General features: G+C 37.4%; 9 protein-coding genes across 12 annotated transcripts in view; 6 read left to right on the forward strand and 3 right to left on the reverse strand.

The window, feature by feature from the left end:
- Positions 1-21048: 21048 nt before the first annotated feature.
- Positions 21049-41363, forward strand: LOC134662425 (proton channel OtopLc-like). Of its 3 annotated transcripts, none has more exons than XM_063518642.1 (14): positions 21049-21211; positions 24580-24680; positions 29873-30031; positions 30760-30924; positions 35222-35336; positions 35461-35563; positions 35851-35961; positions 36747-37201; positions 38079-38181; positions 38545-38717; positions 38808-38922; positions 39219-39373; positions 40239-40385; positions 41175-41363. In XM_063518642.1, the coding sequence occupies exons 2-14, from the start codon at positions 24580-24582 to the stop codon at positions 41346-41348; spliced, it is 2076 nt and encodes a 691-aa protein (XP_063374712.1). In that variant the 5' UTR covers positions 21049-21211; the 3' UTR covers positions 41349-41363. The 3 variants fall into 3 exon arrangements, with proteins under 3 accessions (XP_063374712.1, XP_063374710.1, XP_063374711.1); XM_063518640.1 differs by lacking the exon at positions 21049-21211 and adding an exon at positions 23355-23469; XM_063518641.1 differs by lacking the exon at positions 21049-21211 and adding an exon at positions 23536-24015.
- Positions 41364-49299: 7936 nt separating this feature from the next.
- On the forward strand, positions 49300-84766 carry LOC134662430 (proton channel OtopLc-like). Its single transcript, XM_063518650.1, has 11 exons — positions 49300-49539; positions 53748-53861; positions 54411-54462; positions 54917-54982; positions 55920-56007; positions 58295-58503; positions 62402-62836; positions 63099-63317; positions 65327-65550; positions 69512-69707; positions 84575-84766. The coding sequence occupies exons 1-11, from the start codon at positions 49448-49450 to the stop codon at positions 84758-84760; spliced, it is 1881 nt and encodes a 626-aa protein (XP_063374720.1). The 5' UTR covers positions 49300-49447; the 3' UTR covers positions 84761-84766.
- Positions 84767-88941: 4175 nt separating this feature from the next.
- LOC134662909 (RING-box protein 1A) lies at positions 88942-90655 on the forward strand. The gene is made up of 5 exons (XM_063519214.1): positions 88942-89123; positions 89210-89237; positions 89319-89440; positions 89822-89907; positions 90454-90655. Exons 1-5 carry the CDS (start codon positions 89031-89033, stop codon positions 90464-90466), a joined length of 342 nt encoding a protein of 113 aa, XP_063375284.1. The 5' UTR covers positions 88942-89030; the 3' UTR covers positions 90467-90655.
- Positions 90656-95499: 4844 nt separating this feature from the next.
- Positions 95500-98573, reverse strand: LOC134662454 (histone-lysine N-methyltransferase KMT5B). The gene is made up of 3 exons (XM_063518682.1): positions 98306-98573; positions 97670-97999; positions 95500-97490 (listed from the first exon to the last, which is right to left on the reverse strand). The coding sequence occupies exons 2-3, from the start codon at positions 97988-97990 to the stop codon at positions 95685-95687; spliced, it is 2127 nt and encodes a 708-aa protein (XP_063374752.1). The 5' UTR covers positions 97991-97999; positions 98306-98573; the 3' UTR covers positions 95500-95684.
- A 627-nt stretch (positions 98574-99200) lies between these two features.
- LOC134662910 (mitochondrial ornithine transporter 1) lies at positions 99201-104445 on the forward strand. Its single transcript, XM_063519215.1, has 6 exons — positions 99201-99314; positions 99573-99817; positions 100822-100968; positions 101377-101509; positions 102298-102495; positions 104242-104445. The coding sequence occupies exons 1-6, from the start codon at positions 99248-99250 to the stop codon at positions 104361-104363; spliced, it is 912 nt and encodes a 303-aa protein (XP_063375285.1). The 5' UTR covers positions 99201-99247; the 3' UTR covers positions 104364-104445.
- Positions 104446-105341: 896 nt separating this feature from the next.
- LOC134662911 (uncharacterized) lies at positions 105342-106838 on the forward strand. Its single transcript, XM_063519216.1, has 2 exons — positions 105342-105799; positions 106592-106838. The coding sequence occupies exons 1-2, from the start codon at positions 105450-105452 to the stop codon at positions 106821-106823; spliced, it is 582 nt and encodes a 193-aa protein (XP_063375286.1). The 5' UTR covers positions 105342-105449; the 3' UTR covers positions 106824-106838.
- A 3569-nt stretch (positions 106839-110407) lies between these two features.
- LOC134662456 (S-phase kinase-associated protein 1) lies at positions 110408-111220 on the reverse strand. 2 transcript variants are annotated; one of them, XM_063518684.1, is made up of 2 exons: positions 111193-111220; positions 110408-110992 (listed from the first exon to the last, which is right to left on the reverse strand). In XM_063518684.1, exon 2 carries the CDS (start codon positions 110990-110992, stop codon positions 110504-110506), a length of 489 nt encoding a protein of 162 aa, XP_063374754.1. In that variant the 5' UTR covers positions 111193-111220; the 3' UTR covers positions 110408-110503. The 2 variants fall into 2 exon arrangements, with proteins under 2 accessions (XP_063374754.1, XP_063374753.1); XM_063518683.1 differs by having other exon boundaries at positions 111098-111209.
- A 7553-nt stretch (positions 111221-118773) lies between these two features.
- On the reverse strand, positions 118774-121683 carry LOC134662913 (transmembrane reductase CYB561D2-like). The gene is made up of 2 exons (XM_063519217.1): positions 121286-121683; positions 118774-119316 (listed from the first exon to the last, which is right to left on the reverse strand). The coding sequence occupies exons 1-2, from the start codon at positions 121502-121504 to the stop codon at positions 118804-118806; spliced, it is 732 nt and encodes a 243-aa protein (XP_063375287.1). The 5' UTR covers positions 121505-121683; the 3' UTR covers positions 118774-118803.
- A 697-nt stretch (positions 121684-122380) lies between these two features.
- Positions 122381-140703, forward strand: part of LOC134662914 (ESX-1 secretion-associated protein EspI-like) — a 23601-nt gene continuing 5278 nt past the window's right edge. Inside the window, exons 1-4 of the mRNA XM_063519218.1 lie at positions 122381-122594; positions 133980-134198; positions 134996-135156; positions 139179-139322. Coding sequence (XP_063375288.1) covers positions 122569-122594; positions 133980-134198; positions 134996-135156; positions 139179-139322 — 550 coding nt within the window. The 5' untranslated portion in view covers positions 122381-122568. The remainder of the gene's footprint in view (positions 122595-133979; positions 134199-134995; positions 135157-139178; positions 139323-140703) is intronic.

Below are 140703 nucleotides of genomic sequence, written 5' to 3' on the forward strand. Positions count from 1 at the left end.
AATATAGGCGAACTAAATAAAAAATATACAACTCTAAAAACTGATGTCGAGAGCATTAAAACGATCACGGAAAAAACGAAAACTGAAACGGGCAATATTCGGCAATTAACAACTTCTCATATTGATGACACGAACAAAAAAATTACACTTCTGGAAAATAACTTGACAGATTTAAGAGAGCATATTCGTCAGCTAGAAAACAGTCTAGAAACCTCAAATAGCGCGTCCTCCAATAATTTAGTCAAGATAAATAGCCTAAAAACCGACGAGGGCCATAAAAAATTTGTCCTTTACGGATTGGACGAGTACTATAGGGAGACCGAGGCATGTCTTTATCCCCGTATAAACAATATGTTTAACGACGTGTTAAATATAGAAATAAACGGTTTCATCGAATCTGTGCGAAGAGTTGGGAAAAAAAGGAAACCGCCGCCCACTGATCATCGAGCTCATTAGTAATAGGATGAAGCGATACGTTTTAGAAAATGCGCATTATTTTAAACCCTACGGCTATGCAGTATCGGATTTCCTTACTAAAGAAGGCATAGAAAAAAGGAATCAACTGAAAAAAATATTAATAGACGCACGCAAGAAGGGTGACCACGCCGTAATAAGAGACAATAGACTATATATAAATGGAAAGGAACACAAAGCACACGCAGTAACCCAGGAAATGCAACTCTCCGTAATAAATGAAAGAAACAATGAATTGTTCATAAATGGAGTAGAACACAGAGCAAAGGGAGAAGCTAAATATACCTTGACAAATACTGACCACAGTCTCAACCGCAGCTCTTCACACACCACATATCAAGAAAACTCTCCTACGCAGGGCAACACGTCGGCCACGAACTACACAGAAATAGCCACCCAAACTGACGGAACATCAGACGATTTTAGTTATATAATGAATAACCAGTGCCTTCCTAGACCATGCTCAAGCAGAGAGGGCTTACCAACAACTCCCACGAACAACCAGGATTGTTTTCGTACCTAAAAATGATAAAGATTTTCCATTCCAAATTTTGCATCAAAATGTTCAAGGTCTCAAATCTAAAATCGATCAACTTGAATTAATAACGCAAAAAAATTGCTACAATGTGTTGTGTTTTTCAGAAACTTTTATGAAAGGCAATGAACCTAATGTGCTGCAATTGGACGGTTATAAATTAGCTTCACATTTTTGTCGAAAGCGTAAATCAAGGGGTGGAGTATGCATATATGTCGAAAATTCATTAACATATAAAGCAGTTCACTGGATTTCCGATATGTCACTTGAAACACACTTCGAAGTTTGTGGTGTCTTAATTCCCGAATTACAATTAACTATAATTAGTATGTACAGAACGCCTGACAGTGATTTAGATGTATTCATACAAAATCTAGAATTGCTCTTATACAAATTAACACTACGTTCAAGGAATGCGGCTAAAAAAATAGTAATTGCAGGCGATTTTAATATTGATGTATTAAAAAATGACAGAGCTTCAAAATTATTTAAAACAACATTAAAAAAATATAACCTGAACCTGACTATTGAAACCCCCACCAGAATATACAAACAATCCTGTACTTGTATCGACAACATCGTCACGAATTTTAATACTTACGCTTCGGAAGTTTTAAACTTAGGCATAGCGGACCATACAGGTCAGCTAATAAAATTAAAAACGAATTTAAGTTTTTCCGAAAAATATTGGTTTATTTGGACAAGAAATACATATTCAAACTTAATCATTTTCTTAAAATACATACAACAGATTAGTTTCTCGGACGTTTTAGACTGTACTGATGCAAATTTGGCGTACAATATATTTTTAGAGAAGTTTTCATTACTTTTCAACCTTTGTATTCCGTTGGAGCGGAAAAAAGTTACCTATAAGCGTAAACAAAACTGGAAAACCAAAGGTATTAAAAAATCGTGCCGGAAAAAACGGTACATGCATATCAAATATCTTCAAAGAAAAAATGTTAACATATTATGTCGAATCCAGTACCAACACTATGCAAAAATATTAAAAAAAGTCATTCGAAATTCGAAAATCTTGGCTAGCAATAAATTTATCAATAATAGCTCAAATAAAACAAAGGCCACCTGGGCGTTAATTAAACAGTATACATCCAATACAAATACCATAAAACCTATGATTGATAGCATTGATCTGAATGGGCAAGTTACTCAAGATCCATTGGAAATAGTGAGAGCATTTAATAATTTTTTAATAGATCAAAACATCAGCGACACAACAGCATTAAATTGGAAACCAATAACCCCATCACTTTGTCACAGCATATTTCTTTCCCCAGTTAGCATACCCGAGTTAAAAAAGATTGTAAATTCGTTTAAGAACAAAACTAGCTCAGGCCACGATAACATACCGCTACCAGTTATAAAAGCTTGTTTTGAATACATCGCAGAACCTCTTGTTCATATAATAAACATAATTTTAGAATCGGGAATCTTCCCGGACGATTTGAAAAAATCTTTGATATTACCATTGCATAAAAAAGGAAATAAAGATATAATTAGTAACTACAGACCCATTGCGTTATTACCTTCCTTTTCTAAAATTGTTGAAAAAGTAATCTATAGCCGAGTTGTACTTTTTGTCACTGCAAACAACTTAATAAACAGCAACCAATTTGGATTTCAGCAAGGTAAATCCACTTCTCTGGCAATATTTAAAACATTCAAGTATATTTGGGATGCAGTTAATAACAAAAAACCTTGCGTTAGCCTCTTCCTCGATATGAGCAGGGCGTTCGACTGCGTAGTCCCATCCATCTTACTATCACAGCTAGAACACTTAGGTATCCGCGGAAATGCCTTAAAATTATTTGAGAGCTACTTTACCAACAGGAAGCAAGCGACTGTTATCGATAGTTATAATACAGATTCAAAAACTATTGAAAAAGTACAATCAGAATATAAAGCTGTAAATCTGGGCGTTCCCCAAGGCAGTATTTTAGGGCCTCTTTTATTCCTTATCTATGTCAATGAGTTACCAAATATTATTGAGGAATTATGTGTAATGTTTGCCGACGACGCAACAATCTTATTTTCTGGTGAATCAATAGACGATACTTTTTGCACTAATATTAGTAACACTGTAAAGACAGTCGTGAGTTGGTTAAAATCAATAAACTTAAAAGTAAATTTAACAAAAACTAAACTTATGCAGTTCAGGAACTGTAAACAATCTCCGACAAATTTGAATGTAATGGAATCAGGCACTTTGTTAGAAGAAGTAGACAACATAAGTTTTTTAGGATTAACAATAGATCCTCACTTGACCTGGAAACATCATATAGAGAAGATTAATAGCAAAATCTCCAGTCAATGTTACGCATTATCTATATTATCCGAAACGTGTTCTGAGGATGTTGTTATTAGTGCGTACTACGCAAACATATATTCTCTATTGACGTATGGTGTCATATACTGGGGTAATTCCGTAGATGTGCAGTCAACATTTATTTTGCAAAAGAGGTGCATAAGAACTATCTATCGTATGAACTACAGACAATCACTGCAAAATGTTTTCAGGGACAAAGGTTTTCTAACCTTAACTGGCATATATATATACGAACTCTGTAAATTTCTTAAGAGCAACAAGAATTATTTTACAACATTAGCTTCCCTCCGCGACAACCTTCGCTCTCAATATAAGTATAACTTAAAACTGCCTCTAGTCAATAATAAAACTTACGATAAAAGCACATATATTACTGCCATTCGCGCCTTTAATCAGCTTCCAGACGAATTAAAAATGTTAGATGACACAGAGTTTATGCGTAGTTTAAAAAAATGGCTTATAAAGAATGAATTCTATTCTCTCAAGGATTTCTTTGAATTATATTAATATCAATAATTCATACATGCTATGTATGTGTACAATAGTTATGTGTTTCTTAGTTTTAAGTTAGTTTTAAGTGTGCATTGTATACCCGAGTTGGGTTACCGTTGAAACTCACATGTAACTACTATTTAACACCTCTGTAACACGGTTGTACAATAAAGATCTATCTATCTATCTATCTATCTATCTATCTATGAAATGTGCATTCTGTGTCAATATTTATTACTATAATGATTTACTGAACATCGAAATTATATGTTATACGGTTATGATTGTGATTTATTTTATTAATTATAAAATGCGATTGGCAAAATAACTAAAACTAGTACAACGCAGTCCACCATAAAAGAGTCAGGTTCAAAATGCTGTTTCTTCGCTAACTGAATTAGAGAGCGAAGTACATATTATAAAAGCGCACCTTGCCTAATGACAGAGTACTTGATAAATTGGGCCCTGGAGATTCTGTAGTGTAATTGTAATAAGTGTAAAATTAAAACAATTAGCAAGACCATTCATTTAATACCAAACTCGACCGTGCTTTCTCGCAAACGAGATAACTTGTATATCAAGGCCCCGGAATTATTCGGTGTTAGGTCCCCTAATTTCATAACCCCGCGATTAGTCATGTTTATCTTATACCTTTAAAGTTTAAACAACCAACTGTTGATCTCGGAAACGACTCTAACGATTTCGATGAAATATGCTATACTTATGGGGGTTTTCGAGGGCGATAAATCGATCTAGCTAGGTCTTGTCTCTGGGAAAACGCGCAATTTTGAGTTTTTATATGTTTTCCGGGCAAATAACGGTCTCCCAGATATTGATTGTTTATGTTAGACGAAATTTCAGAAGGATCAGATTTTTTTAACTGGAGTTATCGAGGAACAAACTATCTATCAAGAAACTAAAACTCTTCGAAAAGCACGGACATGCCACTTAGTCACTGACAGATGTGTTCCGAGTTGAATTGAATAACTTCGCTTGCCTTCGCTCGCTGTTTGATATTTTTTTCAGGAAATAGGTAACTGTAAAAATTGCTCGAGTATATACATATATTAGACGAGTAGTTGAGCCAAATTAAATAATTATTAATTATAGCCTGACCAGTAATATATGATAATTGTCAAGAGGGCGCTGTTATTCTCATGTATAGGGTGACAATTCAGTGTAGTATGAAAAAATTAGTTCCAGTGAAATTCCGCAACATGGCGCACCCTCAATAGATCCTGGTTCACCTATACGGGTGAGTCGGGTGCTCCACAAAGAAAATTAATTAAGTAAGTATGTGTTTATTTTGATCAATAGAGTCTCAATTTAAACTTTAAAGTCGACGAGTAGATAAAAATTACTTTTACAGTACATATGGGGCTCTCTTTTCCGCACTAGTGCGTAAAATAGCACTTTTCGTGCGATGTCGAAACTTTAAAGTGCCATATGTACTGTAAAACGTTGTTCGATACACGTGCGAATAGGTAATTCGCAACTCGTGTCGATTTAAAACACTCCCTTCGGTCGTGTTTTAATTTATCGCCACTCGTTTCGAATTTCCTCTTTTTCGCACTTGTATCGAAAATAACTATTACAGTACATATGGGGCTACTTTTCCGCACTAGTGCGTAAAATAGCACTTTTCGTGCGTATGTCGAAACTTTAAAGTGCCATATGTATTGTAAAACGTTGTTCGATACACGTGCGAATAGGCAATTCGCAACTCGTGTCGATTTAAAACACTCCCTTCGGTCGTGTTTTAATTTATCGCCACTCGTTTCGAATTTTCTCTTTTTTGCACTTGTATTTATCACTTGATTGACATGTAATTTATTTATTACCAATAAAATGATTATGATTATTATGATTATCGAAAATAACTATTTTAATACAGTTGCTCAAAAAGTGGTACTTTACGTAGCTGTTTAGCGTTCGCAAAGTTGTTTTTTGCGAACTAATGCTTTTTACTTTTCGAGCTTTTTAAATTTAATTCTGACTGTGAGCGATAAGTCCACACCAAAGAGTTTGGATGATCAAAAACTTTATATATTTTTATTATGCCATTAGGCATATATTACGCAGTGAACAGATATATATTACGTGCAAAAAGTATTGTTACACGATATAAAGTAGGTAAATATTTATTTGTTATTATATAAATTAAACGTTATATAATACGATATTTCACTAAAAAACTTTTTATTATTTAGCTGAATGGAAACTGTCATTGCCGCGTTGGCTGTCGTTAACAGAAAAAATTCAAAATTAAAAAGTAAAACTTAGTAAAATTTAGTTGTATCAAAATAATTAACTTAAAAGAGTTTTTTTGTATGAAATTAGTTAATGTGATTCGTTTTTGCAATGTAAATCAATGCTGAACGTAGTTAATAGTGCTGAATAATATATAATTTACAATATCATTCCAGTTTAAGCGAAAATTCGTAACTGTAAGTGTAATACTCAAGTAACCAATATTTGTTTTATTGTGATTTTTTCGCAAATGTATTAAAAAACGTCGTTCAATGTACGTGTGAAAGTGTTATTATTTACTTGGACACTTAGATAATAACACACTTTCCACACTTGCATTGAAATGTACTATTACAGTACATATCGTGCTACTTTCCCGAACTAATAAAAAGCACTTTCCGTGCTTATGTCGAAAGTTTAAAGTGCCATTTGTACTGTATAATGTTGTACGATGCCCCTTTAAATATTTGACATAGCAACGAAAAGTGCTTATTTACGCACTAGTGCGGGAAAGTAGCACCATATGTACTGTAAATAACTACCTATTTTAAGTGTCATTTGTTTTATAATAAATAACTGCCTCCAAGGAAAGGTAACAAATGATTACAAGAAGGTCGCTTGAAACCAAATCGAAAATATCAAAAATCACCTAGATCATGCCTTAACATATTTAACATTCAATGAAAGTTAAGTAGCAACAAGATTTTGGCCGATATCTGAATAGCGAAATAGTTGGGTACATTTTGGTTTAAAAGTACATGTGTCATCGACGTGATCTGCTGGACTTTGATATGCCAACTTCACAGACATCATCGAAACCGTGTAAAATACTTCATAACTTTGACTTAACTTACACCTATGTTTTGTCTTTAATAAAAGGCCCACTAAAGGATTAAGAAGAATAAAGAAGATGAAAACGAAGAAACCGCACATAATTCGGGTTTCGAGACGATGTAACCGTGATATTAATTGGTTCGTTGTCGACGAAACCTGCAAAATGTGCGGCCGCCCTGCGTGCGGCGTGCAGGGAGCAGTGTACAGCGTGCAACGGCAAACAGACTTCCTTCTAATCTAATCAAATGTACTTGCATGTGTGCTTGTTTCTTGAATCTGTTTTCAAAGTGACGAAGTGGATGAATACCCAGTAATCACTTTTATAATCTGACCTTTATGGTACTGGTGTATTTGGGGGCATTATCTCCGACTTCAAACATATGCGTTGCTAGCGTATAAAAGGGACAATATTTTATGTATCCTATCCGAAGTCGATTTTTTTTAAGGTTATTATTTTTTCATACCTATCATAATTTTAAGTACCAAGTAAACATCATAAATCATAACATATTCGATGTACGAGTATGTTTTTTACTTATTGAGCATTCGTTATCTTCTCCGCCTCTAAATCAATTGTTTCTATTGCCTATATTTAGAGCCTCTGGCTTTTCTAGCCGAGTTGATACAGACGGTTCCATTCCAATCAATTTAATAAACAAAAGCAAATGAAAAGTAAAACCTACACGATGTAGGTACCTACATATTCTGGACAATATGCTTTTACCAGTTTATTCTGAATATGGAAGTGCTTTTTTTAATTTAACAGGTGAGCGAACACGCCTTATTCTCGTCTATTGTGTTGTAAAAGTATCGAAATTGAACGAGCGCAGTCCATTTGGAAGCTGTATGCGAGCCGACAATAACCGGTCGCCCATTCGTTTCTCGCACTCTGAATATCCAAATCATTTTTTCCTCGATTTCATTGCATTTTGGCACCGTCCGCGCGAGGCCGGCTGATGTAAATCGTCGATCCGATGATAAGTTAATTACGCCAGTTATTCTGACGTTTTATGAAAGCCGGTGCGCCGCAGATTTTAAATGCGGCAATACAAGTCAAAATCCAGATCACAATCTCCATGACGCATCATTATCATCGAATGACATAATGGTATTATCCCTCTTTACAATTGTTGTGATTTTGAGGGTAATATTATCAAGAACGTAATTGTGCAGATGTACAAAATTGGTTCATAGTATACTCTTATAGGTGCACCTACAATACCTATATCAAAATTAAATGAAATCCTGCAATGTTTTAGTGACTTCAAGAAGATCATAAATAAACTGTACACAGAGTAGATATATTCAAATTGCTTAATGTTGCTATTATTAATATAATACAGGCTCAAGTGCTAAGTGAAATGCATACCTATAATTCAGATTTTGGGTTCAATGAGAATCGGTCGAGGAAATAGCACACCTGCAGATGGGCGAGACGTGTAGCACGGCAGTAATAACACCTCTGTATCAATGGAGATTGCGATGAATGGTGATCATTAGCTAACATCCCACAGAGATCATCTATTGCATCTACTGAAACGCATACGGTAACAATTATGAGGTGTTAATAATAGATGAGATGTATTGCTGGTTCAATAGGTTAGATAGAAATGCTATCCGTGGTTAATCTTGACGTAATTGCATCTTAGTTTACGAATAATGCGATGAAGTCGGCAGTTCAATTTCAATTTATTTATTTATAAAATAATCATTTTACACGTGACCTCATAAAAATATATCACAATTATTAATAGTAAATCACACACATAATTACATATAAAACAATAATTTAGTGGTATATTATCACATGCATATTTTTTTCGGGTTAAGAGTCTGAGTATAAATGTAGTTAGTGGTTCGACTTTGTACTTTTTAGAGTTCCGTAGTCAACACTAGGAACCCTTATACATAGTTTCGCCATGTCGGTCTGCCTGTCCGTCTGTCCGAGGCTTTGTTCCGTGATCGTTAGTGCTAGAAAGCTACAATTTGGCATGAATATGTAAATAAATAAAACCGACAATGTCGTACAATAAAAAAAAATTAGTGTACTACCCCTACACGTAGTGGGGGTGTATTTTTTTTGCTTCAACCCTACAGAGTGGGATGTCGTTGGATAGGTATTTCAAAACAAATAGTCTTCAGCAAACATTTTTTGATTAAATGATTATTTTCGGAAATAATCGCTCCGAAAGAAAAATAAAATATGGTGCCGTCCCCCCCTCTAACTTTTGAATTAATAAAATCGTAGAAATAGAGCTTAAGAAGTACATTAAATGAAAACTATAGCGAACATGATTACTATAGCCGTTTATGAGTTATTACAAAAATTCTTCTCCTCAAACAAACAAAAACAAACACAAATACAAAGCCCTGCGAAAGTACTTCCTTTTTGCTTGTGCTTGTAACAATAGCCCCCGTTTAGCCTATTCTGATAGAATAGTACCTACAGAACCCTACACTGAGCATGGCCCGGCACCTACCTACTTTTTACGTACTTAAGAAATCACGCAACGAATAATACGCAGCAGACACTTAAGTAAGATTTCAGTTTTGAAACGAACAAGTTATTGTTTCTATCCCACACTATACTCGTACTCATACCTATACAATACTCTTGGCCATACCAAACTATACTTGTACTCATACCCAAGTACCCATCCCACACCATACCCGCACTCATAACCTATACCCATATTATAGTAAGTAAGTAAGTAAGTAATCATTTATTGTCAGATTGTGCATGTCAGTTTACAGATGATAAAATTATTTGATTAGTGAGTGTCACAATCAACCGGTTTACGGTATACCTAAAATTATACCTTATTCCTAAAATACATATAGTACAATTCAAATACACTAAAAATTAAATAAATGGCAAAAATACAAAACTCAAATAAACTAAAAATGTCTAAGGTACAAAATACATATAAAAACTATTCAGCCTCCAATCATAATACATATTATAAAGCAACATTATTGTTTATTACCTATAACTATACACACCCAACTTCATACTCACATCGTACATCTTAGACCTGTACTTTACCTACTATTTGTAGGAACTGCAAAAGTAACTTTTATAATAGCATACACTGCATACATATTTATATGAGACTACAAACTACTTATGCAGTTCTTAAATCTTTAAAACGTGAGTGATACTGCAATACTTTTACGTTTTTTATAGCTTGATAAGCTAAAAACTACTTATATTTAAAATTTGAAGCTTGTGGGTCTGCCAGAAGCACCTTAGAATTATGATAATCCTGAGTGTGTGAGTCAGTGACAAAACTATGAAACTTTGAAGTGCAATAATTCTAGATCACGTCTAGCTTCACCGTAAACGGGTAAACATGGCCCGAACGAACGAAAAAATCAATATACGAAAGTACCAAAAAATACAAAAAGTATGTATACTTCAGCATATTATACAATTTTTTAAATCCAAAACTTCATTTTTGATACAAACTTTTATCGCCGACTGTACTTTTCTGAAAACAGTCAAACACTACTCATCGAAACGCCATCTTTGGTCTCCATCTGATCAGATCCATGATTGCATAATGTTGATAAGGATAAAAGATAAAAAAAGTTTATTGCCACAACTAGAAATCTTACATTCCTTAAATAGTAATTAATAACAATTCGTAGTATGAAGAGAATGAACACGACCTTAAACATAGTAGGTAGGTACGTAATTTAATTTCACATTGTTATGAGGCAATGGGTACCATGGTCTCAGGCTGTGCGAGATATGTGGTATCCATATATCCAGCGCTGATTTTCAGCCTAGTCCGTTTATATTTTTACGGTCGGTCTGTTTCAATAGCGCTAACAACTAATGATATATCCAAGGGTTTACAATACACAAGGTTATAATTATAAAGTGCGTGCGACTGTATACATATATTGTCTGTGTGCGAATGTACGTGTATGTAGTTGTGTACAGATATATGTCCATTACATATATGCATAAGAGTCCACAGTAATTCAACAGTCGTAACTGGTGAATTTCCAATATGACTTGGAACTCCGGTAGCCGTGAAGTGGAACGCTCTTACGGTAGATGTCGCTAGGGTCCCCTAGACCCATAATATGGTGGAAAGATTTGCTGGCTATGGATGAGGTCTTGGTGGCTCAGATGGCAGAGCGCTGGAATATCGATCCAGAGGTCGTGAGTTCAAGTCGCACCCAAGACAGTAATTTTTCCACTTTTAAATTTATTCTAAGCTTTATAGCATCGGTCGCAGACGTTTCTGCTTGTAAAATTAAAATATTTACTTTACAATTTACATCGTGTAACAATACTTTTTGTACGTAATATATGTCTAGTATTATGGTTAAATTAAAAATATATAAAGTTTTTGATCATTCTAACTCTTTGGTGTAGACGTATCGGTAATCAGAATTAAATTTAAAAAAAAAACTTGAAAACAATTTTGCGAACGCTAAACAGCTACGTAAAGTAGCACTTTTTGAGCAAAATATTTTAATTATTATAGATTGGTGTAGGTAAGCGTGTTATTTTTATTCTCATATAAGTCAACTAACTAAACTTTGATTTAGAATTTTTAGACTTGAATTTGAACTAGGTATTTAAGTGAGGGGGTGGTTTCCCTTTTGCAACTCGAGAAAGTGTGCTTTAACCAGTTTCTTGAAAGTAAGTACCTAATGACATCAGACTCTTTAACGGTGGCGGTAAGTCATTCCAATTCTAAATTTTCGTTGTTGAATATTTGTAACCAATTTTAACCACCCCTGAAAAACTTGGTACGTAAGTATTTTGGGATAAGCAAGATGTTTTGTCGCTGGCTTCTCACGATTTTTTTTTGTGCATTCTGTACCCATTTTAGTATTGCATTTAGTAATGTTATGTTTTACATAATTAATTACGTACGCCAATATCGGCTCATTCAGATAAGATAGCAACAAAGTGTAGGTAAATAGCAAGTTTCATAAAAGTTTGAATAAGTTGGAAGCTAAAATGCACAGAATTATATTTCTAATCAGTAAAGTTTACGACTGAATATTATTTCAACTGAGAAATAGGTTATGTCAACATTAACATTTTGCGTATAAGTTTATGGTGATTTACACTTAAGTACAGGATTCATGTTGAGACTGTAAGGGGCATGCCACACTGCGTCCGATTCGCACGTCGCTTGGACGTCGTCCATTCCAACATTCCACCCCTATCCCTCTCTTCTATCTCCGAAACTACTGGGCCTATTGGAAAAAATACAGAAAACAGTTATTTCCCATAGATTACAGGAAAACTGTTAAGAAAGGTCAAGCGTGAGTTGATCTTAAGGATTAAATTGTAAAAATAATGTATGATTGATTACAGAACCCTAAGAGCGCGAGTCCGACTAACTTCCCCGGATTTCTTACGCATGAAACACGTCACGTCGCGTATTTAAGTACCGTAAAATGGGGTGAATAGGGTTCGCGGGGAGAGTTGGGTTATGAATGGGGAGAGAAGGGATGAAAGGGGGGTGAAATGGGATTTTAAGGCTACTGCTATAAAAATAATGTATTCCAATTTAAAATGGAGCTATAGTAATACTCATAATAAAAAAAATCGATCCAACAATCTTCCAAAATCACCTTTGTATGAAATCCCATCTCACCCCAATTACGAGGGACTACGGGGTGAGGTGAGATTTCCTGTTTATCGTCAAAATTATGAAATGGAACTACCCAAAATAAAATAAACAAACGTCCGGAACACTTATTATATACACCATTCAGTTTGCATATGTAAAAATAAAATGTTATCGAGGTTTGAATGACAGTTTTGCCCCTACTCACCCCATTTTACGGTACGATGAAGACAAGTAATTAAGCGTAGTCCGCTTAATGAACCCTCGTAGTTCATTGAACATTAGCGAACAAAGTGATACACTCTGCCGTATTCGAACTTCAAGATATTCACAAGAGACGACACGTACTAGATCCATTCGTTATAGTTTAGATTTCAACTAGTTCTCTTTTGCAGCACAATTCGGGCAACCAATGTCACTTTTACTATAGATCGTGTTAGATATCTATTCGATGTGAATTAGATCTCTAAGTAATATCTTGTGGAAATCGTTCAAGAGTATCTCCAGAATCGCGGAAATGTCAAATTTGACAGGTTAGATCTTAAACATATCGTTATCGTATCTTGGTGATGTCTAAAAGATCTCTAATAGATGTCTATTACAAAATCCGAATCGGGCCCAAAGTTCATTTTTGGAAACCGCTACATTAGAAGCAGGGATGTTGCGAACATCCGCATCCGCATCCGCAACCGCGGAACTTCCGCATTATTTTCAACATCCGCATCCGCATAAAATCGATGCGGAGCTTATGCGAATGCGGATGTCGAACAAATCGGTACAGGAACGTCTTAGTGGCGGCGTAAGTGCTAGGTAATTTCGTCATTACCTATAACGAAATCGTCTAGATCCACAAAAGTCGGCCAAGTTACTGTTTATTAAATATAACGCACCTATATTATTGCTCAAATACTAAACGTTTCGTTTTTTTTTTTAATAAAAAATTACTAAAAATTTAATATTTGACGTTTTCTAAGTACCTAATCTCGACATCCGCATCCGCATCCGCATCCGCGGATGTGAGCCTTTAAATATCCGCATCCGCATCCGCATCCGCGGATGTCAAAAAATCTGCATCCGCAACATCCCTGATTAGAAGTCTAGATGAAAAATATTTCATTTTAAGATTGAAGTTCAAAAATAACATCGTGAAGGTTAGAGTTATTGGCGATACTGTACTTATATAGTATATAGGTAGTAATTTCAAGATTTCATTCTGATTGCGACTGCAACATCGTTGCTAATGCAGCATTACTGCTGCAAATGCTGCAGCATTGAATCAGCGGGACACAGGCGGTTTCAAAGTCAATTTTAAATTTGGATGTTTTAATTGTGACAGCAGTAACACTGTACCTAGTCTGAATCTAAACGGTAGTTTTACAGTTAAGTAGCCATACCTACGAATGCAAGCTTAAGATAGTTATTTTAAAGTTAAAATACAGTTTGGTAAGGCGAACAAGCAAATAATGTAATTTCGACTTAAACGTACAAACGTTGTAACTAAGTGCAAAGTCCCGAAACGGTGCCGACTTCACTAAGTAAAACATCTAGTAAATATCCTACTTTGGGACCTAGGTAACTCCACGAACTGGTAGAAACATTTAACGTTAATAACTGTAAAATATGAAGACGCCGGATTCAGAACTCGCATATCTATTCGTCTTTTTTTGCCAAATTGAATATAAATGCAATTTCCTTGATATTATGGTATAAAAGGCTTCGCACTATTCGTATTCAGTGTCGGGCGTTAGTTATTCGTGGGCGCAGATCACGTGAATGGGGCGAGTGACTGCAAGCACGTGTGATCACTGGCTGTAGGCTGAATGCAGGACGCGGCAGCGTCGTCCAATTTCGCGCGGTAAATTGTTCATAACGGAAGTTCATATCCGGACGTCGAGCCGCCCTGCGCTTCGGGCGAGATTAGGCGGTAATTACCATTTCCGGCGGCAGCGGACGCAGACAACGCCGGAGAAGAAGCTGTTCCTCAGAAACTATGACGGAAACGCGTTCCACCCGACGGAAGGAAAAATTATTGGATAAATTTGCTTTTGCGGAATGTTTGATGTTTTATCTATCTGGCTATTGAAAACATAAATAATGTACGTATACTCACGCGCAAGTTTCTCGTTAGCGCTAGGCCTCTCCCGAGAATACGACAACATCCAATTAGAAAATTAAACATCTACTACATTTTCAAAAATTTACAAACATGATATATACAGTACTAAAAGAAATTAAAAACTAGCTTAAATCTAAAATAGGCCCTTGAGGCATTGTACCAAGGATGCTGGCGACATTTCCTCGCTGTTTCGCAATGCTGATAGTTTCAAAAATATATTCAATTTAAATTGTTAGTAAAACAATTAAAATTTTGAGTCATAAAGACCACCTTAACGTAACTTAAGCCTAAGCCTAGATCCAACTTCTGAATAAAAGTATTCTGAGTTAACATTAACCATACCTACATATAGGTACTTTATGCAAAAGAGCAGTGTATAAAAAACGTTGTCCTAAAAGGCTGTTCTTTTTGTTTGAGGTTGTTTCCGCGGAAGTGAGTGGAGTGTATCTGTGTACCATTACGCTACTAAAACTGATTACCTGCATATAGGAGAGCGCGAAGCGCGCGCGCCGGCCCGGCTCCTCGATATGATTGAATAAGCGAGCTCCCAGTTCCCTAATGAAACATATTGAACGTGTATCGAATCACTTAGGCCTTGCGCTCCTGCACTCGCTTTTTGAGCACGTCAACAAGTCGTAGGTGAACCTTGCAAATAATATTACGCCCGAGCCTCGTTTTAAGAGAAACAATAAATTGCATTAGCTCCGGCAGTTTGATCATCAAAGGGAGAATAAAAAATGGGGAACTTAATTTAACGCGGCGCCAGTATTTTGTGTGGCTAAGAAAATATTTACGCAAATCTGTGCGACAGAAAGGGGAATCCTAATTAATTCATCTCTTGAATTTTTAGCATTTATCTTAGGTAGATACATTCATTTCCATTTGCGTTGTCTTCCTTGTTTCAACGAATTCGCTTACTAAATTTAAATAGTTTAGTGTATTTGCTTAATAAGAAATATCCCAGTAACGGTTGCTCATATTAACAATAAATTATAAATATTATAATAGTCTGTTTTCTTACTATTTCATTCTAATTGAATATTTTTAAATATTATACTTATGCAAGAATTCTACAAACTTTTCATACGGAAATTAGTGTTTAGGCCATACATTTTTAGCACAAATAATTTCATATGCATTCATAACAATTTTATTAGTGCGTATGACGACATAGTTTACAATAGTAAAAAACCGGCCAAGTGCGAGTCGGACTCGCGTTCCAAGGGTTCCGTACATTAAGTCCGACTCACGCTTGACTGCACATTTCCAATAGGTTTTCCTGTCATCTATAGGTAAAGAACTATTTTGTGTATTTTTTTTCAAATTTTAGACCCAGTAGTTTCAGAGATAAGGGGGGTGGTTATTTTTTGCCTATTTTCTTGAATAACTGCTAAACTATTAATCATAAAATTATCAAAAAAAATATATTTGAAATCCTTACAATGAACTCTTTCATTTGATATGTAACACGATATAGTTTGAAAAACTTTATTTTTTAATTTCTCATTTATCCCCCATAAATGGCCACCATATTTAAAATTCATTTATTTACGTTACACGTCCATCTTTGGGTCACAAACTTACATATGTGTGCCAAATTTCAACTTAATTGGTTCAGTAGTTTCGGAGAAAATAGGCTGTGACAGACGGACGGACAGACAGACGCACGAGTGATCCTATTAGGGTTCCGTTTTTTCCTTTTGAGGTACGGAACCCTAAAAATGAAATAGAACAAAATATGTTCACCCAGGGCCACAAAATGAACAAACTATGAGTATGATGGAGGGGATTGATGTCCTAAGTAGATTCAAATACTAAGAAATGTCAAGAGGTTAACCGGAAAACTATCGAATTGATAACCTCCTCCTTTTTGATGTCTATTAACAATAGGCTTTAAACCACTGCACTTTATATGATCCAATTCCTGTTGAGTACACAGGCATTGCATCATATAAAGTGCATACATTTCGATTTAAGCTGCAATTGGACTGTGCTAATGTAAATCTGTTAAATATTTTATCATAAATTCAATATTGCAATGTAGTTTGGTACTTATAAATGAATGAACTGGCTTACCTACCAACTTTGTTATTATAATATATGGATATGATTAAGATTTTTATGAATCCTATTATAATGATTAATAACACATACAAACTAACAATAGTTATTTGTACAACAAGAGATCAAAGTTTGATATTTCTTCGAGTGCTTATTTTGAGTCCCGTGCAAGCGAAAGATTCTATACTAGATTCACGAGCGTAGCGAGTGAATCTAATTTAGAATCTTGAGCGTAGTAAGGGACTCAAAAGCGCACGAGATGTAAATAACTTTGATCTCGTGTAGTTCACAAAACTTTTCACCTCAGCAGTGAGAACATATTAGAGAACCCGAAAAACGTATTCCTTCTTCATCACTTACCTCTATTCACTCATGTTTTCTTAAGATATTAAATTTTCACCTCAGCAGCTCGAACAAGGGTATACTTTGCTACTTAAAAACACTCACAATTTTGCTCACTGAGTGAGCAAAATTGCACTTTGCTCATTTTATCTTACGCAGTGAGCAAAATGCGATTTTGCTCACTGTTTTTAAGTAGCAAAGTACCCTTGTTCGAGCTGCTGAGGTGAAAGTGATATTGTTAGTTACTGCGCCAATATTTATTAAAAACGCATATCTATCCAGTTGGTATGTAAGTACCTAGTTACTTGGCAGATTTGAGTTAACAAGTCACAGCAGACTGTTTTCAATCAGCCCTGGTGTTACAGAACGTATCTGGACCTCCGTGCCATAATACTGCAATAGACGGCAAAGCTTTGAACATGTCCGCCACCGCCCTACCTACCTACTAACTACCTGAATAACCGGCTTTGTCCGGCTCCACATCACCTACAAATGCTGTCAGCGTCCAAGTGATTCGTCAAAGAGCTTTGCAACCGATCCCGATTCCCGAATGAAACCGCCTCGAAAAACAAACTAATACCGTAAAATGGGGTGAGTAGGTTTCGCGGGGAGAGGTGGGTTATGAATGGGGAGAGAAGGTTTGAGAGGGGGGTGAGAAGGGATTTTAAGGCTACTGCTACAAAAATAATGTATTCCAATTTAAAATGGAGCTATAGTAATACGCATAATAAAAAAAAATCGATCCAACATTCTTCCAAAATCACCTTTGTATGAAAAGCCCTCTCACCCCAAATACGAGGCACTACGGGGTGAGGTGGGTTTTCCTCTTTATCGTCAAAGTTATGAAATGGAACTACCCAAAATAAGATAAAAACTAAAATACAAACGTCCGGAACACTTATTATATACACCATTCAGTTTGCATATGTAAAAATAAAATGTTATCGAGGTTTGAATGTCAGTTTTGCGCCTACTCACCCCATTTTACGGTATGGTTTGAACGCTATGTTGTGTTGTGAAGGAGAGAGGGGCCCAAAGCTAAGCGGTTGCTGTCCATTAAAACTAGCTAAAACTAGTTAATTATCCATATTTTTAAAATCCGGCCAAGAGCATGTCGGGCCATGCTCAGCGTAGGGTTCCGTAGTTACCCGTCGTCGGTCATAATAGACCTTTTGGTTATTGTTATTTGCCGTTCGCTATTCGGTGAAGAAAAACATCGTGAGGAAACCGGACTAAACGCTTAAGGCTTGTAGTTTCCCCGAAAGTAACATGGCAGTCGCTTTCGTAAAATCTAGGGCCGGCTTCAATCCTAGGCGAGCGGACCCCAAGTGATGAGGGAGGAGGATGATGATATATAGTAAAATATACAAGAGTCAAATAAAACATGTTTCTACTTATATAAACACATTTCAAATATTGAAGTGAGATGTTTGTCAATAGTGTCCTGACAGTCCCGCCCGGCGGGCGTGATCGGGCGAAAATCGTGCTATATAACTTTAGTCGCAATTAGCAAGCCAATGTCGGCAGCTACGATCTCCAAAATCATTAGGTACTATAGTGGCGGACATGTCTAACGCATAACCTATTTTGTATTTTTTATATTATTTAGATTCGATCGGTTCATATCGACTTGTTTTTAATATTTAGTGCAAGTGATAACAGGACTTTTGGAAAAGGTAAATATTATCAAAATTTGTGTTTTTTTTATATCCTTGTAAGTAACTAACATATATGTATATTATACCTGAAATGTTAACCCTTGTACGTTTTTTATGTCTACATAATATATTTTGATTCTTAGATATTTGGATGTTATTGGTATAGTTGCGCGAGAAATCGGCATTTATAACCATTTAATACTTTTTCTAGAAATTCATCTCCTAAGGGGGTGAACAGAACAGGAGTTGAAAGAGGACTCAGTTTAACTAGTTAGGTGTTCATACGTCTGTCAAATTTTATCTAGGTATACTTGAAAATAAAATGTTATGCGTTTTTTCAATAAATGTACTGACCTAAATGGGCTAAAAGTAAAAACCTAATCTAACCTAACATATCATTCTCTTTATTTACTTGAACTCTTAGGCTAGGTTATTTTATAATATGTATATAAAAATAAAATACAAAAACACTTACAAAAACAATACAAAATACATATAAACATATTATAAAAAACCTAACCTAGGGTGCCGCCAGCAGCGGGGCAAGGCCCAAGCTGCCGGTGGTCAGGGCCGCAGAGAGAGGAACCGGCGGACTATCCGCGCCGTGTCCAAGATCACCGCCTTCTGCATCTGACCCTTGATCCAACCACCTAGCGAGAGTCTCTCAAGATGTTGGTCAAGACTCTTCGCTATTAGACCGTTCGCTGAAACAACTATCGGGACAATGATCGTCGAATCAACATCCCACATGGCGGTTATCTCGTGAGCCAAGTCTAGGTACTTACTAGACTTGTCCTTCTCGGCTTTCACGAGATTCTCATCATGGGGGATGGTGATGTCAACGAGCACGGCCCAGTGCTGCGATCGATCTATTATCACAATGTCATAACCTAACATTATTATTATGTGAATTATACAGGGTGTCCCAAGAAGTAGTGATATACTGAAGCTGGGAGGTAGAGGACCTAGAGGGCTATCTGAATCACCCCCATGTATGTTCCGCGTTTTTCGTATTTTCGGAGTTATGATTTTTTTTAATTTTTCACCTATCGCCGAGTACGATGAGATTTTTATTTATGGTGACCTGAATTATTGCGGTAGATGCTTGATTTTTTTTGTGTGCTAAGCTGATAGATAGGCCAATTCAGTATGGTAACATTTACTATCGTTAGATCTCTGAATGGAATTAAAAAAAAATGTAATGCCAAGAAAGATAAAATTACCCAGTATGTTTTATTTTTCTAAGCGCCCTTGAAGTTGTGAACATACTGGGTAATTTTATCTTTCTTGGCATTAATTTTTTTTTAAATTCCATTCAAAGATCTAACGATAGTAAATGTTACCATACTGAATTGGCCTATCTATCAGCGTAGCACACAAAAAAAATCAAGCATCTACCGCAATAATTCACGTCACCATAAATAAAAATCTCATCGTACTCGGCGATAGGTGAAAAATTAAAAAAAATCATAACTCCGAAAATACGAAAAATCGCGGAACATACATGGGGGTGATTCAGATAGCCCTCTAGGTCCTCTACCTCCCAGCTTCAGTATATCACTACTTCTTGGGACACCCTGTATATTTTAACCCTGTATACCTAAATAACATTCTCCCACACATTTATTTAATCCGTTGTACCTACCTACTACTTATATCTACTACCGACTAGTACTTGTACTACTCATCCATTTACTATTTGACTATTAAGGAATGAACAGTACCTATACTATATATTAGATTTTAATAAGCCACCAACGTTTAACAGGTTTCTTTATATACTTTGCAATAAACTAAATTGCTTCTTTAGTAAACTGACAATTCACAGTAATGTGAAATAATAATCCGCAAACCTGATGTAACATTAAATATTAGGTATACATGTATATATGATGTACATTATTATTTTGTACATGTAGTTTTGTTTTCAACTAAAACGACATGTCCTCGAGTCCAAACAATTAAGGAGAAGTAAGTTATTGATATGTAAGTATTTACTTTAAATTGTTCATGGTAAACTTGCTGAGTTGCCAAATCGCAAAAAAATACAAAATACATAAAATGCGCGGTGAATGATTGTATGTAACTATGTAGGTAGGCAGGATTTTTAAAGGCAAATTACAAAGTTTTATAACGTGTACCAAGTCTGTATTGTATAAAATATATTTGTTCACTGTCTATAACAGAACATATAGAATGCAGGACTACCCAGACGTTTGATCTATTAAGTTAAATAGGTACCTATCTAATCTTATAGTCAAATAACTTTTAGTAACTATAACATTGTATACATTCAGAAGATGTACCTTTACATAACTAAACTGATTATTGATGAAATACAGCAACATGTTTATTTGAATGGCTATTACATTAATATATAAAACACGCGGATGGTTTACACTGGTGAACAGTCGCAAATTGGCTTGGATCACGACAGGCCAAGTGCTAACCAAGTCTTATATCTGAACTACTTCACATGCCTTTTAATTGTGTGCGTGGGTATGTCAATGCATGAATAGAACAGAACGTGTGTTTCTGATTATTGCCTCGGCATTGGCTGTTTTAAATATTTAACACTTCAATTGTCAAGCTTCCCAAGTCTTCCGCGAAACAGGTTTAAGCGGGTTTAGCAGTAAAAATGTAAATGATACACAATACATACCTATGTACTTGTGCGGACGAATAAGACGAAGTGCTAACTTTTTGTTAAATTTTTATCATTATTAATAGCCTGTCACTTAGGAAAAATCTTTTATAAGTAGGTACATATAGAATAAACAACTCGGCACGAAACCAATTGAAATATTGATCTAAAAAAGTGCGAATGTTGATGTTTTAGATCTATACTATAATATAATTTAACCCTGGTTACCTACCCGTTTATTTATATAATACCTTCAGTAATTTTAATTTAATAACTGTTTATTTACGAACCCAAATCTAGCCAAATATTCCTAGCTTTTAAAGAGTAAGTTTATTTCCATTAATTGTTAAGTTACATGCTCATTTTTTTTTTAAACTTAAAAGACGATAATTTAATTTCAAAATAAATCTCGTATCTTGAAGAACCTTTCTAAATATTTCATGACAGTCTTTTGTTTACGTAAATCAAGGAGTTTGAAGTGCAACAGCACTGCAGGGCATCAGGTGCGATACACTCACGCAAATATTTTATGAAAATACCGGGAACGGGAACCTCGCTCGCTAGGGATGCGCCACGCTGTCGACTTGAGCTCAACGACAAACATAAAGAGACGTTCGGCACTCAAAGATATATATCATGACATCTTACTGTTATCCGAATCGGTATAAAGCCGCGATCAACGGATCAAAAATTATGTCTACAAAGTCTACATTGTTTGCAAACAGCGTATTAAACTGAAACTATTTTTGATTTATTCAAACCAAATAATAGCTATAGGTAGTGATTTATTCATTAACTCCCTAATCTCCCTATATTGAATACAGTTTATTCTTATTGTATTATTTTTACGACAATAGTATTAATACCTACCTATGTCAAATAAATCTACCTTCTTAATTTTGATACATAATAAATAAGTGTATAGTTCAAATTGCCACCTTGGGCAACCAGCCACAACATAAAACAGCACTAAGAGGTGTAAACAACAGTTATTGAAATAAGATATTTGTATCAATATTAAAATTAAACAGCATATAAAAACTAGTGTGTGAATACCGAAGCATAACCATACCGCATACCGAAGTTAAGTGAAAAGGATAAAAGAGCGGCCTAGTGTCGACATCGCGACCGCGCCGCGCGGGCCGCATCTCACAACCAAACGGTAAACACTTTGCTGTAATCTCGAGATGAGAAAACTTTCAGTTCTCTTAATTCAGAAACTTATTCAACAACCTAACAACCTTAGAGCGGACCGCCCGGCGGCGGACTCAACACAAACAAACGACGATCCTACTCTTTATTCCAGACAGTATTTAACATTTAGGTAATTTAACCACAATGTATCTTGGATGTTCCTTTATTTTTATTTTTCGCGCATTAAAGCATGTATTTATTTAATAAAAACACTTAAAATAAAACTTATAAATAAAAAAATTGGCATTTAAGTAAATATGGTTTTAAATAGTTTTAGATAAAGGATAAAGAACTAAAATTTACAGATACCTACAAAGCGAAAAATAGTTGTGTTTTAGTGGAACTGTTAAGTGGTTATTTTATTTTATATTTTGTAATATTTTTTTTTATATTTTGTAACCTTAGGGCGTATTTTTTGTTTGTCCTCGTATTTTGAAACGTGGTAGGGTTATACACATTATTTGTAAAATAAAGGGGCCAATGTATTATTATATCAAATCGGTTTTTTAAATATTAAATACGGGACCCTAAAAATACTTACTTTACGATATTGAAATATTTTTACGTAAACAGTAATAACACTAATATCAAATAATGTAGCGAGTAACTTAACACTTTGTCTAGATTTATTTGTATTCAACCACACTATTTCCGAGGACGAATAACAATTTCCATAATTTTTCGATATTTTGTCTCATTAGCCATCCACGTAGACAATGAGTTGCTCATGGCGGTGAAGTCAAAAACAAACAGTTATGTTCTATACTTGGAGCGGGACAGAACCTCCGTCTAGGAGTTGTTTCGTATAAAAGTACTTTCGGAAACCTGCCGAGCCGCGTGACGGGCCGGCATGACCATTCTGCGCCCCGTCTCATACCTTGACCAGCCGCGAACTGTCCTCCACCGAAGTTATGAGCCTGTGAGTGGCTTTTTTATAATATTGAACTATTACATATCGTAGTTTTTTATAAATCTGTTTATTTATAGGTTCTACGTAGGAAATACGATTTTCCTGACGTTTCAATTATTTTATCGGTCCTTAAGCATCATCATCTTTTTCATATTGACAAGTTAAAGCATTAAGTCGCGATGCAAGTATAAAATAGAGGATTAATGACGTGCCTACTTATGTTCAGACAGCGTGCTTGATACGATATCTCGGTAAACAAAATGGATTAAGTGTGTCAGTATCGCTCCGGAGCCCGCCGCTACGTTGCATGTAGAGCTCGTTATACTGATTTTTCTCGTAATAACCTAGCCAATGAAAGCGTTTTCCTGTGTACACGTTAAAGTTAAAAGGAAAAAATAATAGGAAAATAAAATAAAAAACCTTAGCTGAAGGCAATTTGGATGTGCCGTGTCAATTCAATTACGCTACGCGCTGCTGTATATTGCTGAAGATTAGGGTAATCGGGGCAATGAGAAAATATTCCAGGAATAAATCTACCCGGTTTTTAATTGACAGGTTAGTACATTTATCAGTCGATCACGTGTTTTGTCCTAGTCCATTAATCTCATTTCGCAAATATATTACTTTTATTAAGATTATAATATTATCATTCTAGGATTATATTATGATATTTCAATTCAGAGAGAAACTGCAGTCGGCAAATTGACATTCATCATATTGTCATATTAGAATAATGGTCAAGCGTTTTTTTTCAGACTGATTCGAATTTCATGTGTAAAATCGAAATTATGCAATTATGTCGGTAAAACATTTTCACAGATAAAAAAATATTCTAACTACAGTTTAACTTTATGCTGGTCGTGATTTGTGGTTTTTGAACGCATCATAGAGAGTTTATGATTATATGTGTGTAAAATTCTTCAAAACTTAAAACACTTTGGTTCACAACAGGAGCGTCGACAACAGCAACAGTAGTTATCGGGCAAGGAGTTATCAATTAAGCGAATACAACTTTATTGTTAAGAGAATGAAATAGTACGTATTAGTACGTGTACGTACGTCTGTTGCTGACTGTGCCTGTGTAAAGAACCTCAGTACGTAATGATGGTGTGTGTTTAGATGAGTCCAGGGAGACGGGGACCCCTAGCGGAGCCCGGAGAGCGTCCCAGCGTCACCGTCACCGACATGGACACCGTACAAGAGGAAAACGACAATGACAGGTAAAATCTATATACTTTATTTATTATAAAGCGTTTACCTTTTGTTTTTATTGGTAAATGGTTTTTATACATTGTTGTTATACATATCATGGATATATGTGTGTGTACTAGCTTCTGTCCGCGACTACCTACTTGGAATGATAACGATGAACATGAAATCTTTCAAAATGGCGGTGAACACTCAAGTTCACGAGGTCTAAAGCTCACAGAGCCACTAGTATTAATATTATAATCCGAATAATCACAAGGCCTAGTTTCTCCTCTAAGTTGGAAGGTCAGTATGGCATTCGATTTCGCAAAAAGTCGTGCCTGCGCCCACTCGGTTTAGGCGGAGTATGTTACTTTCTTAGGACGTCCCTTCCGATTTAGGTCACGTTCTGAGGACGTCACTTTCTGAGAACGTCACATTCTGAGTTCGTCACTTTCTGAGGTCGTCACATTCTGAGTACGTCACTTTCTAAGAACGCCACTTTCTGAGGACGTCACATTCGGAGTACGTCACTTTCTGAATACGTCACTTTTTTTAGCATGCACGTGCAACGTGCGCCTGCACGAACAATGGATATCAGCAATCATATTAGCTGTATGGCATACGGCCGCTTTTATGTATATTTAATATTGTAAACGGAATCCAAATAAATTTATTTTTTATTTTAATTGCCATCAAAATATTTTACATGAACTTCATTTTAAAATAATTGCTGGTCGTGTTGTAAAAGAAAAATCTCCTTTGTATTGATATATTGTAAAAACAACTGCTATTGATCTACTGTAAGCCTCCGACTACTTACTTCATTTTAGGATCCATTCCTAATTTTTTAAGCTACCTCTCACTTAGCTGCCTGATTAAATACGTGCTATGTAGGTATTTAATTTCTGACTCCGCCAAGTCCGCGATATAACCTAATATACCTAATTGTATTTTTACCCCACTGCGGTACTATTCAGCTCAGTTCAGTTAATTACACTTCTAGCAATTTGTGTAAGTACTAATGATTCTTTATTGTGTATTCCAACGTGGAAAGTACTGTAACTATTTTGATGAATGCGGTGTCAATCGTTTTTTTTATTACCCGTTATCAAAAAAAACAACCTAAGTTAAAAAGAATTACCAATACACTTCGCCATGATTATGGCTACATTTAATTAATATAAATGAATAAAACCAAAAGCATTCATTCATACGGCTATGAATAAAGGCAGTGTTCATTGTTAGATTCCGGATAGAGGCATTCTTTTTATTTCAAAACGTGGAAATGAAACGTCGAGGTAGGCGACAGTGCGGCGATCGCGCCGCTGGTGGTCATAAATACGCCCGAGATATCAAACCATTTAATTAAAGTTTCTTTTTAAATTGCACCTCTTTGTATTAATCGCGCACTTTTATCTCTTAAGCTTCACAGGTACCTCGTAACTTATGAAAGATATCTATCATTTGATATCTAACGCAAACATTTCGCATACTTTATATAGAATAGAATAAAATAGGTTCAAATACTTATATTATGATTTGATATTCAAAGTAGAGTGTGGCGAGGCGAGGATAGAAAGCTCAGAAAGACATTTCCGGCGGACAGATGCATATTTTGAAGATTTTGTGCTCAGAGTTATTCCGCTGAAGTACTACCATACTTCAGCATACAGTCCTTTAAATATTGAATTTACAGGATTTTTCTGGTACTTACTTCTAAAGATACGCTGTAAGTCTTAAAGGTAAAATCCTTTCTTGAAGGCTGGGACCGGAAAACCGCTTGGTTTCAATGTCTATTAGGTAAGCCTTTCTAACTGTCTATGTAGGGGACAACCTATGAAATGATATGGTTAGCTATATTCGCTATACAGCGCGGGAACGCTGCTTGCGTGATGGGCACCTTGCCGAGGGCATTAAATAAATAATGATTTGCAGTCACACTTCAGAATCCTACGGTGTTTTATCATTCATGCTATAATAAGGTTTAGATAAACGTTTACGCTTTGCGTAATTATTCAATTTATTAACAGACAATTCAGTTACCCATGAATATTATTTAAATTTTTTAGTTTTTTGTGTATATCAATTTCGTCTAGCATCGAGCCAAACTTGGAAAATATTTATGACGTTTGATAGACCGCTTTGTTGGCCGCGTCGCGCTGTCTGCCGCTCCCACTCTTTTCGCACAATCGCATTCTGAGATCTCGTTTTTTTACCAAATACACAGTCAAAGAACAAGAAAGCACAAAAGTGAAAGGTCACTTTTTTATCCATTATGTTTATAATTATATGGTGGGCCTTACCTTGTTTTATTTTTGTTTTTTTAATTATTATAAGAGTTAAGTAGCCTTTAAAAAATTGTATGAGATTATTTTTTGCTTCTAATTTTTAAAATATGTAAATTAAAAATCAAAAAAAGTAAATCGGAGGGGCATAGTATACATACATTCAATACAGGGTGCCATTTGAGTCGTGATCAATAATATGTTTTTCTAACTCCATAAACAACGAGCAATTGAATGCCCCTACTCTTACTAAAATCAGACAAGATTTTTTTAATTTTTTTGTTTATTTTTTGTCATTTATTTTACTTTTACAAGTAGCAATGTGGTATTTAAACAGCTTTGTAAGATATTTCAAATGAAAAATTAAGTAAATTTTATTTCTAACTGGGACAAATGACAAAATTGAGGTCAATGACAGTTCCGATTCAAAGAGGCGATTCAATCTACTAATTTAAATATTTTAATAAGCCGTTGTAATATCCTAAATCCACTTATAAAAGTAAAATAAATGACAAAAAAAAACTTGTCTGATTTTAGTAAGAGTAGGGGCATTAAATTGTTCGTTGTTTATGGAGTTAGAAAAACATATTACTGATCACGACTCAAATGGCACCCTGTATACAATAAATTATGTAGAAATATTTTCCACAAAGTCAATATGAGATGCGATCGTCCACTATCCTCTTAATGACACTAGTTGTGTTCTGTGTCGAGGTTAAAAAAATTAGCATGAACTAGAACAAAAGATTATTATATATATCTACATTATCTACAACTACATTCTTTAAAAAAAATACAATAGTTGTTCATTGCGTTTACGTGAGTATTGTATTCTTTGGTTTACACCCAGTTTATAAATGATTTGGCCTTTTCCGATATCTGTCAAAAGCTAGTAGATTGTTAACCAAAGGATGAAAGGCACATATTTCTGACTAGGTAGTTTTCGAACACTCTACTTTTGATTCCGATTACGAGGAAAGTGAAATACATGTGTATGTATTGATTGTAATAAAGTAATAAACATGATTAAGTATAAACTTTTATAGTATTTCTTGGGGATACTTTCAATACAATTTAGGTAAAAGTATCGTGGTTTATGGAGTTAAATATCAGAATGGAAATTGTACAAAAAATCCGTTTAACTCACCAACATTTAGATCAATCAAATCTTACAATAAAAAAAACATTGCCGGCCATTACATAGCAAGCTTTGACCAAAAACCCATAGTTTTATAATAGAAGTGCAAAAACTAAGAAAAATCCGAAATTTTTGCAGTTTTTTGCAAATTACGAAGGGAGCACAACTTTTTTTTTCTTGCAAAACATAGTGTCACATTCCTCCAAGGACTCCAAACAACATACACAAAAATATAAAACTACATCACGCAATGTTTTTTTAGGAGATTTTTTTGTAAGATTTGACTGATCCAATTATGAGACCAGCGTCTAAGTGAAACAAAGAAAGTAAAATAAAATGTGTAATGGGTAAATCCACGGTGACTCACGTTACTTTGTAGTCACTATTCCTAACAATCTTGTCGTATATTTGAGATCAAGAGCTTTCTACGTCGAAAACTTGATAATAATATCACAGAGTACATTACTGCGAATCATTTATCGAAGTACTTTTTCTCCATCAAATTATAAAAATTGGAGAAAAGTGGAAAATAACTCCATGACTCACGTTACAAGAAATGGACACGGAGTTTTACGCCTTTTGTGTTTATTGATTTCCCTTTGATTATTGAATGAATTAGTTTTAACAAAATAACAAAACAATGACATAAATATGCAAGCTTCTTTAATAGTTAACCAAATAAAATCAAAGATACACCCTTATTTAAATAAAATATAAAACCTTACGAACTCACGTTACAGCGATTTCGTGAATCACGTTACTTGCGACTACCTAGAATATTTTGATATTTTTTATCATTTCTAGCAAACAAATAGCATATTTTTTACTTATTATTATTAGAATTAGAACTTTTCTGATACGTTATTTAGCTCTACCCAAAGCTTGGCGATTAATTAACATCGAAGATGAGGATGCAATTGAACTATCTAAGGCTCTTGCTTATTCAGCTTTTTTCTTTGATCTATATGTTTTTCAACTCTTTTTCTGTTTTTTTTCTCTTTCATCCTTTATAAATTGGTTTTTCTTTTTTTGAGTCATGTTATCTAGCAACTTCTTCTTTTGCCTGATTTTTTGGCGGCAAGCCTATGTTTTTTCTTATACTCTTCGTACTTTCCGTCGTCTTTCAGCTTCTGTCTTCTTCTTTTTGCCCTTTCTGCCGCTGATAGAGGCATTGTAGCTACAAAATACATTCAAATATTTAGTTACTCGCTTTACAGTTGCAACAACGCGATTCACTGTGACTCACGTTACAAGTATCTCAAGTCATGTATTTCTATAAAATAACACTTATGCGGAGAAATAAACCGCGAGAATGACACCATCTAAGCCCAATCATACACATAGTTCAATATAAGTTCGTTTGTCCAAAACTTCAGTACAGTAAATGAAAAATATTGTTTTTTACGTTACTCACGTTACTCAACGACATGCAATTTTCATTCACCTCTTACATATTTTTCTTTCAACTTATGATAATTGTAATCAAAGTAACGCGTGAATAATTTAATAGACATCAGATAAATAAAGGTTACTTACCTCTTCTTTGCGTAAAAATCAATTAAAGTCGTAATATTTATAATCACTTATTTTACGTTCGTAGTTGATTCCGCAAGCAGCACTTACAATGTCGGAAATTATGACAACCGTTGACTTATTATTGACTTAAGGTTATAAAATTTGTTCTGCTACCCTCATTTGATTATTCTACATTCAAACACATTCTAAATTCAATAGTTTATTTTTTCGTTGTCATGTCCGAGTTACGCGGAAAGACCCTAATGATGATTGTACTGCCCAGCGACGAGTCCTCATACTCGGACATCCAGCGGCTGCGCGAGCGCACGCAGGCCATGCTGAACCCGGTGTCGGAGCCGCTCGTGCAGGCGCACTCGCAGCCCAACAGCCGCAGGATGTCCAGCGACATAGACGCCAAGCTCGCCGCCAACCTCAACACCAGGTATCATCATATTTTTTTTTAATTTTACTTATCAAAGCGACATTAGCGACATATTTCATTAATGGCATATCATATGAGGATACACCAAAAGTGCCTTTTTTTTCTTGGTAATTTTCGATACATCAGGATTCGATAGTCAGACCCTTTCTTATTGCAAAACTAACCAAATTACCTATAACCAGCTTCGCCCTACTCTACGCGGCGTCAAGGGCTGGTTTCACAGGCGCTGTCTTCGAAGTATCCTCAACATCACATGGAAGGACAGGGTCACTAACGAGAGAGTCCTGGAAATTGCACAGCTTCCTAGCATCACCGCCCTGCTGAAGGCTCATAAAAGTCGTAAAAAACCATAAAACCGCAAAGTTCTGCTACGAGAATAATATTCATACAGACCAAAACTACAGAGGCGGCAATTTTGCCTGATATATGTGACAACCAGACTAAATGTCGAGCATCCTTAACTTTCTGAATCAGAAGAGTGTGTTTTTGCATGTTTATGTCTCAAACATTAACTAACTAATGTCATTGACTTATATCTCAGGACGGGCCTTACGCGCACTAAAGCAATCCACCAATTGCGACCAATCGCGCGCGTGATGCAAACTCATCAACCAAACGCGTTGTAGCGGTGTCACACCGCTGTACTGGTCCCATTCATGCCCCTTTCTTATTGGCCGTACGGCCAGTCCTGAGATATACGTCAATGGTTAATGTACCTATGTCTCTAGGCGACCGTCCGCCATCATCGCGGCGTTCCGGCGGCCGTCGCAAGCGCTAGCGCTGTGCGCCGCGACGCAGCGCCGCTTCCTGTCGGAGCTGTCGCCCCACTCGCGCGCCTCCATGGCCTCCACCACCCACGAGCCGCCGCCTTCAGCTGCAGAGATCATGGGACAGTAAGCATCACACTAACACGAAGGCCACGAAATGCACGCTCGACGCCGATGCTCTACTCGGAGCGTGCGTTTCGTTGCCGAGGAGGAGGAGGAGGAGGAAAAATTAACTCTAGATACGATATGGATCGGATATAATAACCACGACGCAGGAAATTAGCGAAGGAGGTGAGATGAAAACTGTTGTCGGAGAAACTACTTTTCAAAATTGAGTACATATATATTGTGTAAGTAGTAACAAAATAAATTGTTACTGTTATCCAAACATTTCTTTGAAAAAACTACACGAAGAACTCGAGCAAACACTAATTAAAGTGCGATCATAAATTAAGGCACGTGTGGTCGGCGAACGTGCACGTGGCGGGCGGCCCACGAGCCCGCGTCACCCGCCGACTGACGCTCCGCGACCGCAACACCACTCTAGGGCTGCTAACACCTCGAAGTCCTCCAACGAGTTTAATTTTCAAAACGAATCAGCTTTACGAGAATCTGCGCTTAAAATATAGTCTGGAAAACCACAAGCCAGTAACAGGAAAATAAAAAAACTTATCCCTCTTTTTTTGGAGTAGGTAGGTAACAATACTAGCATAAGAAAAAGGCAATTCTCTTTTCACCTCAGCAGCTCGAACAAGGGTACTTTGCTACTTAAAAACAGTGAGCAAAATCGCATTTTGCTCACTGAGCGAGACAAAATGAGCAAAATGCGACTTTGCTCACTCAGTGAGCAAAATGCGTTTTTGCTCACTGTTTTTAAGTAGCAAAGTACCCTTGTTCGAGCTGCTGAGGTGAAAACTTAATTGTTGGTATATCTTAAGAAAACATGAGTGAATAGAGGTAAGCGATGAAGAAGGAATACATTTTTCGGGTTCTCTAATATGTTCACACTGCTGAGGTGAAAAGTTTTGTGAACTACACGAGATCAAAGTTATTTACATCTTGTGCGCTTTTGAGTCCCTTACTACGCTCAAGATAGTATAGAATCTTTCGCTTGCACGGGACTCAATTTAGCACTCGAAGAAATATCAAACTTTGATCTCTTGTTGTACAAATAACTATTTACTGCGCTCCGCCGACAAGCAACTCTCTTAAAAGACTATATACATATATATACCTATAACCATAGTCATATATTGTTTGAATATTCGTACTACCTACAAGAAAATTGTCGTTTTAAAAATTGTTGTTAACAGCAACGCTTCCCAATTACTTTTTAAAGAAAATCATGTCTCCTCAGCTGTAGGCTGCCAACAGGGTGACCCGCTTGGCCCAGCGCTTTTCAGTTTAGCAATTCACCCTATAATAGTAAAATTAAATTCCAAATTCAATGTATGGTACTTGGACGACGGCACTATAGGAGGTGACGTAAGCGAAGTTCTAGAGGATCTTCGCGTTTTAATTGAAGAATTCCACGGTATCGGACTAGAGCTGAACTCTTCTAAATGTGAACTTTTCTTTTCCGATACATGTCCAGACAAAGATTTCGTAATTTCTGAATTCCGTCATCTTGCTCCTAGTATTCAAATTACGGAGAAAAGCTCACTTCACCTCCTAGGGGCACCTGTGTTAGACGAATCATTTTCAGATTTTTTAGAGAACAAAATTAAAAACCTCAACGAAGTTTCGGATCGCATGTCCAAAATAAATGCTCATGTAGCATACACCGTTATCCGATACTGCCTTTTTGTACCAAAATTCACTTACGTTCTAAGGTGCAGTCATTTTTGGAAATTTCCCGCTCTTTTAGAAAAAATCGACCAAATTATTCAAAATCTTTTAATATCAGTAATCAATATAAACCTGGACGACCGCTCATGGACCCAGGCTTCCCTGCCTGTAAGGCATGGTGGCCTGGGTATCAGAAAAGTATCCAGCGTTTCGCTCCCTGCATATCTGTCCTCAACCCATAGTTCACAGGAACTAGTATCTAAAATTCTAAAGTCTCCAATCGATCAATTAGACATACCTTTTAATTTAGAGGCCAGAAATGCATGGAGCGTTTCATGCCCAAACACTGACCTGCCCGAAAATCCCAATTCGCAGCGTCTTTGGGATGAGCCGCTTTGTAGGCTGGTACGGAATAACCTGTATCAAACGGCAACCAGCCTTCAAGAGCGCGCTCGCCTACTTGCCACTTTCGAATGGGAATCCGGGCAGTGGCTCCAAGCTCTGCCTTCCATATCAACTGGAACACTTTTGGACAACTCGACCTTCCGCCTCTCCGTCGCTCTCCGCCTGGGAGTGAACTGTGTTGCCCCACATCGTTGTCGCTGTGGTGACCCAGTTGACCGGTTGGGCCACCATGGACTATCCTGCTGCAGAAGCGCTGGGCGTGCCCCCCGCCATGCCGGCCTTAATGATATCATCCGTCGGGCCTTAGCCAGTGCGGGTGCACCGGCCGTTTTGGAACCGACCGGCCTCGCCCGCGATGACGGTAAGAGGCCCGACGGTATGACCCTCGTGCCATGGAAGATGGGTCGGCCGCTGGTTTGGGACGCAACCTGTGCTGATACCCTAGCGCTGTCCCATCTCCATGGCACTGCAGTTAAGGCTGGCTCGGCTGCCAATTCGGCCGAGGTCCTCAAGCGGCGCAAATATGCAACCATAAACAGTGGTTGCATATTTGAGCCGTTTGGGGTTGAGACCATGGGGCCTTGGGGGGAAAGCGCTCACAGGGTCTTTAAAGAATGTAGCCACAGGTCGGTGGGATTGACGCGTGACCAGAGGGCTGGGTCATATCTAGCACAGCGGATCAGCATTGCCATACAACGTGGCAATGCTGCCAGCCTTCTGGGCACGCTGCCAATGGACGGCGATTTGGGCCAAATTTTTTATCTATAGTTTATTTTTATGCTTAGTTTTTAAGCTTAGTTTTTAATTCTAGTTTTTAATTTTAGTTTGTAATTTTTATTTTAAGGCTTTTTATTATTTGTTTTAGTACTTAGTTTATTTTTAATAAAAAACTAACGTTGTTAAAGTTATATGAGTTTTCCTTAATATGGACTGGTGTCTACAGAAAACTTGAGCTCCTGGAATATACGAGTATGTACTATGACTCTGCTGGACTTAATTTACCGCCACTCCCAGTCATAATACTGATCCTGTTAATCTTTTTTATCGATAATATCTGGGAGACCGAACTTTGCTCGGAAAACATATAAAAACTAAAAAATGCGCGTTTTCCCAGAAATAAGACCTAGCTAGATCGATTTTTCGCCCTCGAAAACCCCCATATATAAAATTTCACCGAAATTGTTAGAGCCGTTTCTGAGATCCCCGAAATATGTATGTACAAGAATTGCTCGTTTAAGGTAGAAGGTTGCTCATACATCGGCAACAGACTCTCCGTGGGTGGTGAGTTGGGTGTTGAGTGCAGTAAGAGTAAGCCTAGTAGTACCTAAGGAGGTGTACAAGAGAGAACGCTAAGTGCCACTTGCGGTACCGCAAAAGGACACAAATTTATTTTTACTCGTCAATGTAAAAATAAATTTGTGCTTTAAGTTTCATTCTTGAAGTTAATTAGGTACACCTTATTTTTAGAAGTTTAGATATAAACAAAATTATGTTACTGGACGCACTTTCCGGTATGTTTAACGCTGGTTTAACCAAAATAATACAAATATTGCAAGAGCATCACGTGTGCTGACGTCACACCTACTGTTTCACTCACACAGGCAACACTCCGGCTGCTCCGGTATCTACGACGCGTCAACACCATTCAAAAGCGCACCCCTTTGTATTAATAGACAGCGACTCAAAGCCTCGGAAACTTTCCAACTAGCGAACATTTTAAAATATGGAAATTAATAATATATTTATTTAAAAGTGGAAAAATTACTGTCTTGGGTGAGACTTGAACTCACGGCCTCTGGATCGATATTCCAGCGCTCTGCCATCTGAGCTCAGAGGCTGTGAGTTCAAGTCTCACCCAAGACAGTAATTTTTTCACTTTTAAATTTATTCTAAGCTTAATAGCATCGGTCGCTGACGTATCTGCTTGTAAAAAATTAAATTAATAATATACTCGTATATTCGCGAACAGAAAATAATGTCACAGCAATACAATTACTCCAGCACATATCACTATTTTGTTTTACCCTAAGCGCAGTGGCCTATAAAATGCGTGCGGGAGAGCGTTAGAAACATTACACGCTTAATTTAGCGTAAAACAGAACTGAACACAATATGATAATGATCTAACAAAAACTGAGATGAATAAGAATATGTATTAACGAGAAAAATAAGTGCGTAATCAAGCTAGGTTAACGTTAGTGTGAGATTAACGCACTTTTCTGATTTACAGCGAGGCTTTGAGTAAAGCCCTGTCCGCCCTTTACGCTAAACTACTGGTGGTGCTGGGCCTCGCATTCCCGATCACTGAAGTCATCGCCAACGGAGTTCCTGACGCATATTATCAGGTAGAAGTCACACGACCAGCATCCCGATAATTTAAAAAGAAACTTTCGCTCAATAATAGATACCTCTATCTACTTAACATAGGTGTACCTATCTATTTATTCATATAATCTTATCTTTTTACAGGGATTCTATTTATATCTGTATCTAGTCTCAGTTATTTTCGTCGTTTTTCAATACGCGAACCTGATGCGTCAGAAGGCAGTTAATACAATTATTCATGACTATGGTAAGTGTGCTTAGAGTTAGTATAATGTCACTTGAGAGCTATGCTGTTATTTAGGAGAAAAGAAAATAAACGCTTTGGTAATTATCCGCTTTAGTTAAACAAAATGCGACATTAAAATCACATCTTGTTTGCATAATTACAGCCGCAATGAATATTACCTTCTTTAGTTTGCATTCTACTAGCGTTCTCGGCGTTTCTATTCGCATAAATGTTTTACAAAAAATCTCTACACATGTTCTTTAATGACTGTATAGATAGAGATATCTAATTAACTTATATATTTTCAGAGGAAACTGAGGAGAAAGACAAAATCGCAAAACCGGGGACGAGTGAAAAACCCAAGCACAAAGAAACTATATCACGCTATGGCAGTTTTTACTTGAGGCTTGGTGCAATTGGTAAATGAAATAAACTATCGATTAATTACATTTAAAAAATTAATTGTGTTAAACTCCTTAGACCCAAAAGCTATAGTTCTGTTTTTGAATAAGTATAATATAATAAAATAGCAATCTAGCATTAAATAATATTTGATGCAAATTAAAATTAGGTTCCTATGTTTTTAAGGGATTATAAGGGCTTCAAGACTAAGGAGATTAAATATAATAGTACATTATTGCCGAGGTTCGGAAGTAGCTACTTGCTGGCTGAGGATTCGCTTTAAACGGACGACCTTGGGAGTCCGTTTAATTGAATCCGAAGCCAGCAAGTAGCCTTCCAGTCGAGTCATATATACTGCTTTTCTCAAAAATGGTGCAAGAAATCGAAATATTTTACGGAAGCAACGTTCTAATTTTCACTGAAAAAAGTAAAACCAATAAAAAGATTTGCTTTGCCGCCTTTAAAAAAAATAGAAGTGTATTTTTCTGCTGAAAATACGCCAACCTATTTGAAACACCTAATTAGTCGCGGTACCAACATTATAATAATAATAAGTACTAATCATTTGTTTGGCCTAATCAACCTAAGCCTTCATTTGATATGGCCATTTCAAATTTTAAAAAGTTTGGAATTCGACAAATAATGGAATTTGTATGCAACATTACAGTCCTGAAATCGAGACTGCAATGTTTTTAACTTTTTAATTTTTTGACTGACCAACTACGCACTTCGCGACCTATTTTTTAACCGGCAACGTCGACTTTGCCGTCCATTTTTGAGAAAATATCATTGTATTCCACAGCTTTCGGCATCGGCTCCATGGTGTATAGCGGTCTAGAGTTCGGAGAGTATTTTGAAATGACTGACGATTGCCGTACTGTGCTATCTGTCTTCACACCGGCTCTCCGTATGGCGCTAACTCTGCTGCAGATGCAGTTCATCTTTCTCACAAGTAAAGAGATTGAATCCGGGACTTACAAAATGATACAACGATTTGGATTTATGCACATGATAGCTACTAATATGTGCGAGTGGTTGTACGTACTAGTGGAAGAGACAAAGCACGAGATCCATCACCTGGAGCATGCGATGGTGTCGCATGGAAACGGAACGCTCAGTAACGGGACTCTGGGAATACCTTGTCGAAGAGCTAATATTATGGGAGCGTTGCTACAAAATGCATCGCCGTTTCTGTTTCCTTGCACGATCGAATATTCCCTGATCGTGGCAGTGATTCTTTACGAAATGTGGAAGGAGGTACACGGATTTCTTTTTTTATGAGAATTGGCTATCACGGTGTTTGCTATAAATACATACTCTAGTATATGACTCGATTTCCAAGGGTAAGATAAGATAAGATAAGATAATCATTTATTGCATAATTATAAGTGTTACAGAAAGGTGGATTACTTACATAATATGTATTTTAGTGGACTCACTATAATTTGCCTGTCAGGCGTACAATATTTGTTTACTTAAAATCTATATTAACTAAGAACTATAATCTATATTAACTATTTACAATGTTTGTAAATTGCCATATTTTTCCTTTTTAGTCTAGTTTTACCTAAGAAGAAAAAATAAGGCAAGTGCTATCAACTATCCTATTACAACGTGGTTGAGAAATCTATATCAAAAAAATCATTTATATTGTAAGGCATCTTCTTTTTCAATATGTATACTAAAGATTTTTTAAACGCCTTTGCATCCTGATCTTTAATTGAGTCAGGTAATTTATTAAATAATTTGGCAGCCATTACGTATAAGCTTTTATTATAATAGGCGGTTTTTACAGGGATTTTTGGGAGTATCTCATACCTATTTTGATGATTACGGGGCAAGTTTTTTTCTATTTTTCTAAAGAGATTTATATTTTCTTTGACAAATATGCACGCTTCCAATATAAACATAGAGGGGAGAGTTAGGATATCAAGTTTATTGAACAGAGGCTTGCAACTATCATTATATCTTGCTCTTGCAATAGATTAGATAGGTTTTTAGATATTTTATTGAGACAGCACCTACTACTTCAGGTTTTCATTTCCACTGCATTAGTGCATTACCAAAAGATTAGGTATCATTTTAGTAGTCTTTGTATATTAAACTTCTACATGTACGTGTATCTCTATTTCAGGTCAAATGCACCCCTGAAGATTTCGAGAAGAAATTTCATATAAATACAAAAAATAAATCAAGGAACAATTCTGTGACCCCTGAGAAAATTTTACAGCAGTTTGGTATAAATACAAATAAATTAGTAACTTTTATGTATATTTCATATTTATGTACTTAAGCTTAATACTTGCCGGTCAATTCCGCAGTTTTCCTGACATCTTTGCATAATATTTTACGTTTCCTAAATATTTTTGTTTAATACTGTCTATCGTTGTAATTTATTTACGATAACACTACAATGCAATTAAGGCGCCTAATTAACGATGTTTAACAACTGTAACCATATGAAACCAAATCCAAGACATCTCATAATTCAATTTAACTACTCTCACTATGATAATTTTAGGCTTAAGGCTTAATTTTAGGCTTTTAGGGTTTTTGTTTTACTGTTAAGTTGTGAGTAATTATGTTGTATCATGTTGCAGCTGGCATGCTAGGCGTCGGTTCCCCGTACGGCAGCCGGGCCGCACTACACCATTTCTCCGTGGACTGCTCTCACGCACATCGCGGTCTCTTCTCTGGAGTATTAGTGATCGTACTCACCATCATATCCCTCATTATGTTCTTCGTTCTTAACAATGATCCGGCTACAATCAACGTAATTATGACACATTCACTATTAGTTAGTACTCTAAGCTTATTCGTTTACAAAACTGTATTATAATATGTCATAATTTCGATTTTTCAGGATGCAATATTTCAAGTTAATATATGCGAGTTGATCCTGTATACTGTAACTATAGCGGCGTGCCTTGCAGCAATAAAACAAATGAGAGTGCTTCCTTACAAACGAAAATCTCGAGGTAGTATACAACGCTTTTATTGTGCTTTAGCTAGTACAGCATTTTATAAGCTTTTAAAGCTTTATAGAGTTTATAGCTTTTTCATCAATACCGTCTTTTCATATGGTTTCATATTGGATTTTTGTAAATACATATCTTAATTAACAATTCCAGTAGGTATTCAGATTAAGCGCCACAGACAAAACAAATTAGTTTTCATAAAATTAATGTGTGAGTTACAGAAGCTATACAATGATAAACGTAACTGTCGTGAAATATAAACGTTGTATACCTATTCAGGAATGTATTATTTGTAGCCGTCCTGCAACTGGACACGTCGCTCCTAATCCTGGCGCAGTCGGGCATGTTCGTGTACTGCATGTTCAGCCTGATCGGCAGCCACCACACGCTGGCCAGCAGCAACAGCGCCGGCCTCACAGGTTTCTTCTCCGAGTTATTATCGCTCAATCAGGTACACACTTTATCAATTAAACTTTTTAATAATACATTAATTTTCTTCTTTTAAAACCGTCCAACAAATATAAACGCGCTCTCTTCTGGGTAAAACCTTTCTAAGAATAATCGCGCATTATACAATACTAGCGACCCGCCCCGGCTTCGCACGGGTTAGGTACACAAAACCTTAAAAAATTATATACTTACTTAAACCGTCCTCAAGAATCACTCTATTGATAGCTGAAAACCGCATAAAAATCCGTTTTAGTTTATCACGAACATACACACAGACGCAGCGGGGGACTGACTACGGCGTATACTTAACTACCTACGGTGTACTGTTCACAAATCGTTTGCACACAACCACATAGTCCACAACTACCTAACATCTGAACAGCAATGCATATAACGGTCCCTTAAAGCATATATATTATACCGTGACCGAGCGTGAAGGGTAAAACAGCGTGCCTACACCGCGTTTTTGTTTTATTTTTTACGCAGGTCTTGCTTTGCCACCTGAGTGAAGCTTCAGCCACCTAACTTCAAGCTCCATGGAGGATATTCCTTTATTATTGAAAACCTTTAAATAGTTAGTTCCTTGGGAATTAAAAGTGACCCAAAGACGATATTAAATTACTTGTATGTTTAGTCTGATATTTTGTGAGAGTAATAAGTCAAACGAGCAATAACCTAACTACCTACAATAGTCAGACCAAGTTAAGTTGACAGCGATTTTGATAGCCCAGACGGTGCAAGTGTAAGTAAACGTCATAATTTCATAGAAGTTAGACGTTTAAAATAACACATTGACTTTCCAAAACGCTGCCAACTTAGCTTGGTCTGACTTTAGTTATGTACAACAACAAATAAAACAATTACAGACCATACTGCAGTCCCTGTTCATAATCGACGCGTGGTGGCGGCGAAGCAGCACGTCGGAGCAGCGGCGGGACAAGCCGGGCCGGCAACTGGTCACCTTCCTGCTGGTGGCCAACATGGCCATGTGGGCCATCAACACGCTCGAAAAGGTACTGCTCGATTAAAATAACTAAATAATTTATAATATTTTTTTTACTGCTTCATTCTGAGTATTCTGACTACCCATAAATTCTGACATAATTAATTAACCTTAGAGACCATGATTTTAAAGTTATAAAGAGACTAATGAAGAATGAAAAATGCCTATAATGATTATTCCATGTTGACTTTCCTCGCCTTAATACATGCCTTCTAAGGAACAAGCGAAAAGGACCTAATTTACCCACTATTTTTTATCGAAATATGACATTCTTGTTCTGTTTTTTTTTTAGGTGTCCAATATTGGTAGGATTTTTAATGCATTCCTTGTCTGCATACATTTATATGTACCTATGTTAAGAAAGCGGCAGATATAGTAATAGGGCGTTTTTATTTAAGTTATATAAATTTCCATTTTTCGAACTTTCCATTCCGCGACCACCGCCATACAAAGTCTATGAAAAATGGTGACGGAATGGAAATAAAAACCTTAGGACACTTTTTTTCTCCTATTAGGATAGAAAGAGCTCGTGATTCTGAGTAGAAATAACATAAAAAATCCCAAATTTGAAAAAAAAGTGTAGGGGACAACTTTAAAAAAAACGCCCAATAAAGTGCTGCAAGACTATCATCCCCGTCTATTTAAGAGTTTTGTTTGACGCTTAGACTGGCCTGATCCGTTACTTTTGATGCTGACTGTACAATTAACGTAGTAATTAATGATCAAACTAGGTAGTACCTACACAGTAATATGACATTCCAAATTAAACATCTAATATTTGCATGTTGTTTGCTTATAGAATCGCGCCGAATTCCGACCCGCTCATTTGGATTTCTACGGGCCATGGGCCTGGACCATTATCACGCACGTGTCCATGCCGCTGGCGATCTTCTACCGGTTCCACTCGACAATATGCCTCTTCGAAATTTGGAAAAATAGTTTTAAGAGTAAACCCCTGTATCTTAACGTGTAGCAGAATTGTAATTGACTGTACCTACAGCGAGTTGCAAAATTGCATGGTAACATTAACTATGAACGAATTCATTCATAAATAAGCGGCCATGTAATTTTGCGGCTTGATGTACCTATTGAAAATAATGATCTTACATAATAGTGTTATAATTTATTAATGTTTTCATAACAAGAAAATTGTATAAATAGTAATCTACTTATCTAGTTTATATTTTGCAGACCTAGTCCTAGTTATCTATATTTATAAAAAAGAGTTACTTAGTAGCAATGTCGGACAACGAAAATACAAATGCAAAATCATTAGTATCAATGAGTGAGTAAATTGTGTTATTCTATTATGTTTGTATGTTAATTATGTAGGTAAGTACTTAAAACTGCGCATAAATGTAACACAAAACAGGAATTTGCCAAGCTTATAATAAAACAGACTTTCAAAACGTTATCATATTTGATTCCGTTGTCGTTTTCCTACATAAGTACCTATGTAAATGCATTTGTCCCACACAAGATCCCACCCATGACAACTCTTTGCTGAAATGCCCTTCACACAAGGTCCGTTATGCCATCCAATCCCCAGCAAGTTCTGAGAAGACACTCCCTTTTTAGGGTTCCGTAGCCAAATGGCAAAAAACGGAACCCTTATAGATTCGTCATGTCTGTCTGTCTGTCTGTCCGTCTGTCCGTCTGTCCGTCTGTCTGTCCGTCCGTATGTCACAGCCACTTTTCTCCGAAACTATAAGAACTATACTGTTGAAACTTGGTAAGTAGATGTATTCTGTAAACCGCATTAAGATTTTCACACAAAAATAGAAAAAAAGCGGCCAAGTGCGAGTCGGACTCGCCCATGAAGGGTACCGTATTTAGGCGATTTATGACGTATAAAAAAAAACTACTTACTAGATCTTGTTCAAACAAATTTTCAAATTCAAAAAAAAAAATCAAATGCAAAATGTTTTATTCGCAAATATAGGTAGTTACATACAGTGATCTTATAATAAGTGGTGTCGCTATATTTGACCAACAGGCATGCAAAAAACATATGTACATATGTAGAAATGATTAAAATTTTAAGCATATTATTGTATGTTTAAGATTAAAATCACTCCATGATATAGGTTGTCTTAAATCTAAATTAAACTAATGTGCAGAAAATATGAATAGAAATCAATATCAAGGAATTAAAGGACATTTGAATATACTACACTCTACAGTTACCATTGAAATACTAGTTTTATAATATCCAAACCCGGATGTCAAAGTTTAAATTTATATAGTAAATAAGAATACAAAAGACGTAATGTCAAAGTCAAAATGAGAAAAAATAAAAATTAAATATTCAAATAATCCGAGAGACAATAGTAGCATTTATCTGTTAAGAATGTCATCAATGCACGTTTGAATTCAATGGTATCCTTATTTCTAATTGTGTCAGGTAGTTTATTATAAATTTTGCTTCCCAAACAAATCACACTCTTTAATTTAAGGGCAGTGTTAGCTGGTTCGGTATGAAAATCCATTTGTACTATTCTTTTATTTCGTGAATGCGTTGCTTTTTTAAAAAGCGTGGGATTTGTTTTTACAAAGACAGCAATTTCATAGATAAAGAGCGATGGTAGAGTAAGCAATTTTAAACTTTTGAAATGTGGGGCGCAGCTATCAAGTGTTTTTAAGCCACATATTGATCTTATGCATCTTTTTTGGGCTTTAAAGACTAACTCTCTATTAGTAGAGTTACCCCAAAAGATAATTCCATACCTCAAAGTAGACACAACATACCCATGATACGCAGCCATAACCGCATCCCAACTGACTATCTTTGCAAGTCTAGATAGCGCATATGAGTATATATTTAGTTTTCTACAGACTTCTTCGATATGCGGCTTCCAGGTTAATTGACTGTCTATTTTAATACCTGAGAATTTGGTTACGTTTACAGTCTCTATTTCAGTTCCTAGGTATTCACATTTGATTGGAAGAGGAATTTTCCGTTGGTAAAAGTGCATAATTTTTGTTTTGTTCATATTGATTAATAAATTATTATAGGCAAGCCATTTCGGTGGAAGTTTACATGGTAATGTACATCATATATTTTTTTTAGTTTTATCATTCTCTTATTTTAGAAGTTACAGGGGGGGGGACACATTTTACCACTTTGGAAGTGTCTCTCGCGCAAACTATTCAGTTTAGAAAAAAATGATATTAGAAACCTCAATAACATTTTTGAAGACCTATAAATAGATACCCCCACACGTATGGGTTTGATGAAAAAAAAAATTTTGAGTTTCAGTTCGAAGTATGGGGAACCCCAAAAATTTATTGTTTTTTTTTCTATTTTTGTGTGAAAATCTTAATGCGGTTTACAGAATACATCTACTTACCAAGTTTCAACAGTATAGTTTCGGAGAAAAGTGGCTGTGACATACGGACGGACAGACAGACGGACAGACGGACAGACAGACAGACAGACATGACGAATCTATAAGGGTTCCGTTTTTTGCCATTTGGCTACGGAACCCTAAAAACAATAAATTTTTGGGGTTCCTCATACTTCGCACTGAAACTCAAAAATTTTTTTTTCATCAAACCCATACGTGTGGGGTATCTATGGATAGGTCTTCAAAAGTGATATTGAGGTTTCTAGTATCATTTTTTTTCTAAACTGAATAGTTTGCGCGAGAGACACTTCCAAAGTGGTAAAATGTGTGTCCCCCCCTTGTAACTTCTAAAATAAGCAGTGATCGGAATAGGTAGTGCCATTTCACGGGACTTCGGTTCGTAAGCTTAGTATGGATATACCTTTTCACCCCGGGTTTTCATATTACCTACTTCAATAGGGATGACGACACATGTTGAATTTTATAACAAAATCTAGTAAAATAAATAGCAAATGAGAAATTTATCATAATAATGTGGATATTAAAATAAAATACGGAAATGTTACAAAAATACAGGACCTGAAAGTTTCAAAATTTAAGTTTTTTTTAACTTCCAAAAACGATAAAAGTAAGGGTACCATAGTACCATTCGATTCCTTACATTTTATCCAAAAATATTGTATAGCAACTATATACGTAAACGCAATATTTCACGAACAACAACGCAATTTTCTTGTTTTGTCTATACTTCAAGATGGGATCTCAATTACCTTGACGTCTCGTTCACTTATCCTTTTGTGAGGGGCGTTTCGCAAGTGAAGTGCGATTGTCGGACTTTGACTATAATTTCTGACTTTTGTGTTACTTTAATGCAATGGGTCCCATATAGACATTTGATCCTAAAAACAAACCCGATCGATTGATACCATAAATGAAATTTAGTCATGTAGCCTATTAAAGACATGCCAAGAAATATTTTCGTGAAAAAATAAGAGTCTTGGAATCCCGAGTCTTATCCATGTTAAGTACAATGTTTGAGGTCATTGACCCCAAATGGCACTACCTATTCCGATCATTGAAAATAAGAGAAAGATAAAACTAAAAAAAATATATGATGTACATTACCATGTAAACTTCCACCGAAAATTGGTTTGAACGAGATCTAGTAAGTAGTTTTTTTTTATACGTCATAAATCGCCTAAATACGGAACCCTTCATGGGCGAGTCCGACTCGCACTTGGCCGCTTTTTACTTGTTATGTAAGTATGTAACTACATAATATCTATGTGCATGTTCTCTGATCTGATCTATCTATATCTAACTTACGTCCTCTTATTAAAATTAGAATACGCCTGTTTGTCTGAGGCTTATAGATGGTCAACCAGATCTTGTCAGTAGAGAAAGGCGGCAAATTTGAAAAATGTAGGCGCAAAGGGATATCGTCCCATATAAAATTTGAATTTCGCACCTTTTTCTACTGACAAAATTTGGTTGACCATCTATACCTATCTATATTTCTCAAATGCGCTGCGTCTAAAACCATACCAATAGATTACTAAAGTTTGAACGCCGGTCCTGGGCTATAACCGCGAAAATCGAAATTCACAAATTGCGGGCATTTTTCTCTGTCACTCTAATTACGCCTTCATTGGAGTAAATGAGAAAGATCCCCGCAATTTGCGAATTTCGGTTTTCGCGGTAGCCCTACTACCTACCTACCTACTATTTCTACAAACTAGCGTGTGTAATTTTCGGACCTGCTACATAGTCGCAAGGCCGTGGAGTACGCGCAGCGCCGTGCCTTCTCAATTAACGTGCCCCTTTGTCGCGGTCCAGTTGCAATCTACCATGTCCGGCTAATTGTTTACTTACTCGACAGCCCTTAATTACGTCCATTATGTACCACTTGCGTATGATAACCTAATAAAGCGTACAACAGCAGGTCTATTGATTATGCATCAGATTCAGATAGTAATTTTATTTGTATTAGATAGTGTACGTGGTTGTGGGGCAATCTGAAAGTTTTTAGAGAGAACTGTAGTCATTAGGCCGTCACTCTTCATTCGATCACGTGTACAAACATTACGTAATTAGGATAGAGATTAGATCGAGGTATGTTTTTAAGTTATGAAGTTATGATCATACGTTCAAGAATTACTAAAGTATTTAAATTGTAAGTGTAACAGTTGTACAAGAACTAGGCTTCATTATAAAAATATAACTGAAAGCCTTTTTGAACTTTGTTGTTGACTGAGCCCACAATGAAAATCGTATAAAATTCACCATGTGTTGATTTTTGTAAATATGGAGAATTTGACAAAACAAATAGATATGGTATTTATGGATATAGTCTACTAAACTAATTATAACATAATACGAGTAGGCCTTAAAATCATTCTGTTTCTGTTTGTAACCTATATACCATACCTAGTAAATTAATAACCCTTCGTTTTAAACATTACCTTTATATTTTATCCATTTTTAGAAATCACTGCACTGACTTTGCATATTCAACTAAAAACAACGATGTATACCTGATACTTAAGAAAATACTCGTAGAGCGGAAAATTATTCAAGGAACTAAAAACCGCGGCCTCATGGAAATACTTGGGAATATTCACTTTCTATTAAATAACCGTTTCAGACCAGACACCACTTAAAGTTACGCTCATTTAACATTATTACACAAACCGGAAGCGTACCTTTTCAGATTTGCAGACCGCGTACACTAACAGCAAGTGCATAAAATCTCATAAATTCTGGTCCCCTGCTTTATCGTGAACAAAAAAACATACATTATAAGAATTCAAATGATTCAAAGTATTTATACCTGACGCGGCGAATGATGATCCCTATGACAGTTCCTCCAAGTTACTTCTAGACAGACTGAATTTAAATAATAATTAAAGAAATAGGTACTATAGGTCGGTATAGGTACCGTAAAATGGGATGAGTATGGATGAGTAGGGTCAAAACTGAAATTCAAACCTCGATAACATTTTATTTTTACATATGAAAACTGAATGGTGTATATGTCGCAGTCGGATCGTATAATCCGCCGTATTACATTACGGCTAGCCGTTTTACAAAACAGGGGCGTTTTGAAATGGAGCGGTTCGACGATTAGCCGGATTGAATGCGGCTGAATGAAAATCCGCCGGAATGTATTCGGCGCCATACGTTCTTCAACACGGCTAGCCGGAATGTAATACAACGAGTCATTAGCCGCCGCTTTGACAGTTTTTAGTTCCCATTTTTAACACTCGTGGCGCTGCCTGACATAACAACAACAAACTATGAAAAACGCTGGGGTGTCCATCAAATCTGGAGTTCGTCGGACTGTTTCTTTTCAAAAAACATTTCCTCCGCAACTTAACAAGACGGAGCCCCGCTTCGCGGGACTCCTATTTCTGGGCGGTTTGCCCTTCGGGCATCTGAAGCTACCTAACGAACCTAACCTACCTACCTATTGATTTAGTGAGATGTCCGTGAAAACATAACACTTTGGGGAAAAAAGCGAAGGTAGGTAGAGTCGGACCAAGAAAAGTCTGCAGCGGATTTGATAGCCCACGCAGGGCCATTGTTATTTTAAACGTCAAACTTCTATGAAATTATGACGTATAAATAACACTTGCACTGCGGGGGCTATCAAATCCGCTGCAGACTTTTCTTGGTCCGACTCTAAGTAGGTTAGGTTCGTTAGGTAGCTTCAGATGCCCGAAGGGCAAAACTGCCCAGAAATAGTTCGCGGGGCTCCGTCTATTTAAGTTGTGATGCAAATGTTTTGAAAAAGAAACACATGTAGTGCGGTGGGACCATGGTAAAAATAAATTAAATTGCAAACATTGTCAAACTCCGGTTACGTTGGCGACCGAAAGAACTGGTCACTCTACAATCTAAATAGTAGATACAATGCGGCTAAACGTAGGCCGCCTTATTGAAGAACGTATCGCAATGACAATCCGGCTAATCGTCGTACCGCCGCATTTCAAAACGCCCCTGTTTTGTAAAACGGCTAGCCGTAATGTAATACGGCGGATTATACGATCTGACTACGACATATATAATAAGTGTTCTGGACGTTTGTATTTTCGTTTTTATTTTATTTTGGGTAGTTCCATTTCATAACTTTGACGATAAAGATGAAAACCCACCTCACCCCATAGTGCGTCGTATTTGGGGTGAGAGGGGTTTTCATACAAAGGTGATTTTGGAAGATTGTTGGATCGATTTTTTTTATTATGCGTATTACTATAGCTCCATTTTAAATTGGAATACATTATTTTTGTAGCAGTAGCCTTAAAATCCCTTCTCACCCCCCTCTCAAACCTTCTCTCCCCTTTCATAACCCACCTCTCCCCGCGAAACCTACTCACCCCGTTTTACGGTATTTTACTATACCTACTTTTGTTAACCTTGACGGTAACCATATAAAAAATTACTATCATAGAGATCGTCATTCGCCGCGTCGGGATAAAGTAACATTAGCTTAAAAAGCAATGCATAAGGCGGTGTGTGAAACCTGCATTTCTAGAGGTGTCACATGCGCCATTTTATCTTTACAAAAAACCTGGGGAGGTCCACTTGACAGAGAGATTTCATGAGAACAGTATTTCTGTAGGTATATTTATTGCTTGGTTGACATGGGCAGTATTTATTTGACCGTCACTACATTATTAACTGTCTTTCAAAAAGTAGGAAGTTCTGTACAAAATAACCGTAGTCGGGTTTTTGAAAGGCTTTATGTTCGACTAGGTAAGTTAATATATTCTTGCTATTAAATATAAGATGCAGCAGAGGCTGTAGCAGAAGGAGGGCGCGTGTCTGAAAGTGACACCAAGCCCGCTAATTACCAGTAAGGACAACATCTTATAGCCGTAGCGAGCTAGCGAGTGCTCGGCTATAAGGTGATGTTTTTTTTTGCTTCTGGCCAATTTAATACGTACTGCTGTAAAAAAGCAAATTACTTCAGTGTTATTGTAGGTACCTATATTTTTAGGACAAGGTTTTGGTATTTCCATAAAACTATTTAACTTAATATTGTCTTCGGTTACCCCGATAGTTACTCATGAAATGAAACCATTAAAACTCCCCCGTCACCCGTTGACCACGAACGCTGTACAGGGTTCGAAATGTCGGGATGTAGTATAAATTCAATATACGCGATATAATCCGTTTTAACAAGTAGTATTTCACTATTTAACTTATTTGACGTAAACTCTATATTTTTAACATAGGTACAACTGACATACAAAGGTACACACACACCTATGTATTGAAATTAATTAAGCAAAGTTTTAGTTTTTATCTAAAATTTGTCGAATAATGAACCTTTCTTTTATTATTTATTATACACTGGAAACTATCCAAATAAACTCTATCATGCAAACCTAATTGATTTGCATACCTATATTAAATGATGACACATAAACCTCTTTTTAATTGTGAAGCATTTTCAACTGTAATGATAATGACCCTCTGAATTTCACACATTTAGCTGCAGCTTGTTAAAGTATGACTTCTTATTGACATACATGTACTTTACTGTCTAGTACTCACGGTGATGCGAACAGTGTGCTGTAGTCGCTAGCAGAACCAACAACGCCGCGCCACTGTTTAAGCCCTAAGTAATTAAAATCGATTTCTGTTAATTGGTTCAATCGGGAGGCGATGCGTGATCTGAAAAACCGGATGCAATAAAAATTGAATCTGCGCCAGGCGGTCTATGGCGAAAAATAAAGAGAAATCCAATCAAAATGCAGCTAAGGAGTGGCGGGAGAGATCCGAGCCGCTCCTTGCCGTGCCTGAGGATGAAAGGTGAGTCGCAGAGCCTCATTAAACCACTATTTCACGATAAACGGCGCAAACTATAAACATCGCCGTTACTTTATATCGACAGGCCCCGCATAATTTGTGTTGCAGACCTCGAAGGGAGGGCAAACCGTATTAATAGGTACCTTGTACCTACTTATGAATGTCTTGGTGTTCAAAATATTTTTAAGTTTACGCATTTAATTATGTACTTACAATAAGTAAGTAAGCCATTAGTAGTAAAACAATTAAATAGATAGGTACCTACCTAATGCGATCCGGCGGTATTTAAACTGTACTGTGTTATTCATACTTCACTGTTGTGATATATATCGCAGTTATCGACTGGGACGCCTGGGTATATAGTGGGTACCACCCAAAAAGTGGTGATACCCCACCAAAAACATCAATGTTAAGGTAGGCCAAGTTCTTTGTGACACAAAAAGTAGTGGTACTTATCTGAAAATGTCAAACCCGTTGATATAAATTATTGTGTTATTTTTATCGTCGTAGGTATGAGTTTTGTCGTCACACTCAGGGGCGTATATACCCTAGGGCCAAGGGGGCCATGGCCCGGGGCGGCAGGCCTCGGGGGGGCGGCGAAGCCGCCCCCTCTTGGTGCTTTTTCTGGGCGCCTTTTATAATCAAACTTAGCTATATTTTTTATTATATTTTAATTGACATTTAAATTAATAAACAAACGAACGCTTCAAACCCCACCAATTGCTTAAAATATCTACCTAACAACAAGTACCTAAATTAAGCAACATTTTCGTTCAAGAAGTATTAGTACGGCGTAACTAAAATAAAATGTGACTCTGGCAACCAAACCGTGTTAATGAAAAATGAAGCTAGGGTTGATTAAACAGCTAAATTCCCTGGAAACGGCCATCTTGTCAGAATTTTGGGGAGCTATTTTGAAGCAATTTAACATAGCTTCAAAAGTTCTGCAAGGGGTTGACTCAGACCTGGAGGTTGTTTCTAACCTTTATGACTCCTTAATTCAATTTATTCAAACTAAAAGAGAATGTTTTGACGAGTTTGAAGAGGCAGGTAAAAAGAAATCAACCGAAGACTACAAGCACAACCAAAAAAGAGTTATCAAGAGGAAAAAACGTGATGGCGAGAGTCGCGAAGAAGAAGTGTTACTTACTACAGGGACGTGACCACTTTCGACTCAATAAGTACCTTTTTCCCAATTTATGATCAATTGTTAGCCGAGTTGAGGAAGCGCAAAACGTCATACGACGTAGTGACGGCCAATTTTGTCTTCTTAGGTAAATTAGACACAATGTCTGAGGCAGAAGTTAGGAGTGCCGTAAACCTTCAAACAGTATACCCGTTAGATCTCGCGGTAGACCTACAAGAGGAATGTGTTTTATTAAAACATTTTTTGACCGCCTACGAAAATAAAATAAGCTTAAGGCAACTAAGCTTAGGTACTCATAAAAAATAAGGGCCTTAAAGAAGCATTCCGATATGTAGAAATTGCATTGCGCATTTTTCTTTGCACCGCAGTAACTAATTGCAGTGCAGAACGATCATTTTCTGCACTCAAAAGAATAAAAAAGCGGCCAAGTGCGAGTCGGACTCGCCCATGAAGGGTTCCGTATTTAGGCGATTTATGACGTATTAAAAAAACTACTTACTAGATCTCGTTCAATTCAAACCAATTTTCGGTGGAAGTTTACATGGTAATGTACATCATATATTTTTTTTAGTTTTATCATTCTGTTATTTTAGGAGTTACGGGGGGGGGACACACATTTTACCACTTTGGAAGTGTCTCTCGCGCAAACTATTCAGTTTAGAAAAAAATGATATTAGAAACCTCAATATCATTTTTGAAGACCTATCCATAGATACCCCACACGTATGGGTTTGATGAAAAAAAAATTTTTGAGTTTCAGTTCTGTATGGGGAACCCCAAAAATTTATTGTTTTTTTTTTCTATTTTTGTGTGAAAATCTTAATGCGGTTCACAGAATACATCTACTTACCAAGTTTCAACAGTATAGTTCTTATAGTTTCGGAGAAAAGTGACTGTGACATACGGACGGACAGACAGACAGACATGACGAATCTATAAGGGTTCCGTTTTTTGCCATTTGGCTACGGAACCCTAAAAATTATCTACGTTCCACTTGACAGCGAAGAGCGCCTGAATAGCTTAGCTGAGCTGACAAACGTTTAAATTACGACAGCGTCATTGATGATTTTATCAACCAATTTGTACATAGGAAAACAATATAAATGCCTATGTGAGTAAATGGTAAATGTTTCGTTTTTTTTTTATTTCACACCCCAAAGGTACCTACTTGTTACAGGTTTTTTTTTCTTAAGTAAAATACTTTTTTCTACTCCCGTACTTTTATTTGTTATTTAAAGGGTCGTGCACACACCTTTAAAACCCTACCATATATAGCTGGTCAACCAAATCTTGTCAGTAAAAAAAGGCGCGAAATTCAAATTTTCTATGAGACGATATCCCTTTGCGCCTACATTTTTCAAATTATAGTTATCAAGACAAGTCTTTAGTCTATTCCCCAAAAAAGAATTAGTGCATACACGCAGTATCTTTTTGGCGATTTTACGATACTTCGTGTAATGACCACTTAAAAAATATTGAATGAAATACAGTGTTGCCAACCTTATTTTAAATGTCATCTCTGACAAATAAGTGAACCATAGACATTTTTTTTTTTATTTAATTCATTCATTCATTCTTTTCCCGCCCGTACCCTCCATTTTTGCTATTTCTTGAATTAAGAATATTTGTTAAATTTACAATTTTATTTCAAACTAAGTGCTTGGTCGTAGAAAAAGTATTGTATGCAACGTTGTTTAACTGAGTCAAAAAATACTCGTGGCGCCTTTATTAACAATTTTCGGCTTCACCTCAAATTGTTACTCACGCGACGCCACAGTTAAACAACGTTGCATACAATACTTTTTCTACGACCAAGCACTTTTAAATAAAATTGTAAATTTAACAAATATTTTTAATTCAAGAAGTATTTAGCAAAGATGGAGGGTACGGGCGGGAAAAGAATGAATGAATGAATGAAATTAAAAAAAAAACATGTCTATGGTTCACTTATTTGTCAGAGATGACATTTAAAGTAAGGTTGGCAACACTGTATTTCATTCAATATTTTTTAAGTGGTCATTACACAAAGTATCGTAAAATCGCCAAAAAGATACTGCGTGTATGCACAAATTCTTTTTTGGGGAATAGACTTGTCTTGACAACTATAAGGTAGGGTTTTAAAGGTGTGTGCACGACCCTTTAAATGACAAATAAAAGTACGGAAGTAGAAAAAATACTATATCGTCACTGATGAAGGGGGGCGGCAAAACAAAATGGCCCGGGGCGCCAAATTTGTAAATACGCCTCTGGTCACACTCGTACATAGGTACAACAATTGGTACTGTATATAAAAGGATTCTGGTTACCAGTATATACGAGGTTTTTTTCGGTGTGGTTCCGTAGATATTGTAAGACAATGTACGATCAAACGGTTGATGACAAAAGTACATAAGAACTCTGAAGTTTGAAACATATTTACTACCTACAAATGGAGTATCACTTTCAAATATTGTAGGGCAACTGAGCAAGCGTGCAACATATTACCATTAAGTATTAAGTATATGAATTTACAGACGTACTGTTCAAGTTAGTAACTAAGGTGCAATGTATATGCAATGCAATGCAACCTAACTCAAAATGTATGCGTTGGAATGCACTGAATAAATAAACTTGAAATATTTCGAATAGGTATGGTAGGTACGTTGTACAATTTCCAATAAGCCTGGTTAAATATTGACCAGATGTTGCAGCGGTCACCAGTAGCAGTCCACTATAAAGAGCAATAAACAAATATGCAGGTGTATATACTCGTAAAACAACCACCAGTACAAATACATTTTAGTAGGTATAAATGTTTGCTCTACAGCCTTGTCATGACCTATATTTACACATGATTAATAGATATATACGTAATCACCCGGCAGTTACAAGATTTGTACGAATATGTTACACGATAAGTTTAGCGCTAATAGGAGGGAAGGACAGCGCATTAGTCAGAAATAGATTAAACGTTATTTTTAATACGAGGACAGTGCTCCGTTGTAGGTAGTGTATTTTCGAGGAAACGTGGAACGAGAAAAAAATCTAGGACATCTAGGTATTATCAATGACATGGTGTTTTCAGAGAGCACCCACCACACTCGCTGCCGCGGCTGAGCGTCGTGCCGCCCTGCAGCCGCAGCTCCAGCGTAGACCCACTACCCTCGAAGTCGCAACGGGCTCCGCTCTCGCATGGCGAGTAAGTACCTACTTAGACAAACTGGAGAACCTAACAATATTTGTAAATAAAGAGTGTATACTGTCTGAAATTGTTTACATCGGTTCTGCTACACAAATGGACATTACTGTAAGTCTACAACTATTCACGTTAGACAGGCCCGTGTCCGGGCCGGAGCTTCCGGCGCTTCGTATTCTATGGAAAGCATCACGTGATCACCTGTCAGCTGTCATAGAAAAGTAAGCGCCGGAAGCTCCGGCCCGGACACGGCCCGGTCTAACGCAACGTGAACGTGAGTCATCCTTAACGCATCTCTCTAGCTCCAGACCTGGAACTCAAATATGGAACAGCAATGTAATCACACACAGCTAATATAAACTTTGCAACAAGACATCCCTCATTTGGGTTACATAATTAATTCCGCATAATTTTCAAATCCAATTTGTAAATCAGCGTACTAAATGTATTAGTGAGTATTTAATTAATCGAGTAAGCTTTCCTGACTAATATTCATTAAACATTTGTGTCAGATAATTTCATTAATTGAAACAATATATCATTTTGTTTTAGCGAATCAATGACGGTGGTATTGTCAGCATTTTATGCAAAACTATTAATAGTTTTTTCTACTCCAGCACTTAAATGTGTCAATTAAATGACTGACAGTGATATCTAAAGCAATGTCATTTGAATGCTTTGTCTATAGGCTCATAAGATGACTGCTAGCAGTCATCTTATGAGTATAATACAACTGCTTTTTTTTTTTTAAAGATACAAGTTCCGATCATCTTGATTGAAAGAGGTATGTTTTCATTTACAATAATAACCCTTTTTTTTTTAAATAATAACTCAATTTTTTTTAAATAATAACTCTTTTTTTTTTTTTTTTTTTTTTTTTTTTTTTTTTTTTTTTTTTTTGCTGCAGCTGTCATAGAAAAAGTAATGTATGCAACAGCTCATAATTGGTTCTTAAAATTCTCGGGTCTTTTTTTACAAAACTCGACTACGTCTCGTTTTGTAACTTCGACCCTTGAATTTTAAGAACCCTTATTATATCACTGTTGCATAAACTACTATTAGGAGTGGCGCTGCCTATTACAAGTACTATACAGAATGAACTTTACACTAATTTCACTTCGGACGTAAGTATCGTGATAATTAAAGCATTAAGCAATTAAAAAATGCTTAGAATAAATAGCAATTGTGTCCTGTTATAATCTATTTACTTGGTATGAAAACTGAGACCCTATCGCGAAAAACGAAAATAGGGATGTTGACATGAATCGCGAATATATAACATGTTATGTTTTTACCATATCAGGGAATATTAGAACGCAGAAAATCATATTTTGCAAGTGTAAATATGCGTAATAAATTAATTAAAAATAATCAAAAGTATTTAAAATAATGCCCAGTATCACGTGACTGTAAACGCCAATCGGAGCGCGTGACGTAATCACAGTGGAATCACCAAAGACAAGTTATAAAACCTGCCTAAGTGTCTACAGATTATCGTACCGAAACGCGATCTTGGTGCGGTGCGGCGCACGAATCGATAGTGTGTAAGGTGGTGCGTTAAGGACGCAGCTATAAGTTAGAGCGAGAAAGAAGGTCGCTGTCCGATGCGGTAGTGTGTTAACGCTTTAAAACATATTGTCAGTTGCCATATAAAGAATTTAAAAAAATGACTGACAGCAGTTTGTTTAAAACGCCGTTACGTCATCAAGGTCACGTGACAGTTTGGAGCGTTTAGGCGCGAAATTTAAACACGAAACTTATTATACATGTTTTTTTATTCAAAATTAATGAATATATTTTTTTAATATTTTTTTCTGTAATTATTACGTGTCTATCTACAAAATAAAACCAGTTCCAAAAAATTGTCAACATCCCTATTGAAATGTCTGTATCTGCCTCTGTGTCGCTTGAATAAGCAAGAGCGATAGAGAGTCAGCTAACGAAATTTCGATTTTCGTTTTTCGCGGTATGCCTTCAGTGCACATCTATCTATAGTCAATCTAAAATGTGCATGTCTTGTTCATGGGTTAACAACGATACATATAGCAACTTTGGTTTCAGATTTTTACTATTTATTTATACGTGGTGAGCATGTTATTTTTGGCATACACATTCTACCATCTAAAAATGGCAAAGAAGGAAAGCGATGGTAAGCATAACATTGCAATAATGTAACTAACTTAATCCAGTGTTATCCATCCATCGTTCCAATATAGTCTATAGCTGTCGGTGGGCACTTATTATATTTGAATGTACATACCTACATAGAATTTATAACACTAAATAGGTAAATGATTCTTGCCGTTCATCTTAAATTGCTGAATAACTTTGTTACAGTAATGAGATACCTCAAACTCAAATATTGTATTGTATTATATGCTTAACTACAGGGTGTTTTTGTAACACTTAGCCATATTTGACATGTGGTCAACTGGTCATACTAAGCAACTTTTATTATGGGACCAACCCCAAAATCGCGAAACTTCTCTAGTGTTTATTTCTACCTGTATCGACTTTGGAATTTAACCTACTAGGTAACTGAGACGGCAAATGGAGCAGCCTACTCACTGGCATGTAATATAATAGTTGTAGATAAGTAGGTATTTGCATCATTGTTGCATAGAACTTGTTAATTAGGATGCCACTATAAATACTGCCGAGAGACCTAATGTATGTTAATAGATTCATAGTACCTAACCATTATTAGGCTTCAAATACCAAGACAGAAAATAATTTAGTAAGCTAGGGGATTCACTAGATATTAACGGTCTAACATATCTCTTTCTCTATCGTCTTTTATTTATTTATTCGTATGGCATTATCAGTTCCATTTTCATTCAGTTCATTCCAGATACCGCTTTATATAGGATTTGTCGACTTTAAAAAAGCTTTCGACTCGATTACCCATACATCTATATGGCAGGCACTAGAGAATCAAGACATACCAGAAGTCTACATACAGGTCATAAAAAAGATCTATGAAAAAAGTACAGCCAGAGTAAAAACAGATAAAATAGGAAGACAGATCCAGATCAACAGAGGGGTAAGACAGGGAGACCCAATGTCACCAAAGCTGTTCATAGCGGTCTTAGAAGAAATATTCAAAAATCTAAACTGGGAAGAAAGACAAAAAGGCATCAAGATAAACAACAAATATTTATCAAATCTCCGATTCGCAGATGACCTGGTAATATTAGCATACAGTGCAACTGAGCTCAGTATATTACTACAAGAATTAAATACACAAAGTCAACAAGTAGGTTTAGAAATGAATGAAGAAAAAACTAAAGTTATGACCAACTCAAAAAAAGTGACTATACAGATAGAGAATACATCACTGGAATATGTTGACGAGTATATATACCTTGGAAAACAGGTATCTTTCACAGACTGCACAAACAAAGAAATAACAAGAAGAATTGGACAGACATGGAAGATGTACTGGTCCATGAAGGATATATTTAAGAAGAAACTACCAATGAAACTTAAAAAACTAGCCTTCGACTCATGCATTCTACCCTGTCTTACATATGGCAGTCAAACATGGTCACTCACAGGAGATATCATCAAACGAATTCAAGTATGTCAACGGTCAATAGAGAGAAGTGTCCTTAACATAAAATTATCAAACAGAGTTAGAAACACAGAGATAAGAAGAAGAACAAGATTTATAGATGCGGCAATACATATACTGAAACAAAAATACAATTGGGCAGGGCACATCGCCAGGATGAAAAACAACAGATGGACAAAAGTAGCAACAAATTGGAATACAAAAATTGGTAAAAGAAAAAAGGGCAAACCAAAAACAAGATGGGAAAAAGACCTAATAGAAACAATAGGAAAAGACTGGAAAGAAAGGGCAATAGATAGACAAGAATGGAAGAGAATGTTGGACAAATACTTAAATATATTAGAAAAAGGCGATTCGGAAGAGGCCTAGGTCAAAAAGACCTTACGAACATGCATGTAGAAATATATATACACATATGATGGTTAAATGAAATGTTAACAGTTCGTATAAGAAAGGCTTTAATAATAATAATAATGGCATTATCAGTTGTTCTACAATTTTATTTACAAATTAATGTCTAGATTGGGCTGCGTTATCACTAAACGCTTATTAAGTTCAGAGGGTCACCAGGGTACATTCGTTTTGGGCACTCGTGAATTATAATGCCATACGAATAAATAAATATCGTCTTTTAATAATCCTTTTGTGGATTATTAGGTATATCGATAATTGAACGAGCGGTCAAAAATGTAAAAAAAAAACGCCTGGGACCAAATCGGGCCATGCTTAATGTAGGATTCCGTAGTAGTTCTGGTATTGTCACATACAGATTTTCAAAAAGTAGGCACTTTTTATCAATCGTTGCAGAGTTACCGATCTAACTGTACGAAAACTGTGTAGGTATATAATGTTTTTTCAACAGGGAACGCAACCCGCACCCGCTACGGGAGTTTCTACTTGCACATGGGCGTGGCAGGGTTCTCTGTCGGTTCCGTCATATACTCGTGCCTGCAGGTCGGTGGCTATTTCGACCTGGGCGGGGACTGCCGCCTGCTCATCGTCGCGGTCAAGCCGGCGCTCCGGATACTCTTCATGGTCGCTCAGACTGTCTTCATATTCTCATACACCGATGTAAGCTCGCGTTGAAAATGTACCTACAGCCTACAGCCCAATTTGACTTGACAAATAGACAAAAGGTGACGTAGCTATTGGTGCATATAATAATATCGACAATATGCACTATTGCACATGTCGTTAAGTACTACATTTTTACGAACACTGGTGGGAACCAGCAGTTTCTATCAAAGCCTCGTCTCGCTACGCTATCGCCGTCGAGGTTTGCCGCGACCGGTATGATTTTGTCGGACCCAATTGCTTGTTATTTTTCTACATACATTTACTACATTCATACATTTTCTTTAACTATTAACGTCGATCAACTCCAAAACTTGTTTACCCTCTTTGTTATGTACAATTCGTACAAATAATGCTCTAATAAGGCAACCACGTTTTTTATATGCACACTGTGTGCGCTAACGCTAAATACAAATGTCGAACAGCATGTTATTAGGTAAGTACTGAAAAGTGCTCGCAGCTTCGATATTGTTACAATTTTATTTACTTACTAGCGACCCGGCGGCTTCGCACGGGTTAACAAATTATACATAAACCTTCCTCTTGAATCACTCTATTAAAAAAACTGCATCAAAATCCATTGCGTAGTTTTAAAGATCTAAGCATACAGACAGTATTATAATTATAATAGTATAAAACAAAGTCGCTTCCCGCTGTCTGTCTGTCTGTCTGTCTGTATGCTTAGATCTTTAAAACTACGCAATGGATTTACTACATAGGTAGTGATATGTAGTGATAGTGATGATGCGCAGTACTGCGCATCTTTTGTTTTAATGGAGGAGGTCGCCGGGTCATTATTTCAAGCAATTAGTTTCACGTCTCTCCTGTGGACATAACCAAAGTTAAGATTTATTAAGTTCAATCCTTATCCACATAAAACGGCAGGTAAACATTTTTAATAGAAAGGGTTTACCTGCCCTTCTGTAATTAGGGCGAGCGAAGCGAGCCCTATCACTATTCGACAAACTATGCATTCTTGTGGTACACTTTACGGAAAAACTACTGCACTGTTAGGTTTGAGATTTAACATAGTAATTTAAATTCATGTCTAGATGTGTTATCAAACAGAAAAATATCATTTTATAAACCTAAAAAAATTAAATAATGTAATAACACTTTGTATTACTACTAGCGCCATCTGTTGGCAAAATAATGAATTAACATTCGTGCTAATGTTAATTATTTATTTCTAACAGATGGCGTTAAAAGTAAAAAAAAAAAAATATTGGACGTCGTTATACAAATTGACTAAGCCCCAGAAAAGCTCAAGAAGGCTTGTGTTGTGGGTAAGACTCAGACAACGATACCTATGTGGTGTTTTCAATTTCAATAATGTCGATGGCGCTTACGCCATTAACAACGATGAATACAAAAGTGGGTTAACATTTTGGATTCAGACCCACCTCGCTTCGCTTGGTTTGATTCCCAATTTAGCAATTAAGTTTCTGTGAATACCTACCTACTAGACTAGAACAATCAATCTTGCTGTATATTCACTGCGGAGGTCAATTTACTCGTATGTTTTGTGACGCTGATGAACTGATCAGTCATGTTGTGTTAGCAAACGTAAATCGGGTATTTTCAGTTCGAGAAACAGTTTTGGCGCCATTCATTTATTACGTAAGACGATTTTGGGGTGGAGGGGGGTCGAACATAATTATCTTATTTTTTCCAATTTTTTGTTACTAGGGGGAGGGAGGGGTTTTTTATAGTTCTTACGTAAGTAAGATCACAAAGATGCGATTTTTTTTAATTTCTACGAAATTATGACGTTTAAAATAATAATAATATGAACTTCTACACTCTATGCTATCAAACACGGTGCAGAGTTAGCTAAAACGAGCTCAAGTACCTTTCTCCTGTACCAACGTACGTACAAATAAACATTCATAAAAATATTTTTTTGAATAATAAACACTAAAACAAACCAAACGTGTACTCATTTTTTCCTTTAGATTCTTACGTAATATATGGATAATATAGGGATGAGAGGGGGAGGGGGTCAGCCTATTCTTACATATAGGGAAGGGGGTCAAAAACTGGAAAAAATTGTCTTACGTAATTAATCAATGGCGCCTTTAGTGTTACTATTGCTTGGAACTGCTAAAATTATAAATTATAAATAAAGATCATATTATAATACAAACTTCAGCGACTTAGGGCCGATACACGACTGCAACTTGTATGGGAACTACACGCCGACTGCACGCCAATTGCAACGTCGGCGTGCAGTTCAACAAAATGACCCAGAACCCTGGCAGTTCGTAGTGGAACTCAGGTTTGGTGCACACAGGCACACGCTGTCTTAATCAATCGACACGTCTTGATGAGCACTTTTAGAGCTGATGCTGAACCTTGGCTGTACCTAGTGGAACTCAGGTTTGATGCAACATAGAGACACACGATGTTTTGGACATCCGACTCGTCATGATGAGCACTTGGGAGAGCAGTACCCAAGATAGAGCTGATGCTGAACCCTGTCAGTACCTAGTGGAACTCAGATTTGTTGCAACATAGGCACACGCTGTTTTGGTCATCCGACTCGTATCGATGAGCACTTAGGAGAGTAGTACCCAAGATAAAGCTGATACTGAACCCTGGCTGTACTTATTGCAACTCAGGTTTGGTGCAACATAGACACACGCTGTTTTGGACATCCGACTCGTCATAATGAGCACTTGGGAGAGCAGTACCCAAGATAAAGCTTATACTGAACCCTGGCTGTACTTATTGCTACTCAGGTTTGGTGCAACATAGACACAAGCTGTTTTGGACATCCGACTCGTCATGATGAGCACTTGGGAGAGCAGTACCCAAGATATAGCTGATGCTGAACTCTGGCAGTACCTAGTGGAACTCAGGTTCGTTGCACTTAGGAGATTAGTACCCAAGATAGGTTTGGGGCAACATAGGCACACGCTGTTTTGGTCATCTGACATGTCTTAATGAGCACTTAGAAGAGCAGTACCCAAGATAGTGCTGATGCTGAACCCTGGCTGTACCTAGTGGAACTGTGTGTTTGTTTATGTGCGGAGCAGCGTGATTACCGCCAGTAGGTGTCCAGACGGGATTGTTTTTCGCTCAACTGTGTGGTGTGGACGCAAAAATTAAATTCAAGGACATTGGCTCGCTGACCCAACATTATGTAGGAAAGCCAGTTGGCTTCCTTACAAAAAGTACTGGGCGACCGTGTAGGATGTAATAATAAGCGCTTATGAAATTGTATATTATATGTGGATGATATTGGCAATTTGATTTTGTCGTCTGGACACGTTTTTAATGGACGAAGTAAAAGCTGTAACAGACAGGCTTACCAGACAGCAACCGGGGTCCGGTTAGTATATTTCTTTCTTGCTCTCACTTATAGCTGCGTTCTTAACGGACCCACTCGATCGATCATAGAACAAGCCTTGGACTGGATCAAAGTCGCGGTCCGGTACGTTTAGGTAGGAAAACTCCGCGAGCCCTTACAAAGCTCTGCTTTTTGCTAGTAATAAATTACTTAACTAAATACTTATATCAGGGTCAGGGTATCATATACAGGGTCAATTGGCCTAACCTAACTTTTATTATTTTATTATTATTTTATACTTATGTTGTTGGTCAATAAAGATTGTCTATGGATATGTCAATATTCTTTATTTTACTAGTCTCTGACCTTCTCCAATGTTCTCCATAATTGAAAATTGAATAATTGGATACAGATTACAAATTAGTTTAGGTATGTCATAGTAGCAATATACATCTACATATTTTACGATTCTAAATATGCTTTATATATAAGTCTTTTAAGTATTCACTATTCATGTAAATGTAATGTAGCGGAGACAATACTAAAAATACTGCGCTACTTTCTAAAGCCTAACAATAAGTGCCGTTTAACTTTTTATTGCAGATATTGGACCCGATGCGAGGCGTAGTGTTGGATAGGTTCGGCTTAATGCACTTAATCGCTACGAACGTGTGTGAATGGCTGAATGTCGTCATCCAGGAGACGAGGGACGACATAATCGCTGTCGCCTATGACAGGCCGCCGCTCCTCCGATATGCCAATATAAGCGGACCCTCGAAACTGGTCATAGTCGACCGGCAAGACAACGTTACCTTCATAGAGCAACATTACAAAAATAATGGAACGTCATTAGGATTGTACGTGTACGACAACATTACGATCAAAAATGAAACGTGGCAGTGTAACGTCTCCGATATGATTACACCATTGATAAGAAACGTAAACCCCTATTTGAGGTCATGCGGTGTAGAATACAGCTTGCTCTGCTCTATAATAATTGTTGTCATTTGGAATGACATCTGCACAGTGCCAGGATCGGTACGTACCATAATGGCTTGCAGACTAGGTATATTCAATGACGAGTATTTAGTATTTTTACCCGATTATGGACAAAAGCAAAAGGGGCCTTTTTATACTTTAAAGTGGACGGTAACGGCAAATCGTGGACATTAAATCGTGGATATTTAACATTATTTAGGTGTATTGTATTTAACATTATTTATTTATGTGATGATAAATGGTGTTTTTACCGTAGACGACCACTATCAAATACTTATATAAGGGGTTCTTTTTGTTTTAGAAATCAATGCCAACGCGGTCAGTAAACCCGTCGCCAAGTAAGGATCCTAAGGAAACGCTCTTGCGCATGAAGTCTAGCAACCACTTTTCGGTGGACTGCGGTAGCGCGCACAAGGGGCTGTTCATGGGCCTGGCCGTGCTGGCCGGAACCATCGTCAGCCTCATGCTGTTCAACGGCCTCTTCCAGAATAACAAACACGTGGAACTCGCGTTACTACAGGTACTTTAAGTAGGTACTAGGTTTTTACTCGTGTGGTAATGATCGAATTAATACGAAAAATTCATAAATCTAGTCTCACAGTATCTATGCACATTAAGGCTTGTGTTTGTGTTGTGAGTACTAGACTGCGATAGGTATAACTGGACCAATTATCTGTGATAATGATAAACGCCCTTATCACCAGAATTCGAACCCTCCTCCTCCGGTGTCACCCTATTTCACAGACAGAAATTTCATAGAATATCGTTTCTCAGAAATTATTTCATATATTATTTGGTTCATATACTTTCAGTTTCAATATTATTGTTTCATAGACTATTTACTTGGTTGAAACATATTTCACAGAAATTCAGTTGAATGAATATTACTATCAAACTTTTTAAATTTAGAAACTTATCAAACAGTAGAATTATGTTTCGTGTATTCTTGTTTCGTAGACACAGATTTCATAGATTGTTATTTCATAGGAACTGTTTAATATAACATTTAGTTCGAGTATTTTCTTTTCAAATATTATTATTTCAGAACTTATTCACTTCATTCAAATTTATTGAAAAGAAACTCAATGCAAAGAATTGTAATATTAGAACTGCGACCCCCGCAGAAACAAATTGTTGCTAGAAAAGTAGGTTAGGTTAGAACTGCGACCCCTGCGGAAACAAACTGTTGCCAGAAAAGTAGGTTAGGTTAGGTTAGAACTGCGACCCCCGCAAAAACAAACTGTTGCTAGAAAAGTAGGTTAGGTTAGAACTGCGCGCCCTGCGGAAACAAATTGCTGCCAGAAAAGTAGGTTAGGTTAGGTTAGAACTGCGACCCCTGCGGAAACAAACTGTTGCCAGAAAAATAGGTTAGGTTAGGTTAGAACTGCGACCCCCACAGAAACAAACTTTTGCTAGAAAAGTAGGTTAGGTTAGGTTAGAACTGCGACCCCTGAAGAAACAAACTGTTGCCAGAAAAGTAGGTAAGGTTAGGTTAGAACTGCGACCCCCGCAGAAACAAACTGTTGCTAGAAAAGTAGGTTAGGTTAGGTTAGAATTGCGACCCCTGCGGAAACAAACTGTTGCCAGAAAAGTAGGTTAGGTTAGGTTAGAACTGCGAGCCCCGCAGAAACAAACTATTGCTAGAAAAGTAGGTTAGGTTAGGTTAGAACTGCGACCCCTGCGGAAACAAACTGTTGCCAGGAAAGTAGGTTAGGTTAGGTTAGAACTGCGACCCCCGCAGAAACAAACTGTTGCTAGAAAAGTAGGTTAGGTTAGGTTAAACCTGCGACCCCTGCGGAAACAAACTGTTGCCAGAAAAGTAGGTTAGGTTAGGTTAGAACTGCGATCACCGCAGAAACAAACTGTTGCCAGAAAAGTAGGTTAGGTTAGGTTAGGTTAGAAAATTAAAATATTAAGTTTAATAAAATGAGAAACACAATTCTATGAATATGCAGGCTTGGAAACAAGTTTTATATAAACTTAATATTATAAGGAATAATAATATATGACCTGAAATTTCATAAAATGAATTTCGAAACATTAATTTTCTAAACTATAAAAAATATACAAATAGATCTTCTACAATGTATGTGCACTGGAAGTTGATCATTCTATGAAATGATAATATGAGAAACATTTTCTATGAAGCGCAATTCTACGAAAATGTAGTATATGAAACAACGTACAACCCTCCTCCTCCTGCTTCAAAAAAGGCAAGTGATGTTTTGTAGTCTGTATCATATCATATCATGTCATATCATTTATTCAGTAATAGTCATACATTGTCATTTATTATTTACAATTCACTTAGTGAGCTAAGGATAATATTATAAGCTATAGAAATTAGAAATAAATAAAAATTTACATTTAAATTTGCATTGTGATGGAATGTTCATATTTTTGTCTCATTGTTCTCATTAATAAAGGAGTAAGGAGTAACTATGTATGTATGAAGTATTGAGTAGGGGGCCTTTGTACCTGATAATAAAAATGATTTAAGATTTTTGATAAAAGATAATGTACTTATAGATGAACGTGTGGGAGACGATCCTGTTTCTCCTGATGGGTGCGGGGTCGGCGGCGTGCATCCGGCGCATGCGCACCCTCCCGCTGCGCCGCGCCGCCGCCGCCATGCCGCTCGAGCACGCGCTGCTGCTCGTCACACAGTGCGGCGTGTACCTTTACTACCTGTTCCAGATCATTGGGGCCGGCTTCCTTATACAGCGGTACCCGGAAGGCCGGAGGGCTACAAGGTACTATTTATTACAAATAAAGGGACGGTGAGGTTAGGTTAGGGTTGCCAGATGGTCGGGATTTGGCGGGATTCTCTCGATTTTTTGCATGTGTTCCCGATTCCCGACAAAGCGGAAATTGTCCCGAAAAACAGCTGCACGCTATAAAACAATAATTTCAAGTTCTGAACTGTCGTCGAGCGAGCGAGCGACCAGTGTCGAGCGCGTCAGCGTTATAAAAACGTCTATGGGCAGAGTAGCTGACGTAGTGCCAATAATGTACTTAAATAAAACGTCGTTGTTTTTAATACAATTATGATATTTTTTCCCGATAATAGCGGCTTTCAATCTGGCAACCCTAGGTTAGGTAGAGCTAGTACTAGAAAACCGCAATTTGGCATATAAATCAATCGTACGGACAAAGTAATAAAATAAAAAGTTGAAATATTTTTTTAGGGTAAGTAAGTATGTACGTCTGCCCTACATGTAAAGTGTGGGATGTCGTTGAATAGGTCTTTGAAAACGGGGTCTCCAACAACTATTAATTGAGTTTTTTTTTATTTAAACAAAATATTGGTCCTCCCCCCTCCTCTTCAAAATGTTGAATCAATGGACCCAATAAATATGAACAAAATCGTGAAAGTACCTAATAATTAAAAAATAGAGAGGGAACACCTTGAACTTACGGTACCTACTGTTTCCGAAAACATTCACTTTATCAAAAACTGTTTTTTAAGACGTCTGTTCTATTTGGGCTCTTCAGACCCTAGATATCCGATGCCGTCAACGTTATAGGGTTCAATAAAAAAAACCGGCCAAGTGCGAGTCGGACTCGCGCACGGAGGGTTCCGCACCATCAACAAAAAATAGAGCAAAACAAGCAAAAAAACGGTCACCCATCCAAGTACTGACCCCGCCCGACGTTGCTTAACTTCGGTCAAAAATCACGTTTGTTGTATGGGAGCCCCACTTAAATCTTTATTTTATTCTGTTTTTAGTATTTGTTGTTATAGCAGCAACAGAAATACATCATCTGTGAAAATTTCAACTGTCTAGCTATCACGGTTCGTGAGATACAGCCTGGTGACAGACGGACAGACGGACGGACGGACGGACGGACAGCGGAGTCTTAGTAATAGGTCCCGTTTTTACCCTTTGGGTACGGAACCCTAAAAAACACAAACTAAAATGACAAAAATCTAGTTATGTATTATTTTAACACTTTGGCAAGATTGCAGGGTGCATAATACAGTTTTGGCCGTCGTGAAAAGGTCCATATGATTTTTGACGAAAACCCCAGAATATACAAAGTTGGAAGCGTCAGGATCTTTAAACATTTGATATGCTAAATTTCAGCTTTCTATTATGTACTAATGACAACTAGCCGAAGCCGCAGACAGACAGACAGATGCAGGCCCGGATTTATCGCCTAGACCCAAAAGGCCCGAGGGTAGAGGCCCAGATAACCTATTTAGCAATGGTTTTGATATGGAGAATAAGGGGGTGCTCCTAAATTGTAAGTGCCATACCAAGTGCCTAGGTGCCTTGGTCTTTAAATCCGGGACTTGCGAAACTATAAGAAATCTTCGTTAACTACAGAAACCTATAAATTAGTAGTCCGAGTATATTGGATTCAGTATTCAGTTACCCATTAATTAATAAACGATTAGACGAGGACGAGATATGAAAAATACGTCTAATTTTACAGTTCCATATTCATGCGAGTGGAATCTAAATAGTCAAGCGTAATGTGTGCGAAAAAAGTTATAATCTATTTTGTAGTACGAGAACTACGAGAGCGTCCTTCGTCCTTCATGAAAATGGACGCACGACACGCCACTACCTACATCGCGCAAATCAATTAATTTGCATATTGCGATGCTCGGATTCAATTTCAGCCTGAAGTAGCTCGACGTGTAAAATCTGTTCTCACCACATTCATAAACTATGTAGTATGTATGTATGTATGTAGTGGCCGTGTGGTGCCAGCGTAGAATGTCACCACCCCTTATCCTCCAGTGGGTGTCGTAAGAGGCGGCGTGGATCCTACGTGATATGCCATAATTCATACGTCCACCTAGGCGTTGGCAAGTCACTGCATTCCCTGTCTCTGCCAGTCGTATCGGTTACACGGTCCACTGGCGCCAGGAGGCTGGGAACGAGAGAGTGGGCTTGTAGGGGCGCAACTATTAGCCCACTATAATCTAATCACGCGCAGATGACCCTGGCAAAGTTCTCAATGGACATCGAGACAAAAGTCCTCCGGCGATGGAATGTCAGCGGTGGGGTTCCGGACTCCGATGTATCCGGGCCTTAGTTGGCATTCTGGTAATTAGCTAAGGTCGCCGTTGCCGATTACGGCATGGATAACTATATATATATAAACTATGTAGGTATGTACTGGTTTGAGACATAATTAAGTAAGTACCTACGTTTAAATATTCAGAAAGGACAACTTTTTGCTATTTTTACTTAATTAATGTCTAAAGCTTTGGTTTCCTCCGAAAGCGGTGCCGTCATATACAAATACTACGACGATATTTAGCCGTATTATTTAGTATGGAGACGGCCGCTATATGGCACCGCTATCCTAGGAAAACCGGTCTTAAAACAACAATAATGACGCGTTCTCCACTCCCATATGCTCCACTTCCAGTCCAAGTCCAACTGACCATCAGTCACTGTGCAATCTCAGTCGGAGTCAGAAGATTCAAAGTTGGAGTCAGAACCGAAACCTTTTTTTTACGGTTCCGTTTCCGTAGTCGAAACGGCAAACGGAACCCTTATAGTTTTGTCACGTGACACGTCCGTCTGTCCGTCCGTCAGTCCGTTCCTTACCTATGTCATATCCATTTTACTCGAAAACTATAAACTATATTTTAATGAAATATGGAACTAGGTGTATATTATGACTCATTACTTATGAGCCGCTACTTAGTTTAGAAGTTAAAAACAAGCAACGGTTGCACTCCGGGAGTGCTGATAGAAGTGAAAACTCACCTCACTATGTTACCGACGCCCGGTAACACGATACATACGTTTAGCGGAGGTATTCTATTTATTGATTATATATTATTATCATTTTCAAATAAGATCACACTTTTTCATTGACATGTTTATTTACATACTGCCATGACAACGTCAAATTATTTGAACATAGGTAAAGATTCGAGTCTTGTAAAGGAGTCGGGCAACATAAATGTCAAATAACATTGAGTTTTTCTTTATTGATTTGAATGCCATTTAAATTATGAGTGGCCACCTTACGGGGCTTACGGTCACGTGACGGTCACGGCCTTACGCTGTCTCGAGTTTGTCATTTTTTCCCCACCTCAAAAAGTGCCCAGCGCCGCTAAAGAAGTTTTCACTTCAAAAATTGAAAATATTTTCCGTCTCATCGCTAAACAGAAAAAAAAATTATTCAAAAAGAATAGGTGTTGCAAGAAGAGAAGAGAAGGGAAGCCTACTTGAATATGAATACACACGATTACAGCGAATAAAAAATAATAAAACACATATTTATAAGAAAATACAAAAATAAAATAAAAATACATACCTATAAATATTTAAGAACTAGCAACCCGCCGCGGCTTCGCACGGGCCTAAAGGTTCCGTCACACATGCGCGTTTTCCGGGCGGGGCGTGACTGGCGTGAGCGGGGCGCGCCGCTTTTACATATAAAACACTCTCCCGCCCGGAAAAGGCGCCTGTGTGACGATAAAGCCTCTTCCTCAAGAATCACTCTATTGATAGGTGAAAACCGCATGAATAAGTAGTTTTTCGCGAACACACAAACAGATAGACGCGGCGGGGGACTTTGTTTTATAAGGACTACCTATGCTAATATAGGACAGAACTTTGTCCCAACTCCCCATACATGTATATACTTACATTATTTTTACTAGCAATAAGTAGGTACCTACTATATTTTTTGGGGAACTCATTAAAACCAAGTCAGTTTCAGGATTAATTCTCCCTTCAGAATCTTATCGCCTCTGTGCGCGGTGATCCAAAGCTCATGCCAGACGCTGCTGGTGCTGGACGCGTGGTCGCGGCGCTGCGCGGACAGCGGCCCCCGCGCCGGCCGGCAGCTCGTCACCTTCCTGCTCGTCGGCAACTTCGCGCTCTGGCTGCTCAACCGGGTGAAGAATGCCAGAGCCGAATTCCATCCACTCCAAGTAGGTTCCATTAAATACTGTCAACATGCGCGGTGACCCAGAACTTGACTCATTCGATGTTGGTGCTGGATGAGCTGATTCTTAGTGTAAGGACGCTCGAAGCGGAGCGTTCGGCGGGGCGTGCAGCGTGGCGTCGGGCTCACAAGTAATTTGAGCAGCGTGCACTAAGGCCGCTCCTATACGCTTGCATTTGTTTAACATGCACGCGTCCACCCATGCCTTACACTTAGCTGTTAGCTCAATCGTGGCGTCAAACGGATCAAGGAGGCCTGTTCCACCTACTTACTGCTGCTTAGATTGCACCCATTCAATACTGCGCTGCGATGATCCAAAGCTATACCGAGGGGATGCCGCGAAAACCTAAATTCGCAAATTGCGGAATCTTTCTCTTTTACTCCAATGTCCAATGAAGGCGTAATTAGAGTAACAGAGAAAGATCCCCGCAATTTGCGAATTTCGGTTTTCGCTGATAATACGCTGTTATGTATATGGGTTTACTATCTGTGCATTAAACGTCAGTCTATACCGGATCGTCTTGTTTCATTGACGCGCCTACCTACCTAACACTGGCGAACGAGTATATTAAAATTAAAATTTGATCGACGCGTGCGTGATTTTTTTCTCTTTAAAAATGCCTTATGGACATATTGAGTGTTTTAATATCTCTAGCGGTAATTGGGAAACATATGTGAGACGTGTTGAACAGTATATACAAGTTAATTCAATTGCTACTACCTTGAAAGTAGCCACGTTAGTGACGGTTGTCGGACCAGAATGTTACGAGTTAATGTGCGACCTGTGTGCACCGGCTAACCCCGAAACTAAAACATATGAGGAGCTCGTAAGATTAGTAAAAGAACACCTCGAGCCTCAAAGGTCCGAGATAGCGGAAAGGCATGTTTTTCGACAAAGAACTCAGCGGCAAGGTGAAAGTGTTCGAGACTACCTTCAAGCATTAAAACATTTAGCAAAAACGTGCAATTTTAGCACTTGCCTTGAGACTTGCCTTCGTGATCAGTTCGTGTCGGGGCTATTTAATGAAGATATGAGGTCCAGGATATTCGCTGAAAAGAATATAGACTACAAACGCGCCGTGGAGTTGGCGTTGGCGCTGGAGGCAGCGGAGCGGCACGCGGCGACAGCGTGCGCGCATGGCGCCGAGGGCGCAGCGCTCCCGGCTACACAACCAGCGGGCTTAGCACGGGCGTATCATATTGCACGTGGTATGATACGTTGTCTTCTAACGTTATTGGTAAATTTGTCATATCGCTGAGCATGGCCCCGAGCTACGATAAGCCTACCACGTCGATATTGAATAAAGTTATCGACTATCATACGATAGTGACCACGACTGTCTATGCGTAGAGCTTATGAAAAATCTATTCAATGGCTGCCCTTATTCATATGTCGGACGTGTGTCGGACATAGTTTGAACATGAATAGTCAATTTTATTACTACACTTCCAAATTGAAAAGTGTTTAAATGAGTGACAGCTTTATACAAATTGACCTACATTATAACATGCACGGATAATCGTGTTTGACAATTGAGTCAATTGACAATAATTTGACATTGACAAGCATCGCGTACGCGCGTGATCAGTGAAAATATCAGAATACAAACCAAGTTGAAGAAAAATACTGATTTGCTGTGAAATCTAAAGAAAATGCCACGCATAATGTAAGTTTACTGTACTGTGTACTCTAAAAACCAATAATTTATTTACAGAAAAAGTTATAATTCGTTTGATCATAACTGATTTTGTCATGAATATGTTTTTCAGTCGATTCTTTGACGCAGAAGAAAATGCTAGCAAAATATATAACTCAGCATCCCCTGTTCGCCTACAGGGAGTACAGGGAGGACCATGAGCCTCTCGGAAGCCAGAGATAAGTGCAGTGCTGCATACAAGTTCTATGAGAGCACGATCCGTACAGATCAGTGGCATCAGTGGCAGCAGGCATGGAAGTCGGTAAGTACTATGCTAATAATTAATACAGATCAACCTCATCTCAAACTAAGCAAAGTTTGTAGTATGGACACAAGAAACATCCATAACTTAGCATTACTTAAAACATTCAGTGCCAGCGCGAGCTACGCGCTACGAGTGTAGCCGATAACACGGGAAAAACCGTATGTAGCAAAAAGCGCCTACGAACAGTGAACTCCCCTAGTGAGTCGCTGGCAGTTAATGTGTTAATGTTTGTTGTTTATCTTGTTGATATTAGCCCAAATCCAGTTTCTAACTACCGTTGCAGGTAGGGTCATCAAGTCATCACTGAATACAATTTAGCTGTTAAATGTGTCAATTATCTATAAATTCTATTTTTATTGTCAGACTTGTCGTTAATTGAGCTGCAAAGTTAGAAAAATCAATGTGGCAGCAACCCAGGCTCCGCTAGCAGTGAGCGGTAACTCAACCAATTACCGGGAGAACTGGCTTGTCTAAAATGGATCCAGAAGAATCAAGGATTGGAGATGTAAGTACACCTTTCTTAAACTAAAATCATGAAGAGTTTATTGTGCCATTTAAAACTATTGACACTGATCTTCTACTATGACTATGTTCTACTAAGTGACAAAAGTTTGTTAAAAACTGTTCTATGACTACTATAATTGCATGAAGTTGTCATGGCAACAATGGATGTTGTAAAAGTTGATCCAACTGTAGATTAATTACCTAACTAGAAAGTTCTAGTTTGTTATACTTGTTTTTGGTAAACTAGAGTTAACAACATTGAAAGATACACTACTAAACTACCAATTGACATTTTTTTCACACTGCAGAAAAAGGTCATAATGATTGTAACAACAATTAAAAACTTTGGAACCCGTAGACCTCACTTTCAAAATTGTTTTTTTACCCTGTCTGAATATTGTAGAAGCTGGTTTTGTATGTAAGAATTCAAGTGTATTGACAAAAGAAAAACACCACCACACTTTGTGCCATGAATCTAAGACATAAGGATAAAATATTATTAATATTTAATTTTTATGTACAGTCTAACTGCACAGGTAAAAAGGCATTCGACTGCAGTTTCCAAACCGGCTTTACCTGTGCAGTTGAACTGTACAGTGTACATGCTAAACTGCGCAGGCATAGCCTAGTGTGTATTGCCAGCAGTTTAATTGAAAGATTTAAGTAGGTACTCTTATTTTAAATGTTTTCATTTGCAATACCCTAAGTGGTTTGATTGTATACGTGACAATGGGAAGAATTATGATTTTAGCAGCCTATGTATGTAGGTATGTATGTATGTGTGTGGGTATGTTTGTGTCGTGTATTACCCTAGCATAAAAGCTTAACTACTGAGACAAATATTGTTGAATAAGATGTTCATTGGTATGTTTTTATGCCGCAGGTGGCATAGACTACACTTTAATACATAATAGGTACTCTTTAATAAAATAATAATAACAAAAATGCTTTAAATAACGGATTAATAGTTACTGGAACAAAATTTAATTTATTTTCAGTCGAAACGAAATCGGACCAATGAAACTATAAAATCCCCCTGACTTAAAAACGACAGCTTTCTAAAAATGACATTAATTTCTTATAATTTGCAAATGAACCTCTGTACTAGCCTGCGCCACTATAGAATCATGACCTCATCTAATCTATTTGTTTCTGTTTCAGTCATAACATATTGGAGGACACTCAAGTTATCGAGGACACGATAGAAATTAACTAAAATCTGCAGCCTCAATTATTTAATGACTTATTTAGAAAAGGGATAGTCATAATATTTAGCTATAGAACGAGAGAGTGCGCCAAAAAAAAGTTCTGACTTTCTGCCTGGAACACACTTCTCAGCAGGCACGTCCATGCATTTCGAAGTCAATAGTAAAAGTGTTTATTTGTTAAGCATATGTAGGTGAAACTATTACAGTGGTATTTAAAAGGTTTTTTCTAACAAACCTTTAAGTTGCAATGTATGTATCAAGTACATATTACAAGATAAATTAGACCCCACGTCTCTTTATTCGATTGAGCTAAAACTTAATATACATTATTTAAGTTGGGTGATAACTGATAACGCAATATTATGGTACCACCGAATATCTGATGATGGACGCAGGATGTGGGCAAAGAAACTCTTTGATATATATAAAGCAACCAAATTTGTGTTTGGCTTTCTTAGAAATTGTTTTTATGAGTAGGTATTAATTGCCTGTTAAGGCCCCAGTACACAATGCGCCATTCTGGGGGACGCATTTATGCGTTAGAGGGAGCAAGTGATATTGCTATCTCATTCTACCGCATGGCTGCGTCCCTTGGTTTGGCCGGCGATGGCCCATTGTGTACAGGGGCCTTTATAGTCGGCAATAAAAACTTTTATCAAAAATATCATTTTTATTTGACAAGATATGTACTTACCACCTTATTCATAAAACTTTACGGACCTGATTTAGTTAAATAATTTTTTATCCCTTTCTTTCAAATACATAAGGGAGCCGGTCTACCTAGCTTTATTTGACGTTCATAAGCGCATTGTAATTATGCCTACTTGAATAAACTATCTTTTATCTTATCTTTATCTAAGTCAAAATGACAGATAAAGACAAACGATTCATAGCTAATTCAGGGCAGTAACACTTTTATGAATAATGCCACTAGGCTAAGCGTATTATGAGACGCAGGCGACGCAGTTCATGCAGCGCAGCACAGAGCAGATTTTGTAAAGTATGGAACGTCCTTACTCTGGAGTGTGCGTACCTAAAGGACGTTCTATACTTTACAAAAATCGCTCTGTGCTGCGCTGCGTGACCTACGTCGCCTGCGTCTCAGCATACGCTTAAGTTTCCGTCACACAGGCGCGTTTCCCGGGCGGGGCGTGAACGTTTTATATGTAAAAGCGGCGCGCCCCGCTAACGCCCCGCCCGGAAAACGCGCCTGTGTGACGAAGCCTTTAGCCTTACGGCTTGGCCATGACATTGCTCGACTGGCTTCGGCTAAGGCGACAACCATAGGTTGTAGCGAGACACAGCGATCGGACCTTTCGTTCCCATCTAGCCTTCCCTGCCTTAGCCGGAGCCAGTCGCGCAATGTGGCCAACGCGTTAGTATTTTTATAGTTTACCCCGCGACATCATTAGTAGTTTGTTTCAGTTCTTATAAATTGAAATATATGTCATACACTAAAGATAAAGTGATCAAGTCCACCGGTGGCCAAGGCTGGAAACGAGGCAGGGTACGCGGCTAACGTCCCAAATTCTCTTATGTAAGTACATATATATGTTTTGACGACCGGTCTGGTCTAATGGGTAGTCACCCTGCCTGTGAAGCCGCGGTCCTGGTTCGAATCCCGGTAAGGGCATTAATTTGTGTGATGAGCACAGATATTTGTTCCCGAGTCATGGATGTTTTCTATGTATTTAAGTATTTGTATATTATATATATTAGTCTAAGAGCTAGCCACGGAAATAGGTACTTATGCAATTTATAGAGCAACGAAATCCCTCTAGTTAGTGGGCCATACTATCATTATTAATTAATCCAGCATGGCAGCAGTTCAGCGGTGGGTGTGTGAGTGGATGGGCAACAAAGGGGTTGTAAAATGATATCATAGCGAATTATATATTTAATTCAAATATAACAATGCCAGGCGTTTTATTTGGGGGAATAGTAGTGTCAGGTGATGAAAGTACACAAACCACTTGAGCGCCTGCAGGAAGACCATGAGCAAATTCCACCTGACTCACAATTGCTTCACGCATAGTTGTATATGTCTTCTACTTTTCCTTAACACATACCTAGGCGTAATCGAACAGAGTAGTACTATTATTTATTCTGTGACAGAGTACAAAAAGTACGATTGCGAAAAGTACGAGTGGATTATATACGTAAAGCAAAAACGCCTGGCATTGTTATATTTGAATTAAATACATAATTAGCTATAATATCACACCAAACACAGAGCTCTATAAATTGCACACCTTCAATTGATTTTACAACTCCGTTGTTGCCCAACCACTCTCACACCCACCGCTGAACTGCTGCCAGGCGACCGGATTAATTAATAATGTTAGTATGGCACACTAACTAGAGGGATTACGTTGCTCTATAAATTGCATAAGTACCTATTTCCGTGGCTAACTCTCCGGTTATATCGTTGTCTGAGTACTCTGAGTGTGTCTGAGACCAAAACACTTTTTCCCTTTTCAGGTCATTACTATGTATACCTATACATTACGGCCCTCGCTCCGAGCCGTTCCTGGTGCAAAAGCTGCCCATAGTAATCCAGCGTTGAAAAGTTGCTAGCATCATGGGCACTTTCGCACCAGGGACGACAATTAATGATTTGTTTGTATACCATAATTTAATGTGAAAATAAACTTGGTTTATCTTTTTGGCAATAGTTGTGTTATTTACCCATTTATAATATTCTCTCCAGCAGCACAGAGCCGATATTGTTAACAGCCCATCAACGTGCACACTAGCGCCACTGCTAAATAATCGTGATTATTTCAAATTAACGTCAGGTATTTAAAAAAGGGGGCCGCTACGTACTGTATTTTGTATTTGGGGCATTATCTATGAAAAGGGACCTTATTGTCGATGGCGCTTACATCGCGCGGCATTATATTTATATCGGAGCATCTTTAATAATGACGTAAGCGCCATCGACAATAAGGTCCCTTTTCATAGATTCCGTCACATTTAAGTACCTCTTGAATACATCAAACTAGTTTTTATGTTGCTGGATTCTTCAATCTATGCGTCCAAAGTTAAAACGGCCGTTTTTGTTAGATCGGCGAATCCAGCAACATAAAACTAGTTTGATGTATTCAAAAGTTACTTTAATACTATGTAGATACAATACGTAGCGGCCCCCTTTAAAAAAATCTTTCGTTAAATTTAAATTATCACGATTATTTAGCAGTGGCGCTAGTGTGCACGTTGACGGGCTCTTAACTTACCTAGTAAACATAGAAGACTGACAACAGTGCCAACGCCGCGAGAATATTGACATTGTTGTTAATGGATTTAACATAGTTTTTTAAAATTTAACATTAATTATTAGAGTATTAAACTCTGTCTGACCGTAGTTATAGTTACTAAAGTAGGTAGACTTATAGCATAATAGAGCATTTAGGAATATTCTTATTTAACCTTTTGACCGCCACAGACTAACTAGATGCGTCTTTAAATAAGAACGTGCTTAAAATGCTTTAATTATACTATAGTGTATATATATGAAAGTCGGATTAAATACGTTTAGAAGCTATAAGTAGTAACAGTGACAGATTTTGTACGCTAAAATGAAAAATAAGAATAAGCGACACCTACATGCGGGGAATGCTGTTTTGTATGAAGATTGACCATAGAAAAATAGGTAAATAGATTAGGTAGGTATTTGTGTGATAGTAAAACATAGTTGGTTATAGGCGAAATAAGTATTTATTAAGCTGGCTCGCACGCGCACATTCTCAAGAGCCCATCAACGTGCACACTAGCGCCACTGCTAAATAATCATGATTATTTCAATTTAACGAAAGATATTTAAAAAAGGGGGGCCGCTACGTACTGTATCTTGTATTAAAGTACCTTGTGAATATATCAAACTAGTTTCTATGTTGCTGAATTCGTCAATCTATAAACTCAAAACAAAAACGGCCGTTTTAACTTGGACGCATAGATTGACGAATCCAGCAACATAGAAACTAGTTTGATGTACGAGTATTCAAAAGGTACTTTAATACAAGATACAATGCGTAGCGGCCCCCTTTTTTAAATATATTTCGTTAAATTGAAATAATCACGATTACTTAGCAGTGGCGCTAGTGTGCAGGTTGATGGGCTCTTAACAACAGCCGGTTTTGTGCATGATGCTTAGGAAGTCCTCGGGGAGCGCCTTCCTTAATTTCCCCCTGTATCCACGAGAAGTTTTCTGGAAGAAAAATAAGGAAATAAGTAACAGCAGGTTCATGTGGCAGCTATGAATGAAATATTTTCACATGAGTGCAGGCTATTTGCACCCAAAATATAGCTACTAGTAACTAATCGACGGGAACGACCATTTCGGGGAATAATATCCATTGGTTTTTATATATATTATCCGCTAGTTTTTATATATATGTATTATCCATTGGAGTCTCGTGAAGAGCAATATGAACGCTTACTGATGCACACCAAAAATATGAAAGTTAAGTTTTGTCCTAGACTCGAGGTTGCTGCTTGCTGCGCATTCCGCTAGTCATCAAGCAATAGGCCTGTATTATTTTTTTTGAATAAAAATATGACTAAGTATGTTTGTCAACAATGCAGCACATTAGAACTAGAACTGGATGCCTTAGTTAAACCTTAAATGCATTCCCAGATTATGATATGATATGATATGATTTATTTATCTCACAATATACAATTTCACTTAAAATTACACATGGTAGATTTTCAGGAATTTATATTGTGATTGTCAGTTTTTTTCACATAATGAATAATTGAATATGAAGAATAACAATATGTATCCTAGACCCAGTAACTACTTAACATAACTATCAAACAATAGTTACCTATCTCATTGCACAATACAGCCACACTCATACTTATTCAAAAAAGTTACTAAGACACGCCTAGTGGAACGTCACAGTTTTTTATGTCTAGTAAGTACTTAATTCAGTGCTCAAGAGAACTTACCTTCTGTGTGCAAGTTGCTCGAGAAAGGTATTGACTTACAGTAGTCTGGCCAATGGACAAGCCATCATCTTGACTAGTCCCGCGTTGGTAGTTGCCATCAGCTACCAGTATTACAGCTAATACTGTTAAAACCTAAAACAAATAAGAACATAGATGTAATATTTGTACCTAGGTAAGTAGACTTTCCCCTTTAGGTTAGGATATGAATGTTGAGGTAAAAAGTGGCTTAAATAAGTAACCTCTGTTAGTAAGTATAAGATTGTGCAACAGAATATCTTAACATACTAATTTTTACAATTATAATATGAGATAGTATTTAAGAGTTTAGTAGCATTGTCATTGAGACGCCTGTCTTACATGGAATACATATTAACTTTAAAGAAACACTACAATTTTATTAAGCTTTACCTTTAAGGTGTTTTGGTAATCCATCACCGTTTTGAGACTCTGCGTTAAGTTCGGCACATAAATGCAACTGCACACTCCTTACACTCTGTAAATATGCCGAAACTCTTTGTCTGGCATATCAAACGGGTTGCAAGCGTTTCTTAAAGCTATGCACGAGATTTTTCGACGCTTTGTTTCTTCAACAGCAGCCGCGAGTAGGAATAATAAAATTTGACTTCCCTGCAAATAAAATATTGACTATATTATATAAAGCGGAACATTGTAACTAATAACTCTCAATATAATCATAGAAAAACGGATATTTACCTGTAATTTGTATTTGTAATAGGTTTATTCACTAGTTTTGCTTTCACGACAAGGCTTATCGTCACCTAAGAAGCACTTAGATAAAATTAACTAAGTTGAACTGTCAAAATGGGATAATATGTCAAATTATCCAACCCCCATGTTATGCAAATTGTCTTCTGTCATCTACCGCTGTCAAATGTGGATAACTCCATATATCGTCTGCTACCATAGTATGCATGATAAAATCGTCGGTAACTAACGTTTTATTCACATATTTTATACCATATTGCGTGATAACTGCTACCGTGCTAAGCCCACAGCACAAGGGGACGACGGCTTGCATCGGTTCGGCTCCGGCCCAGGCGCCGGCGCTGCCGCCGCGCGCGGCAAAACCCAGCAACGCGTGTGCGGGCGCTGCGGCAAGGCGGGGCACGTCGATGGCAGGTGTCGATTCAAGCATTATTCGTGTGACAATTGTGGACAAAAAGGTCACTTAAAGGTAATGTGCAAAGTTAAAAGTGCAGTTGGTCGTGGGAACGGCAAGACAAAAGGTCAGTTACATTTTAACGATCCCGTAGACAGCGACAGCGATGCCAGCGACGATTGCCATTTTTATAATTTGGTAGCTAGCAATGAGGGTGACGACCCGTTTTACGTTTCTCTAAAAGTGGCAAACGTAACATGTAACTTCGAAGTAGACACGGGAAGTAGAATTTCGGCCGTTTCTGAACATTTTTATAAAAACCATTTTTCGAATATACCAATTCAAAATAAACAGTCAACATTTCGTTCATACATCGGTCACCCCATTCAACCAATAGGCTATATTATTGTCGATGTCGTTTGTGGCGATAATGTGGAAACACTTAAATTGTATGTGTTTAAAAACGGAGGACCGCCATTGTTGGGTCGAACATGGATCAGAAAGTTAAAAGTGTTATTCGATATTAATAATATTGCTGATGACGACTCAATGGCAAGATCCTTGAAAGATGAGTTCCCGGAGGTTTTTGCAGATGGGTTGGGGACATTTAAGTCAGAGTTAAGCTTGCATTTAAAAGATAAAACGCCTGTGTTTGTGAAGGCGCGCGCGCTGCCGATTGCGTTGCGCGAGCCCGTGGAGCGCGAGCTCGATCGGTTGCAGCGGGAGGGGGTAATCTGTAAAGTTGAGCGATCTGACTATGGCACACCGATCGTGCCAGTTGTCAAATCGAATGGCAGCATTAGACTATGCGGTGATTATAAAATTACTATAAATCCCTTATTGAAAGATTACCACTATCCTCTGCCGCGGATCGAGGACCTGTTCGCGGCGCTGGGGGGCGGCGAGCAGTTCACAAAATTAGATTTGTCTAATGCGTTTCAACAATGTTTATTGGACGAGCAGTCGCAGCCGATGACGGCGATAACCACTCATATCAGTACTTTTATTTATAAGCGTGTACCGTTTGGCATCAAATGCATTCCAGAAAATTTTCAGAAAATAATGGAAGAAACGCTGAGTGGTTTGCCGTCAACGGCTGTTTTTGCAGACGATATTTGTGTCACTGGCAAAGACAGGCCCACTCATCTGGCAAATTTAAGGGCGGTGCTACAAAGGCTCAAAGATAACGGTTTACGTATAAATTTCAGTAAATGCGCGTTTTTCAAAAACAGCGTTACATATCTGGGCTATAAAATTGACAAATTTGGGCTGCACACAGACGAAAAAAAAATTGAGGCCATTGTAGCAGCTCCCACTCCAAGTAATGTAACTCAATTGAGAAGTTTTATTGGACTCATAAATTTCTATGCTAAATTTTGTGTAAATATGAGTGATATATTGAAACCACTGTATGGTTTATTAAAGAAAAACGTTAAGTGGGAATGGGGTAACGACTGCGAAAGGGCATTTATAAAAATAAAAAAGGTTTTAAGCAGCGCTCCTGTACTGGCACACTACGACCCGTCGCGTCCACTAATTTTGTCAGTTGACAGTAGCTCGTACGGGCTGGGGGCGGCCTTGACACAATGTGGCGCGGACGGCTGCGAGCGGCCGGTGTGCTGCGCGTCGCGCACGCTCAGCGCCGCCGAGCTCAACTACTCTCAGTTGGATAAGGAGGCGCTCGCTATTGTGTTCGGTGTGACTAGACACCACCACTATTTGTACGGTAAGCGTTTTATATTGCGTAGCGACCATCATCCCTTAAGTTATATATTCGGCAAACATAAGGGAATACCAGTAACGGCCGCTAGCCGTTTACAGCGTTATGCCGTCAAATTAGCTGCATATGATTTTGAGATACAGTTTGTAAGGTCCACTCAAAACTGTTTCGCTGACGCTCTGTCTCGCCTTCCTCTAGGATCGACTGAGGTTCGATCTAGAACGAAGTGTCGTGAAGAGTTTAGTTACCTGCATTTCATAGAGGACAACTTTCCACTCAGTTTCAAAGATGTGAAAACTGAGACGTCGAAAGATTCTTTGTTGTGTAAAATATATGGGTATGTGATGTTTGGTTGGCCATCCAACGGTCTAAATGAAATTGAAAAACAATACATTAGCCGGAAAGACAGCTTGCACGTTGACCAGGGGTGTCTCGTGTGGGGATACAGGATTGTGATTCCTAAATCTTTACGTGAGAAGATTTTAAGAGAAATACACGACGGACACCCGGGCATCGTGAAAATGAAGCAAATAGCCCGTAACTACGTGTGGTGGGAGAACCTGGATGCCGACATCGAGCGCGTGGCGCACGAATGCTTGGCGTGCCGATCGCAGAGGCCCGTGGCGCCGGTGGCGCCGCTGCACTCGTGGTCGTGGCCAACCCAGGTATGGTCTCGTCTTCATATAGATTTTTTAGGGCCATTTTGTAGTGACTATTATTTGGTAGTTATAGATGCCCACTCGAAGTGGATTGAAGTTGAAAAAGTAAAAACCACCTCAGCGCCTGTGATAATCGGGCATCTAAGGAAAATGTTTGCTCGATTCGGTTTACCAAAAAGAATAGTCAGCGATAATGGGCCTCCGTTTTCGTCTTCGGAATTTGCCACATATTTGCTGCGTAACGGCATAAAGCATACGTTGATAGCTCCGTATCACCCGGCTAGTAACGGAGCCGCTGAAAATGCAGTACGCTCAATTAAACGCGTACTGAAAAAGGCGCAATTTGAAAACGAAGACCCACATGTCGCACTTAGTAGGTTTCTCTTCAGCTATAGAAATTCGGAGCAAACAACAACCGGGCGAGAGCCCGCGGTCCTGATGATGGGCCGGCGGCTGCGTGGGCGGCTCGATCTGCTGCGCCCGGACACCGAGGAGGCCGTGCGCGCCGCGCAGCTGACGCACGAGCAGCGCCGCGAAGGCGCGCTACGGGTCGCTGACCCCGGAGACAAGGTATTACTTAGAGATTATTCCAAGGCGGGGCGTAAGTGGCAGGAAGGGGTCGTGACAAAAAGATCAAGTCCGGTGTCATATGAGGTAAGAACGAGCGATGGGCGCACGCATAAGCGTCATGTTGACCAAATTTTGACAGGCAGTAAAACAAATAGCCTAAGGAAATCGCGCCATTCGCTCAGTCAGGTACCTGATGAGTCACCGGTAAGTCCTAACTGCCCTAAGACAACGTCGCACAGGCCTGTGGAAGACATAGATACAGAGGAGTTTTATGATAGTGTAGCGGCACACTCAGCTGACCCAGCATCGCCGGGTGCACGCTCGGGCTCGCCCGCACAGGTACCGTCCGCGTCAGTGCCCGATCGTAGTCCTCGTTTAAAGCGCAAAGCGGCTTTAAAATGCCTAGAAAGGTTACATAATGCCTAGTTGCAGTCGTTGCCCTATTATTATACTTGCACAGGTCATAAAACCTCCTAATGCTCCCAATACCTTACCTAATTAATAATTATTACCTCGTCATACTCGTAAAGTATTAAATACCTATGTACAGTTTAGAGAATTAACCTAGTTATTTAATTAATATGCATAACAAAAATAAACTTCAGGTACTAGAATGTCATGCAAAAGAAGAAATGCAATCTTCATTGTAATACCTATTTAGATAAGAACATAAACACGGAAATGTATGTGATACCTACATAAATATGTTGTCTCGACTCTTTGATGATAGAATTAAGATTCAATTTTGAATCATTTTAGTTAGTTGTGTTATCTTAGCACTTAGCAGGTATAACTGATATTCCTTTATGTGCAATATAATCTTGAGGTTAAACCTTAATGTGATGGGAATAAGGCAGATACTGGCATGCATGTCAATGTACCTGCCTTACGCCAGTGGTTTTATTATCTATTGCTGCATGTTGTTTACATCTCATATGAACAATATATTTTTTTTCGCATAATTTAAATATTACTTATACAGCATTTTGTATTAAGTATGTCTTTCGTAAATGCTACCATTTAAGTCTGTAACCTACCTAGGTATGTACATATCTCGTGCCTATGTAACTTGAGTGACACGAAAACATGTTTAGTCAGTATTGTACCTTTTACCTACTAACTTTTGTGGTAGTTACTAAATATAAATCGTTAGTTTTAGTAAATATTTAGGGGGGGAAAAGTGTTATGTATATGGGTTTACTATCTGTGCATTAAACGTCAGTCTATACCGGATCGTCTTGTTTCATTGACGCGCCTACCTACCTATACCGAGGGGATGCCGCGAAAACCTAAATTCGCAAATTGCGGAATCTTTCTCTTTTACTCCAATGTCCAATGAAGGCGTAATTAGAGTAACAGAGAAAGATCCCCGCAATTTGCGAATTTCGGTTTTCGCTGATAATACGCTAACTGGTTTTGGCTACGCTTGATCGCGTGTAGTATTCAACATTCAACGACTGTTTTCACTTGCAATTTACCAGACAGTACCAAGGTAGGTAATAGGTATCATGCTGACTATGCTGAGTGTTCACCTTTTTCAGTGTAGTACAAGTTAGTTATAAGTTTTTTCATTCTTCCTGTGAATGTATTGTATAACTGTGTACCTATGCTGAAATATATTCTAAATAATATTCTATTAGAATATTGACAATTGCTGAGAAAATATTTCTGTGTATTTTCCAAATTCAAGATATGAATAACGGGAGGCATATTTCATATTTCATTTATTGCATAATGCATATATAGTCATGAACATAAATTACATAATAAAATGTTACAGTTAAGTTGGGGACATATTTAGAGTCGAGATGAGATTAAAATAAAATTGGTAAGTAACCAGGTAACAAATTAGGTCTTACAAATATTTTAAAAACTGCCTCCTGGTAAATAATAAATAATGACAGAGTGTAGTATAAATTCTTATACCTTTAAACGAGCAATTCATGTTTATTTATTTATTTATAATGTATATTTCGGGGATCTCGGAAACGGCTCTAATGATTTTGAAGAAATTTGCTATATGGGTTTTCGGGGGCGAAAAATCGATCTAGCTAGGTCTTATCTCTGGGAAAATGCTCATTTTTGAGTTTTTATATATGTCTCCCAGATATTAATGATTGAAGTATACAGTTATAGGCGACATGGCTTTATTTACAGATGGAGTTTTACGGCGTGTGGGCCTGGACCCTGATCACCCACGTGTCGGTGCCGCTGCTCGTGTGCTACAGGTTCCAAGCCACGGTCTGCTTCTACGAAATATGGAAAAACTCTTATAAGAGGAAAAAAGAACTGCGCGACACCGATTTTGATCAAGTTGAATTAAAGACATATCACATAGCCTAGAATAAACCATTACGAGTACCTACACTAATTGATTGACTTTATTTTTAAATTTAATTGCTACTTAATCCCAATTTGTACTCCTTATTTTTAATTACTTTTAACAGTAAAAGGCTCCATCATAGCTGTTCAAATCACACAACCAACACACAACCCACCCAACCCACTTTGTCAGTTGAAAAAGGCGCGAAAAACAAATTTTCTATGATATTGAAATTCCTAGGTTATTGAAATTTACTTAAAGTGTGTCAAAGGACTGTCTGATTTCAAACAGAGAGAATCATACTATATATCTTTGTCGTATAGTTTTTTTTGTTCCTATTTACTGACAAATTGGTTTGACCATCTATAAATAACAATATATAGCTGGTCAAACAAATCTTGTCAGTAAAAAAAGGCGCGAAATTCAAATTTTCTATGGGACGATATCCCTTCGCCCCTACATTTTTCAAATTTGCCGCCTTTTTCTACTGTCAAGATCTGCGCGTTAAAAAAGCGCTTGAATCTGTCCGCACTCTAAATTCGATTTAACGACCAAGGCTTAAAGTCGAAAATCCAACAACGCTTGATAAAAAGCGCCACCGCTGTCATGTGAATACATCACATCTCATATATAGCTGGTCAACCAAATCTTGTCAGTAAATAGGAACCAAAAAAACTATACTCATCCTTTTCTTTTGGGTGCTAGTACTAGTGTAAGACAAAGATAGTATAAATCTCTCTGTCTATGTTTGAAATGGAACAGTCCTTTGACACACTATATATTTTATATTATACTACTCTTTGGAATACATACATGGTTAGAGTCTGGCTAATGAAAGTTGAGCCTGAGATTTATTTAAAACTTTTTATATGGCAACTTTTTTTCCTATCAAATAAGCTGTCAGTTTCAAGCTGTCATTTAATTTCATAGTAATTATATTGCCAGGTGCGGTTTTTATTGAAATTCCCGCGTTATCTCAGGCTCAACTTTCATTAGCCAGACTCTATCCATTTGAATCATTCAAACGCTTTTTCAACGAGCGTTAAAAAAGCTCTCTTGCGAATGGGGGCTTACATTTAGGCTTATTGTTCAAGCGTTATTTTAAACGTCAAACTTTTATGAGATTATGACTTGCACAGTTTGTGCTATCAAAATCGCTGTAGACTTACATTAGTCTAACTTATTGGGTCTAATTTTAGAAACTCGAATGAACCTTCGGTCTTGCTTCTTCTGGTACTATTGGCATTGGCAAATTGTCAGCAGGAAAGTTGAGGTAATTGATTGAATGAAACTAATATTATTATATCGTTATCGTTAGTAGGTATCGTTATCGTCTGTCTGTATAGCCCCATCCACACTCATGCGCGAAGCCGCGAACACGAATGTGGAGTCGATTTCGCAGATTTGAACCCTGAATGGAACCCTGTAATAAGGATGGCCTAGATAAATTAGACCTTATACAGGCTAAATGTTTAAGGATCATACTAGGTGCTATGCTTCCTTCTCCCAAAAATGGCATGCAGGTGGAAGGTGTTGAACCGCCGTTATCTCTACGCAGACAATACCTCGCCGACAGGTTCTTGATTAAAGCCAGCTCTTATAACAACCACTTGCTGCTTCCACGCTTGCGAGCACTGGCACTGGAGGTCACTGAAAACCGATATTGGACATATAAAGCCTTTCCCAGAATAGTAATTTCTTTTTCAAAATTAATTAATATTCACCCCAGTGTATACCAATCTGGTACTAACCCTTTATTTGAAGTGGCGTTTGAGACCTTAATATACTCACCAAAAGTTATATTAGATATAGGAATTTTCAAAAATGATACAGGGGCAAACAACAAACTCAATAAATTTTTGGAAAAATGGCAAGAATACTTACCGGTTTTTACTGATGCATCTAAGGTGGATCCTACAAGATGCGTGGGAGCAGCGGTGTGGATTCCTCGGTACAATATTGCCCTCCCATTTAAATGTCCTCCTCAAGCATCCATTTTCACCGGTGAGGCAGTTGCTATTCTTGAGGCGGTAAAATATGCAGACACACATAACATTAAAAAAACAATTATCTTCTCTGACAGCAGGAGTTGCCTGCAGGCAATTGTAGGCAACCAATTCAAATTTAAAGCAAAATTTCCATTGATCCTTGAAATTAAGGCTGTAAATGTAGGCTCGGATGGGTTCCAAGCCACTGTGGTATTAGAGGTAATGAGATGGCTGATATATGGGCAAAACAGGCGATTGAGATTGGATCAATAAAACAGGAAATTTACAGTACTGACCTGTTGAGTTGTGCCTATCTGATATGTTTGATTCATGGCAGGAACAATGGGATACCTCTAGATTAGAGACCGGTAAACATTATGGCTGTATACAACCTCGAATTACTCGAAAACCGTGGTTCTATCGATTCCGTACTTCTCCGAAATGGGTAATATCCACCATTTGTCGCTTACGCTTAGGCAAAGTATGTACCCCGTTATTTCTGGCTATGATTGGTGTCCGTGCGAATTCAATGTGTGAATGTGGGTTGGATGAGGGCAACTTGGACCACATCTTCTTTGCTTGTTCAAAATGTAGCTACTCGCTGTACGATGTATTACCCGAAAATGTTCCACGACCTATATGCTTTAGCTCGCTACTTTGTCACATGGATACTAAGCTAACTTCTATCCTAATTAAATATTTACAAACGAATAACATTAAACTCTAAATAACGTCTTATCTTTTCTAATTTAACTCGTTTAATTCATGTCAATTTATACTCTATATCTTTATCTATATTATATATATAAAGTATTCTTCTCTTCCACTTCCTTCATGTTGGCACTACTAACGTTCTGTCACCCGCTTCCCGCTTTTTTGCTAATTTTTGTATTCGTCATGTGTTTGTCTGTGATGTTCATAACAATTATTTGTTTTTAGGGTTTCCCAACTACATCCTTCCAAAAATACAAAATTATTATACCGAACATTCTCCTCACGTGTGAAAGTCAACACCGACATTGGCAAATTCACCCTGGGCAAAATTGCAGGGAGTAAGCCAGGAGAAAAAAAAAAAAAAAAAAAAAATATTGCCAGGTGCGGTTTTTATTGAAATTCCCGCGTTATCTCAGGCTCAACTTTCATTAGCCAGACTCTATCCATTTGAATCATTCAAACGCTTTTTCAACGAGCGTTAAAAAAGCTCCCTTGCGAATGGGGGCTTACATTTAGGCTTATTGTTCAAGCGTTATTTTAAACGTCAAACTTTTATGAGATTATGACTTGCACAGTTTGTGCTATCAAAATCGCTGTAGACTTACATTAGTCTAACTTATTGGGTCTAATTTTAGAAACTCGAATGAACCTTCGGTCTTGCTTCTTCTGGTACTATTGGCATTGGCAAATTGTCAGCAGGAAAGTTGAGGTAATTGATTGAATGAAACTAATATTATTATATCGTTATCGTTAGTAGGTATCGTTATCGTCTGTCTGTATAGCCCCATCCACACTCATGCGCGAAGCCGCGAACACGAATGTGGAGTCGATTTCGCAGATTTGCGAACTTGCCTCCACACTCTCGTTCGCGGCTTCGCGCCGCGATTCGCGCACGAGTGTGGAGGGGGCTTTATGGTCTGTAGTCAATCTGTAGTTCCTAAGCCCCCCCCAGACTATGTGCGTGAATCGCGGGCGAAGCCGCGAACGCGAGTGTGGATGGGGCTTTATTGCTAGAGGTCACTAAAGTAGTCCACAAAACATTCATGAAGACGTTTTAAAACTTGCCTTAAATAGGTTCAATTCAGTTTACGTCATTCTTGTCAATCATTATCTGTGGTATTGGGAAAATATCATGAATCTAGTATAACTGGATTGGGCATGAGTGGTGGGGATAACTGACAGAACGGGATAGTCTTATGTATCTTTCAGTAGGAGTAGCAGCGAAAGCGCTATTATTGTTTGTCCTTGTCACAGTCTCACATCTTGTTTTATTCCCCACCGTAAATTGACCACCGTGATTGGTCGAATTCATTTGTTGCCCACCATAACAAATAAATTCGACCAATCATAGCGGCGCAATGCGCGCGCTATGATTGGTCGAATTTATATGTTTTGTCCCTCACGGAGGCACGCGTAGACCACTTCTATAGAATGCTACCTTCTATGGAAAATATTGAAAGTATCGAAACCTTTGTCAGCCTCAAACAATCTACTCAATTTAGCAAGTCAACCCTACCGCCGTCAAACACAAATTGTTGTTCAGTTTTTATTCATTATTTCAAAGTTAACAAGGTATTTGTAAAATAGTATGGCTTCCGCGATGGATGTCGACGAAGAGGAAGTAGAGATGGCTTCGTCCAGTAGTGGCAAAGGCGACAAAAAGCGTTTCGAAGTCAAAAAGGTAAATCGCAGTATCATTGTACCAATTGGGTTTTGTCACTTTGTTAAAGACACAGTTTGCACTAACGACTTCTGTTTTTCTTTCAGTGGAACGCCGTTGCCTTGTGGGCTTGGGGTTCGTACAATATTTTTTAATCCAACACGTAACCTTAAATAATGTTGTGATAACAATGTGTTAAAAGTCTTTGTGTTTTAGATATTGTGGTGGATAACTGCGCTATCTGCCGCAATCACATTATGGATCTATGCATAGAATGTCAGGCTAACCAGGCATCAGCCACTAGTGAAGAGTGCACAGTAGCTTGGGGAGTCTGTAATGTAAGTTTCTTTTTTATTTAAACCTTTATTCTAAAAGATATTTGCTACTACAAAATAAAGGCCCTTTATAGTAATATCACTCATACATATCTTCATCCACACTATTTCCTGATAATTTATAAACCTTGTTCAAAAGTCCTTCATTTATCAGTGCCTCTACTGGACATGTAGCTATACTGTAAAACTTAAGATTTAATTGTTAACTTGCACAACAACAAAACAAAGCATTTAAAAACCTCAATATGGAACTGCACTAAACTAGCTTACTTTATTTAATTTAAAATTATTTAATTGTTATTAACTAGATACTGAGTAAAGATTTTAATCTGTTATTATTTATATTTCTTGAATTTAATCATATCAATTAAATGTTTTTTGCAGCATGCCTTCCACTTTCACTGTATTTCGCGTTGGCTGAAGACCCGGCAAGTTTGTCCTCTAGACAACAGAGAATGGGAGTTCCAAAAGTAAGTTTTTTTACAACTCACATGCAAATTGGATAATAATCAGTAGCGTAGCGTAGTGGGGGCGGGGGGGGGGGGGGGCACTTTTAGGGGGCGGCAAAATTTCAGAATATTTATTCTGAATATTTATTATTTATTATTGGTATTTACCAATAATATCGTATAAATATTTGAACTATTTCAGTCGCACTTATTATATTGAAATACGTAAGCTAGGGGGCGGCAAAATTTTCATCCGCCCCGAGCGGCCGAGATCCACGCTACGCCACTGATAATAATAGAAAGCTTTAGATACAATCTCCTTTACCCCTTGAAGAACTTTTGTCACAGAGCCAGTGTTAACTGTAAAAAGCAATGTTGACCTCAGTTTTTTTTATGTGATAGGTGCTTTCTGATATAGGCAAGTGATAAAACTGCAATTTTAGCTTTACTGACATTAAAGCTCCAACACACACACTAATATGATAGTAATAGTTCTCTGCAATTGATATGGATGTGAAATTCATGTATGTTAGCAATACCTACTCACCAGTGTAATATTTGTTCCAGGTATGGACATTAGATGTCGGCTGGTGGGCCAGAACCACAGACCTCCATGTGTAATAATGTTGGGTTTAAAATGTCAATATTTCATTAAGAATTCAATAAATTCACTTCTTCAATATTACAATATTTTGATTATTAATTCTTGGTATCTTGTAAACTTTTAATTTCTATTTGTAATAAAAATTGGAAAACATTATTAAACCAAGTAATGTTTATTTCATTAAAAAGTATCTATCAGTGAGCGATAAAGTATAAAATAAGTCTACTTGCTAAATCTAACAGGTTGAAAATCTGCTGCCGGGACAAGCAGGGAAGGGAAAGTGAAGGGTCCACTTCGCTTTCAGGTTTCAGGGTACTCGCGCGCCAAAGTGCCACGTAGCAGGTCTCAACACTCAATTGAGAGGAATTGTGAAACTGAACTACTACTTACTACAGGGAAAAAATAAAATTACTTTAAATATTTTACTATGAATTTATTGAATGCTTTTTCCTACTGTACTTTGATGTAAGTAGGTATCATCACATTTTAAATAACGTTAATACATTTCATTATTCAACGCGACTTCATTGTTATATTTACAAATTTGTGGTGTCCTTATTTCCTTCAATAATAATAAAATTAGCTGCTTGTGCATACAGCTGTCAAGTAAGCGTACTGCGCAGCTGGCAACCAAGCTTCCGTCGATCATAGATCACCAACTTACCACAATTGCAAAGTGCAATACAGTTTGGTTGCCACTTCCTACTACCTACATGGTCGCACGTAGCACACTACCAACCTCGCAGTGGTCGGAAACCTCGTTGCCAACCGTGTATTGTGTGTGTGTGTCAGATTGGCGGGTAGATCCCCAGGAATTTCAGCGAAATGTTTATAAATACTAAACGAAACTCTAAGCCATAGGCCCATTTCAAAGTCCAGCTGCAAATATCAGTCCCATTCTGCCAATCCAGCCCGCCGGGTTTGCCTTCTACATGGAAATGGGATGGCCTTCGTTTTGTTTCTTGAAAAGTATTTGGGTTTATACCTAAAATTAGTATATTTTATCACATTTTTATATACAAGTGAGTGGCAGTGCACCTACCTACGATTCCTACGAATCTTCATTACATTATATCTACATGATCTTTCTTTGGGTAGGAAAGATTCAAAATTGTATTTCTACGCCTACACAATGTTCGAAATAATTGCATAGGTACTTATTTCGAATAGGTAAACTATAACATAATAATATATTAAGCTATTGTAGAGCATTTGTCTTAAAAACATTAGTTTGGATAGTTTAGGGCTCTAATCTATATTACACAATACATTTTGTTCTTTTTTCTACATTCAGTATAATACGAGGGGCGACTGAAAATTAATGAAAGACTATTAAAGTAAATGTTAATTAATAATCGTTTGTAATGGCGGCAATATTTAAACTGCCAAAGAGTTGGGGGAAAAAGTAGCAGCGTTTTTCTTTATTTTCTGACTCAGGCCGCGAATATTTCAGCCTCCCCTCGTAACATAACAAAGTAGCTCCGAGTAGGACTTTACAAAATTAAATCTGACACTTTGCCAGAAACATACAGTGAGCAGCTTACACACAAGATGTCCGGCGAAAATCTAATAATCCCTTAAGAGCCCATCAACGTGCACAATAGCGCCACTGCTAAATAATCGTGATTATTTCAATTTAACGAAAGATATTTAAAAAAAAGGGGGCCGCTACGTACTGTCTCTTATATTAAAATACCTTCTGAATACATCAAACTAGTTTCTATGTTGCTGGATTCGTCAATCTATAAACTCAAAACATAAACGGCCGTTTTAACTTTGGACGCATAGATTGAAGAATCCAGCAACATAGAAACTAGTTTGATGTATTCAAAAGGTAACTTTAATACAAGACACAGTACGTAACGGCCCCCTTTTTTAAATATATTTCGTTAAATTTAAATAATCACGATTATTTAGCAGTGGCGCTAGTGTGCACGTTGATGGGCTCTTAATTAAAACATGATTTAAACAGGCCAGCGACTTGATTTCCAAGTAGTCATCTTTATTTCTTCCTATGCGAGATCTGTCTTCCAAATAAGCATTCTCTTCAAACTGTGGTATATAAATTATATAAATAAAACTAGAAACTATTCAAATTAAGCATGCAGATTGATATTCAACAAACAAAACCAGTAGTGCATTTACTTGAAGTTAATTCCAATGAAAATTACAGTATGTCTCCCACCATGGGGCTTTAAAAGTTTAAATGCAGAGGAGCCTACCGCGATCACCGAAGTTTGCAATATATCTTTCTCTTTTATTCTAATCAAGGCGTAGTCAGAGTGACATAGAAAGATGCCCGCAATTTGCAAACTTCGGTGTTTGCGGTAAGCCCTCAGGGCTCGATTCTACTCACTAAATCGAGCTGCTTTTACTATGGGACAAACCCCGAAATCGCGAGAAAAATGTTGTCTTTTGCATAGAAAACATGGACATCTGATCACGCAAAATGTATGAAAATGTTTTTTTCACACCTATTCAGAAAAGAGCTTTTTCTTCCCTGCTAGGAGGGATCAAAGTGGCACTTTTCCTCCCTGCTAGGAGGGATCAAAGTAACACCTTTCTGTTCTAGCACACTATTTTTATATTTTTTTGCACATTATTTGGGACATTGCAGGGCATATTTTGCACATTGCAGGGAAGAAAAAAGCTCTTTTCCGAATAGGTGGTGTGAAAAATATTGCGTTTCACTCGGGGGAAAATTTTGTTTAACCCTCGTGCTTTGAAACCCTCGCAGCGCTCAAGATTCCATTTTTCGAACCACTCGCTACGCTCGTGGTTCAATTTTGAAATCTTTCGCTTGCTCGTGTATCAATATTAGCACGACCGATTAAACAACAACTTTGCCCCTTGTAAAACAAATCTATCTAATACCTTTAAACGAGCAAGTCTTATTTATATATATATATATTTCGGGGATCTCGGAAACGGCTCTAACGATTTTGATGAAATTTGCTATATAGGGGTTTTTGGGGGCGAAAAATCGATCTAGCTAGGTCTTATCTCTGGGAAAACGCGCATTTTCGAGTTTTTATATGTTTTCCGAGCGAAGCTCGGTCACCCAGATATTAACTATTAAGCGGGATATACTTGATAAAAGGAATGCAATACATTAATTTGCCAACAAAATTAATAGTTAGGTATATGATTTACAAGGGGCAAAGTTGTTGTTTAACCTCTCCTCGTTCTAATTGAATTGATTGATACCAGAGGAAGCTAAAGATTATACGAGCGTAGCGAGTGGTCGGTAAAGTAGAATTTTGAGCGTTGCGAGGGTTTCAAGCCACGAGAGTTAAACAAACTTGTCTACCGACTGAAACACAAAAATGTTCACCACACCAACGCGAGGAAAATACTAACTGTAAAACATTACGAATCGAATCCAAATGAGCGCTATTAAATATTTATCGTTCAAAATTATCACTTTAAAGTTTAAAGTCAATTTTACCAACCAACATGAAGAAAAAACTCAACATTTCCTTCAAATTACTTGGAACCTCTACTGGATAAAATTCTAATCAGTTTTTCAAGAATAAAGAGAGCCTTTACGAGCTGGTGTGGTGAAGTTATTAAAGGTTAAGTAAATGCCGCCGAATGTCTACACACTTTAGTATCTACAACTTTTAAGTTACTTTCACAGGTCTGTGAAAAGCGTCAAGAATACTAAAAAATACAGATGAGTTCAGCGGCCTCTTCTGTACCTACAACAAAACATGATTACATATTTTCGCAGTACAGCACAGCTGAATACTTTACGGAATTTAAATTGTACGACACGACAGGCAGGAATCTAAACATAATAATATATACAGGTAAGTATTTGGACTTTGGTTGGCGTAATTTTATATGGAAGTACTGGAAATCCTCAGAAGAAAACTCAGGTGATATTCTATTTTGGGCGTTTTTTTTTAGTTGTTCCCTACACTTTTTTTTCAAATTTTGGATTTTTTATGTTATTTCTACTCAGAATCATGAGCTCTTTCTATCCTAATAGGAGAAAAAAAGTGTCCTAAGGTTTTTATTTCCATTCCGTCACCATTTTTCATAGACTTTGTATAGCGCTCGCGGAATGGAAAGACCGAAATATGTATGAAAATTTTGGGACACTTTTTCTCCTAGTCAATAGTCAAAATATACTTTATTCATGTAGGCCTAGAAACAAGCACTTATGAATCGTAACATACTTATAAATTATCTTAAGCTAATTATCAGAGCAATTTATTGATGTTATTATTCCATAAGAATATTGAATAGAAAGAGCTCGTGATTCTGAGTAGAAATAACATAAAAGATCCCAACTTTGAAAAAAAAGTGTAGGGAACAACTTTAAAAAAACGCCCTTTTGCACCATTTCTACCTAAGCATAACAATAGGGTATTTGACTACTAGTCAAATCAGTTTCTTTTTTCGATCTGTCAAAACTATTTTGCTACTATGGGATTTATATGAAACACTAGCATGTGACGTTACAATCAAATTACTACTCTTTATAGTTTTATACGAGTTTTAAAATAGAAGTTGTGTTTAAAAAAAAAAACTGCTGTCTAAGTTTCTCTATTAATCTTTTGGTGTTTTATTTCATGCATGGCGTAAAATACTTAATTTATTTTAAATACAGTCAAATACCCTATTGCAGAAAATATGCTTTCAACAGCAATTCTTAAATTTACACGCGTATTAATAAAATAACCTTTTAAATCTTCTATAACATTAGGTACCTACCTAAACATTCCTACGAATTGATTTAGATTTTTTTAAACTCTTATGAACAATTAAGAAGAAGTAGCAACCCTATTGTTGGCAACCAAAGTATCAGACACTTGCACGTTTGCCGGATTGTAACCATTGTTACCTCGAGACAATATTACTATTAGTAAAAGTGCCCACAGTGGGGTTGCTTACCCTAACTCAAAATAATACAACTTATTTCATGTAACAAGACAGAAGCAAAACAAAAAAAATTGGGTAAGCTAAAATATTACCTGAGCTAATGAAATAACAAGATGTAGAAATTTACATTTTAATAAATATTTCATTGGAATTATTAAATAAAAAACTGATGCCTATCACACAATACAATCAGAAGTACACATCACAAAATAAATACTAGATAAAATAATCCTAGTCAGTGTCAATTAAACTAATAATTGAATAATAACGGTGGAAATATATACCCATATGCTAAACGCGGCTGTCAGTCGGCTGATATAGCGGTAGGTAAATCAATTGTACGGCTTTCGTTGCCAAAAATTAATCGTAAGCGTTTCATGGGTGGCAGTGGACGGACAGGGCTATGCTTGCGATGGCGCTCTTTTGACCGACGCCGTTTCTTCAAACGTCGCACTGTGTCTGGGTCCACGCCCTCTAGCCTTAGCACCTCATACTCAGGGACATCTGTAGAGTTCCCGCAGTCCATCACCTCCTCTACCACAGGACTTCTCTTCACTCGTAGGGTTAACTTCAGTCCTCTGCGTGGCGGGGTACAAGGACATTCACTAGACTTGTTTGAGTTATCTGCTAGCCAGGGTGGCCCCGAGTCAGATTCTTTTTTACACTCTTCAATACTATTGGATAATTCTACTGTGTTCTTGTTCATTTTACTGTCAATAGGCTCACTTGGGTTAACATTTTCTCTAAAGTCATAAATCTCACTTTTCATACATTTATTATCACTTTCACAGGGTACATCAATGTTTTGTTCTTTCTCTTTACCATCGGACACATTTTCTGGACAGTCTAATTTGACGTCAGTCTGGTTGACTGCTTCAGCTTCATGTGGGGGAGATTTTTTCGTATCAGATTTGACCTCGGTATTATCTAAAACAGTTTTAGTGACATCACCATGGCAGTCATCTCTCACAGTCTCATTATGCTCGCCAAATGAAGTGTCCGTTTTTATTTCTGCCTCTGTTGTTTCAAGTGGAGTAGAAATATGAGGATGATCTTTAGGTGTGTTCATGTTTTTCCCCAGCTTTGATTCTGAACTTTGTTTTGTGATGTTTTTGGTTTTAGAGCAAGCAGACTGGGTGCCACTATCAAGCAGTCTTCTGTGACTACGTAAGACAATACCTGTATGAGAATCCCGGCTGCTTCGTGAACTAGTGGCGCTGCAGCAGCGAGAGGGAGGAGCGCGGCGTGATACGGCACTAGCGGTGGCCGCAGCACCCGTGCTGGTAACAGCGGACGGGGCGGCGGGCCGACCGCTGTCTGTACGCCGCCGCAACCGTTCACCGCGACTGGACGCTGAAGACTCCCTGCTACCTTGAGCTTCTTTATGAATAGACCCATCAACAACATCAGCAATGCACCCCTGAGCGATCAAGAGCTCTGCATCATATTTTGTTAAGCCCTTTTGTTTCATTTCTTTCATACTTAAAGGTGATACTATATTAGAATCTTGCTGTTGAGATATTCGAGTTTTACCAGTATTTTTCCCATTCACAGTTTTTTGCCCTTGTTTAGCTTTTGTTCTATTAATTCTATTATCAGTTTCTCTAAATCTGTATCGGGTGGCTTGCTCATCACTGTCCCGGCTTTTAACAGAAAAAGCCCCTTTGCCTCGTCTCTCACAAGTTTCACACTCACAAAAGCAATTGCCATTGCCAAAGAAATCTTCACCATAAAAGCAAGTTATCTCCTCCCCCACTTCAATATCTCTCAAAACACGGACAAAGGCTTTGCCTCTATCTGTGGCTTCGAAGGTACAATTAGGCCTACAGTCGTGATTGATATAAGCTGCAGGACCAAGCCACAATTGTGCACAATTCTTTCTACAGCTGTACATAACTGAAAAGTCATTTTTTCCAGAATGAAGTAGTTGTTTTTCTTCTTCTTCTGTCATTTCTGCAATACATCCAACAAGGAAATCTATTCTCTCATGTTTAAAAAATTTTTTGGTTGTGGATATCTTGGCCCCAACCTGATCTTCTAATGTGTACCTATAACAGGGCTCTATGACAAACCCTGCTTTTTTGTCAAAAACTCGCAAGTAACGGTAAATCTGAAATATAAAAGAAAACACTTAAATTTTTGTGATAGTTCATGAACATGATTATCAAGTGCACTTATATTATTAAAGTCATAAAATTCACATCCAAAAAGTAAGGTAAATTCAGCAACATATCAAATTTAGTTCCTATTTATAACTACTTTAATACCAATAAAACTGTAAATACTAACATGTTCTCTAAGTTTGTTTTGTTGATGTTTATTTTTGCTAAAATGCCTAGGCATCCAATCTCCATTTGCTAGTTTAGTATAAGCTTTGTTGTAGTCTTGAGTCTGTATAAACTCTTTAATAATGTTTTTCAACTCTTCTTTATTCATTTTAAGAGGTCTGTAACGAATATTCATTTTGTGTGTGGTGATGCCCAGGTAAGGATCCACTATGAGTGCAGTCGCCAGGTCATCGTACTCGGACAGCTCGCGCGGTGTCATGCCCATGGGTTGCATTTTGTGGAGAACTTGCCTCCCTGGATAGGTGGCTGATCCAACAACCATCCTGAATACCTGCACAACAAAGGACGCCAGTTTACTACCTTCACAAGATTGGCATCTCACGTGCACACAAAGTTGTTTCACTGAGAACTTGACGGGGATAATAAATGCTTTTGTTTTCACTGAAGTATTCTCACAGGCCCACAGTTGCCCAGGCTCATTATTTCTAATATAATAAAAGGACAAACATGGCCGCCAAGCACGAAACCCGAAAAACGACACGTCAAAATTTTTACTTCTACGCTCTTATAACTCATAGCTACGAAACGGCTGGGACAATTTAGATAGATGAATAATTACGCTTTCAGTGACACTCACTTATATCATTGAATAGACACAAAAATCATGTTTATTTCCTAAGTAACTTCCACCTGTACATAAGCACTTCTAAGACGCGTTAGCCCGCTAGGTTATTTACATAAATTATACATAACAAAACTTGTAATTTCCATTCATCTTTTTATACTTTCATCTTTGTTAAACGTGAACAAAATATAATATAAACGCATTTATATTTTATACGAGTCTTTATGAAAGCTGAAAAACAACCATGTTTTCTTGCAAGCGATTCTTCGCTCGTTCATTCATTTATTTGATTTTATTTTAGAGTATTTACAAAGAATGCTTAAGGTATGAATCGAAACTTTCAGGTTTTACTAATCAGACGCATTTCGTTCAAATTTAATATGAGAACAAAGTTATTATAAATAAAAAAACACTCAATCTCAACAAAATACAATAATGTTTCTATCGAACAATAACAGTACTTTTGAAATATAAAAATCCGTACATATCTTCATAAATGTGCAGCAACGGACCATTTCTATTGGCTACATTTTTCGGAATCTTTGTGAAGATGTTTGAGCTGCAATTAAAAACACGGCTAGTTTGAGTTTGTAACATGTTTGCAATCATTACGTCAAGATTGTCAATGTCAACTCAATATTGTAAAAAAAAAACGAAATGAAATCACATGCATTTCAAAATAAGCTAAGTTTATTGAAAATTATAAATTAAAAGAAATAAATTACAATTCCACGAATTTTAATATACATTATAATAATTTTTAAACTAATGTTTGTAGTTAACAATTTAAGATACCTATACCTATAGTGTGCTCGAAAGAAGATAACATTATTATACCTACGTCGAGTATTCTTATCTATTTAATATGAATGAAGACTTTGTTACTCACGCACTGATATAAAACAAGGATAAGCTCTAGAATTTCTGTCAGAAATATAAATTAATTTCTGAATCATGGCCCACTCCTCAGGGTCTGGAAATTTTAAAAATGGTCTTATTGATTTCACAGCTGGATCTTTGGGTAAGCACCATCCGTAACACCACGTGAACAATAACATCTGTTGCATCATGCATCATTGACTTTAAAAAGTTCAAAATTAATTTAGAACAACTTACAAAGTTAAGAAGAATGATCTATGTAAAATAAAAATAATGATATGAAGTACCTTGTTTGCAATACATCATTTTTAATTTAAAAAATCACACAATGAGTGAGGTAATTAATTTTGATAAAATAGGGATAGTCCTAAATCCTACATGATTATTTTTTTTCTTGCAGGGGGGGTTGCTGTAGTATATGTGGGGCAGCCTCTCGACACAGTGAAAGTAAAGATGCAAACATTCCCACAGCTGTATAAGGGCATGTACAACTGTCTGAAAATAACCCTGAAGAATGATGGGATTGTTCGAGGCCTCTATGCTGGAACCACACCAGCAATAATGGCAAATGTTGCAGAGAACTCGGTTCTTTTTGCTGCTTATGGTTATTGTCAGAAATTTGTGTGCCGTCTTACTGGTACTGAGGTAAACATGTATAATATTTATTTGTAAAGTTTTCATTTAAATTGCTGATAATTTACTACTGCAAAGGTTAACACTTTCAGTGCTGTGAATAAGAATTTCTAAAGTGTCTTGGCAGCAACCATGCGATTTTTTTTGCTTATAGGATCACTTTTTTGTCCGTCCGTCCCTTTATCTCGGGAAAGCTTGGAGGTCTCATGTTGAAATTAAAACCATTTACTTAGGTCTACACACCTACAGTACCTTGAAGCTGAAACCTCTTAGAAAACGTAATAAAAAAGATATAGCCATATATGCCGCAAAAACGTATATTTCGACACTCAGGGGAATCCAAATTTATAGGGTACTTCTCGTTGACTTAGAACTATGAAATTTGGCAAGCAAAATTGGCATAAACTACAAGAACAGGGAAAAATCTAAAAATTTGTAAAAAATCAAATTAAAGTAAGTCAAATAATATATGTACGGAACCCTCGATGGGTGAGTCGGACTCACACTTGTCCAGTTTTTTTTTATTGACTTTGGCTTCCTGCTGAATGTTTTGTTTATTTAGTCAAAGGTTTTGTTGCATAAAAGGAAAACTTAAAATTTAAAGGCAGTTTGGTACTATAAGGAATACAACTATAGCTGGTCAAGCTAATCTTGTCAGTAAAAAAAGGCGCGAAATTCAAATTTTCTATGGGACGATAATATATCCCTTCGTGCCTACATTTTTCAAATTTGCCGCCTTTTCTACTGACAAGATCTGCTTGATCAAGTATAGTGATTACTATTTGTCAATCAGAATTTAAAAATAGCTATTTGGTCTGACTAATAGGCGCGGATTACCGCTTGTTCTGTGTGGCCCTGCCTAATAGGCAGCAAGTTCAACTTGCCGGAATATTGCAATGCCATAGTTATTGCATTTTATATTTTATCTTTGTGTTAAGATTAAAAAAATAAGTAAATATCATGTTTTTTTAATGTAGTCTTATACATATCTGAGCATTTGTACTCATTTGTTTCAGAGTGTAGAGCAGCTGTCAGCATTTGGAAATGCTTCGGCAGGGTTCCTAGCAGCATTTTTTTCATCATTCACACTGTGTCCGACGGAGCTCATCAAGTGCCAGCTGCAAGCTATGCGGGAAATCAGTGTGCAGGGCGCCCAAACAGCTGTATGGTGAACACTTTTTTGGGTATTTTTAACTTATTTGACTGATATTCCTATGGAATGTTAAATGTAACATACAGAATGTTTTATTCATATGCATTGCATACCTGAAAATCTTTTGAAATACAAGCAAATTTCAGTTTATTCCCTCTAAAATAAAAATACTACTGTAAAACAAAAATATTTTCATTAAAAAAATAAATGAGTTGATAGTGAGTGCTGCATTCCATACAAAAATTTAAATCGCCATATTCGCCATTACTGCATTTGCATTTGCAAAGTACCTATTACCTATTGTTATTGTATTAGCTGTAAATATAAACAGTATAATTGCGTATTCAAATAGATGATTATTATCAAGTTAATATTATCATGTTTATGCATAATTAACCTTACGTGTTATCTGTTGAAGGTCAAAATCACACCAATACAACTTACGCAGCAAATATTTCGTCAATACGGCATTCAAGGCCTCTTCCGGGGTTTGGTGCCAACCATCATGAGGGAGATGCCTGGGTACTTCTTTTTCTTTGGTGGATATGAAGGTACTAATAAATTATCATATTGTTTTACTTTTTTAGAGTCCCGTAGCCAAAATGGCAAATCTGAACCCTTATAGGTAGTTTCGTCGTGTCTGTCTGTTTGTATGTCACATAATATATTTCACTCGAAAGGTAAAAGTAACTAATATTTAATGAATTTAAAAAAAAGGTATATTTTGTTAGCTGCTACTTAGTTTCAAATGTATATAGCAAAACTATAGGTACTATAACTATGTACCTTGTAAATACTACTTAGTTAGAAGAACAAGTCTCAATGAGGATCTTTTACGAATAAAGGCTCTGGACGCAGGGCCGGATCCAGGGTAGAGCGAGTGGAGCGGCCGCTCTATAGGTGCCGGATGGCAAGGGGGGCGCCGAAATGGCAAATGAGAAAAAAAGTTTTAAAAGACGCGAGTGTGTCGAGGGAGAGGGGGGGGGGTGGAAAATACGCTTGAAAACTTCAACGAAGGGCGCCAAAACCCGATCTCGCTCTACCCTGATCTAGGGCTCGGGCCGGCACTGTCAGGACGAATAAAAGAAGAAGGAAGGCCGATTATGTCCATACAAAATTGCAATCCACCAATATTCAGCGCCATCTATTGAACGGAAATTGAGTTAATTGAACCTAAGCTAAAATTGATAGAACTGAGACGCTGCGTTAGTGACTGGCAATAGTCTGATTACTGGACGAACGCGATTTTGTTTAGACATTGTCAGTCTTCTTGTTTATTCGGACACGATAAGTCTGTTATTTCTTTGTTCCGAATACATGTTTGTATTATTGTTATCAGGTACTAGGGAACTCCTGACGAAGCCCGGGCAGTCCAAGGACGACATCGGGCCGCTGCGCACGATGGTCGCGGGCGCGGCGGGCGGGCTGGTGCTGTGGACCGTCATCTTCCCCTCCGACGTCATCAAGTCGCGCGTGCAGATCTCCAACAAGAGCCAGCGGTTCCTCGCCGTGGGGCTCGAGATCGTCAAGCAAGAAGGTCGGTCTCTTATGCACGGTTGCACCAAACTGTTCGTATCGTTAAAGAGTTCGCTAAATTTTTATGTATGGAAAGTTTGATAGTAAAGCGCCGGGGCGCGCCGGCTGACGTTAATCAGTCTGTCAAATGTGGTTGGTGCAACTGGCCCTTAGTCTGACTAGCGACTAGTAATAGACCGCGGGCGAGGAGCATATAGTCAGTCATCGCCTCCCGGCTGATACTTTGTCAGATGATAGTTTAGAACTTGAGATGCTATCATGGACAAAAAAAATGGCAGCCGGTTATATCGCGGTGGAAAGACCGTCAGTTGATGACATGAACATGTAAAAAAAAATGTCAGTCATCGCCTCCCGATTGATATTGTGTCAGATGATAGTTTAGATGCTATTATATTATAAATTAAAAAAGACGTGAGCCGGTTGTATGTCAGTGGAAAGACCGTCAGCTATCCACATGAACATGTAAAAAACTGAGAACCTCCTTTTTTTTAAGGCGGTTAAAAATACGCGCCTTACCACTTATGCCCGCAAAGTATGCGTAATCGTAATACGTTTATTGAAACGCCTGATAAAATGCTACAAGCAAAGTTTTATGAGTTTAGTTACTATTATAAACAGGTGCTTATATTTAACATGTTCTGGCGATCAGCTGACGTTCTTTCCACCGCGATACAACCGGCTGACGATTTGTTTAGCTCACAATAGCATCTAAACTATCATCTGACAAAGTATTTGATACTTTGACAATGGCGATGACAATTTTTTTTACGTGGTTGGGTGGCCGTCATTCCTCAACCGACCAACGGAGCGGCAGCTGACGTCCACGAGGGATCATCACACATAGCCGTTAACCACTATACGAGTTATCGCCCGGGACTCGGGAGGCGATTGGTCATGGAAATCTGTTCCTGGCTCGCGGTCTATAAATAAGTAAATACAATGAAAGCATTTTATGCATATTCTTATTTAGTGTCGCCATCTAGTTTAATATTTTTTAAACCTTTTTAAGGGCTCAAAAAGCTTTATTAATGTTTTAAAGATACTTCTGTGACTATAACTGCAGTCAGTCAAGTCCAAGTTTACATTTTGAAATTATAAATAGCAGTAGGATGGGTCTCTACTTATTGTTTCCCAAATAGTTTTAAGCTGTTTTAAGCCATAATGTATTGTTTGCCCGCATTTTCGTTAGTCATAAGTAATTCATTTTGTTCAGAAACGCGTCACTTTTCAGGATTGTCACAAAACAAACCTAACCTAACCTATCTATAGGATAACCTAACGAAAATCCTGAAATGTTAACAGTTTTAGTTTTATGACTAATGATAATATATTATGACAAACAATACATTATGACTTAAAACTTTATGGGAAACAACAGGACTCCCAGTAGGATGCCAGTTTTCCTACGCAAATAACTAAAATGTATATGATATCTACAACATCTGCCATGACATTTATCAAAACTACCAACATAGGTAGTTGCAAAGTCGCCACTCTCAGACAAGTCCAGGATGATGTGCAAACCTATACCTACTTGAAAATAATGTAGGTAGTGGTGTTTTAAGTAACATTATTACTTGATCTCAGTACAGAGGTGACATCGTCACTGTGTGACGCACCCCTTAAAAAAACGATTTCCCCGGCGTTGTATGGGACTACTTACTTACTATAGACTCTAAATTTCACTACAACGAGATCAGAACTGCGGAGCCTAAGTCGAGGAAATGTATTAGAATTCCTTTTGCAGGCGCCCTTGCGCTGTACAACGGGCTGAAGCCGACCCTGGTCCGCACCATCCCCGCCACCGCGGTCCTCTTCCTAGTCTACGAGTACTCCAAGAAGCTGATGCACCAGTCGTTCGGTGACTAAACAGAAACGTGACTACGGGTATGTGTGGAGGACTTTGATACTTTAGTTATTATCTATGACCAAAAACTGTTGGAGAGGATTATGGGTAAAATTTTAACGATTAAGACAAATGTTTTTAAAATACTGTTAAATATATTAAAAACGGGTCACTCACGTATTTTAAGTCGAAAAACGCTCGACATGTTTCACTCCGTACCGAGAAGTGTCATCAGGAGCTTGCGTTTACGGTGACGGACCGGCGCAGACTGCGGGGAGCTCCTGATGACACTCCTCGGTACGGAGTGAAACATGTCGAGCGTTTTTCGACTTAAAATACGTGAATGACGTTTTTAATATATTTAATATGTCTGTCTCACGGAAGTTTTGTTATTAAAATAAATACTGTTGTTTAAAATAACTTATTTTATTTCTGGCGTCGTACGTGTTTAAATACCGCAATGTCCGATATCGTGCGATATTGTGACAACATAAAGTCAGCTATCACCCCTGCATAGAAGTTTGTATGCAGGGGTGGTAACTATACTCTCTGCAGCTGACTGTACAACGGTTCATGCCGAACTACGTCTCATGATATCGGACATTGCGCCATGGCGCGCCATTTGAATTTTGATCGATGTAATAAATTCGTTAATTGCATTCGATTTGTTGCAAGCTCTGTAGAGGATTTAAAGCGAGAGAGACATTTATTACACTTTACACAAGTTTTTGATCAGGCGAGTACGAAGTGTCTTCGTTTAATGCTTGGGCAAAACATGCTTTACATTACATGCGCCTGTCCGTCCGTTATAAGGGCGGTCATTTCCTCGTTGTAAAATACTAAAAAATTTAGAGTCTGCGGAAAGAGAAGAGTCGTAGAATGTATTGGATCCCATACATTTCACGACTCTTCTCTTTCCACAGTCTCTAAAGCAAAGAGTAGTATAATATATAGGACAACCTTTTTCTAGGTTAATCCGGTTTTGTTCCTGTTCTTAAAATGCTGTCATCATGCTGCACGTCATAGTTGCGTTGTCAATTGCAATTTTGACACGTACATAAACAATAATTTCATAAGTATATTTACATTGTGTCTTAAGTATTTTTGATATGTCGTTAGATGATTATCAAGTACATAATATCTACCGATACACGAGGAAAACATACAAACAGAATAGGAACAGTCCGCGGGATTGTACTCTTGACAATTCACGGGAAGATGGAAACATGGACCAACCTGAGAATTCTAGAGAAGACGTTGATTTGATAGATCATTCACCTAGAAGCGACGATTATGCTTTGGTCAGTCCCGAATGCCTCTGTGACTTGGATACGCAGAGAGACGTGACCAGCATTCTGCACAAAAAATGTCCAGTTATAACCTTGGCTCAGCAACAACTTTCAAAGATTCTCGAAGAGACTAACCATATGTTATCCAGAGTCCCTGAAGAAAATCGCAGGTCTAAAATAGAATAGAGTGCTTACTCCATACATCAGTTTTCGTACAAAAACCCGGTTATTTCGTAGTCGATATCTAGCGTCCAGTGGTGGATTTATCAGTACCGCTACTTGACATCTGATGTCACGAGTGTCGCGACTGACGAAAAATGTATTGCTAAAACAATAGGAGTAGGTAGTTGAAAATAGAGTTCCGGTTATAATATTAGCTGAAAATTGTTGAGCATTAGACTTTTCCTTCGTCACGACATCTATTGTCAAGTAGCAGTACTGATAAATTCGCTACTTGACGCTAGATGTTGTCGATGTCGACTACGAAAATAACCCGCGTTTTGGTAGGAAAACTGAGTTATGGATTGTTTGGAGTTAGCAGTTAGCACTATCCTTACTTATTTCTCTACGATTATATCAAACTTGATCTTGAGCCCTCTGATATTCTGACTGCGATTGTAGACTATATACATTTTATTTTAGCTAGCTAATAGGTACAGTCAGCAGCAGAAGCTGCTAATAAGCGGGCCAGGTGTTCAAAATGATCTTAACGCGACTTTATTGTTAAGAGAATAAGGTGTCAAGGTAATTTTAACACCTTGCCCGCTTAGCAACTTCTGCTGCTGACTGTACTTAACTACCAATATACCTACTAGTTTAACTAGCAACATCAGGAAAAAATCCCTCTAATTCCTACTGATAAGAACAAATTGTCCACCACAAATACTAAGGTAGTACGAAAAACCAGACTTATGTGCTTATAACAGCAGCATTACAAATCTTTATTAATTTATACTTTGCAGTGCACTAATTCGCTACATATGCCATTGCAAGGATGCAATCTTATGGCAAAACAATGCAAAACTTGTTCTCGGAGTCCTACTTTTTGTGGTGTTCCTCGCCGGCCTACTGTTTGGAGCGGCAACATGCGGCACTCACTACGGGAAATTCAATAATCCAATACTCAACTGTATAGACAACTACTTTATTCCTGACAGTATAAGTATTGAGGAAACTTTCCACTGTATTACGTAAGACATATTTTGTATTTTTTAACACACTCACTACCAGACAAAAAACGGCGCACTACCCCAGACACCGGTCGTCTATAGCTGCGTATAAAAGAACCCGCCCAGCGGGTTGTCCGGCATCTGAGCAAAGTTCCCGAGCGCCCACCAGGTGGGTTCCTCGCATAGATATTCCTAGTCTATGGTTCCTGGTAGTGAATGTATTAAATAATAAATATCAATATATTCTGTTATAGATAAGAAAATTGTGCACTGAATATTATTTAATTTCGTATTACCTGAAAATTGTTGAGCATTAGACTTTTCGTTCGTCGCGACATCTATTGTCGACTAGCAGTACTGATAAATTCGCTACTTGACGCTATAGTTCGTTTTTTTTAGCATTAGAAATAAGGTAAACAATCTTGATGTGTCTTTTTATTGAAAAACACGTTTTAAAAATAAATAATGGCTAATATGTAAAAATTATGAACCTAATACGATCATTTATATTCTTCGGCTTTCATAAGTAATAGTTACTGATTTTAAAAAAGCGTTTTTCAATTAAAAAACATGTCAAGATCGCATACCTTCTTTCTAATGCTAAAAAAAACGAACTATAGACGTCGACTACGAAATTACACGCGTTTGCAAGCTTCCAGGATTTCGGCACGGCAGGCGGCAGGCAGAGGAGTAATAAACTACAGTGTGGGGTAAGACAGGGCGGACTGTCATCCGCAATCCTGTTTAGGTAACCTATATGTTAACGAGTTGATTGAGGGTCTCAACAGTAAACGTGTCGGCTGTCATATAGGAGACACATGTTTCAACAATATCAGTTATGCGGACGACATGGTCTTGTTGGGACCGTCAATCGACTCGTTAAGATGTGTGAGGGATACGCTCACAGCACGGCCTTAAATACATGCCACCAAAAGTGAGTTGCTCATCTTTAAGGCACGAAAATCCATACTAATATTATAAATGCGAAAGTGTGTCTGTCTGTTACCTCTTCAAAACCGCTGAACCGATTTAGTTGAAATTTGGTATGAAGATTAAGTCCCGGGGAAGGACATAGGATACTTTTTATCTCAGAACTCACCCCTTAAGGGGGTGGAAATTTGTATGGGCAATCAATAACCGCTGAATCGATTTAGTTGAAATTTTGAGTCCCGGAGAAGAACATAGGGTGGTTTTTATCCCAAAAATCTCCCTTTAAGGGGGTGAAAAGGGGGGTGGAAGTTTCTATGGGGAATCGTTAAAAAGCAGATTGGGTAAAAAGAGTGTGGTACTATACAGCACGTCCATGGATGATTTTATTATTTCTTTTGCGGTACATATTCATGAAAAGAAATGTACTTTTATGTACTTATGTTTTTAAAAAATGTACTCGCACGGTTTTGGCATAGCGACATACAGGTTGTGGTCGTGCTGAGTAGATACTCCCTGACACGAACACACTATATTTATGGTTAATTTAATGGTCAAATGAATACATAACAAATGTACTCAAATTGTACTATCTACAAGCACATCAGTTCGCAATGTAACTAAAATCGCATGAGAGTTCGCGCGCGCGTGATGTCTAAATGTGGGATCATCTATGTAAAGGGACCTTATTGTCGATGGCGCTTCCGCCATTATAAACGATGCTCCGATACAAATACAACGCTGCGCGTCGCAGTGCGGCGTAAACGCCATCGACAATAAGGTCCCTTTGACATAGATGATCCCACATTTAGACATCACGCGCGCGCGAACTCTCATGCGATTTTAGTTACATGGCGAACTGTTGGTTACGTGCATTTCAACCAGCCGATCAAAACCCGCAATGTAATGAAAGTCGCATGTGAGTTCGCGCGCCGTCTAAATCAGCCCTTAGGTTCACCTTTTTAAATCATGACAGCGATTTTTGCAGTACCACTGTCACATTTTGATGTGCTTGTAGATAGTACAATTTGAGTACATTTGTTTTGTATTCATTTGACCATTAAATTAACCATAAATGTAGTGTGGTCGTGCCAGGGAGTATCTACTCAGCACGACCACAACCTGTATGTCGCTATACCAAAACCGTGCGAGTACATTTTTTAAAAACATAAGTACATAAAAGTACATTTCTTTTCATGAATATGTACCGCAAAAGAAATAATATAATCATCCGTGGACGTGCTGTATAGTACCACACTAAAAAGAAGCTACCCAAATTACTAACTCCACGCAGACGAAGTCGCGGGCAAAAGCTAGTATAATATAAGCACTCTGCTTGTTGCTGGGGGCGTGTCCCTTAAAATAGTTGACAAAAATCAAATCAAATATATATTCAATGTAGAACTAAATGATGATACAGATATGGAAAGGGAAAGAAGAGCGATGGCTGTAAGAGGCAATATGATCGTCCGCAGGTTTGCACGGTGTAACGACAGGTGAAACTGACACTTTTTAAAGCTTACTGTCAAACGTTTTACACGTGCAGCTTGTCAGTGAAATTTACGCAGAAGGCCTACAACACAATACGCATACAATACAATAACATCCTTAGGATGCTGTTGAGGCTGCCGATCGAAGCACTGCAGTGCATCTGGCATGTTTGCTGAAGCAAGGGCGGACGACTTTTTTGCCATTAGGCGAAAAAGAATAGCCTCACTGCTGAAACGAGTGTGCGGCAGTGGCAACAGGATGCTGAGGTGTATGGCCGTGCGTCTAGACTGCCCGCTAATAAAGTATTGGGTTGAGGTCGTGGTAGGGAGGGGCAGGTAGTCCTAAGTCGGGGTATTTGTAAGTAGTTTTATGTGTTATGTTTCCTTGGTTGTCATTTTAATTTTAGTTTTTTTGTTTTAAGCCCCGACTCCATATCGTGCGGCAAGCTATCGAACATTGGCTTGTTGCGTGAGAACGTCTTGAGCGCAGGATCGCAGGAAGTTAGTATTGATTTGTAGTGCGCCCCGTACGTCAGGCTACGCCCGAAGCATTTAGTATGAGGGCACCGAATCGGTGCCCGGCATTGTAGTGCGTAGGGAGTGCTCCCGGTACTGGTTTTCTATACAAATACAGTATCGGAACCGGGAATTCCCGGTTCTCGCCATACAAACTCAGTACCGGGAGCATTCCCTAGTAGTGCGGCGTACGTCGGGCTGCGCCTGACGCATAGCATTATAGTGCGCCCCGTACGTGGCAGCCAATGTTCGATAGCTTGCCGCGCGATATGGAGACGAGGCTTAATGTATTTTTTTTCTGCATTGTTTTTCTTTGTGTACACTAACCTTTAGGCTATTAAGATGCATTTTACTAACACTCCTATGGATTATGTTGGTCTGAAATAAACAATTTTCCTTTTTATTTTTATTTATTGTACCCATGTATGAGTAGGAGAGAACATTGTAGTATGTCTTAAACAAAAAATAGCTTACCTGACAAGCACAAAAATTATAAAGAAAACTATGACACACAAAAATTTACATGTTTGTGGGTAAGTCTTAAGGCGGGATTCCACCAGTGTGCAGCACAAGCATATGTACAAAAAAATGCTTGTGCCACACACTGGTGGAATCCCACCTAAACACAAAACTATAAATATAGTTATGCTTATTTGTGTCAATAGTATTAGATTTCTTCTATCATGTGGAGAGATTAGTATGTTTTCCCAAGTCCTCATCCATTATAATATTGCTGTTTGTAGTTCTGTAAATAGCTGATGAAATCAAAGGCTTACTTCTCCTCGCACCACTCATTCTCCTTGCGCACCTGATCTTCCTCCGCAGCCGTGAAATCATTCTTGATATTGAATGTCTTGCGTATCTCCTCTGGAGTTTTGCCCTTAATCATATTTGCAACCGTCTTGCATGTCACATCCAATAAACCTTTGATATCTAAATAATTCGCCGCTAAGATGAGTTCAAACAGGGTTCCCTGATCAACTTTCAAAAAATCAGCATCCCAGGATGAAATGTCGTCTGTCCTTTTCTCTTTGTTCTCGTCATCGTCTTGTAGGGGAGGATCGTCTTTATGGTACGTAGCCCATTGGATCACCTTCTTCAAAATAGCAGAATTTACATTAGGCAACGGCACTGATTCCTCCTCATCTTCGTCCATGCCAAGATCTTCCAACATGGTTTTGATTGTGACGGAACATTTAGCGATTTCAACATCTACATCGAAGATCTCGTTATCGGATGACTGTAACTTTATGTTCGGCATCTATAAAAATACGAACAAAGATCTTAACAAAAATACGCAACGCCATCTTATAATGAGAATTACTCGGAAACGATTACGCTGTATAGCAAAATTTTATATACTCACGGTTTAATGTATTGAGTGCTGCAATGTATATATTTAAATATAGATTCAACACGCTAGAAACTAGAGGTACACAAAATTTATAAATAAAGTTTCACTTATTTGGTTTATTCACTGCAAGGCGAGCGAGTGGCATAAGTTGAGTGAGCGTCTGAGCGAGCCGAAACGAACGATTAACGAAGAACGAACGAATGGAATTATTGGAACGAAAGTCTATTCGGACCATAGAAGGTAGCATCCTATAGAAGTAGTCTACGCGTGCCTCCGTGAGGGACAAAACATACGCAATGCGACGCTAATGATTGGTCGAATTTATTTGTTCTGGTGGGCGACAAATAAATTCGACAATCATCCATACTAATTACGGTGGGGAATAAAAAAAAGTGAGACTGTGACAAGGACAAACAATAATAGCGCTTTGCCGCTTTCGCTGCTATTCCTACTGAGAGATACATAAGATAAGACTATCCCGTTCTGTCAGTTATCCCCACCACTCATGCCCAATCCAGTTTAATACTAGATTCATGATTCGGACACTCGACTCGACTTAAGGATGGGAAAAAAATATCGACTATAATAAAAATCGATTATCACTACAATATCCCTATGTATGCTTAGAATTTAGATCTTTGAAAGTCCTAACACACTATCGCACCACACGCAACCTTGGTGAGTCGCACCCATCCATAAGTGAGAGCGAGAAACAGATATGTATTTCTTCCGCACGCACCAAGGTCGCGGTGCGGTGCGATAGTGTGTTATCACTATAAAACTACGCAACGGATCTTGATGCGGTTTTTTTTAAATAGATATAGTGATTCAAGAGGAAGGTTTATGTATTTTTGTTAATCCGTGCGAAGCCGGGGCGGGTAACTCTTCAGGCCTAACTCGGTTTGAACCGGTTTGTGAAGTTGAATCGTAACATCGCTCTGGTACCTGCCTCTCATATACAGGCGATACATTGTACCCGGTTTTTTTTAGTAGTTGTATAATATAAACTAGGTATAGTGTCGTTGCATACATATTTAATCAACTTTAATGTTCGTACATACATATATTATATTACATTCATTAATGATATACAATACATATACGAGTCTACGTATACATGACGTATACCTATATATAGCTGGTCAAGCAAATCTTGACATTAAAAAAAGGCGCGAAATTCAATTTTTTTATGGGACGATATCCCTTCGCGCCTATATTTTTCAAATTTACCGCCTTTTTCTACTGACAAGATCTGCTTGACCAGCTATAATATTGAAACATTTCTACATCAGTTACTTTATATGTAATAAAAATCGAAAAATAGGTATCGGATTACCAGCATGTTATTCTGACTCAATTTCAAAATTACTTCACTCGTACGCCAGAGCGATTAACTAATAACAGTAATAACATTATACTACTTACCAAAATTTATGTTAACTCATACCAATAGTAAATAAATAGGTACTAATATGTAGGTAAGTATATAAAATTCCCATAAGTCATATGAAATTGTATCAGCATAGCCTACTTAGACCTACATGCAGCCACAGACCTGAAGACTGATATCTAGTTTCAATACAAAGCCGCGTGCGCTAGGTACCTATTATTGTTGCGAAGGGCTCCAATAATGATAGCTAGCTTTGTGCGTGTGACCACTGTAACCTTTATCTATTATATAATTTATAAACAAATTTTCGTTTTCGTGATGTGTCCTGGGCCGAAATTAATCAATGAGGGAATGTGTAGGTAGGGACTTTACAATTTTCAAGGGACTTAGTGGTTTGGTTGGCTTGAGTCTGTTAACCCCCAGATAATAAGTAACATTCTGTATTCTGTAAAATAATGACGAGACGATTTACGTATCAGTCTTCATTGCCTCTGTTATATTATAACCACTAATGTTCAGATTTACGATTAAAATATGCTTAAGGTACAACATTTAGGGTTAAATATTTTTGTTCCTGTGCTTTTTTGGCCAACTTATTTATGTAAGTATTACATAAAATACAGATTATAGGTAGTTATAAATTTGGCACAATATAAATTCTCATATTGTATAATTAAATATACCTAGTACTTAATGCTTGTTTTCATAAATTTAAACTTACATATTTGCTAATCATACATAATATATTCTTGTTTCTTCAGTAAATCAATTTACACAACAACTAATTAACACCTACAAAAACTGGTAGCCCTTGTACTAATATACATCAATTAAAAAGCACCAAAATAATTCTTACAGGCCTACAGATATTAAATATGGGTCCTATAAAAATTGCTTCAATAAACAACGATATTCTTTATACTTTAAAGTCATTTTTCTACTCCAGCACTTAAATGTGTCAATTAAATGACTGACAGTGATATCTAAAGCAATGTCATTTGAATGATTTGTCTATAGGCTCATAAGATGACTGCTAGCAGTCATCTTATGAGTATAATACAACTGCTTTATTTTTTTTAAAGATACAAGTTCCGATCATCTTGATTGAAAGAGGTATGTTTTCATTTACAATAATAACTCTTTTTTTTTAATTTTTTTTTTTTGCTGCAGCTGTCATAGAAAAAGTAATGTATGCAACAGCTCATAATTGGTTCTTAAAATTCTCGGGTCTTTTTTTACAAAACTCGACTACGTCTCGTTTTGTAACTTCGACCCTTGAATTTTAAGAACCCTTATTATATCACTGTTGCATAAACTACTATTATATGACTAGAATTAAAAATATTATAGAAGTTCTAAAAGTTCTCTAAAAGTTTAGTTGTTACTGTCAATTTTATTTATTAATAAAAATAGGGCGGTAGTTAAATAAAATGTTTAACTCAGATACGTCTCCTCAACGAGCGATAGGCACTACAAATTTTATATTAAAGAAAAAATTTAGAAATTCGCAGATTACAAAAGGTCGCAGGTTCAAGTCCTGCCAGAAGCGGTGAATTTTTTAATTTTTCCTTTAATATGAAATTGTTAGACAAGTCATCATTAAGGTACATGGCCCTATTAATTTATCACATTTCTAAAACAAAAATATTACATATGGTAATTACATAACATTTCTTGATGAGGCACACTTAGCAGCTACTATACAGCTTGCCACCCTTATTTTCTTGGAGAAAAAATGAAAGTATCGGTTTAGCTTCCTGTCACTGCCCAAATTACAATATGAAAACACTGGTAAATAATAAATGCAAATATTTATACGAGTAAGTATAAAACAAATTTGTACGTATTGATGTGTAAAACTCTGCGTAGAGGGCGCTACTAGCATAAACTGAGGACAACATGAAAATTAACATTACTCTTCCAGAGCGATTGAGAGGCAGATAACGAAATTTCGATTTTCGTACAAACATTTTCCATTAGGAGTACATAAACATATCACAATAATAAAAGGAAAACTATATATAACACCAACATTAAAATAAGCACTTATATAATATGAATATAATTTTATAAGACAATAACATCAATTAATTTGTTCAATAAATAAATAAATAAAATAGGACATTTTTACTCAGGTCGACCTAGTTAGTCCCACACTAAAAGAACCCAACTGGGGATAGGCTTTGCAAGCAATTTCAAAATACCTACCCTGAATATACCACAAATGAGAGGAATATAAAGACACCAATTTAATTACTTAATTAGACGTATGTTTAGGCAAGATAAACCTGTAGGTACAGTCGCCATCGGATATATCGGAGCGGCCAAGATGTTCACAATATATGAACACGCACTCTAACGCATTGACAATAGAGGCGTGTTCAGATATTTGTGAGCGCCTTTACCGCTCGGATATATCTGATGGAGACAGTACTACAGAAACTAAATATGTAATTTAATACAATATTAGGAAAGCAAGAGCGGACACCGGACAATAAGCAATAACATAAGTAGATAGCCCAGACGATACAAGGGTTAAAACGTCATAATCTCATAGAAGTTTAACATTTAAATAAAAAACACTTGCACGGAGCATGTTCTGGGCAGTGGCGGATTTGCAGTCTTTGCCGCCCTAGGCTCAGACCCTGTAGCCGCCCCTTCAGCATCAGCACCCATCATATTGACTACATTTAGGTCAGGCAAAGGAAAGGTATAGAGGTAAATGCTTGGGACACATTTTTAACTTAGTAACTTTGTTTGGACTCGTTAGGAGGTGAAAATATCAAAAGACCCCGGCCGTAGCCCTTGAGCGGGGGTAGGGGGGTTTGATTTGAAGGTTCCATTTTTCGGTTTTTCGCTTATAATATCTTAGAAACTATGCGTCGTTGTGACATGATCATTATACAAAATGAAAGCTGATTAAATTTGCTACAAGTTTTATATAGTCGAGTTTTTCGATAGGTATCTTGTTTAGTTTTTGAGATAGCCGCTCTTGAATGTCTATAATTTTGCATTAAATTTCCATCAATAATATTCACGGTACTCACGAGGAAAGGAACCCGAAAGATTTTAACAATGTAGCAGATCTGCGAAATCGACTCCACACTCGCGTTCGCGGCTTCGCGCCGCGATTCGCGCACGAGTGTGGAGGGCCCTCAAGATATCATAAAACTGTACTAAATAAAACTTGTAGCAAATTTAATCAGCTTTCATTTTGTACAATGATCAGTCGTTAGAACGCATAGTTTCCGAGATATAAGCGAAAAACCGAAAAATAGGACCTTCAAACCTCCCTCTTCCCCCGGCTCAAGGGCTACGGCCGGGGACTTTTGATATGTTCACCTCCTAACTAGTTCAAACAAAGTTACGAAGTCAAAAATTGTGTTCCAAGCATTTCCCTCTATACCTTTTTTTGAGAATTCGTTGCCTGGCCTAATTTTAAGTTATTTCTTGTTATCATCAGCGATTTTTTTGTCACAATTTGCCGCCCCTAATATCTCGCCGCCCTAGGCATGTGCCTACTGTGCCTTATGGGAAATCCGCCACTGGTTCTGGGCTATCAAAATGCTGCCAACTTAGCTCGGTATGGCTCGGTCTAACTCTAAATATGTAGCTTCACGGCCAAGAGCGTATGAACTTATCAAGCCATGATCAGTGTAGGGTTCCGAAGCCGCGGTATTTTGTAGGTATAGCACTTTACAATACGAATGAGGGGACAAATTTACATAATATTGTTATGAAATATTTTAGCTGCGAAAGACCGGTTCCTAGGTAGGTATCCGGCCTCCGCCACTCGAGGGCGTAGTCACCTTTTCTTTAGTATATGACATCTATTTCAATTTATACTTTACAATACACCCCGAAACTGAATGGTGCCAAACGCAACTCTATAAATAACTTAAGCCCGTGAGTTTGGCAGATTGTATTTCCCATCTCCATTCAAAAAAGGTTACCTACTTTTTAGCGTATTCTTGTATTGTATAATAATAAAAGTATGGAACCGTATATTTTAGTGGATCGACACGGAAAACGGAACTCTAATAGTTTCTTCACGTCCGTCTGTCCGTAGGTATGTCATAGCAATTTTACTTGAAAACTATAAGGTATATTTTAAATAAATATGGAAATTTATTATAGGTATTGTAACCCGCCGTGTAAGTCTTGAAGTTAAAATTAAATATATATTTATATAATATATATTTAGGGTAAATATAAATGTGGCTTTCCATCAGAGAAGGGAAACGACATTAATGCACTTGAAGCATAGGACCCTTCTGTGATGCCTCAAATATACTTTATAGTCTTTATACATAACTAAAGGTGAAAATATTTTTATAGTAAAAACAACGTGCGCGCATGTAAAAAGCAACATTCGATAGATCTTTAAAAACAACCTCAAAGTTTTAAACAAGTTTTTTGCTTATGTGATAACTTTAATAATTGCTTCGAAAGTCCAAAAACATGTACCCTCTCCCTCCTCTAACTTTTGAACCGAGCGTACAAAAAAAATAACTTCATAAAAACTTTCCACGAAAATTGTTTAGGTACTTATATAGAACATTTATCAGTTGAGCCATGAGATTTTTCCAAAAACCTTCTCTCTTTATTTTATTTTCTTAGAATCTTTAAGATTTTAATTTAACTTAACACTATTATTTTTTACTCTGATTTGATACCAATTACCTATACGATTTTTCGGTTGGTCTTTAAAATTCTTTGACAAAGAGCTTAAACGTGCAAAACTTAACACAGATGGCGCAGCAGTAAATTGGTTCTAACTGACAAGTGACACTTTTTAAGCTAGTGGCGCCAGGGGGAAAAGCCCTCAAGTACATTTGTGTGTTAATATGTAATTTAATACTGTTGCTCATTTGTTTTAAACTTTGGGGGTAACAATTATATAATGTTGCTTATAATTATGTCAGTTGAAAGTGTTGAAACCATAGACCGATTGAAACCGATTCCTAAAGCGCCATCTGTACTGAGCAATTAACAGTATCAACCTCATTACTACTACTACTACTAAAATATGAAATATTAAACTGCTTAATTACCATATGTGCTTAATAATATGGGTAAAATTGTAAAGTTTGTATTTAAAATATATTTTTAAATCGTTAATTGTAACGTATAAGCACCTACATAAATATTTTATTAATAAGGTTTTGTAGAGAGTTAACTTTGTGCTATAAATAAAATCAAGAACAAAATTGAGCCCTAATTGCCACCAGAGAACTTTAAATATAACAAAACAAGTTGTTTGACCTACTCATATTTTGTATAATGCTCATGTTTGATATTACGATATATTTTCGCATAATGTAATCGAGTATGACTTAGTACTACTCTAAATAACTAACAAAACACAATAGACTTATCGTCATACCGGTAATCGGTAAGTAATAGCTAATTAAATACACAGTAGAAAACATAACATAACATATCGATTTAATATAATGCGCGATGGTAACTACGTCTACACTTAAAATTGTATGTATTTATTAGTTAGTGGTGCAACGGTGCAAGATATGTTGTTGGACCAATAAAACAGTCGATTATGCAGTGTATACAATACAAGACAATAAATAAAGTTTAAGAAAAGAATTTGAAATATATTTGATAATTGTATAAAATTAAAAGTCCATTAAGTTTATATTATGTTTGTTAAGTACCTATAACCTGCTATAACTTGGGTAAGTGAGCGCGGGAGCTAATTTGATTTGAATATGCAGGGGTAAAGCAACACGTACATAATATACACACATGTATACACAAATTGTCCCATAAACCAACATAATATGTATACACGGTATTTTTTTTTAAACTCCGTTTACTTCGGGGTAGGGCTAATTGTAAGTACGTTACATTTAAGGAAACTTCATTTACTTCACGATTCCAAACAAAAAAGACGTAAGATTATATTTTAATAAGTTGGTTTGAAATAACTTTATTTAATGGTGGTCCACGGTGGTGGTCTTTATTTAATGGTGGACATAAGGAATTAATTAACAAACTTTCAGGTTTACATAAATATCTATCACAAAATGTTTAACTTACACTTATAGTTATAACTTATAACCCATATAACTTAAACTGAACGTTACCTACTACTCGTGCTATACCGACCATATTATAGTTGGTTCATGGGTCATGAGACATTCAATAGGTAATAGGCGGTCTTCACACAGGCGCCGCAACCGGATGCGGTGACGGTGAGGGCACGGGGCGCTATAAATGTCTATAGTTGCGTTGGTTGCGGTGTCAGTGTGATTGGTAACCACAATATGAGCCGACTTTTGTTTAAATTCAAGATACACTCAAGAATAAATTAATTCCCGTTTTCAATCCTTTCCATTAAACGGAAATATACTTTTAAGCATGGGCGCAATATTGTGAAGAGCATGACAATCAATATTAAAGTCAAGTTGGTATACCGCAATATTTCTCCAAATGTCCACCAGTTGGAGAAGATGCCGAGAATTATTGCCACGCTGCCGAGCACAATAGTTAGGAGCCCGAAAGAGGCATGCAAGAGTTTGGTATAAATAGGGGCCAGGTAATGTTTCAACTTGAGACTGTACAGGGCTCCAAGACCTCCACTCATGGTCACCAACATGAAAATGAAGGCGGTTAATCCAAATTTAGAATGCAAGGTCTGAAAGTGGGGCTTGTCATGAACAATTTTATTTGAAAGTATACAAAGGAATGCAATTAAGATCAGTATCCCAGCTCCAACCTGCAATACCCAGTGGCGCGCGCTGCGCAGACGAATGGGCATCCACTCTGTAGCCAGATCTCCAGGTGTAATTGCGTTCACAGCAGATGCCATGAAGACTGTCCACTGTAAAGTCAAAGAAAATATATAAGTACATATATCTGCGCTTTTAGATTTCCGTAGCGAACTGGCAAAAACTGTTGAATACCCTTTACATTATCTATTAATTCCCACATGCAACTCTAATGGGGATGACAACTGCGAAAAGTTTGCATATATGACGCCATAATAACTTGCCCCTTTCTCTAGTTTTGTTCTATGAGATTTGGTGATTTGGAGAATTATGCATTGACATTAGTAAAACCACAGAATAAATAATAGTACTAAGTACAGAAGACTCAATCTCTAACAAAACGCGTCTGTTACGATCAGCACAGATATGGCCGCTAGGTGGCGACAGCGCCACGCGCGGCTTATGGCTTTCCCCAAAATTGGGGCCGAAGGGATGTACTTTTAGCTACCTGTAGCAAAGCGACGAAATCGCGGAGTGCAACACGCCTGGTAAAACTTAGGCTATATTTGTCTTCTTAAGTAAGGTTCTATAATAATAGACTAAAATTTTATAACTCTAAAAACTGTTTAACTGAAAACTTTAATAGATATAAAAATAACTGATTAGACTGAGATATTATAACTGATACTCATACCTCGCAACCGAGCTAGCAAATCTGTAGCAGTTGTACGCCAGGGTTATCACTACTACACAACTAAAGTACAAAAAATATTTTTTCTTTGTTTTCAAACACACCAATATGTATTTTCAAGCAATGAAAATTCCATGTTAATATTTGAAAGAAACGCGAAAAAAAACGTGATTTTATAAACAAAATAACAGATACATTGAAACGCATCTAATATTGACATTGACCTGTTAATTTATATTATTTGACAGTAAATTAAACCGGGTTATATCGGAAGAGGGTCAACAAGGTTCTCGACCAATTTTATTAATCTTACATACAATAAAGTTAAAGCAAAATGGTTCGTCATAATCGCCAACCCTGACACAAAACTGTCATATGCTACGGTTTTGCTAGCTCCGTTGCGGGGTATGCTGATACTAAAGGTGAACCTAGAAACAAAAATTAGTAGTAATGTAATAACAGATAGACTTACATAGTTTACACAATTGTTAAAATTAGAATTAGGTATCTTTCTCCTCTTAAGTTAACTTGCATGACATACAATGTACATCTGGTCTCCCGCGATACAGGCCTAGCCTAGTGCGGGGACTCCTGGAATTTCGGCATGTCAATTTAGTTATGCACAACTCTTACCAGTAACTCGTGTTGTAACCACTGTTGTATCCTTTCCGTGCAATAAAATATATTTTTATCTTATCTTTTTTTTTATTTGTGTCATGATACAGTTCTGATGTGTTCGATGACGAATTGAGGGAACTCCTCAAATCATGATGGATTCAGATCCAGATCTTGAAACTTGAAAAGTATCCAAAGCGCAAATTTCTTTTGTGAATTGCTGCATCACTCATAAAAAACTTATATAAAAATGCATAATAAAATTTAAAAACATTATAAAGAAAACAGAAAAACCGTCTTGAAAAAGGAGAACATAAAATATTAACCTATTATACTAAAAGAAGGTTGATTTTTGTTTAAATAATTTTTAGTAATTAGTGAGTTTCGCTTGTCACCTGACGATATGAACATTCGGAAACCCTAATTATCATCTCTTAAATTAAACTTGATTAACCATACAGATTCAGTAAATTATAAGCTACCGTTTCATACCACAATCAGTGAAATTAACATTCATTTTATATAAGGTTGAAAACAAAAAGTTTTAAATTATTGCAACATACATGGTTACTCAACAATTAGTCAATTATAATACTATGGTCAAATACTGATCAAAGTTAATTTAAACAAAAAAAAAATACAACTTGTAGTTAACTTTATATTTTTACAACCCTACATAGTTATGATAAGAAAACTTTTTTGCATAAACTGTAATAAAATATTCAATTCAGAGGTGAAGTAAAGTAAAGATTACCCCATAAATTCAGGAAACTTACCCCGAGAGCCATAAATATCGGATGGAGAGCAAACAAGACCGTCTCCCCTTTGGCGATGCAGCAGTAGATGATGATTGCCACGAGCACTACTGCGCTCAAGTTGCTTATGAGATTCATGTAGCTAACCCTGCTGGGCATGTTGGAGTCGATGAGGCGAGACTGCTCAGAGTTTGTGTTGTCTTGTGCTGGCATTTCGGTTTCACCATCAAGTCTCTCCATTCAAAAACCGGCGACGAGATTAGTATTTTTATTACTCCTATACTTTATTAATAGTAGAGTATCAGTAATTACAGCTTTAGGTTCTAGAGGCGTATCCTGCGGCGAATTTGCAAATTAAAAATGATACTTTGAGATTATTGACGAGTGACGACAACAAGGCGATGCATAAGCGATGTGAAAGTGACAGTTGACATTGACAATGGCAAACATGAACAATATTTTTCTGTTTAGAAAATCATGAATAAAAATGTTATACTTGGAGAATACCCTATTGTCGTGACGTCTGTGGAGCCCATGAAGACAATTTCCACATACTGTAATATAATATAATGTTTGTATACTGGGTCAACCAAATCTTGTCAGTAAATAGGAACAAAAAAAACTATACTCATCCTTTTCTTTTGGGTGCTAGTACTAGTGTAAGACAAAAATAGTATGATTCTCTCTGTCTATGTTTGAAATCAAACAGACCTTTGACACACTAAACTCCGAGTCGTAATTATAGCTGGTCAACCAAATCTTTGACCAAGTATATACCGGCGTCTGTGAAGCCCATTATGGTGTTTTGTGTTTTTTTTCTATAGATTTATATTTGTTTCTCTCTGTCACACAATTATCTCGTAAGTAAAACAAAGACCGAGATAATCCGTACAGGTTGAAACTTGTCAGATAGGCCGCGACAAGAAAGCATGATGCGCGTGCGCAACGCATTCATTCGTATGATTATTTCGTCTACAATATTTGTGACAAATCGCTAATGTCAGTCAGTTCAGTTACTTCAGTTGTAAGAAATTTCGCGCGTGAGCTGGTCGTGAAGTGCAACTAAATAAGAAATAATTGTTAACATTAAATAAAATATATTAATGTGTAGTGAGTCAAGTTTATAATTTTGAATTAAATTAATATAAAGTGTTGGGCCAACTTGAAAGACTTCATGTACCTTTTATGAAATGGGTTTGTTTACGCTTTATAGTTGACTGATGGTAGTTAATTGTAGTTTTAGTTAGTGTACGTAGTAGAAATTTGTTTATTTAGTTTGTTAAGTTTCCAAAACATTAGCACCGATGGAGGGAATTCTCAAATCCAAACTGTAAGTACCTTTAAAATGCTTTAAAGTTATTTAACAAATGACTACTATATTTATTTATGTTATCATTTATTTATTAGCCTACAATGCATAATTAAATTTTTTACGGTTTTATTTTCTATGCATTTCAAAACTATATTTCCAAACACGTGTTAACTTCAGAATATATGTAGAATGAAACTGAAATGAAACTTCATAAGTAAGGTTTGTATTCCACCTGTCTAATTTATTGGTCCAATCGTGCATTGCGTCTCACTCTCTCACTACTTATGGCATTAAGTTCGCCTTTTGTACAGTGTGTTTTCTTATGTGTAATAAAGATTAAATAAATAAATACCACCCTTAAGAATGATACTTGAGTGTTTCTAAACTACTTATTTCTTAATTGGTAGTCTTCTAAATAAATATTTAATGTCTTTCATGAAACCAGATGCAATAGTAAAAATATTATAAACCTGAAAAATGTAAGCTTCTTCTAGAGATCTGCATAACACTTCACTGAGTTGAAAATATTTTGCTTGTGGAGGTATATACATACATATAACCCATTTCGCTTAGTGGATCTGTAGACTATATTGTTCAGGGGTGAGTAGAGAGATATAGAGAATCACGCGATACATACTCGTCATGTTTTCCCGACACACTAAATTCTTTCGAAATTTGATTGTCTCACTCATTTGGCTCAGCTGGCTCATTCAAATCATGAATGGGAAAGACCAAGCAAGTATAAGCGAGTTAAATCTTTAGTGAATTAAAGTGTGAGTGAGTTAAACAAAAGATATAGATCACACAAATCACTTAACTTGTGAACGAACATGTCTAGCTTCTTCTATTAATACAAATTTAAATTTCTTTCATGTAATAAATGACTTTAAATTTGAATCATATATGTGCATATGCAAAAGTCCATTCAAATTATTACCATAGATAGGCATTCAAGTGCTTTGGCTTCATGCCTCTTATAAATAATGAACCAGTTGATAAACTTATAAGCTTAGGAGTACTTAGCTTTAAGAAAAACAGCAATAATAGATTTAGTCAAAAAGCTATATTAATATTAACCAGTTATTAAAAGCTATATTAATATGGTCAACCAGATCTTGACAGTAGAAAAAGGCGGCAAGTTTGAAAAATGTAGGCGCGAAGAAAATCGCGCCCCCTAATTCGTCCCCTTGAAAATTTGAATTTCGTGCCTTTTTTTACTGACAAGATTTGGTTGACCAGCTATAATTTTATACTCCATACTAAATTCAAAGCTTAAAAAAAAAGTATTTTCCAAAAGTTTTCTTTAAGATTGGAGATTGGTAGAATTTTTTTTCAATATTTAATTATTCAAAACCAGTAAAAAATTAAGAATCCGTATCAACACTCACTTAACTTTATCAGTTACATTACAACATTATGGATTAATAAACATAAGTGATTGTGTGAAAACACAGAAATGTTGCAAGTTACTCACATGAAAAAATAAAAACCGGTCAAGTGCGAGTTCGTTTAATTCGCGCACGAGGGTTCAGTTCAAAGTGTTTAAACTTTCAATTTTCTCATGTATAAACGAAAGAATTTTGGCCAGAAGCGTAATTGTGTACAGCGCCATCTGTCGGCAAATTAGGTATAGATAGATGGTCAAGCAAATCTTGTCAGTAGAAAAGGCGCGAAATTCAAATTTTCTATCCCTTCGGTGCTTCGCGCCTACATTTTTCAAATTTGCCGCTTTTTCTACCGACAAGATCTGCTTGACCATCTATAACTAAATGGAATGGGGGGAATGGTTTTTTCACATTTTCCTTCACATAAGTAGGTATATGGGGCAGGCATTATCTATGAAAAGGGACCTTATTGTCGATGGCGCTTACGCCGCACAGCGTCGCGCGGCATTGTATTTATATCGGAGCATCGTTAATAATGGCGTAACCGCCATCGACAATAAGGTCCCTTTTCATAGATAACGTCACATATATTTTTACTATGAAAAAAAATCTTTTGGGTTTTTCATAACTAGCTTAAGTAGTACTCGAGATATTTAGCAATGTGACAGACGAACGCGAAACGGATGGACAGAGTCGCACCATAAAGGTTCCGTCACACAGGCGCGTTTTCCAGGCGGGGCGTGAGCGTTTTAATATGTAAAAGCGACGCGCCCCGCTCACGCCTCGCCCGGAAAACGGGCCTGTGTGACGAAGCCTTTAGGGTTCCTTTTGGACCTTTTTTGGTACGGAACCCTGAAAAATTACAAATTTTAACTAATTCATGGCAGTAAAATGAATGAAATATATCTTACAATCCATGGACCTACAATACATTTTATCTCTATAAAATATGTTACAAGCTTATGTCAAAAAACCGGCCAAGTGCGAGAAGGATTCTTTCATACCCTAAGGCTAAGGGTTATGTAATCATATATTTTTTATACAATTTGTTTTATTCTCTTCTAACCCTAATGTGTGTGTGGAGTGTAGTTGGAAAGGTATTCCGCAGAAATAAGGATCTTGTAAGACCAATTCTTGATAAATTAATTGTTTTCGCGTATAATCGCTCGGAAAGTCCATAAACACGTGAGTGACGTGAGTACTTATAGCTAATCCGATTTTTATACCTATGAAAAGGTACAACAAATTACCTAGTTGAATTTCTCATACTCCATTCGTATGAAAATCATACCTACAGGTAGGTAGGTGGAAATAGGGAGCAAAAAGACAACTCGCGCGGCACTTTCTTTCCGTCCTCCCGTTTTGGAGGTAGGTAAGGTTCCGGGGTAATCTCGCGACTAGGGCACTAGGTGATCTAAACCAGCTTACCTGTACGGATATGATGGTCGTTCTTGTCTACGTGACAGCGTGATAAAACGGTGTCCGTCACTTTCTTTCCCACGGTGTTAAACAGTGACAGTTATTTTATCACGTGGATAAAGATGGATAAAGCTATCCATAATAGGCTGGCTGGACGCTGAGCTCAGCAGCCCGAGATAAAAGTGCAGGATGCTCCATGCTGCCAGTATTTATTCACTCTACTTCAGATAATTTTCGAGACAATCGCTGCCCCACCCCATGTTTTTTGTTGGCTTCACAACTTTAGATTTTTAGCGAAAAATAATTAGAGCTTGTTGAGAAAATTGCCATTGTTATAGGACTTATTGTATAACGCTAAAGGACTGTCTTGTGCAAGGTTCAATGAGGTAGGTACTTAAGAATACGTACAATTATCAATCCTCTCACATTTCTCTTATCTTTTTTGATGAATGAAACATACTATACTTATCTACTATTTAATACCTCCTTATAATCTAGGTACCTCAAAACCTCAGCATAGATACCACCTATTATTGTTGCCATGTGCGATTGCATAATATTTCATCATACGATCCTTGGCATTGCCCGCCGCCCGGCCGCCCGGCAGGCCCGGTCCTCTCCCTCTCGTCTCGCACAACGAATGGTTGCGGGTTTCCATTTGTATTCTTGTTTATGTTTTTTCGCCGTGGCAGTCGGCGCAAGGCACCCGCTATCGCAAAGCTGCGGTGACTCATACCTAGGGTTGCCAGATCGAAAGACGCTATTATCGGGAAAAAATATCTATTTTTTGGGATTTTGGGACTTAAGTCGGGAAAAAAAAGTTATTGTATTAAAAACAACGATATTTTACATTATTGGTACTATATCAGCTTAATTATTGTTTTATAACGTAAAGCTGTTTTTCGGGACAATTTTTACTTTGTCGGGAATCGGGAGCACATGCTAAAATCGGGAGAATCCCGCCAAATCCCGACCATCTGGCAACCCTACTCATACCTGCCTCACTAGGAGCAAATCGGAGGGATGGTAGAGAATGTGATCAATTCTGGCAAACTGGATTGAGTGACGGCGAAACAATGTCAGGGACTTTAGTTGGTTTGGTAGGTACCTAATCTATCAATTTGGTTGTTTATTTATTGTATGAAATTAAATTTCACGTTAACTCTGAACAGTCGGAATTGTCTTACGATATAGATATTTTCTGATTCCTGTAGGTACTTGTAACAACAAGTGAATAACCAACAGAAAGTTCTATTTCCTGAACTTGTAAGAGAAAATGAATAAGTAGGTGACAGTAAAAAAAATAATTGCGAAACCCTTTCTATTTTCGAGGTCCGATAATTACTTGGCCGGTTTTTTATAATTTTTATAATCATGTCTAGTTTGAGGTTTACTTAAAATGTTATTGAAATTTTGTTCATTTTATTCCATTTTTATTCCCTATTTTTAGGGTTCCTTATCCCAAGGGTGACAAGTGACAATCTGAACTCAACTCTTAACTTTCGCCTATTTTCTTAAGAGGGAGCTAGCGCAATATTGTAGTTTTCATACTTATAGTTATTATTGAAATTTTACACGTTTTAATCAAGCGCCAATCCCATGAAAAAAAACATACGGAAACTAGATTATATTTGCAAGGGCAAACTCCAACCAAAACCTTAAAAGGTTAAAGCTGGCTCAATAGAAAAATATCACGAAAACTTATTTTACTAGTACATAATTATATCGTTATCGCTACCCTGCATGGCCTGCATACCGATGCAGTACCTACCTATAATTTTAGTACCTAACTAAAAATTTGCTAGTGATATTTCTGAGGGATCTGACGACCAACATTTTAAACAAAAGTACAACTTATATTTTCAGAGCAAATGAGATAAAAGGATTAAAAGGTAAAAACCCGAGCAATGCCCATTTTTCCGTCAAAAATTTCGCGCGGCGCGCGGCGCGCCATATATTTTGTCCCCTTCTAATTTCCTGGCTATACATCCCCTTTAACTTAAAATTATAGTATTTTTTAACCACGAAGGGTACCGTGACAAGTGTCATCTCTATAATATAATTTATAATCTTAAAACGCCAATTCTCTCAAAATTGTACTGAGATGACGTCTGTCAGCGTACCCTTCTCTCTCTGTTTGAAAAATACTATATTATTATCTCACATTAAAATTAATATCTGGGAGACCGAGCTTTGTTCGGAAAACGTATAAAAACTCAAAAATGATCGTTTTCCCAGAGATAAAATCTAGCTAGATTGATTTTTCACCCCCGAAAACTCCCCGAAATCGTTAGAGCTGTTCCCGAGATCCGCGAAATATATATACATATAAATATATAAATAAATATACAAGAATTGCTCGTTTAAAGGTATTAGATTAGATATATAGATACAATTGATTTGTTCCATTTACAAATAAATGTGTATAATGTCAGTTTCTATAAAATTATAATACCTAGGTAGGGTGACTGCTATACTCGTAAGTCGTAGTACTCGTAGTTATTGCTACTACATAGTACATACCTAGTGCCCAATGTAGTGGCCAATAAGTTGGCAATAACTATAGCAGTCACCCCTATTGACCTTATATTTAAAATCCTCGAAACAAGCCCTTTCATTTCATAGGTCGTCATCACCGTCTTACATATGTCACATATGTGTCCCAAATTTCAACTCAATCGGTCCTTGCCTGTGATGTGACAGACAGACAGACGCACGAGTTGTCCTAGATCCTAATATACCTAATGGTTCCGTTTTTTCCTTTTGAGGTACTAACCCATTACTAACCCCAAAAACCGTAATTGGTATTATGTTAACAGTTAAAAAAAATACAATAACAAACAGGTATGTACCTACTTGAAATAAAATGCCTGCACAATAAAATAAGCCTTCCCTTCCCAGTATAAAAAAAATAGGATACTCATATTTTGTGAATACAAATAGGTAGCAAGACGTCTGAACCACTAATAGCCAGCGTCCGACTCGCTCTTGACTAATTGGGGCATTATCTATGAAAAGGGACCTTATTGTCGATGGGGCGCTTACGCCGCACAGCGTCGCGCGGCATTGTATTTATATCGGAGCATCGTTAATAATGGCGTAACCGCCATCGACAATAAGCTCCCTTTTCATAGATAACGTCACAATTAATTTATTGTTTCTTCAAAACAAGTCCTACTTAGGGTAGGGAGCTTGTAGGGAATTCAGACATAACGTGACGTGTCAGGACAGGACCGCAAGTGCCAGTTCGGTATTGTTTATTGTCAATAGCATTGGCAGGTCCAACCTCACAGGTATAATTGTAGCGTCATTTCACTAATGAGGTTTTTTCATGTTCTGGAAAGTGTTTGTTATCTGCTTAACTATTGTCAAAGTGGTGGAAATATTGTTATACACTGTTAAATGCATCAGAAAAATGATAAGGTACGTAATTTTTCATTATGTTTATAGAAAAATAAGTACGTAATCATTATAATAATGTGTCTAGCTTTGTCGAATTATGCAGGTAGGTGTAGTAGGTACGCAGCGTAGGCGGCACACTAAACTAACGTCGTATCTAACGATTTCGATGAAGTTTGGTGTATGGGCTTTTTCTGGGGCGAAAAATCGATCTAGCTAGGATCTCTGGGAAAAACGCGCATTTTTGAGTTTTTATATGTTTTCCGAGTAAAGCTCGGTCTCCCACATATTTTACTTTAAAATACATACTGTCTACGAGGTGCGTTCAATAAATAGGTAGGTATATACTCTTATGCGAATGAAATCAAACAAATACGTAGGATATGTTTGATATTTTCATTTTTAAATATGCCAAAATGCTCCTCCACTGCTGCCTTCAACGCTTCATCGTCAGAAAATCGATTTCCACGCAGTTCCTTTTTAAGATTAGGGAACACAAAGCTGGGGCTAAGTCCGGTACTCCGGACTATATGGTGGATGAGTAATAGGTTCAAACCCAAGAATAGCTGTTCATGCTTGTTCGGCAATTGCAGAAAAAAAAAATATACTTAGGTCTGAATTTTACTTTTCACACCACCTATTCGGAAAAGAGCTTTTTCTTCCCTGCTAGGAGGGATCAAAGTGGCACTTTTCCTCCCTGCTAGGAGGGATCAAAGAACATAACACTTTTCTGTTCTATAGCACACTATTTTTACATTTACTTGCACATTATTTTTTTAGCTTAAATAATCTGCTTAAGCATCAGATTGTGTCAACATTAAGATTTTTTTATTTTCCTCATAGCTGATGTGAAAAGTAGTATGTGTCACACGTTATCAAAATTATTTCGTCTTGGGCGTTAACACTTGAATCCCTCATTACGCTCAGGATTCAATGTACGCCCTTGACGGAAATATATCATTTTGATCCCTTGTAACACAAACTACAATTTTTTTATCTATGAATGACCTGTAGCGGCCAGTAACAAAAAATACTATCTCGTATAGTAAGTATATATACAGTATAGAAATATATTACTGTATACTACGCTTCGGTCGATAAGTTAAATGATAATACAGATTTGTGCGTGGATTTAGTTAGCACTAACATTAGCACTAGCTGTGATTGCATCATCGACGAACGCGGGATGCTGTAGTAGCTGTAGCGCGGACACGTGTGGATTCTGAATTAAAATAGTGCAGTGAATAATCACTAGCAGATCGACGACTCGTCGCGCGTACTCCTCTCTCGTGAGACGACGATGCATCCTCCTTCTCATCTCGACTCCTGTATATATTTCCATCCTATCTCTTATCGAGTGAGCCAGTAAAAGCGACATCGAGTATCGTAACAAGTATACGTGAACGGAGATCAGATTTAAACCTGTTCAATGAGTCGCGTACTCGGTAGGCGATCGGAATAATAGCCCAGCTTGTTGTACACCTAAACTTATTGTTCCCTTTATACCTAATATGTTCCTACTTCCTTTTTATTTTTTTAAGATTGCGAAAAAGGTGCATGTGTTGCGAGACTTGCGAGGTATTAAACAAGGCACGAGGGGTGAATAAACTTTGCTAAAGTTATTCACCTCACCATCGCAAGGAAACTATTAGCCGTAAATCATTACAAATCAAGTACAAATTACATATTCAGAATCATCAGTTAAAAGTCCATCTTACCAGCTAATGTGAAAAAACAATTCATAATTTTTACCAAATTCAATTTTGCACACCTTATTTCAAGGAATAAACACGGGTCTTTCCAAACGGGGGTGGTAAAAAACCTGTAAACAACTTCAAATTAACCTACCTACCGAATTATGGATATGAGGGTGGGACCTTACCTATCAATGGTATAATACTTATGAAATATGATATGAATGTTATGATTCACATCCTTTAAAAACTAGGCCAACTTCCGGATTTAATTAATCAACCGTACTCATATTAGGTATTGTATGTAGTATATATTCGTATCTGCTTTTTATCGTAGAATTTATTGCGTATGAGTTTATTTTTATCATTGGTGGTGGTAGATAGTGAAAGTAGAAATTATAGTTTAATTTTAAAATAATTCCTTATTAGAATAAAGTACATATACCGTCGTCGTTACAGTGCATGTCTTCACACATCGTACTTAATTCAGAATCCTAAATCTGAAACCGTAAAGCTGTAACCCGCGTTTAGTAAGAGTCTGACTTCAGTGACTCCACTAACTAGGATGTTTTTTTTAATCCTATTTAGTTAGCAGGACTGAATTAAGTAAGGTGTGTCAAGCATTTAATGGGTCCTACACGATGGGCCATCATTCGGGCCCACCAAGATGGGCCAGCGTGTAGAGAGGGTAGTGGTGTCGGATGGCATGGCGCGGCGGGATGGTGATGGGATGGCCAGGCCACAGTGCCAGTGTCGGTTTTTCGTCCGCACATCAAAGGTAGTGGGCCAGCGATGGCAGTAATATACACGTGGCCCATTCCAGAACTATATCGTGTAGTTGCGTTTCAACCATCGCATGGCCATCTCACTGGTCCAGTGCTGGGCCATCGTGTAGAGAAGCCATCGCCATCGCATGGCCATCTCACTGGTCCGGCGCTAGGCCATCGTGTAGAGTCGAGTAGCCTTAAAGCCTTACCTAGTCGTAAAGGAACCATTTTTTAATGTTCATGAAATACATCTCTAATTAATTTGAATTTTAAATACAGATAGTCTTCGGTCACTTCAATGTAATTATTACGTTTTATCACACGAAATTGGCTTTATTTATTTTTCGCGCGTCTCTAACCTTTGTGATTTTATTATATCCTGTACGTAATGCTTTTTGTTTTTTTTTCTAAGATTTTTAGATTATCCACGTCCCCTCTACGGAGGGGGGACAGACCCCCACAGATTAAAACACACTGATCTAGATCAAGGGTTCCCTTCCCAATATTGTTTTTTCTGCGACTCCCTTTAGTTCCGCCCGGGTCTCTGTATGTTTACTTAATATATATGTATTGCAAAATTGTTTTGTAGATCCTGATTGCATTACACTCGGTAAGCACAACAATTAATTGACTGATAAGGACAACGGTATGGAGGATCGGACCACTATCGTGTGATGTTAGGCCACGTCACAGCGGCTAGCGTACAGACTTAGCCTATGTATAATAACTAGCCTACTATTAAGCTTGTCCACGCATTTACTTATTGAAACCTACTTGTTATGTTAAACAACAACCTAGGTGGAGTGTACAAGTTTAATATGTGATATGTGACTGTCTGCTCTGTCTCGGTTGCGCACGCTTCGAATGACTATAGGTAAACAAAGCTCGTTTTAATAGCGTTCTTACATGTACAATAGGTATTACTTGCTGCAGCTTTGTCGTTTACTATAAACAGTGTTAGGTACTATTTATGTACATATGTAGGTGAGGGAGTCAAGGCTTGTATCGTTTGTTTACTCATGTACAGGTACTTATGTAATCAAGAGTCTAGCTAGGCTAGACTAAGTAATGTCTCTCGTGTAACGATGTTTACCTAAAATTGGCTAAAATCATTACTAACATAAGTCTATTTGCAAATATTCTAAACATACATAAAGTTAGGATATTATATATGTATAGGTACCTTCGAGTATAGGTAAGTGTAACATTTGGTATTGTACTTTGTTCGTTACACCTACGCTTGTATAAATGAGCTTTGAAGGTCGTTTATGCTCTTGGTAATGTTTTTTCCGTGAAGCACGATCATACCAAATCAATGTTACTCATTCAAGTTACAGTTAGGTATTCCTTAGTGCATCCTACATAATACCTACCTATGCATAAAACTTGCCTTCTTCATGAATATCACAACAAATAATAGGTATCTAATAAGATCCCGTTAACATCCTGTTTATGCGAAAGTGTTTTGGTCACAGAATTGAAAAAAGTTTACTTAATTGCTTCTTTGAAATGGTCGGCGAAATGAACCTTTTCTAAGATCAGGTAAAACTGGTCCTTTGCTTTTGTTTGCGATCTTTCTAGAAGGTGAGTCACATCACACTGGTTACCAGCTGCCGGTTAGGCGATCCTATTGGTGTTTCTTATTTGTAGTAATTGCGTGAGACATTGCTACTTTTTATGATCTTTTTATATTTAGTGCATATTACTCTTTGATAGGTTCTTGATTGCAGTCAATAACCTGATCACTTTTACATGGATTAGCTTAGTAACTTATGTCTGACTGAGCTACAACCTTGTTTCTTTTAAAATTAATATAGATATTTCGTGGCAAAAAAATAGGTGGTAAATAAGATATGATATACCTCATCTTTTTTTTATTCTTACTCATATTCATAGTATTCACAGGTATGTACGTTAATACGTACATACCTGTGACTACTATGAAATATGAATGTGAATACTATGAATATGAGTAAGAATAAAAAAAAGATGAGGTATATCATATCTTATTTACCACCTATTTTTTTGCCACGAAATGTCTATATTAATTTTAAAAGAAACAAGGTTGTAGCTCAGTCAGAACTTGGGGCACGTTCTAGGGATTTGATATCGTTCAAGAAGATGTCGACATTATAAGGTATTTATACCTCTACATAACATAACATGTGCTCAATGAAAATCCTCTATTGACTATTCTAATACTATAGGGAGGTTCGATATCTCAACTGATATAGATATAATTTTTAGGCTAAAATATTTTGCTTCATTACTTTAGTATTCGTGCTCCGAGTTAGCACACGTGTCATATTATTTCATATGTAGAGGGAATAGGTGTATAAAACAGTATTTAACTGGAAGTAATAGCTAATTATGTGAGTACTATTTACATACAGGCATTAGTTGTATTAATAGCTTACTTAAGTAGTTTAATATGGTCTGGGTCATAATCATAGTGGTTTGTTACGTTTCACTTATGTTTATGGGTGAATATGTAAATCATACGGAATAACTTGTATAATGGGGTCTAAATGGGGTGGTTGTTATTTGAAATAATAAATAAATAAAATATTCATATAGGGTTAGTACTTGAATTACTTGATGTATAAAATTTAGGTATAAAAATAAGAGAACACGAGCTCTAGACAACTTTGTTTAATTACGCATTACGATTGCGTACCTAACCATTACTCGATTACCGTCGTCATTGTGTTGGTTGCGCTAATTGTGATATATCCGCAGGTCGCTGTTGCTAGTGGCAGCCTGGTGGGGTGCGGCGGCAGGGCAGCCCATCGAGTGCGACGGCTACCTGTACAACTGCACGGACGGATACTACTGCGACAGTGCGGTGTTCATGTGCCGCAAGTGCATCAACTGCGCGGAATTCAACCGGAGCCCCCCACTCGACCCCAACAACAAATGCATCACCTCGGTCGTTGATTGCGGAGTCTGCTTTGAAGGGTACATTTCTTATCTTTTTATTCGTTGGTTACATAGTAAGTACTTTGGTACTCAAGTCGAAAACGTACACCACTTGCATGGAAGTTTGTATGCAAGCGGAGTCACGTAGGTGTCTGCTGCTGCTGACTGCACCGACATGTGATCCGTAATCCGTAACCTACCGTAATTACGAGTAGGTATGAAGAGAATGGGTTTTAATGGGAATAGGATACCAATTGAACATCGCGGGTGGTTACTCGCTATGTCGTTATGACTGTTACAAGTGTTTTGACTGGTTTATGATTCATTTGGCTCTTTGATCTTTGAGTCGTGTCACTTGCCGACGCGATTGCGCGTCATAATTATATAATATTTATTGTTGTTACCGCTAACTAAATAAACTAGCGTTACATCTTGCAAACCAGATGACCTAGCTCTACACAGTTTCCATAAAATTAAATGTAGTAGGGCGTATTGTTATTAGGGCTCTATTATAAATTGTAAAATATTATGAAACAGACTCCTGCTGAACGTACCCATTTTACGTGATCAGTTTAGGGAGGAAGGAGGGTTTCCAAAATACCACGCTTGGTCACAAGGGGCGAGGGGGGGGGGGGGTGCTTAGTCAATAATCCTCTAGGCACTGGCACCGACTTCAAACGTTTCAGTTGCTAGCGCATATAAAACGGGATAATATTTTATTTGAAGTATTCTTTTTGAAGTCGGTTTGACTTTTTATTTATAGATAATATTTTTAAAGTAAAAGAAGTGTACCAAGTTATGTATATCTGTAGAGTAACATTGTGCGACGTGTACAGGCTGACGGAAGACGTGCAAGGGCTGCAGTGCGTGTCGGCGCCGGTGTCGCCCGCCTACGTGTGGGTGGCCATCGCGCTGGGCGGCGTGCTGCTCTTCGTGGCCGCCGTCGCCATCGTGGTCTACGCACTGCGCAACACGGACACCTTCCGCGTCTTCGCATGTAAGTCGTCTTATACCTATGTCACTAATCTTTGACATATGTTAACACCCTGTGCCCGGTCGAGTCTCGAGGACGCGATATCGAGAATTTATGAGTCAAAATCCCCTGGAACTTAGATGTAATCCCTGGGACTCGAGGGTTGACTGTACTAAGAATTAAGACATCCAGACACTGCAGAGGTTACCTTAAAAGTACCTACTCTCCACTGTGTAGAATTTGGTATTTAGTAAGTACTTAAGTATTTAATACAGCTCAATGACAATAATAAATAAACTACTTAAGCATTTTGAGTAATTAGTATATTATGGTCAAAAGTACCTTTGGTTAATAAATGAATCAGGGAAAAATTATGTCGATATCTCCGTGCTATCTATTTCTGATAAACTATACTGGCGATTGTTCTGGAACGTGTGTCTGGCCTTCGTTTAGGTAGCTAACTACTGTAATGAATGGCCTTAGTAGTCTTAGTACCTATGTTCATAAAATACAAGTTGCTCAAGTTGGTGCGTTGTTTATTTCTTAGGTTGTGTAGGTACATATATGACCAGAACGCCATTCATACAGCCAGGTACAAGTGTACAGTTGCTAGATCAGGAGTACATATAATCAGCTGATTCGTATACACAACGACGCGCGGGCGAGTTCTGACCTAACACATCACATCCGAGTTTTCGGCTTCAATTTGCCGCGGTGGTACTTTATATTTACATCTTTGTCTTCGCGAGAAAGGACCAGACGAGGCGGTTATAAAAGTAAAAGGTGCTGGTCAAAGTATTCAAGGTCACACTTGCGATGCGGCGCGATGACGTATCCTGGTTGATTTGTTACGCATTGTCACATCACAACGTCTGAGGTCTGAGCGCGATCATTACGTTGCCAATGATCGTTAAATCCGACTCGCTATGACTCGTATGTTTATACAGATTATTATTTTTAAGCGTAATTTTCTTGCTTGGCTATCATACATGTAAAGTTTTTAACTTTTAAAATAAAAGCGGCCAAGTGCGAGTCGGACTCGCCCATGAAGGGTTCCGTATTTAGGCGATTTATGACGTATAAAAAAAACTACTTACTAGATCTCGTTCAAACCAATTTTCGGTGGAAGTTTACATGGTAATGTACATCATATATTTTTTTTAGTTTTAACATTCTCTTATTTTAGAAGTTACAGGGGGGGGGACACACATTTTACCACTTTGGAAGTGTCTCTCGCGCAAACTATTCAGTTTAGAAAAAAATGATATTAGAAACCTCAATATCATTTTTGAAGACCTATCCATAGATACCCCACACGTATGGGTTTGATGAAAAAAAAATTTTTGAGTTTCAGTTCGAAGTATGGGGAACCCCAAAAATTTATTGTTTTTTTTCTATTTTTGTGTGAAAATCTTAGTGCGGTTCACAGAATACATCTACTTACCAAGTTTCAACAGTATAGTTCTTATAGTTTCGGAGAAAAGTGGCTGTGACATACGGACGGACAGACAGACGGACAGACGGACAGACAGACAGACATGACGAATCTATAAGGGTTCCGTTTTTTGCCATTTGGCTACGGAACCCTAAAAAGGAAGTCTTCATTTAAGTTGCTTCCTTTATCAGAAAGAGACTTGCGTTTGTGTTACAATGGACATTTGATAGTTTTTATTAAATAAACTAACAAAATTAAGTAACCGCCGAGGATCTATATCTCCCCATATCAAGTTGAGTTGGTCAAGATGGATTGAATGAAAATCGATTAACATAATACTTATTCAAGTTGAGATGAACTGATTGAGTTGAGTCAGTCATTATTTGATGTTTTCCTATGTCGTACCCAGAGATGTACAAAATGGTTTTAAAAAAGCATTTAAATACAAAATGCAAAATACTTTTCAGATTTACTATTTCAAATGCAAAATACCAAATAGTTTTGCGTTTTGTATTTCAAATGCTAAATGCAAAATAGGTATTTTCAAAATGCTTTTTCAAAATAAAATACCTTTTGACCAAATCTCAGATATTTTTGTTTATTTTAGGTATTTATCATGAGAATAGCCATAGAATAGATAATGTTTGTCATTTTCGTTTCACATTGACACTAGTCAGACATAATAGCCGGTTTAGACTCTCGTGGCTCGCAAGCTCGTCGAGCTAATATAATTTAAACACTAACGGCACGGCATAAGGTTTATAACCGAATGACAAGCCGAATGCGAGTGTGTCGAGGCGAGCCACGAGACGCGCCGGGAGCCGAGCCGCGAGTCTAAACGGCTACATAGAGAAATAAGTAAGACAAGAGTGCTCACTCCATACATCAGTTCAGACTATTAATTTCACTAATTTCAGTGTCTACATCTAGCATCGAGTAGCGGAACTATCAGTACTGCTACTTGACAATAGATGTCGCACCGACCGGAAAGTCTTATCTCAACAGCATAAGACTTTCCGGTCGGTGCTACATCTATTGTCAAGTAGCAGTACTGATAGTTCCGCTACTCGATACTAGATGCTAATAGTCTTTTTGGTACTAAAACTGATGTATGGAGTGAGCACTCTATGTATTTTTAGGGTTCCGTAGCCAAATGGCAAAGAACGGAACCCTTATAGATTCGTCATGTCTGTCTGTCTGTCTGTCCGTCTGTCTGTCTGTCCGTATGTCACAGCCACTTTTCTCCGAAACTATAAGAACTATACTGTTGAAACTTGGTAAGTAGATGTATTCTGTGAACCGCATTATGATTTTCACACAAAAATAGAAAAAAAAAACAAAAAATTTTTGGGGTTCCCCAAACCCATACGTGTGGGGTATCTATGGATAGGTCTTCAAAAATGATATTGAGGTTTCTAATATCATTTTTTTCTAAACTGAATAGTTTGCGCGAGAGACACTTCCAAAGTGGTAAAATGTGTGTCCCCCCCCCCCTGTAACTTCTAAAATAAGAGAATGATAAAACTAAAAAAAATATATGATGTACATTACCATGTAAACTTCCACCGAAAATTGGTTTGAACGAAATCTAGTAAGTAGTTTTTTTTATACGTCATAAATCGCCTAAATACGGAACCCTTCATGGGCGAGTCCGACTCGCACTTGGCCGCTTTTTTTTTCTCTATGACGGCTATAAGGCGCGCACTCTGACCAAAGAAATAAAAAGGGCGCGCATGGCTAGATAGCAGACGCCTCTATCGGTCAAATTCGGCAATACAAGCGTTATTCGTTCATTTCATTTTGTTTGACTGGTAATGTTGGCTAAACTTAATCACAAAGTATTTTGCATTTTGAAATGAATATTAAAAATGCAAAATACATCTCGAAAAGTATTTCAAATAAAATACAAAATGTTTTTTACTAAAAGGCATTTAAATGCAAAATACAAAATAGGTATTTTGCATTTTGTATTTGCATTTTAAATAGAAGTATTTCAAATAAATCGCATCTCTGGTCGTACCTATCTATCCCACCCTACGTAAACGTATAGAAAACAGAAGTTATCTCATCATTGATAATAGGCTACATGACTAATTTTTTTTATGCTATCAATCGATCGGGTTTGTTTTTAGGATCAAATGTCTATATGGGACCCATTGCATTAAAGTAACACAAAAGTCAGAAATTGTAGTCAAAGTCCGACAGTCGCACTTCACTCGCGAAACGTCCTATTCAAAACGGCCAGAGGCCGTGACGTCATCGCCCATCTTAATCTTGTAGTATGGACAAAACAAGAAAATTGCGTTTTTGTCGGTGAAATATTGCGTTTATGTATATAGTTGCTGTACAATATTTGTTTGGGTGAAATGTAAGGAATCGAATAGTACCCTTACTTTTATCGTTTTTGAAAGTTAAAAAAAAATTAATTTTGAATCTTTCAGGTCCTGTATTTTTGTACCTAATTTTTCAATATTTGAGTTGAATATTGACATTATTGTGATAAATTGCTCGTTTGCTATCTATTTTACTAGATTTTGTTATAAAATTCAACATGTGTCATCATCCCTATTGTGTGTTAAGCCCTTTATAACAATGTTATTGGACCACGCAGCTACCACGTCGCTCCAGCCGAGCTGCGTTAGCGGGCCGCCCGCGTCCGCGCCCGAGCCGCCGCCGCCGCCCTACAACACGCTCTACACACCCGTGCGCCCCGAGTCGCCCCCCGCCCCGCACCCGCCGCATCTCACTGACGAAGGTAAATACTAATAGCCACAGCCAGAGTAGTAACCAGACCAGTGCCTATGCTTGTTCAGATCCAGTATTGAGACAGATTACATTATAATTTCAGTCGCCTTATAAATAAGAAATTGGTAGTTACAGTATACGACTAGATTCTATTTAAAATAATAATTAATTAATAAATACAAATTTGTAATGGGGCTAACCTAACTATATGATATGTAGACTCTAGTCATAGCTCATATCCAAATCACGGACGGCTCGTCGTCCGTTACCCACTGCCCACGTGCTAAGTAGAAACACAACTCCATTTTGGTCTAGCGAGGCTCAGCTGACTGACGAGCGAGACCTTCATGAATGAATGACGTCATGCCTCATTACAAATATTAGGTCTTTTCTATTCTCATGGCTTGGAAGTGGATACGATTTCAGATTTAGCTTTTGTTTCTTATTCTTGTTGTCTTTTATGCTGCTGTTAATACATTATTAATGTACAACGTAGTTTACGTAGTAAGTATATAAAGTAGATAGGGTGTAAGCAAATAAGTTTTTATAGGAGGTACTTAAGTGTCAAAACATTACCATCTTACATAAATACTAATATCTGGGTGACCGAGCTTCACTAAGATAAGACCTAGCTAGATCGATTTTTCGCCCCCGAAAACCCCCATATAGCAAATTTCATCGAAATAGTTAGAGCCGTTTCCGAGAGCCCCGAAATATATATAAATATATAAATAAACAACAATTGCTCGTTTAAAGGTATTAGATAGATAGATATAAATACTATAGATAGTGAATGAAACTAACAGCGGAGAGGATATTAAAATAACATAAGATAAACGTTACTCTGCCTACGTATAAATATTCGTATAATGTAGTAACAATACAGATTAGGTATGAAAGATCATCCGACCACCGGAGCGCCGCAGGCGCCCAGCGCTCTCCGAACGTTGGGCTTCGCTCGACTTTTTAGCGTAAAGTACATCGCTACTTCAGCACGACAATCCGGTGTATTGGCTATTGCGTTCCTTATAAAATGTATAAGATTATAAGCGCTGGAATCGCCGATAACAAAGCTTAAACCAAATTAATCTATAGACACGTCGAACGATACCCACTGACCGATGACCAACCATACTGACGTCAGGCCACGCTCGTTTAAATACGTCACTTTGATTTAGGTAAGTATTTAATGTGAATTAGCACACTTTACTCTTTGATTAGTACATTGACATGAAAACATTAACAACTAAATAGTTAGTGCCAATTGTATTAACTAAATTCTTTTCGAAGACCGCAAAAATATGTGACACGCTCTTATGGCTTGTAAGATCGTGTCAGATATTTTTGCGGCCTTCGTTGTTTAACATATTATTGCAGGTGACTATACACTT

The sequence above is a fragment of the Cydia amplana genome, chromosome 3 (assembly GCF_948474715.1).
Source record: "Cydia amplana chromosome 3, ilCydAmpl1.1, whole genome shotgun sequence".
Classification (NCBI taxonomy): domain Eukaryota; kingdom Metazoa; phylum Arthropoda; class Insecta; order Lepidoptera; family Tortricidae; genus Cydia; species Cydia amplana.

Bases quoted from the DNA above. Each gene is read 5' to 3' on its own strand.
- LOC134662454 (XM_063518682.1), bottom strand. From the start codon at position 97,990: ATGGTTGTTGGATCAGCCACCTATCCAGGGAGGCAAGTTCTCCACAAA. The intron at 97,491-97,669 runs GTTAGTATTTAC...TTTATATTTCAG, and splicing joins AAAACAAACTTAGAGAACAT to ATTTACCGTTACTTGCGAGT.
- LOC134662909 (XM_063519214.1), top strand. From the start codon at position 89,031: ATGGCTTCCGCGATGGATGTCGACGAAGAGGAAGTAGAGATGGCTTCG. The intron at 89,124-89,209 runs GTAAATCGCAGT...TTTTTCTTTCAG, and splicing joins AGCGTTTCGAAGTCAAAAAG to TGGAACGCCGTTGCCTTGTG. The intron at 89,441-89,821 runs GTAAGTTTCTTT...TGTTTTTTGCAG, and splicing joins TAGCTTGGGGAGTCTGTAAT to CATGCCTTCCACTTTCACTG.
- LOC134662910 (XM_063519215.1), top strand. From the start codon at position 99,248: ATGGCCCACTCCTCAGGGTCTGGAAATTTTAAAAATGGTCTTATTGAT. The intron at 99,818-100,821 runs GTAAACATGTAT...CATTTGTTTCAG, and splicing joins GCCGTCTTACTGGTACTGAG to AGTGTAGAGCAGCTGTCAGC. The intron at 101,510-102,297 runs GTACTAATAAAT...TATTGTTATCAG, and splicing joins TTTCTTTGGTGGATATGAAG to GTACTAGGGAACTCCTGACG.
- LOC134662913 (XM_063519217.1), bottom strand. From the start codon at position 121,504: ATGGAGAGACTTGATGGTGAAACCGAAATGCCAGCACAAGACAACACA. The intron at 119,317-121,285 runs GTAAGTTTCCTG...TTGACTTTACAG, and splicing joins CGATATTTATGGCTCTCGGG to TGGACAGTCTTCATGGCATC.
- LOC134662425 (XM_063518640.1), top strand. From the start codon at position 23,401: ATGACCATTCTGCGCCCCGTCTCATACCTTGACCAGCCGCGAACTGTC. The intron at 30,925-35,221 runs GTAAGCATCACA...TCTGATTTACAG, and splicing joins GCTGCAGAGATCATGGGACA to CGAGGCTTTGAGTAAAGCCC. The intron at 37,202-38,078 runs GTACACGGATTT...TCTCTATTTCAG, and splicing joins TTTACGAAATGTGGAAGGAG to GTCAAATGCACCCCTGAAGA.
- LOC134662456 (XM_063518684.1), bottom strand. From the start codon at position 110,992: ATGCCGAACATAAAGTTACAGTCATCCGATAACGAGATCTTCGATGTA.
- LOC134662430 (XM_063518650.1), top strand. From the start codon at position 49,448: ATGGCGAAAAATAAAGAGAAATCCAATCAAAATGCAGCTAAGGAGTGG. The intron at 54,463-54,916 runs TTTTCTACTCCA...CATAAACTACTA, and splicing joins ATGCAAAACTATTAATAGTT to TTAGGAGTGGCGCTGCCTAT. The intron at 65,551-69,511 runs GTACTATTTATT...TTCTCCCTTCAG, and splicing joins GAAGGCCGGAGGGCTACAAG to AATCTTATCGCCTCTGTGCG.
- LOC134662911 (XM_063519216.1), top strand. From the start codon at position 105,450: ATGTCGTTAGATGATTATCAAGTACATAATATCTACCGATACACGAGG. The intron at 105,800-106,591 runs GTCTAAAATAGA...TATACTTTGCAG, and splicing joins GTCCCTGAAGAAAATCGCAG to TGCACTAATTCGCTACATAT.